We start from the raw sequence: 104127 nt of genomic DNA on the forward strand, positions 1-104127 counted from the left end.
GTTGTTAAGACCATATTAATGAGTTATTAATTTCAGCTATTATACTTTATTATAAAATATTTACTTGATTTTAATAATAAGTACCAAGTTTCTGCATAATTTTCTATCTTACTTGTCTATTCTTTATAAGACAGGAGCGATATTAAAGTCCTCATTTGCTCACTTTAGTATCTGAATCTCCTGAGGTTCCAGCTCTCTTGTTGGCTCTTTCTTTTAGTTTATAGTCAACTAATTCTCCTTTTGTCATGGACTAAGTGATAAATTATAGGGATCCTGGAAGGTGTTTTCCTTCAAAGAGGGTTAACTTTTATTTTGGCAATAGACTGAGAACCAGCAGTTTACTTTGATCATGACTTAGCAATGGCTTGTCTGTTTAAGGTTTGCCTTTCTGGTTTTCAACAGAAAATTCAAGATTTTCACAAAGCCCTCTCACTTGGCAGACTTTGCAAGAATAGGGTGGCTGCTGAACCCTCTGTCAGCAACTTTGTCCTTTCTGCTGCTTTCTACTAGATTTCTTGGAGGTTCAGTCTACACGGAGGCGTTTACATGTTGTACAATTATTGTATTTCAGAAGTATTTGCACGCAGGCTTTGAGGCTCATGCTTTGTGAATATCTTCTCTCCAGGATTAATTCCCAGCCACTACTGAAGCCATGAACTCTGAGCTCTGTCTTCTAAATTCAGGGTGACTGCTCTTAAATTCAGGGTCACTGCTGCTTTCTGCTTAAGCTCAAGTCACAGAATTGGAAAGCATTGAACATCTCCCTTAGGAGAAAAGCTGGATAAAGATGGAGCTTGATGAGTGTGTGTCCCTTCTTTCAAGGGTCATATCCTATCCAGTTATTATATTCTTTGGCTATTGTTTATTGCTTTTAATTATTCCCCCCCCCAATTTTGTCATTGCTAGTATCAGAAGGGTTACGCTAACATAAACCTATTTTGTCATGATGGGTATTGGCACATGCTTATATGGAGTTAGGTTGTACATTGCACTCAGAAGAGTAAGGCAGGACTTTAAAATGTGACATGATAAATTATTTAGTGGCTCACATAAATAAGGGAAATTGCAACATTTTGTGTTGGAATAGGCTTCAGATTCCAGGGTTGATGCCACGTTGAATATGTATGAAAGGCTGGAAAGCACATGACTTTGTGGACTTTTGGTTCCTTTGGCAAGAGGAAGCACTATGGGGCAGCCACCAGTCCCCAGTGTACAGACCATGTGTATTTGTAAGACATAATGTTGACACTCAAAAGCAGCCTGCGATTCAGCAGGCCTTCCTCTTGTGCAATCATTCTGTTGGAATGCATTTCCAGCCAGCACTTGCCAAGAAGCTTGGGTCAGTTTCTCAGAAGTCTTAGACATTTGATGCCACCCAGGTGGCTGGAAGGAGAGAGCTAGTACTTCCCTATTTGTGCAGGGTCACTGAATAAATAGTGAGCTTCTAGAAGCATTGCAAGTCCATGGATATTTTAAAAATCAGACCAAAATATGGCACCCTTTGCGAATTAGTTTGCCAAATAAAAGGAAACGATACAGAAAGGTGTTTTTTTTTTTTTTAAATGTCAATAACAGAAGTGTAATGCACACCTGGGAAAAGAACAGCATTATATTAATGACCTTAAATGACATCTTAATGATGGTTTGAGAGATATTTGTTGTTGTTAAATTGTTTTCAGTTTTAAAAAATCAGAAGAGGAATCTCATGTAGTTTCTGGGAAAGTTGGAGACATTTTACAATGTTCTAAAGAAAGTTGCAAACAAAGCTTTTTTCGTTGATGTTAGTAACAGATGGAGTCTGAGCCGCCCCCCCACCCCCACCCCCCATTCTTTCTTTACTAGGAAAGAATTAGCTTCTGGCTAAAAAGGTAGGAAGTGAAATAAGGCTCTTACATGTAGGTGTAACTTACTTCCTACCACCTAACCTCGAGGTCAATTAGTCTTTCATACCATGCACCCAAAGTTCCTAGGATAAAAATTTAATTAAAATCCTGCTTTGTTTAGAAGTTGTAAGACGTAGGACTCTCTTTTACTCTAACCCAGATGGTATTCATATTCTGCATCTGTATCTTAGGATATGTGGCTTGAGGCAAATTATAAATTTTAATATGCTCTTCCCAAATTTTGGGAACTCACCATCTCAGTTTGCAGTCCTCAGAACTCCTTCTCTGCTCTAGAAATGCCTTTGGCTTTGCTTAGAGTATTATCAGCATATGAGGAAAGAGAGTCTCAGTTTCTCTGTTGTTCCTTCTCTGAATAATTCCTATCCCTTCACCCACAGTCCTACATTTGTTTGTGGCCAGGAAGCAAAAAAGAGTTATTTGTTCACAGCCTACAGGACTTCTCGTTGAGAGAGGTGGGGAGCAAAATATTATGAAGAAACCAAAATAGGAGGCCAGGCAAGTAATCCAACTTGGTCATGGAGCCCCAAAACACAGATGAGAAGGAAATGCAGTTAGGAGACAGCAGACAGAGTTCAAAGGTGAGAGTAGCAGGCAGAGCTTGGAGGAATTCTCTGGGCTGTAGGGGCATTTTTCTAGATTTTTTTATACATTGCCAGGAGCCTTACATACAGACAGGAAGTTGTTAAGGACTCTTGTCTGGCTCAAGGTGTGGTGACAAGGTCAGTTCATGACCATTTTTTAACCTTCTCTGAGCTAATGCACTCATCTCCTGCTACTGTGAGTTTTGTTAGCTATGGGCTCACAGCTACCCCCTTCTTTAAGAGTTGCCTTTGGCCAGATGGGAGCCACTCCAGCACCCCCTAGGACAGCCAGCACCCCTTGACTAATTCACATGGGGTGCAAAAGACCAGCACACTTGTCTCAAATGGCACTAACTCTATGGGGCAATTCATTGTGCAGAGCTGTTCCTGGAAGAGGCTGAATCTGTGTCCCCATCTAGAACACTTCTGGATCCCTGGGCGAATGTGCCGGCAGTGTCCTTAGCTGGAGGAGAGGGAGTCTCCTCTTCCCTGACCACGGTGGCCCTGGGATTCCAGGCCCTAACCAGTAGGAAAGGGGCACCCTGGCTGGGGAAGCCATGGCTCCTCACAAAGGCCAGCGCAGCCACAATCTGCACCCTCTCTGTTACTGAGGACCTCGCTGCTCTCATCTCCCCTCCCCTGACCCTAGAAGATGTGTAGAGCTCACCCCTGCCATGTGCTGGCCTATGATCTAAAGGCCTGATAGAAACAGCCTGAGGACCAAGTGCTGCTGCCACCTACAGCACCCGAGAGAGCTAGCAAACTCCCCACCGAGTGGAAAACAGCCACAGGAGCAGGCTAGGCACTGCTCAGTGCCCTGGTGTACCCACATGCCAAAGAGCAAGTTCTAGGCTCTCGGGATCAAGGGTCATCCCTGGTGATCCTGCTGCCATTGTGTTAGTAGAAGAGGGACCCCAATCCTAGTGAGTTAATTGGGACACCCTGGAGGGAAGCAGCTGTTTAAGATCTGGCCCATGGGGATGCCTGCCATAGGTCTTTCTAGTAACAACACATAAGCTCCAATCAATGGGCGATAATAGAGAATTAGACTCTGAAACCTGAAACTTCTTGTGTCTAGATATTCAACATATTTTAAAAAGACTTTATATAGCAGGAGGGAGATTCATCCTGGCCCTGAGCTACAGAAGCAGCTGCCTGGTATTTCCAAAGATTATAAAATGCGTAACCTTTTAAATACGTCCACAGTCTGAGGTCCAAGTTCTTCAGAGACACAGGTGACCCCCCACCATGAGGAGCAGCTCCAGGACCCATGCCACTAAGTCAAGCCAGGGCCATAATCAAGGCTTCTGATGACGAGGGGCATTCCAAACCCAAGGTCTGTGAGCATACGCGCACACACACACAGCATGGCATGTTAACTAAACATCCAGGGCAAAGCCACCTGGGTCTTTTACACCCGCCACTCCATCTGGGAGCCAGGAACTTTGGCTCACATTTAAAAGGCCCCCTTCTCACCAGACTACTGGCCCTGGTCTTTTCTTCCAGCTCCTCCAGTCTCCCAGCCGGTGACCTTTCTGTGCCTTCTATTGATTCTTTGGGCTTAGTTAGAGTTCATCCCTCTTTTCCCTAGTGACAAACAAGAACGTGGAATTATCGATGTTCCTCAACTTACGAGGGATTTATGTCCCGATAAACCCATCGTTAGTTGAAAATATGGTAAATCAAAAATATCACAAGTTGAAAATGCATTTAATACCCCTAACCTATAGAACATTGTAGCTTAGCCCAGGCAACCTTCATGTGCTCAGAACACATACATGAGCCGACAGTTGGGCAGAATTATCTAACACAATGACTGCAGTGTAGAGTATCAGTTTTTACCCTCCCGATGGCATGGCTGGCGGGCAGCTGTGGTCACGGCCACTGCCCAGCATCACGAGAGAGTGAGGAGTATTGCTGGCACAAAGTCAAAAAATTGTAAGTCAAGCCATCTTAAGTCAGGGACCATCTATGTATGTAAATATTATATATATATGTGTATATATATAAATTAATACATAATATATCAAACTACTCATTATATTATATATAATTACATAACTGCAATGACCTATTACATTGCACATAATATAAATATATGATTTATAAATTATAAATGTACATGACTATATAAATATTAAATATAAAAATAATTATACAACTATATATAAATTATATAAAACATATTAAATATAATACTATATTTATATAATTCTAAATTGTGGTTTGTCCCTAGGAAATGAGAGATGGGCATTAAGTCCAAAGAATAAAATATAATATATATTACATGTAAATATATACATAATCTTAACATGCTATGCATAAAACAAGGATAACCTTTATCTGCTTCTTATATATTTAATGGAATTTATCCATAAAGCAATCTGAACCTGGGTTTTTTTTGAGTGGAAAATATTTAATTGTTATTTCAACATCATTAATGATTATTGTCCAATTCAATCTATTTTTTGTGGTGAGTGTCAATTTTGGTATTTTAGATAACTTTCCAAAGATTTATTTATTTAGTTTTACTTTTTAAAAATTAACTGTATTGGGGTGACACTGGTTAATAAGATCACATACAGATTTATTTATTTAGTCTGTGATTTCACTCTCTTTTGTTTGCTTTGTTGATTAGAGTCAACTCAATAAGGCTCACACATATACTTACGTTTTGCTATCACTTATGCTTATCATTCCTGTGTTCTCTCCTAGGAAAGATCAGCACCATGAGTTACTCTTAGCTGTACCCCCCCCCCCCCCCCCCCCCCCGTCAGCATCCCGAGGTGAGTTCTGAAACATTATGCGTAAACTTGTTGGGGTAGTCCTGCTTATTGAAACAAACAGACAGACAAGGAAAGCACACGAAGTTACTGGCTTCTTCTTACTCTTCAATGGTTTTGGCTTCCCCCAGCGCTATTTTTCTCTCCTGGTCTAATCCTTTTTGCAGGACATTGGAAGGTCTGGGATGCCTGAGAATATATTACTTCCAGGGTCCCATTTCAGGGATAGTTCAGTCAGTATAAAATTCTAGCTTCAGAATTCTTTTGTTTAACACGATGAAAATATCACACCAATCTCATTTCGTGTACAATAGTCCTTGAAAAGATCCTGAACAATGTGGTTTTCACACTCCTGTGGTTCATCTGCTTTGTCTCTCACAATGCTTTAAAATTTCCTTCTCGTATTCGATGCTCTGAAATTTCATGACAATGTGGTGAAATTACATTGAAGTTCAGTGTGAATTCATTGCTCCTACCTCCCTTGCTAGTGCTCTATGTCTTTCAACTTGGAATCTTCTCTCTTCTTTAACTCTAGAGAGTTACAGTTATTCAAATGTTTTCATTCCCTCCAGTTATTTTTTTTTTTCTTCTTTGGAAGACCCTATGATAGTCATTTGAGACTTTTCACCTTATAAATCTCTCACTTAAATTTACTTATTTTTGTAAGTTTATTCTTTGCTGGGGTTTTGTGGGAGAGTTCCTTGCCTGGACTCACTAGTTTTCACCTGCATCCCCTCTGGAGCTCTGGAGGCGGAAGTCTGAGGCCAGGGTCCCAGCGCAGCTGTGCTCTGGGGAGAGCACTCGTCCTGGCTTGCAGAAAGCCACCTGCTCTCTGTGAGTTCACACGGCCTTTCTTTGTTGCCCACTTGTGGGGAGAGAGAGGGAGATCAATCTAGCTCTCTGCTTATCTGGTTAGGACCCCACTTAACCTCAATTACCTCCTAAAAACTCTACCTCCAGATACAATGACCTTGAGGGGAAAGCTTTTGCATATGAATTTGGTGGGGACACAGTTCACCCATAGCACTATCTTTCATAACACATGCAATGGTAGATAATAGAACCAGTAAATGCCTTTCAAAAGTCACACTATATTAACCCCATTAACTGCTCTTAACCAGTGATATAGGTCTGCCAAGTATCATTATTTTGAAATATGACATATTTTGAATCAAGCTGTTTGTTTTTTCTTAAAGATCACAGCTTTAGTTGTTCTTGAGGCTACTTTGGATTTGTAACAGTAAAACGATGTCGTCGTCAGAGAGAATAATGCTTATCTTTGTTTTTGCTAGGGCAGGGTCCGTGCTTTACAAATTGCAACATCTGTTCAACATCTGTGAGTCCCAGGAAATGTGAAGGGATTTGAAATTAAACTATGTACACAAGTGTGGCTCTGACACTTAGCTTTTGACCACAGGAAAAACTTTAGTAAAAACTTGCTGAGCTGTGCCTCGGTTTATTCATCTGTAGAGGAGAAATATTTACGCTTGCTTATTGGGTGATGGTGGTAATCAAATCATATATGATGCTCTCGAGAAAATATAAAATATTTTACTTATCACTTGATAGGGGTAGGGATCATATGTCCTGTATCAAGAGAAACTAAAGGAAGTGTTCTGGTTGTGTTGAATTCCTTCACCCTTTATAAGATCTTTGTCCCTCTCCACATTCAAACACAGAGGCTCTCCTACCCCTTACTAAAGTTTGGGTTTAATGAGCTGGATTCTGGGAACCCAGCCCGGAGCTCATTACAGCCTATTGCATCACTTTAGTTTTCTCGTTATTCTCTCAAAGTTTTAAAAGCGAACAAAGATATCTTTTAGGTAGAGAATTGAAATCAAATGTTTTTTATAAAACAAAGTGATTCTTCACTAACGTTGCGCGTCACAGAATCTCAGCTCTGTAGTAACTTCAGGAGAATGAGTACCCAAATATGAGACAAGGGGTAGCAGACATCTATCACAGATTGAGCACATACTATGTGTGTTCCACATACTTCACACACTCATTAAAAAATTTAATCTGTGGTAAAATACACATAACATAAAATTTGCCATCTTAACCATTTTTTAGGTGATAAAATTTTAATTTAAGCTAATTTAATTTTTTCTTTATGATTTTTTCTATATGCTTGTTTTAAATTTTTTTTGTAGGATTATTGGGGTGACATTGATTAATAAAATTATATAGGTTTCAGGTGTTCAATTCTATAATACATCATCTGTATATTTTATTGTGTTCAACACCCCAGTTCAAGTCTCGTTCCATCACCATTTATTCCCCCTTTACCCTCTGCTACCTCCCCCACCCTCCTTTCCCCTGCAGCATTATTAACAACAGCCAAGGTTTGGAAGTAGCCCAAGTGCCCATCAGCAGGTGAGTGGATAGAAATGCTGTGATACATTTATACAATGGAATACTACTCAGCCCTAAAAAAGGAAGTCTTACATTTTGGGACAGCATAGATGGACCTGGAGAGAATCATCTCATCCATTTTCAAGCATATAGTTCAGTAACATTAAGCTCATCCCATTGTTGTGAACCATCACCACCACCCAACCCTAGAACTCTTTTCATTTTGCAAAACAGGAACTCCCCCTGCCCCTTCCTCCATCTTGAAGTCAAGGGCATTTGGGATCCTATGCAACTTGAGACTCGCTTCTTTCTAGCTTTGTGATTGGGAGTAAATCCTGCACCCTTGCCAAGCCTTGATTTCTTCTTACTTCCTACTCAGCTATGGGGTTACCGTGGAACTCAAATAAAGAGGTGCTGTAGGAGTTCTTATGAATCCTTATATTCTTTACACACAGAAACTTCATTTCTTTAATACGGCCGTTTCTCCTTTCTTTCCTTTTGATTCAGTCTGCCCTCATCCAGCACCCTGACTCACCTGCCTCCCTTCTTTGCAGGGCCACTCCTTTAATCATCAAACCCTCAGGACAAGGAGGCCCTGATGAGCATTACCCAATTTCAGGAACAAAGCCTCTGGTCTGCTGACCACAGAGGCAGAGTTTCAGTCTAACTAGAGATAACATCGAGGCCTCATTGTGTTTCAGCTTCAGAACAATACCACTAACCACATTCTTGGGAAACCTGAAGAGGCACCACCATGGCTGAGATCAGGACCAGATGCAATGATCAACCCCCCGCTTGCTACCCTAGAGCTGACTAATCAGTAAGCCAATGACCCTGACTGCAGCCCTTATTCTCTTAGTTCCCTGTATAACCCATCCCCTAGAACCCTTCAGGGACCTGTATTTTTACATTTATTTTTTATTTTTTAATTTTTGAAAGAGAGAGAAACATCGATTTGTTGTTCCACTTATTTATGCATTCACTGGTTGATTCTTTTATGTAGTGTGACTGGAGATTGAACCTACAACCTTGACGTTATCAGGGTGATGCTCTAACCAACTGAACTACCCGGCCAGGGCTGGAAGCCAGTTTTTTGACCATTAGCTCATCTGTGCCTCTGGAGATGGAGCCATCTCCTCAACTAATAAACCCTTACTTTCTTGGCTGCAAACTATTGGGCTTGGATGTGCAGGCAAATGGAATTGAAGGGTCTGTCTGACAGAAACTAAACTTCACTGTCAAAGCGGTCACAGCTCGCTAAGTGTCTGTTCTATTCCTGCTGGTACAGAGATTTCAGACACTGGTTGATTAATGAATTGAATTTTCCAGAATAGCAGATCATTGTTCAGAGAAGAGTAGTAACCCAACCAAGATCATAAGACTCACTAGTGATTAGCCCAGCTGGGAATAGAACCCAGGTGGGCCTAAGATCAAGCTGAGGGTCTCCCCACCACCCCAAGCTGCTTGGACACCTGCCAAGCACTGACTGAGGAGCAGGGGACCTAAAAAACCCGTCTTTCCCCTCAATTTTCTCACAATGTTATCAAGAAGACAGATGATAGATCCTTAGTGCAAACAAAGGAAGAGAGCAGAACAACATACCATCAAATGTTTCACTGCCCAGTGCTAAAAAAAAAGGCCCGAAATGGTGTTATTTGCTCCCATGACAGCAATCAAAGAATTATTCACAGTTTCCACCTCTCCCAGGAATGCGACCATAAAACAATCAATTTGAGGTTTCCTGATAAGCACCAGTGAGGTAATCTCCAGGATAAAACCCCTGCCCTTCCCTTCTCCCCCAAAGAAGAGGACAGGCCTGAAATAATCATTTATTTTCTCTTGCTAATGAATTCCATGCCCCACTTTCCTTCTGCTTTTGGTATCCCTCCGCTTTGTACAACTCCTTGGAGCACCTCTCTGTTTGCTAGACGGGGTGCTGCCCCATTCATGAATCACTCCATAAAGCCAACAAAATTTCATATTAGTTGAATTTTTGTTATTTAACACTAATACCAAGAAGTGTCCATCAGTGAGAATTTACATGGCAAACTAGGCAGAGCTGACAAAGCTTTTGGATAATTAGTTAGACATTTGAGCTTGACTTTAAGAAAACATATAACTTAGGTAGGGAAAAGAAAAAGATAATCTAGTTAAGAAGAAACCGAAGAGCATAAGAGTTGATATTAATTCTGCAGTAATATTAAGAAATATTTTCTCTGAGTCTCTAACAAAGCTAAAGCAGGAGACAAGATTCTGATGTTAATGAGGTTTTAATACAGGTAAAATAAGGAAAAAAATTGTCTTCAAGAAACAATTCAGCATCCCATTACCTTACTAAATATATTTCTAGGAGGAATGAAGTCCACTTCCTACTGCACCACTCTGAGAAAAGGGCAATTCTGGTCCTAGAACAACCTTCAAAAGATGGCAAATTAATAATTATGGTGATAATATGGACTCATTTCCACTCCCCTACTTCCATTCTTGGGCCACAGCCCCTGGGAGATACATTATGAGCTTTAAATAAAGTAGAAATTTCCTACTGTCTCTGATTTGCTAAACCAAGAAGCCCATAGAGGCTTGTTCTGCACACGAAAGGGCAGCCAGAGCGTGGGTGTCATGGGGCAGAGGAGCAAGGACCTGAGATACGACTGTGAGAGCCAGAAAGTGCCATGGCTGTGGTGACAGTATGGTGGAATGAGAATTGATCCTGTAAAAGATCATTTTCAGTGTTCTTTTCAATCGATTTTGTGCATTTCCTCTGTTACCTGTGTGTCTTCTCAGTGCCCATCCTTTAAACGTGCATGGCTGCGCTGGCCACTCAATCTGGCGTCCTCTTCAACAACGGGTAATATTTATCAACGTTCGTGTGAGACCTGAAGACAAACCGGCCACATCCTGGGCCTCAGGGGGGTTGCATTTTGGTTGTTCAAGTTGAAAAGAGTCAGTGAATGAGGATTATTACTGAAAAAAATTCCTCATGGCCACATCTGGAAGAACATGTAATTCTCAAGGGTAGGTAGGTGGCCGTAAGTTCAGAGGATGCTGTACCAGAGATATTGGTCACAGACATTTGAGAACAAAGAGTAACAGCAAGTGATAAAAGTGCTTTCCCTAAGGGATGCTCCAAGAAGCCTTGGTCACGTGACCTGAGGGCACCAATATGAACCTGATAGTATTACTTTCCTCAGCAACTTTTAATTTTATGCTCTCTTCCCCAAGCTGTACAACACAACAGGCCACATATTCTGCCCCCTCCAAAAAAAAACGTTCTTTGAGTTAATTTTGAAGCAAAATGGGATGATCATTGTGTTCAACTGCCCTGTTTAATCAAAATAACATTAATTTGGATTTGCAAACTTTCCACTAGCAAACTGGCTGGAGATATGGATTTACTTATCACTCCCATGCAGCACTGAGAAGCAAAATAGGAACAGGAGGGCCGGAGCTCGGCTGTCTCCAGCCAGTGTGAATTAGAGATTTTTCAACAGCTGCAGGAAGTCAACAGCTTAATAAGAAACATCATAAATACTTCATCCACCCAGGGTGACCACAATGCTAAATTCCCACATCAACAGAAAGTTGAACAAAATGTTTTCTGACCCAAGCAACATGAATCTAAGCAGATGCGAGACTCTTCCTTTCAAAACAGAAATGCAGGGCTCAGTGCCAAGATGAGGCTACTCTTGGGCCAGTGTCAGAGGTTAAGTAGTCCATTTATTTCTTGCAAGATGGAGCCAATAGTTAACCATAAATAATTTCTGAATCTAATAGGACAGCCATGGAAGCTTGTGCTCTCCGTATTTCCTTCCCTCTATTCATACTCCAGAGCGCCGATGGAAATGGGTTCAAATTTTAACTGTGAATATTAATTGTGGACCGAGTGAGTGCTAGATATTTTCTGTGCAACAAAGTATCAGGTGGTATTAACTTAGAGATACAGAGAAAGGATAAGTGAACAAGAAAGAATAAGTGAATAAAGAATAAGTTGATAAGAAAATTTTTAAAATTGGGATTTTTCTATTCTGTGGTAATTGGAGTACCTATATTTTATGGCAGCTAGTAGGCAGCTCATTAAGTGAAAACTAGAGATAAAACTTAAGAAGGATTATATTTGGTAGTATAATTATTTTACTCATCTGCCCCAGATGCTTTGGTGATTTGAGAATCATAGAACTGCATTTAATAAGACAGTATGTAAGAACGTCCGTACTCTCCTCCGATAGTGTGGCCAGTTAGGGGAGAGAGGTGGTAGAGAGCAGAGGGAAAGGGCTCCCAGGAAGGAATATATTAGCCTCTTTGCTTTCACATGCACTAGACACACTAATGATAGCATCCAGTGTGTGTGTGTGTATAATTGTCACCCAAGGATATGTTTTTACTGATTTTAGAAAAAAGAGGAAGGGGATTGAGAGAGAGAGAGAGAGAAGCATCAATGTGTTGCCTCCCATTATCATCCTGACTGGGGATCGAACCCACAACCTAGGTATGTGCCCTGACTGGGGATTGAACGGGTGATCTTTTACTTTGTGGGATGACACAGAACCCAGAGAGCCACACCGGCTAGGGCGTGTCAGTGTAATTTGCTGCCGTGACCCAGGTTCTTTTTCTATGAATGACACCATTTTGGTTAAAGGCCACTCAGGAAGGCAGAGGGGAATGGGTCCACTGACTCTTGCTGCTGCCTGACTCCCGCCAGGAAGTCTTCAGATTTAACCACTCCTGTGCCTTTTTCTCCCCAATGAGTGCATTTCCACATCCTACGCTGTTACAAATTCCTCTCTGTAGGGCGAGAGCCATGTCTTGCCTTGTTCTGTGTATCTCTATGGACTGTACTTTTTTGGTGCATGCCCCTCACTCCTACCCACAGCTCCTGGTCCTTAGCTAGCTCTGATTTATATAAAAGATTCTGTCCCTCATCCCCAGGTGCCCCAAAGCTACCTGAAAACCGATGTCATGCTAGTGCAGAGGGAGCAGTCCATCACGGGACAGGGGAAAACAGATGTGTGGACTATTGCTGGCTTCTTAGGGTTCTCCTCCAATCTTTGCACTTTGGAGGTCAATGATTTGGGCCAAGTTTATGCTCTGGACACTCCGACCCATAAGGCCCCCTCCTCCTGCTGCGCGAGCCGTGTGTGAGCTAAGGAATGCCTTCGAAGTCCTCAGCAGCGTCCCAAGTGTCCCCGAGCTTTCCCCTTGTCGCCGGCTCCCACGGCATTCATAGGTTCGTAGACAGTCGAACACGAGGGGTGAGTTTATTTTCTCGATCTTCCTATGGCCCGCCGACTTCCACGATCTCTCCGCTGAAGTCCTAGTTGCCCCGAGTTGGGTTCCCTGCTTTCAGGGACTAAGTTGTTGGCTGTTACTAGAATTAGCATTGTAATTAGGAATGTTAGGAGGTACTTAAAAGATCCACAACTTGTGCATCTTTGCTGCCAACTCTGAGCAGAGTTCACCGTTCCCTTTCGCAGGGCCGGCACGGGGACACCTCCAGGCAAACGCACCACTGTCCTCCCACGGACAGTAGCTCTTTTGTCAAGAGGGACATCTCTACAACTTGTTGTCTTCTCTTGGTCACTTTTAGTACCTTGAAAGAGTTGTTTGTAACCATTCTGTCCAGTTTTATACTTGTTTTCCATGAAGGAGAGCCATTGGATGGCCGCATGCTGCTTTTACTGGGAGGAGTAGTCTTACCATTGCTCTGTGGTCTTTGAAAGACAAATATATTTTTTATGTCAGTTCTTCTATACCAGTGTTTATGTTTACAACAGGAGAAGTAAAATTTTTCTCAATAGCACGTCGCCATTATGGAGTTATTTTCCTGCCTGCCTTCAAGCACTAGTTTTTACTTCCCCTTTGTTTTGTGGAATGTTCCAGACTAATACATCTTTCTCCCAGAGGTCTTTTGCAGCTGCAGCACTTTTAAATGTTCATTTGTTGTGAAATCTGGCTGGTCAGATTAAATATTCCTTTGAGATACAGCTACAGCCCTTTTTAATGATAAAAAAATTACTCAGTTCTCATTTAAAACCATTCGTAGAAATGGAGTATTATTGCACATTTGCCTAATTTTTTAATCCATCCTTTTTCTCCTCTCACTATGTGTTTTCTTGGTGGTGTTGTTTTAGGTTTTTTTTTGTTCTTTTACCCTTGTGCTAATAGCCTAGTGGTGTTTTATTTTTATTGTGAGCTACCTCAACTCCATTAGTTGATATGAGATGGCATGAATAATTAATAACAAATGAGAAAATTATATTCAATAATTTTATCATTTAAAAAGTTCATGTACATTTAAGATAAAGACACATTCATTGTATGGGGCAGCTAAAATTTATTGAATAATCCACATTATCATTTCTGCATTGGATATTTAACTGCGGAAGAATAGATACATCCTTCAACCCATGTTTCTCAATTTTTAAAAAAATCCAAGTTCCCTTTCAATGAGCAAATACTCTCACTGTGTTTTTGATGTTAGGTGAAATGCAGAACAAACACAGTCCTGTGATAATCTTGTTTAACTTAAGGATCTCCCAGTCTATCAGTTTTATATCTTCAAACCTCAGCCAAGGAGAAAGAATTCTAATATCCTCCATTAAAACACTCCTCAACTCTATGTTAATTCACAAGTGTAGTTGGATGTTCTGAGAAAAACATTTTAGCTAGTGTGACTTGGTAGCATCAAAGTCCTAAATGCAACGTAAATACATTGAGAAGGGCAGGGAACCCTGGCCACTCAAGTAACCTGTGACGTTGCTATTAACTATAGTTATGTGTGATTGCCGAAACGTAAGGAACAAATATTAGATGAATCCCTTACAAAATCCTTGCTCAGGAGCTTCGGGAGCTTACAATTAAGCAGCTTGGCCTAATAAAAATAAAAACAAAAGCACTATTATAAAGAAACCAGATAATTTAAGAAGTCCCAGTAAACAGAAGTAATTTGCATGGTGGTTTTGAATGGGTCTTGAACTGGGATATTTATCCTAATTGCTCTTTCTTACTAGTTTAAAGTCTCCAGTAGCTTAACACACTTCCCCTGATACCTTTTCTTCATACTTCTCAGTCATCCTTCTAGAGTTCTGGCAAGTTTTTATCACCTCCCCAAATGGCAGGAGAGCAGCTCCGACCCTCTCCAGCTCAGGGGCCCTTGGCATGAACTCTCTCTTCCCGGTGCTTATTTCCTCCTGCTCAGCGTTCTTTGTCAACATCCTCTTTCTGCCCTGCTGGGATTTCTTGAAGCCAGGCTCTTCAACCTTCTGAACCACAGAACATAGTTTCTTCATAACTTCCCATTTTTTGAGTACATATGCAGCACAGAGTCTCAGAAATCTGTGTTCACATAGAAATAGCAATCTCTCTGTATTTGTTTTGAAGCATCTCTGCTATTCACCATCCCTCTTCCGAGAAAACAGAGGAAGTGGCTATTGGTAAATGAACCCACAGCACAAATTGGATGTGTCACTGCTTAGGCAGCTGCAACTAACTGTCCAGAAGCTGTGGTTTGCATTTTGCCACAAGTCCATTAAAATATATTGAATGGCCAGAAACCATGGCCATGCCCATTACATAAAAAACTATCAAAGAGCACAGGTCTGAAAAAAGTGGCTCTGGGAATGTTTCTGGTCTCCTCTTGTCAATACCTCCTCCTTCAATTATTTTAGGCAGTTAAAATAATTATCTTATAGGTTGTTGGTCTCGGTCTTCTCCACATAGGAATGGGAACTGGATAAGCCAGTGCATGACTCCCTACCATTTCACCTGCTTTTCATTCTTCACCTTGATGACTTGTTGTATTTCTACCCATCCTTTAGAACCTATCTTCAGGGAAACCTATCCTGGAAATTTTATTTGCTTCAAACTTTGCACACCCTCCCAGGAAGAGTCAAGAACCTGTTACCCCATTTGGCTACCATTTTGATTCTATGTAATCGTTTGCTTTGCACCTGTCATAATTCTCTTTTCATTCCAGATACCCTGAAATGATCATGGGGCTTTGGAACCAGGCAGACTTGAGTTCAAGTTTAGCTCTGCCAACTGCGTGATTATGGGTGAGTTACTCAAAACTCTGACTCCAAAAAACCTCCGCTGCCTTGCGGCATACCTCTTCAGGGGAAAGGCTAAGGGAGTAAACCCCGACAGAAAATCCGGAGCCGGAGTCCCTAAGGCGGTTTGACGTTGTAGTCAACACCGGCAACTCCTGCGGCGCACCTGAAGCCAAGCTGTATTGACTCCGTCTTTCCCTTGGACCCTTCAGCTGCGAAGAGAGGGGGGGTCTGCTGCATGGGCAACAGCAGACCCTCCATATCACCCTGCCCAGGCTCTGTAGCTTCAGTAGAAGCTACACCATCGTCTCTCGAGACGGACGGATGCCGACGACTCAAACTCTGAAACTCCGTTCCCTTGCCTGTCAATTGGTAATAATCATCCTTTTAAGACAGTAATCTGAGTTCCTGGTATATAGAAGATGCTGAACAATATGAGTCTTCTTCCCTTCCTTTCCTGATGATGTTTTATTTATTGTGATATTCCTTTAACTGGGTCAGTGTTTGGCACAGAAGGGGTTCAGAAGTATGTGGCTATTGAGGAGATGCAGAAGTTCTCTCTGAGGTAGATTATACAACATGGATTTTTCATCTGCAATAAAGCAAACCACCCATCTTAAATTTGATCTGTTTTCTTAGTCATTGATTTTGTATTTTCTATTTGTAGTTCAATTTTCCAGATTTCTTAGGCCTTAGAAATTCCCAGATTGTAACTAGAAGAATTAATCACTATTGCTCAAATGTCAGTGACCTCTGGTCAAACGATATTCGGGTTGCTTTTGGTCACACTCTTCTTTTGTTTTTAGTTGGCCCAGCATCTTTTGTTTTTAATTGAAGATGGTCTTTAAAGGGATGGCTCGGGCCATTTGGGGATGTTTCTCAGTTTTGGATATCTCCCTTGTATACATATTATTAAACCTTTGTTTGCATTTCTCCTATTAATTTTATTATTATGGGATGGGGCCTAGCCAAGAACCTAGAGATAAAATTATTTTTCTTCTCTTATACATCAAAAAGGTATTGCCTAATGGAGAAAAAAAACTGTAGTGACAGATGACTATATTTCATAGTAATAATTGCTAGGACAGAGAGAGGCAGAGGTTGTATTTAGGCAGTTGATTAATTTAGTAATCATTTAGTGGTTGCCTATTATGTGACAAGGAGTGTTCCAGTCCATGGGAAAACAGCAGTTAACGAGGTAGATAAGATCCCAGCACTCCTGAAGGTTATCTTTAACTGGGGGGTGGGGGGTGGGGAGACAGTTCACCCACAAACAAATAAATAAACTAGATAACTTAAGAAGGACGAAGCAAAGCAAATGGTGAGAGTGACTGGAAACTTTAGATTTGGTGGTCAAGTTGATTTTTTGAGGATGAGAAAACTGAGCTGAGTGAGACAGGAACCAAGCATGTGGTTGTCCAGAAGAAGGTTTTTGGCAGAAGGAAAAGCAGATGCAAGGTCCCGTGGTAGGAACAATCTTGGCGTTTTTAAGGAACAGATAAAAAGCTGACGTGGCTGTGTAATGGGGGGCGGGTGATCCCCAAAGTCCCCACAGCTCATGGTTTTGGGGAGAAGATAACACAGCTTTTAAGGTACTTTGCATATCTATGGCAGGGTCATAGCTAAATAATAGCCGTGCTTAGGGCCCAGGCAAAAGGGGTAAAAGGGCGAATGGTACGATTTGAGATACTTTGCGGATCGATGACAAAGAGCTAGCGGAGCCTTTCCTGAAGGGGAGCAGTGCTGCCACCTGAGCAACAGGGCAGATGATACAGCTTAAAATACTGCTCATTACAATGAAGTATGGGGCTCCGGGTCAGCATTGAAAGTAGGGGAGAGCCATGAGGAAGGGCGGATGCCGTTTGGAAGGATGAAGAAGGGCCACCGTCCACCACGAGAAGAAGCATGATGGACGGGCAGAGCCCTGAGGAGGAGGGCCGTGCTCTTTGGAAGGATGAAGAAGGCCCGCTCTCCGCTGTGAGAAGCAGCACAGTGAAAGGAGCATGTCGGAGGAGCCGGGGGGGGGGGGGCGCAGCAGGCTGCGGCAGCCGTGGGGAGGCAGCAGCCCTGCGGTTTGCAGTCAGGATCCGGCCGTGCGGCCCGGGCTGGTAGGGAAGCATGCCCACTCCAGCTGACTCCGAAGCCACCGAGGACCCTGCCTTGCAGACCCAGACTCTCTCTGGACTCTTGGAACTCAGAACATGTGGAGAGGACATTCTCTTAGGCCTTGTGACTTTCCTGGACTTCACCATGATCCACTGTAACACGGCACATGCTTTCCTGGACTGTTATACAGAGGCTGAATGTTACAGAGCCCCTGGGCTGCTCCACTTGAAAACAAACCCACGGGCTCTTTAGTTAGGGGTCCGATTGCCCGCCGCCAGAATTACAACTCTTAATACTTCAGTTGAGTGAAAAGAAAATTGTTTATTTAACAGTTACACATATCCTTGCCTCCCCCCTACCAAACCTAGCCAGTTTTAGGAAGGTCAGAAACACAGTTTCCCTACGTCCCAAACACAGTTCAGCTTTACCAGTGGCTGCCAATCACTCAATCTGACTGGGGAGGTCCTTTCTGTGCTGTGGTGCCCTCCAGCTCTCAATGCAGGACCACCTGGATTCTCAGCCTCCTTGCAAACTGTCTTCTTTCTGTAAACCGCGTGGATCTCCTCTCCTTCTCCAGAGCACCCCTGCGAACACCCGCCAGCGAGGGAGACAGCCCCAGAGCGCGCCGACCCCTAAAGTGTTCGCAGCTGCCTATATATCCCTGACTGCGTCCTCTGAAGCAGTGGGTGTTGCCAACAGTTCTGATCATTCACAGAACCCCACGTAGGCTGTGTGTGCTTTCCATACCGTCCCCTGGTTCAAGACTCCTCCCATCCACCTGAGGCCTTGGAAGCATCCAAGCCATTTTGCATAAGAAAGACACCAGCCATCAGCCTCAGGCGTGTGGAGGCATTCTGAAAGCTGCTTCCTTCTCCCCATCCCCCAGCCGCAAACTCTGGGGTTTGTTTTTGGACTCCCCCGTTTCTGTAACATGAAGACAATGTACCCCAGATCCTGCAGGAGCGAGCTGATTGATAAGGAATGGGGAACTATTGGGCTTGGTTTTGGTTTATAGCATCTGGGGGAGCAAGGGAAGCGCTGGGTCTAGTGGGAAAAGAGGCCTTTCTGCCCGGGTGCTCCCAGCCCCCCCCCCCAAGGTTGGAATATTGTAAATAAAGGCCTGTTTTCCTCAACGCTAATTGTTGGGTCACACACCGAGGCGCCCTGTGAACGGGCCCTGGTTTGCTCGGTAACAAAATCCAGGATGGCTCTCGGGTGGCAACTGGGTGTAGCTCTTTACTGAGATGGAAAAAGCTAAGGGAAATATATCGACTTCTGTTTCAGACACATTTTGCTTGAGGTGCAAACTAGTTATTCAAATAGAGAAATTAAGCAAGTGGTTGGATATGGGAGTGGAGCTCAAGGTTAGGAAAGCCCGGGGTTAGAGATATTTGAAAGTTTTGATGCATGTGAAAGATTAGATTCCAGCGCTTATTCCACCCTGCTTCCGTGAGCTTTCCAGCATTGTAGAGGCTAGAAATTTAAAAGGCTGCCGTCTCCTCTCCTTCACTTCAGGACCCCCGACCCCACCAGTCCAGGGAGTCAGACTGAATAACCAAGATACTAAGAATCACTAGCATGTTTTATGCTTTGTTCTCATGAGTTCTCAGAGGGCAACAGAGCAGCTTCAGTCTACCAGGAACTTGGCTACAAGCCGCCTCTCAGTCCCCAAACCAAGACTTCGATCACTCAGGCTCCCAAAGGTTAAGAGCTCGACTTAAGCACCTCTATTTAGCTTAAATCTCATGTAATTTCTCCTCAGAGATGAAGAGAAGGATGGAGATACTCATTTTAAATGACCATTAAAAATGGGAAGGAAATTCTGGAAGTTGTAAAAAGAATATTAACCCTCCCCCCTTTCCAAATGTTGCTATTTCCTTTGTATTATGCGATGATGATAATTTCATCTCTCCCCTCAATCCTTTCACAGCTGTGGATGGTCTCGTCTGAAGTAGACAAAGGATGTCTCCTGAGACATTCAGCTCCCACTATCATAAAGATATTTTCTATCTTTCCTGTTCCCTTTAGCATCTCCCATTTAACAGAATGTTTTATGTGGCTTCTCTGGGATCTTGGAAGGCTGTTCATCTTTTTTTGTAATTGTGGGAAAAATCCTCCCCCATAGTTTTAATTCAACAAAATCTTGGAAAAGTTTTTGAAACTGTCACGGAACTAAAAAGAAGGAAACAAACATGTGAGCAGAAAAGGAATCAAAAGCATAGGAACTGGAATAAGAGGGAGCCCAAAGCCATGTTTCCTTGACTATGTACATCTGGTGGAACAATGAAGATGTTGGTCATTAACCAGGAGTATTGTCTCTACTGTGCTGACCAGTTTACCTTAATTAAACATTTCCCTTGAATATAATTTTATATGGTTCCTACACAACCAGAGAAGAGGCAAAACAGAGGAGATTAGAAGATTATGGAATATAAGTGAGATGAGAATTTAAAAAATGGACGGCTAGAGTAAGATCGGCCAAAAGGAGCAGAAAGAATGATGTTTTGCACAGTGGTGTGTTTCCGGTCTCCTGTGGTCTATAAATATAAGGGTAAAATCGACAGAGTCAATCTGTGATTTCAGTTCTAGGTTTTCCCATTGGCCTCTGATATGTCAACAACTGCCATCTGGTCATCAAGCATTTCAAAGTTCATCATCCTCTGTGCAGTACCAGACTCATGATAATGGGTTTCCTTTGTAGGTGAAGAACAACAAATTTTTTTCTTTTTGAGATACGGATTCTAAGCTGTTCATTCAGAAACCAAAGACTAAGAGAGAAACTTTGACCCTCCCCCTTTCCTGCCCAAGAGATTCAGATAGAAAAACCTGCTTCAGGAAGGAAGTCTTAGGATGCTTGCCTTCACCTGCCTTGAATGAAGTGTGGTAAATGGGGAGGCTTCAGGCAGGGTGCCAATTAGCAAGAAACCCTGGGTCTCATTGTTCCTGATTCCTTAGCAAGAATGTGTCTACCCTGTGTGTTCCGTTCTTCCTCAACTACCTGTAAATCCCTCGTTCTCACTTCTGGAGCCCAATAATCCATGCTCCCCCTTTTCTCTGTTGTCCAAAATAACATGTATACCCAGTGTTTTCTTGCTGTCTTTGTAAATGTCACGCTTATGTGAATTCCCCATGTGCACGTTATAAAATTTGATTTTCTCCTGTTAAGCTCTCCCTGCTAATTTTCTTATTAGCACAGCTAGAAGAACTCAGAAGACGGGAGGAAAAGCATTCATTGTTTTAGCCACCATATACACATAGAGCATTGGACGCCAACACCAGACTTTGGTCCCACATGCTGCTGCCTAAAGAAGTGGGCAGACTTTTTCTTGCCAAAAAGCAGATGGAAACTCAAGGTCAGGTTTGACATGGTTGTCAGTTTTATTTTTTCCCAAAGACCTGGTTGTCTGTGATATCAAGGCTGGTTTAATCCGTAGGCTGAAGAAAAAGCCACTTGAGAGCTGAAACTCTGCTTGTCCCAGGCTCTCTCCCACTGACCTGCCAAATAGCTTTAAAAACAAACAAACAAACAAAAAAAAAAGAAAAACTGAGCTAGTTTGTGTTATTTCTTTGGGTTACAATGTAAAGGCCTCCATTAATATTAATGTCTTCCGTGGACTATTTATAGATATCTCCCCTGACTGTTGGGGAATGAAGTGAAAACCCATATATTTTGATGTGTCCTTGAGAAGTGAGGGGATAGGAAAAAGAAGGGGACTGGCCAGGGTAGGACAGAGCCTCTTGGCATCCCTGGGCACCGGTAAGCACCAGGCAGAAGTTAGGGGCTGTTGTGGACTTTATCACTTTCAGCTGTCACGGTAACCATCTGCCATAGGTACTGAAATCTCCCTTTCACAGATGAGAAAACAGGGTCTGCACAGAGAGTAAATGGTAGATCCAAGACTGAATTTGGGCCATGTGCTGAATCACTTTGCCACACAGCTGCATTTGCTGAAGGTAGGGACTGAGTTCAATTCTTTTTTTTCCTTCCCAGCACAAGATGAATAAACGGACCTCCCCAAACCCCTGGTGGCCAGTCAGGGGAGAGGTGCCCTCCAGAGCAGAACTGTCTGGGATGCTAAGAATTTTCTGAAAGGGAAGAAAGGATGTGCAAAGAAAGCATTGCTAAGAAAGCTCAGAGAGTCAGCTGCATCAGCCAGAAAATCTTACCCTTTATGCTTGGTAAGCAGGGCTGGCCAGTAGTTTTAGATGATTTTTTCTAGGAAACGTTTCTGCTTGCCACTACTCTTCAAAAAAAAAATCTAATTTTATTTTATTTATTTATTGTTTTTCTATTACAGTTGTCCCATTTTCCCCCTATAGCTCCCTTCCACCCCACCCACCCCGACTCCCTCAGTCAATCCCCGCCCCGCTGTTCATGTCCATGGGTCGTTTATACTAGTTCCTTGACTGGATCCTTCCCCTTCTTTCTCCCCCTTTCCCCTCCCCCCTCTCTCTGTCACCACTTTTTTGCTTCCTTAATCATGGTGTACTGTTTTCTTCCTTTAGATTTTGGTAGCCGACATGGATTAAAGCAGCAAACTCGCTCTTACGTGAAAAATTATTTTCAACTGGATTGCAACGAACGTATAAATTGGAGGCCAGTGATTCAAGAGAAAGACACATGAATGAAACAAACATTTCAAAACTACATATTTGAGATTTATTTTATCTTTTCTACCAAGTTGGTAGGCCTGTTGTGACATTTATCAGTTTTCTGAGATGAAGTGACAGATATCTGTAAAAGATCGGTTACAAGGCAAGCCTCTTTAGTGAAGATTTAAAAATTTAATGAAAATAGGACTTCATTGGTTTATAGAAATAAAAATGTATAATACATTCCTAATAGCCAGTTTTTAGTTTTGCAGACTATGTCTATATGCTTGATAGTATTACCAGTGGATATATTATCAAATACACTATATTGATATCAGAGATGACCAATGATGTTTTAATATTTTTTTAACCATAAAAAATACATTAAAATTTATTTCAATAAGTATGATACTTTTTGACTTGGTCCCTTAAATTGTTACAAAAATATCAGCTTTCCAAAGGATCAAACTTGCTGAAGAGTAAATACATGGACTTCTCAGTCTAGGTTATAAAAAAGGCTTTTACATTTTTGATAAAAAAAATTAAACGAAATTTGCATATCATTCAGAAATTGAAACTATCTGATGAAAGTGACTGTATTTATTTAGCATCAGAGAGGAAAATGGGCTCGGGGGACCTGCAGAGATAGAGGCTGGGGCTGGGAGGTGGGCTCAGTCAGGTCCTGTCCCTGCTCTTGCCCAGAGCTCGCTCCTCACCACCCCGCCGACACCTGCCCATCTTCGCCATGTAGGTTCTAAAAATAAACACTGACACTGTGAAAAGAAATGCCTTAGAAAACAACCACAGGCCTGAACAGAGACACGGGGTATTCAGGGCTCTTCGTGTGGGAGGAGCATCTGCCTCACAGAAGGGTACAGTTCCTCATCAAAGTTCTCCAGCTCCTGCTCCTTGGAGAGCTCCAGGAAAACCTGAAAGGAGGTAAGAAGTAGCGAGAAAGGGAGGTCACTCTGCCTCTTGTAGCTCCACGAGAATGAAGAGTGTCGGTACTTATTGTACATTTATATTTGCATGTATGATATAAAAGAACTAAAGCTGACCCACCTGCTCCAGGGTGGACTGCGAGAGGCTGTACTCCTCCAGGTCGAAGCTCTGTTTTACTGCACGAGAACGCATGTACATTAGGGGTTTATATGTTTTCATATACAGGTGGTCTTAGATGTCAGCATAGAATACAAATAACACTTTTTAAAAATATTGAATAAAAACGTTAAGACAATAACCTAATGGTTTAAGTGCAGCATCCAGCTAAAAGAATACCAATGCATTCATGTAGGTTAGGGGAAAAGGTGCTGGTGTTATGCCTGTAGATCTCTATTTAAGGGAGGAGACAGTGCTGAGAAGGCTTCCTTCTCAGCAGGGGAGCCAGCATGTCTGCACATTCAGCACAGGAGGAGGTAAAAGATGCATTTTGAAAAGGATCACGTCAGCGGCACTTCCGGCCAAGATGGAGGCCTAGACAGACACGCTGCATCTCCCTCCACAACTAAGAAGGAACACAACTACCTCAAAACTAGAGACAACCAGAAGTTCCAGAAAATTGAGCTGCATGGAAGTCCAACAAACAAAGATATAAAGAAGAAATATTCATCCAGACAGGTAGGAGGGGCGGAGCCAGGGCAGAGAGGAAGCAGTGTGGTGGCAGCAGTGGCAGCAGCAGCAGCAGCAATCACACATTTTAAAAAGTAGGGAGGGACACCTGGGAGCTCTTCCAGCCCCAGACCATACTGCACAGCTCAGAGTTTCAGCACAGGGGAAAATCAAGCCTCATTGCTTCTGACTGTGAAAACCAGTGGGGGTTGGGGCGGAGGAAGAAACTGCTGGTCTCTCAGCAGAGTCTGCTTGTTTAAAGGGCCCTCACAGTCCTAGAACATCCGCAGACCCACCCACTCTGGGAACGACAGCCAGGGCAGCAGCTAGAGAGGTGCCAGTCCCATACAGAAGTGGGAGAAGTGCCTGGAAAAGGAGCAAGTGCTGAGCAAGCGGCATTGTTCCTTCTCAGATCCCTCTCCCACATACAGCGCCACAACGTGGTGAAACAGGTCGCCCTGTAATGACGAATACCTAAGACTCCGCCCCTCACAACACAACAGGTGCAACAGCTCTACCTAAGACACAGAGGCAAACAAACACAGGAGCTTGTCAAGATGAGGAGACAGAGAAGTATGGCCCAAAAGAGGGAACGGATCAAAGTTCCAGTGGGATCAAGATTCTAATCGATGAGGAGACAGACAACCTAAAAGACGAGGAGATAGCCAACCTAACAGCCATAGAGTTCAAAACACTGGTGATAAAGATGCTCACAGACTTGACAGATATGCTTAAATATGGCAAACGCATAAGGGAAGAAGTGAGGGCTATGCTAAATGAAACAAAGGAAAATCCGCACAAAACCAATGATGAAGGGAAGGAAACCGGGGTTCAAATCAATGATTTGGAACTTGAAGAAGACAAAAACAGTCAATTAGTACAGAATGAGGAAACAAGGATTGAAAAACAATGAGGAGAGGCTTAGGAAACTCTGACAACTTTAAATGTGCCAACATCTGAATCATAGGGGTGCCAGAAGGAGAAGAGGAAGAGCAAGAAATTGAAAGCTTATGTAAGAAAATAATGAAGGAAAACTTTTCTAATTTGATGAAGGAAATAGACATATAATTCCTGGAAGCACAGAGAGTCCCAAACAAGATAGATCCAAAGAGGACGACATCAAGACACATCATAATTAAAATGTCAAAGTTTAAAGATAAAGAGAGAATCTTAAAAGCAGCAAGAGAAAAGCAGAGAGTTACCTACAAAGGGGTGCCTATAAGACGATCAGCTGATTTCTCAAAAGAAACTTTACAGGCAAGAAGGGACCGGCAAGAAGTATTCGAGGTGATGAAAAGCAAGGAATTACAACCAGGATTACTCTACCCAGCAAAGCTATCATTTAGAATGGGAGGGCAGGCAGCTAGAGTGCTTCCCAGACAAGACAAAGCTAAAGTAGTTCATCATCACCAAGCCCTTATTATATGAAATGTTAAAGGGACCTATTTAAGAAAAAGCTCAAAACTATGAACATTAAAATGACAACAAACTTATAACTATCAATAACAGAATCTAAAAAATAAAAACAAAATCCAACTAAGCAAACGAGAATAGGTATGGGGATCATTTGGAGGGTTATCGGCCAGGAGGGGGAAGGTGGAGAAATGGGGAAATGGTGCAGGGTTTCAGAAGTATGATTTGTTGGTACAAAATAGACAGGGGGGAGTTAAGAATAATATAGGAAAAGGTGAAGCCAAAGAACTTATATGCACGACCCATGGACATGAATTAATGGGTGGGATTGCTGGAGGGAAGGAGGGTACTGGGCAGAGGGGAGTAAAGGAAAAAGAAATTGGGACAACTGTAACAACATAATCAATAAAATATACTTAAAAATATAAAAGAAAAGGGTCACATCAGAAGATTATAGAGAAAGATATCTGTGGTTTTCTAGAGAGCAGAGAATCCTCAGGCAGCTTTTGTCCACCAATGCAGCTTAAACCAAATCAAGTTGAAAACCGTTCTCCTTGACCAAAAGGAACTGGGTAGGGTAGTTAGAGCCCCAGTAAGATCCTGGCAAGCTGGAAATATGCCACCAACACCACCAGATCAGAAATATACCACAGAAGGTACCAGGCCGCAGTGGCAGTCTAAGGAGTGCTTACATGCGGGGGTGCTCCGCTCAGGGAGTAGAAAGAAGAGACATCGCTATGACCACAGATGCTATCAGCAGGAGGAAGAAGAGTCTTCTAGAACCAGAAAGACTTGAATTTCTTCCTCAGGGAAGGTGGCAAGCAAGCGAAGATATCACTGAGCAGTGGCAATGAAAGAATATAGGGAGGGAGTTCCAGCTAGCACAGAGGAGAGTAGCCGAGTTCATGGGCTTGGATGGCAGGAACAACATGAGCCTAGCAATGACAGACACAGTGTGGTCAGTTTTTTGTTTTTTAAATATATATATATATATTTTAAATATATTTTTTTATTATTTATTTTATTTGTTTTTAGAGAGAGGGGACAGGAGAAAGAGAGGGAGAGAAACATCACTGTGTGGTTGCCTCTCACTTGTGCCCCCAACGGGGGACTTGACATGCAACCCAGGCATGTGCCCTGACTGGGAATCGAACCAGCGACACTTGGTTCGCAGGCCAACCCTCAATCCACTGAGCCACACCAATCAGGAGTGTGGTCAGTTTTAAAGTGCAGTGGACACAAGAAGATCATCTTAATGACCAGTTTCTTAATATAGAGCCTAAGGCAAAAAAATACGCATGTCCACATAAAATTTAATTTTAAATAGGTAATCATCAATATTACAAAAGAAAGTATTCTTTCCTCAAAAGGTTTTATTTTTTACTTATTTTTAGAGAGAGGGGAAGGGAGGGAGTAAGAGAGGGAGAGAAACATCAATCTAGCATGCCCGCATCTGGTGTGCTGACCCACAACCCGGCATGTGCCCTGATTAGGAATTGAATTAGTGGCTTTTTGATTCACAGGTTGGCACTCAATCCACTGAGCCACACCAGCCAGGGAAAGAAAGTATTTTTCTTAAAGGCATATATAACTGAGTTTTGACTTAGCTTGTATGAATATATATACAAAACAACATGAGAAAACCCCAGAAAGCAAGAATAAAAATCACTCCCTTTACCCCAACCCCACAAACACATGCTATTCCTCCATTTCCTTGATATTGTGCTCCTAAAATTCCATCTGAGATTTTAACTTCTGAATTTAACATATCACATTTAGTTTTTGTCATGGAGATGGATTATTATGCGATCTAAAATTATCTGCTTTCAGGCTCTTGTTTCAAAGCATATCCCTCTTACCCATCTCTAATTTGAAGAAAGCTTGGGCTAAAGGTCGCACATTTTCCATCGGCAACTTGTAGACCATCAGAGATGAGTACCTGGGGGAGGAGGGGAGAGAGGCTTATACCACCTGTGACAGAGGCAGATAGACTCAGATGTCTCTCTAAGTGCGGTTTGCTGTAGGTGAAATACACAGGGTGAACCCATAGTGAGAAAAAAGAGGCAGTTCACAAGGAAAACTGGGGATGGGAGTCTGACTCAGACAGGTCAGTGCTCTTGGCCCCTTGGAGGAAGACGAGCAGGCACGGTGCCAAGTGCCAAAGTCACCCTCCGCCGTACTTTCTAAGCTCACCACTTACTCCTCTGCTTCATCCTCCAACCAGGCTCTGACACCATGTAGCTTCTTAAAGTTTCCCAGCTCGGGTGGAAGGCTGAGTCTATTCTCCAGAGAATTTATCTCTTTCCTGCCTTCCCCCCACCTCCTACTCGAACTCCTTTTCTATGCAGGATAACATACTTGAGTCTGATTAGGCAACTAGAAACCTCTAGGAATTCAGGCACCAAAGAATATCCAACAACCATTTTTGAAACAATTTCTCAGATAAATTTGTCTTCTCATCGCTTGACAGTCAGGAAGATTTAGACTTCATTTCACAAGCTACTATTTCGTATATTTATGGAGCAATCATTCTCATCCATTTTGCTCATTCCCTGTACCTCTGTGACGTATTTGGGTTTAGTCTCAGGCTGCTTGTTGAGTTATAGCATTGCTTTTATATTTACACTCCACTGTAGAAATGTATTTTCTGACCTTGTCATTGTGACTTATTTCTCTTTACTGTTTTCTTCCCTAACTGCTACATTATCTGTCTTCTGCAGTAAATCGTAGGTGTTAAAAATGACCCTAAAGTTCACCTTTGATTTTTTTATGAAGATTGTTCCAGACTCTATATAAAATCGGAAGTATTAATATATTTGAAATAATCAGTTTCACATCTCAGTTCTGCTAGTTATTAGCTGTCATGCAATCTCACCTATCTACCAATTTCCTCTTTGTAAGGATAATAATTCCATTTAGTAAGGTCCTTGTAAAGGCCAGACTATCACAATGCCCTTTTGAGGTCATCTCATTTTTCACTGCAATACCAGAGTCTACTTTAGAAAGTCTTGGTGAGGGTTAACTAAGCTAACCCAAGACCAGGAGAGTACCTGGCACACAGTAGGACGACAACACACAACATCGGCTTTTACATCAGCTTTTCTCTAGTTTACTTTCTGCAGTACCCAACAGGTCATTTATTCCTTTTAGGTTTCCTTTTGGGCCAAATGTGGACTCGAATGACTACAATCAACAGGCCTGACAAGGAGAAGTTGACTTTTGATACCAGATCAGAGCCAGTCACCATCTTTACCTTTCCTGCCGAGCAGCCTGGGGGAAAAGCCTCAGAATTTCCGCGTGGAGGGGCTCCACCTGCGTGGGAGTCTTCACCTTCATCTCCAGCAGGTAATCCTTGCCAAATTTGCTCTTCAGTTGCTGGATGGAGCCGATACATCTGGAAGGAAGGGGGAGCTCATAAGAGAGAAGGACGTAGAATGCAGCAATGTTTGAGACTCATGATTTGCTGCTAGTGCTGCCTCGGGGCTTCATTGGTAGGCCCTGGGGATTCCAGCTACTCACAGAGACCTCTCTGCCCAGAGACAAACTCCTCCAGCTGTGCCCTGGGGGAGGGGGGGGGTCAAGGGTGAGCTTGCGCAGACACCCACCTCAGCCTTCCCGACACCATGATGGCCACGCGGTCACACACGGCCTCCGCCTCCGCCATGTAATGGGTGGTCAGGAGGACGCCCCTCTCCATGTTTTTAATGGTGGCCCGGATCGCCTGCCTGAATTGCCAAGAGAACATTCGCAATTAAAGAAGTCTTCGAATTAATCAGAGAAGAGACTTCCAACTGGCGTGTGAATAATTAGCAAAAAGAGTTTAAGCACGGGCAGGTGGGGGAGGAAGCGAAAGCCAGGTGAGAGCCGTTACGTCGGAGGCAGTCATTAGGAGAGGGGAGGTCACGGAACACAATATTTATTATGAGGCTGGACACAGTTATCATAACCTGGTAGAAAATAAAATGCACAAGGAACATACGTGACAACATCCAGAACCCTCCTGCCCCCACCTTCGCATCCTTATAAGAATATCCATGCTCAGGAGAACTAGGGGACACTGTGTGATGTGTCATATCGTGTCACAGAGATGCCCCAGAGCTACCTAAAAGATGAGCTGAGCAATTACAATACTCAGACTGAGCATGTTTGAGCCCTGACAATGATTCTTTTTCCTTTAATGAGAAATGGCTAGGAAGTGTTATCAGGGTAAGGTTTTCTCTTTTTCGGCCAAGTATTGGCTACACTAGTGATATTGAGGGTTTTATTAAGAAACAGTTTAAGGGAGTGGTGACCGCCTTGCTTCTGATAGAACTGTGGGGTGGTGGCTGCAGCCTCTGGGCTGAGGTGACCTGCTCTCTCGGTGAAGGCAGGGGAGCCGAGTGGAGCCGTGGCCAGCGCAGGGCCATTGCTGCTGCAGGATCTGCACGACGTTATGTTTTGCAAGCCATGAGGCACATGGAACCTCAAGTCAAACAAGTTTTTCAAAGTCTCCCCAAATTGGCCTTCAGTGGTGACTATTACAGAGGTGGGGTTGAAACAAAACTGACAAAAATGGGAAACAGTGTTAATACCAGGTCTCGGCCCTGCTGCCAAGAAAGGGAAAATAAGAGATGTTCGTAGGTGAATTATGCTTTTAAATCCCCCAGAAAAGGGAGAATCACCTTATATAGAAGCCAAGATCAATGAAGCTAAAGATTTATTAAAAAGTCAAGCAAAAACGTGAAGTAAATGTTGGATGAATTTTAAGTTCTTATGAGTTATGTATATGAGTACCAGCTTTTTATAATAAAATGTTTTGAAGCTACAGATTTTAAAGATGATTTTGCAGAAAGCAAGTTAAAGCCTTGGTCTAAGCTTCTTGTTTAAATTTGAGGATTTTAAATCAGATTCTAGAACATTTGAAGATCAATGCTTAATAATATGGATAAATACATACCATTGAAGAGAACTATTGTTCATTACTCACTTAGCAAATAACTTGGTACTTAGGTCAAGGCAAAGTGAACATGAAAATCTCTGCTTTCAGGGAAACCCCAGTCTCCTGGGAGAACTAACTGGTAATTAAAATACAACGTGATCAGTATTATGATGGGATCAGCACAGGTTGTTGTAGACCCGTCTCCCTGGGAGGAGAAGCTGTCAAGGCTCCCTGAGCTGGCTCAAGCTGCTTGGAACTGTGAATTGAAAAGTGAATGGAACTACAAGTCTGACCTAAGAAATGGACCTAAGTCGTATGTATCATCGACAGAATTCAGATTCCATACCTTAACGACTCGACTGAAAAGAAAAGAAACAATTTTTCCAGGAGTAAAACAATCCACAGGTGTCCTGCAAGGTGTCCCCCCCCTGGCCCTGCTCCTCACCACATCTGCTGCTGCCCCTCGGGGTCCATGCCCGTGGACGGCTCGTCCAGCAGCACCACCGACGGGCCTCCCAGCAAGCTCAGCGCGAAGCACAGCTGGAACGAGAGGGACAGCGTGTCTGGCACCGACCTGCGCCCCGCGCACAGTCGCACCGAACCCCGCGCCCCTACCTTCCTCTTGATGCCCTCGGATAAGGCCCTCACGGGCTGCTTCTGCTGCTCCTGCAGCTGCAGCGCCTCCACCAGCCTGCAGGAGACACGACGGGGTCTTACAGGCTTCTTGACAAGGAGGAAGCTTGGTAAGGGAGCGGGGCCGTGCAGGACCAGGGTGGGGAGAAGAGCTCAGAAATGTGGTTTCGAAAAGAGACGCGGGGCCATGTTAAAAATGACTGGTTCGATCCACACACACCCCCGATTAGTTTTTCCTTTCAAAAATGTTAAAGCACATTTCATGATATCCAAATAACTGTCCTAGGATAGCTTATACTTAAATTTTAGTACTTTTGATGAATTTACCAGTGAATCCTTTTTTTTTCTTTCCATATTTAATATGAGAAAGAAAATAACACTTTGCAATCGGGGAAACCAGTTTCTAACTGCAAATCTACCCCACGTGGTCTGGGTCGGTGTCAACAGCCTCTCGCAAAGTCCTGAGTTTCCCAGAAGGTTGTCACTCCCAGCTGTGTCCCTGGACCCCTCAGGTGAAGAACAGGTGCCTGACCCCCCCCAGGTACCGTGTGATGGCGACCGTGGCGTCCGCCTTCCTGAGCCCTTTCACCGCCGCGAACACGTCCAGGTGTTCCCTCACCGTCAGGCTGGGCCACAGCGCATTCTCCTGAGGGCAGTACCCCAGGAACTTGGGGGTGTCCCCTCCGCTGCTGTCTTTTAGTAGCACCTGGGGAGAAAAGCTCACTCTCTGACTCTGACCTGCATTGCTCCTCTGAGTTCCCATGACATCTTTCTCCTCATAAACCAAGCAATCTAGAGAAATCCTCAGATCTCATTGAGCTGAGTCATCCGCACCCATTTTGCATCGGAGGAAGGCTGTCAGCATGTAAAGACATGGAAACAAACATGTGCACAACCTAATCTAAGCTGAAAATCAAATATCTCACATACGTGGTGTCTTGGCCTCATGGCCAACCATTCGTATCCAATATTTAAATCCCACTCAGAGAGAAGTACATCCATTTAATTGCTCCCTATTGAGCTTCATTCACTGGTGAAATGTTTTTGAGAACTGCCAAAGGTAACCATTCCTGTGCTGCCTGCTTTGGATGCAGCGGGATGGCCAGGGTCCCAATTACTTGGCGTTTTCATTCTACTGAGAACAAGCAGAGAAATGAGTAAACAGGATGTTGACAGGCTGTAACTGGTGCACTGATGGAAATAGTCAGGAGGCCAGGGTGGAGAAGAATAGAAGTGACTTTAGGGAGGGTGCTTCGAGGAAGCCTGTCTGCTGAGGGACAGTGACAGGGCGCCTGCTTGGGAGAAGGCCAGGAATTGGGGACAGAGCAAAGCCCCGTGGAGGGATGATGCTTAGTGTGTTCTTAGACCCCAGGCGGAGGCAGGGGACCTAGAGCAGAATGGCCCAGGGGGGAAGAGAGGCGTGACGATATGGACACGGAAATCAACTCCTGACCAGCAAGGGAGGTTTCCTTCCAGCCACAGGGCTATGAGGGGGCATCGAAAGTATCTGAGCAGGACAATGACATTGTTTATAAAGATCACACTTGCTGACCTGATTAAAACTGTTTTCACGACACCCCGATAGTCGTTGGCTTTATAATTAAGATCTCACTTAACCTTTAAAAGTCTTTCATTCTAATACATCAATGAATGGTTATCTCTTTTTTGCCCATGCTGAAGGAGAAATAAAATATTGATTTAGGTTCCAAGTGGCGATTGAATTGGATGGTGGTCTGAATTGAACTGAGTCCAGTTAGGGTCAGCTGAGCTACCAACATCACTGAGAGGCCCCCTTCAGGAACCCCTGCTCTCACCTCGGTTTCAGAGCGACTGGGAGTATGTCTTCTCCTTCCTCTCTTGTGGGGTACCTGTCAGTCACATTCCTGGTGGCCTTTCCCCTTGTGGGCGTGACCATCAGCCCTTTTCCTATATTCTAGCTCATAGACCTCTGCCTTAAGATTCTGTTCCTCACTTCCTGTGGACACACATTCCGAAAGAGTTCTTAAGGTTATCTATCTTCTGTCTTAGAATTTGGGGGAAAAATGTTTGTAAGTCATGTTAGCGCTCTCTGATAAATTGAGCTCTTTTTCTGTTTGCCTGGCCTCTTTATGCAGTTGAATTGAACGTACAATTCTGTGGACTGCGTATCTCTGCAGTTCAACTTCAAGCCATTCCTTGAAGATACTCCTCCAAGATAGTGTATTTGTACCAGAATATGTGTTCCAGTAACTAAGAACTTTTTGAAAGACAATGAATAATAATTACTTAATAAAGTTTGTTTTAAAAAGCATTTTCATTTATATCCGGAAGACAGTGCTCATTGAAAGTGCAAATCCATGGGCTTTATGGGACTATAAATAGAATTTGTATGTATTCTGATACTGATTTCTGACATGATACTGGACATTCCCACGAAATGCCTTTGAAAGCATGAATAATTATCCCCTCTCAGCGATTAATTTTGGTGAGTATGAATGTGATAATTTGTGATTACCCCCCCCCACATTAATCACTTCATTCATTTAATGAGTAAATGAAATTTTGGGGTGCATACTATTTTAATACCTTATAAACTTTATTTGGAGCACCACTAGGTAACATATTCTCCACAAAATTCACCTACCTGTCCAGCAGTTGGTTTTGTGTCTCCAGTTATCACCTTAATGGATGTACTTTTCCCAGCTCCATTGTGTCCTAGTAATCCTAAAACCTCCCCTGAAAAAAGAAGGTTATACTTAATACGCATTGATTTTAATAGGAAAATCAAGAATAAAACACAGTCTGAAGTTTCACTATGTGACAAGTGTTCTGTGTGCTTTATACACAGTATTTCACTTAATCGTCACAGCCCTGCTGAGAGGTTGTTATCATAATCTTTTCTTACATAGTGGGGGACGAAAGCTCATAAGGATCAGGTTAGTTGCCCAGGTCACACTGGTGGGAAGTGACAAATCACTTTTGGGAGCTCGTTGTGTCAGACTCTGTCTCCTGTGCTACCCAGACCTGGGCAATGATGTCACAAAGTCCTCTAACACGTGCTGGCACATCCTATTTGTTTTCTTGTGCAAAATAATGGACATTAGGCAGTCCATCATGTTAATTAAATAGATATGTCATGGTTTCAATGACCTATTTCAGCAGAGTACTTATGGTTCCCATGTAGGTGTGACTAAGCTCCTAGTCATGAGCATGAGTTCGTTACTTTAGAAATGAGCCCTATAAAAGGAGCTGTCAAGGCCGCCCTGCTGATGGGGGGGGGGGGTGTCACCCAAGAGATGGTGTACAGAATGATCCTTCTCAAGAAACATAAAGCTGTAAGAAGGGCCCTGAGCCCACAGGGGCAGAGTCTCTGTGCCCAACCTTTTCTGACACAGAAAGAGACATTTCTGGTGGCGATTTTCTTCTTTTTCTTGGAAAAGCAGCATTTCCTCTTCCCTATGTACTCCTTGCGTAGACAGCTGGCAATAATGACTGGTTTCTGTAAGTGATGAGGGAATTGTATCAGATCCTAATACTTTCCATTGACCTGGGAAAAGCTCTATCCACCCACTGAGTTGGCCCCTCCTTGTCAAGACATGCATCAAAGAAGACTTTGTACTAGGTGACATGTTTATTGGCCATCCTCCTGTCTTAGCACTTTGTTTTGGAGGGAAGAGACTGTTTTCCTTTCCTACAAAGGCAGGTACTCAGGAACACGTTAAGTGGAACCTTGGTTCTCGAACTTAATTTGTTCTGGAAAACTGTCCGAGGAGCTATTTGTTCAAAAACTGAGTCTCCTTTGTTTGTAGTCTGAGACACATGTGACTGATCACACAGGTATTGGCATGAAAGAGTTGTCAGGTCAAGGGTCAAGAATCAGAGTCAAAGTTTTGTTAGACCACTGAGACATTTTTTTCCCTTGAACAACTTGGTTGAGAACCAAAGTGTTCAGAGGTCTGACTGTATTTTACGCAGCCAGCCCATCTCAGAAAATAAGCAAAAACATTTGGAGAAGCATCAAGTCACCCTCAACATATGTGGACTGGACTTTGCCCCGAATTTCGGTGCAGTGTATTTTGTCCAAGTAGAAGTGATCTGCATCACTTTGCTCAGTTTCTAAAAATCACAAGTTGTTTCTTGGCTTCTGTAATTTCAAATGAACTCCACATTCTGTTTTTTATTCTAAGAATGACAAAGCAAGTTAATATGACTCTTTTTTAAAAAATTCTTACCTGAGGATATGTTTATTGATAATAGGGAGGGGGGGAGAGAGAGAGAGACAGACAGACAGACAGACAAACAGACAGACAGAGAGACAGAGAGGGAGAGAGAGAGAAACACTGATCATTTCCCCCTTGTATACACCCTGGCTGGGGTTTGAACCTATAACCTTTTGGTGTATGGGATAACACTCCAACCAACTGACCCACCCATATTTAGATGTAAAAACAATGAATACCTGTTAAAATAAAGTTACAATACTAATTTGTGTGAATTAGAGAAACTCAGAATCATTTGAGAATTATAGACAGGCCCCTTTAACTGATAAACATATGTATTATTTGATGAAATAACTACTTTGTATGTTTCTTACCTCTTCAAAGTTTGTGGAATTCAAAGCATTTGCTGTTCTCTCTCTTTCCAGCTGAACATCTTCATCCTCCTCTCCTGGCTCTTCTAGGTTTTGGCATACATTGCTGCTTCTTGGAGAAATCCTGGGAATCAACACCATCCATTAATAATTGATTTTGTGTTTTCATCTTTGTATCAATAAGACTGCAGCCCTGGCTGGTGTGGCTCAGTACATTGAGCACTGGCCTGTGAACCAAAGGGTTGCCAGTTCAATTCCCAGGTGGGGCACATGCCTTGGCTGCGGGCCAGGTCCCCAGTTAGGGGCATGGGAGAGGCAATCAAACATTGATACTTCTCTCTCTTCCTCTCTCCTTCCCTTCCCCTGTCTCTAAAAATAAATAAAATAGAAAAAACGCATATTGCATTCTCTAAATCTTATACTTGAAAAGATTGGGTAATTAATAAACCATCATAAACTCCTTTTGATAGAGTGAATCTTCCCTCCTTCACAGCCTCCTTCTTCTGTCAATGGTAGTACAATATTTATTGGCCACTCCTTCTTATATATCTTTTATTCTACTTCCCTACAGAAACATTATTTTTAAATATCAATAGTCTATGACAAAGAATTTTACTATCGTAGCTTAAAGAAAAAATTTTTTTCTGGGCAGTCTAGCTTTGACACCAGCATGTTGGCATTGTTATATTTTCATAGGGCGATAAGGTCAGAATATTTGAAATCAGGATGCCCCCTCGTGCCCACCAATACAAGTAAGATGCTTGATCTCCTATTAAGCTTGGCCATTTCTTTGGAATGTGCCAGATTCATCCTTCTCCATTCTTATTCTGTCTTACATACTTAGAATATAATCTTATTCTGTTCTCACTTCCTTCAACCTACTCTCCCATACTGATCTTAGAAGATTTCTTAAAAGTTTTCTTTAATCTTGGAGGTCTCCCATCCAACGATCTATGATAGTTAATGATAAAACTGATGTGGTGTGGGAGAGAGGAGATAAGATGCTTATGGCGGTGTCCTTGAATGGTGCACAAAAGATCTCAGGGTTTAAGTTCCATTGATAACTGAACCACTTGGACTTCTTACGACCACAGGAGAAGAACACAGTTACTGCTGCCTTTGACCTATCGATCATTTTATTCTTTCTTTCTGGACTGACAGCATTCCTTCAACTGCTGATCAATTCAAATTAACTGCAGTTTAAACTGAACTAGCCACATGTAACCGTGCCTAGTGTTCCACCACACACTGTCAGAGAGAGTCCTTAATATTCAATGTTCCAGGTCTGTTTATTATTTATAATCTTTGATTTAGGTACCTAGATCCCTATTATTTGTATTGACACATGGTTTCTACCTCAACCTATTCTAGCACTTGGCACTTCTTTGTTAATGAATTCATTTATGCATGAAAAATCTTTTAAAATATGGATCACTGAAGTGAAAGAATCCAATTTGATTTTTTCCAACCTAAAGAAGGGATCCTTTCTCGTTGATTTCTTTCCAAACTTCCATTCCAGACATCGAAGAATAAAAAATAAGACGATAAAATGAAAGACAGGCTAGGAATAAAGAGATGCACAATTAGAACACGAAAGGAAATAATTTCAAATTACAAGTGAATTAGAAATAATTGGACTTCTACAAAGATGCATTTGGCAACATCATTACCCATTTCTAATAATCTATTTGTCAAATTGTGAAACTATCAAATTCACTCTCAGTCTTGTTTACAGACACATAGGAGACAAACGTAACTATGTCATACCATTACTTGAAGTCATTTCATCACTAGTTGTACAGTGTTCTTAAAAATTGGGAAGCATATTATTTGGTTAGTTGATCTTTATAAAAAATACTCCATTTTTACAAATATTTTATCTCTTAAGAACTACAAGTACCCATATATCCATCTCAATAAAAAGTTTCACCATGTTTATAGAAATTAAGGTGGTTTAGTCTCATAAAATACATTATAAATTTTAAAGAAGAATGTGTTCTCACAATTAGGACCAACAGGAAGGGCTCTGCACTGTAGAAATCGTCGAAAAACATAAACTGCAAAAAGAAAGAATGATTAAGCAGGAAAAGTTTTGTTTTGTGAATTTTAGCCATATCAATGTGAATTGGCCCATTGAACAGCCCTACTGACATGTCCCCCTGATTTCACCAAGAGTATTGACTAAGTGTCCATTCCAAAATGGTAGCAAGGGGCTGTCTGCCTTCCTCCCAAGGTCTGTGAGCCATTGTGCTTTCATTCAAAGCAGTAGAATCTGGCAATTATTCATCACGTGCTAAGAAAATCTTGGGCATCTGTGCGAGCGTCCCCTAACACTGAGAGAGAAGCAGGACTTAGCCTCACCACACACACCTCCACACCTCTTCTTGTGCCCACAGCTCCTTTCATAAGGCCCCTTCCTTTCCTTTCCCCATGGATACCTCTTCACTCACATACTGTACCTTCCTTCCATTTGGAGAAGTGTGGGTATCAGTCAGCTAGGAAAAAAGACTATTCACATTGAGGGCTTCTCTAGAGTCCTGAAACCCCTAAGATTAGGGACGTTTCATTGGCCTCCTTCTAGAACTGAACATACCCAGGAGTCTAGAAAGCCCAGACTGAGTGTAAAGGCTGCTCTGTTTCTCATCACCCACTATCCTTCTGCCCCACCCATGGGTTAGGGCCAACTCTTCCATTACAGTTCAGCTGGGATATATATTGTCCTATCTGGGAGGACTTCAGCTGGAATCCATGGAGTAGAAAGCTTCAAATATCATGCACATTTAACAAGCTGCAGAGTTCCAACCTGAAGCCAAGCTTTCCCCATTGGTTGTAAGTTCCATGGCATTGGGACAGATGGTGGTATTACTTACACGCCAAGATAAGATCACACAGCCAACTAATGTGCTTTGCGGTATTAAAACCATGGTAATATATGTCATTAAAGGTCCAGATAAACTCAGCATAATTAAAAATGAACAGAAGATGCTGACCTAAAGAAAATACAAATATGCATGTTAACCACTCTGAACATCAATGGAGGCTCCAAATTAAGATAGCTCATCTTGGAGCTATTTCTCATCTCCACTCCAACCTCAAAAAACAAGCTGAAATCAGCATATCTCCACTGACATTTCCTTTTGGTGACTTAACTGCATTCCTTTGGTCTGGAGTATAATGAGTGAGACGTCACTGGACAAATATAGAATATAATATATACAGCATTTTATTATAGAAAAGAAGAAAGGATGGTGGATATTGTTTTATTGGAGATACAATTGATATCTAATAGGAATAAAGCAACAATGAAAGGAGACTTTTGTTAACTATGCTAAGCATTTAATTACCCGGACTGGCTTAGTAGGAGTACTAAAATACAAAATTCAGGGATAAAAGAAAGTTTTAAGTACATCTGACACTCTCAGACTTTTTTTTCTAAACAGTTGTAATGTCTTCCTAAAAATTTTGATACTTCTAATTTCTGTCTGCTATAAACCATCACTTTTATGGCTTCCAGAATATTCTTCCTAAAAGTGTTTCTCTGATCATATTTATTTTCTGCACTATACATGTCCCTGGCTCCCCACAGTCTGTAGAATACATTCTTGAGCACATCACTTAAGACCGGTCATGGTTCCAACCACTGTGTTCACCATACCTAGGTGCATGCTCAGGCCTGCAACTTGCTTTCTATCCATATTCATGTCAGATTATTACCAGTAGCTAGGTCTTTCTCCTAGCCTGAACCTTCTCCCCTTTGGGTTTCTGCTCATCCTTATTTCCTATCAGCATCATCATTTCTCTCCAGCTCTTGAAATCTTACTCTTCTTCAGGGTTCACTTCATCGAGGAAATCGCTGCACTCACTTTCATGAATGACTCTCTCTCTTTCTGGTTTTCATAGACCTCTTTGTTACTCAATTGCTTTAGACTTTTACAGATGGATGGCACCTCAACCATCTTTGCTTTATCTCTCTGTTTCAGTAAGTGGCTGTTTACTCATCTGTTTACCCTCTGAGCGCTCTTTCAGTGTTGAAATGATCTATTTTTCTCCATTATCAGGCTTAGTTTGGACATATTGTTGGAAGCCAACAATAAGTTTGTTGAATTAATAACTTACTTTTTCACATTCTGAAATGACACGGAATTAGAATAGATGCTTATAGATTACACATGTTTTTCCTCCTAATTTAGATAAAGTAAGTGTTGCTTTGTGGAATGAATTCTTAGGAGATTGAGAGAAGTCGTTTCTAGTTTTAACTATGCTAGTAACTGTATTTGTTTAACTGCATGGAGACATCTGGGATAATTTTTTTTATCAGTGAAAAGAAAACACAGATGGTTTCCAAGTTTTTTCCTATTAAATATTTTATTATTAGAAAAATTTTGGCCACTTTTAAAGAAAGATATGGTAGAAATAGGGAGAGAAAAAGATTCAGATTTTGAAAAGGATCCATACATAAGGCAAACTCAAAATATTTTAGCCTGTAATACTAATCTATCCTACAAAGGGCAAATTTTAAAGTATTAGCCTTAAAATTTATGTGTTAAATATATAAAACAAATGTCCAAAGAAAGTACTTACCATAAAGTAGACTAAAGACCAAATGCCACTATTCTTTCTCCCCTTGCGGAAAATGAATGAAATGACATACGTAAGGAAGATAAGGGATGTGGCATAACCAATAGAGTTTAGGATCTGAAATGAACAGGAATGTTATGTTTAGTGAAAGGCAAATGCCATCTAGGAAAACATTTAGGATTCAAAACATTGTCATAGCACAGGGTTTTATAGTTATTAATAATTCATGACAATGTATCAATGAAAACAGTTTGCATCTCCCAAGTTTCTACTGAAATCATACAGTGGTATTTGTGCTATGACTATTGTAACTTACTTGTATAGTCCGAAATACAGAACTAAACATGTATTCAGGGAGGTTTAAAGTGAGGTCCATTAAATACATAAAAAGGAACATCAGCCAGTACAGGGGCACATCCACCAGCGCTTGTCCAAACCAGTAAGCCGAAGGGAAGAGCCCCGAAATTCGTAGCTGGGACCAAACTTTGTTCTGATGAGGAGACAGCAAAAAAATACAAATGGTATTTCAATTTGAGGTTTAAGAAAATGTGGATTATGTAAGAAATATCCAGACAAAAATTCATTTGTAATAATTCTGCATTGTGGACACACATGTTATTTGGACCAAAGAATATGAATTGTTCCAAAGGTAAGGGGTCAGTTTGCTGCTTTAATGAACGACATTATTGTTCATCAGACACCTGATAGGAGATACGGGGAAGATCTCAGAATAATCAAGGCATCAACACTTGGGTAAACAAAACAGTGGTTAATGACTTATGGGTCGGGGTGGGGTAGTTTATCTAAGCAGCTAACTTTTTATCAGAGTGATCCTTTTTTGACTCAGTATGAACTGTGCTCTTACTCTTTTTTTCCTAGTATTGCATTTAAATATGTACTTACAGACATGCATTTAAATATATATATATATTTGCTTCATTCTTTTAATCTAAGTAGATGACATATTAGGGTAGTTTTGTCATAGCACACATTCAAATATTAATTGCCTATCCAAATATTTAAGTACATGTACATACATGCAAATTCCTTCACAAATGTAAATGTATTTTGTATGCCTTGTCATCCTCTGAATAAACTAAGTTACGTATTTTAAAACAACTTATCCAGTGATGTGGTTTTGGGCACAGATTATACTTTAAATCTTTCTAATAATTTGACTTAAGGATTCATATCAAAGTCTCCCCACACAGATCCACTCGGTACAACTGAAAAGGATTTGGTGATCTACTCCAAATGTGGGCGAAGCGCAGAGAGAAATGAAGGATGGTTTTAGATTACCAATAAGATAACTGTTGACATTTATGGAGACAGAAAATATGAAGGGAAACACATTTAAGACTATCATAAATTTAGTTTTGGAAGTGTGAAGTGTGAGAGTCAGTGAGGCCACCAGTAGGAAATGTGAGAAAGCAGTTTGGGGTCAGCGTTGAAGGCAAAAGGACAAGTTAGAGATCTGAGCTAGAATCTAATCGGGGAGTGACCAGACAGTAGAGGGGATTTGATGCCTGAGCATCAGATGAGCTTACCAGGGAGAAAATGACATCTAATGTTAGAGCCAGGGTTTGAGGTCTGAGGATTTCCACAATTTAGAGATGAGACAGACAAAGAAGAAACTCCGAAAGAGACAGAGAGACAGCGGCCACCATGTTAGGAGAAACAGGGAAGCCGGGGCATCCCACAGCGCGCAGAAAGACAGTGCTCATGTCTTCCACGGGTGAAGTTTCATGTTTGGAGTATGTTAATGCTAAAACGGATGACTGTGCCTGGCCTTTCCCTGGATTCCTGGAGAGCCTGCACAAGAAAGGGAACATTACACGGGTAGTATTCTCTCTCTTTGGGCAACAGAATTACTTTGGGCAGGGAGAGACACAGATGAAGATGCTAGGGAGTAAGCAGAGTTGTTTCCATGAGGTTTCATGGATTTTGCATAATAACATTACCAAAACGAAGCTATTAAAGGACATCCTATTGAAGTTCGTAAGTAAAGCTAATTCCAGTTGGCCTGCATGGGTTAGTCACATGAGTCTATCACCCTATGATTACTACTCAAAATTTGTCTCCACTTCAGAACCACTGCATCAGAGTCCTCCTTTGAACAAGATGCCTTAGCATTTTAATTTGCAGACACATTAACAAGTCATTTGGATTCACGAAAGAGTGTCTGGAAGTGCAAATTTATAAATAGTCAGTTAAACATTGCGCTTTTTACTTCTCTAAGTTCTCAACATTTTCAAAGTATCATTTCCTTTTATTTCAACAGTCTCTTTTTTACTAACTTGTAAAAAACATAATTTTCCAACAATAAAAAGTACCCTATGAAGTATACAGTTGAATGAGGGTTGACAAAGGCATATGTTACTCTGTCACAATCATAATCAAAGCATAGAACATTTCTCTCCCTCCCTCCCACCAAATTCCCCATGCTCCTTTGCAGTCAAGAGCCTTTATTGCTGGTTACAAGAAACCACTGCTGTGTTCTTTGCCTTTAAGGATTAGTTTTACCTTTCCGAGAACTTCGTACAAATGAAAAAATTCAGTGTTTACTCTTCTGTATCTCATTTATGCCGCTAAATTGGTTAGTTGTCTCTACTTTTGTATTGCTAACTATAACCAAATCGATCAGTTCACAGCTTGATGGACATTCGGGCTGTTCAGGTTGTTAAGTTTTCTTCATGTTGTTGACATAAAGCTTTTGTTATATATTTATGCATTGTGAATATTTTTCTCCAAGCCCACAGCTTTTTATTTTCTTATTTAGTGTTTTGCAAAAACAAATGGTTTCAACTTTGATGAAGTACAAAGATATTGTTTTCTTGTATGGTATATGCTTCCTCCATCCCACCTAAGAAATATTTGCCTGCCATCAGACCTATGAATCATTCCAAAACAATTTTGTGTATGGTGGGAGGACCATATTGAGAACTTTTTTTCTTTTCATAACAGTATCAGGTTGCTTCTATTCAGTCTGCCTAAAAGACCACTCCTACCTCATTTGAATTCCCTGACAGTTTTTTATTGAAAATCAATTGATTATATGGATTTATATCTGAAATGTCTATTCCATTTTACAAATTTATATGATTATCCTTAATTCATATAACACATTCTTAGTTACTACAACTAGAGTATTCTTTGAAGTCAGAAGCATAAGCCTTCCAACTTTGTGTTTCTTTTTCAAAGTTATTTTATTTTCAGTTCTTTGCATACTCATATAAACCTTGGAATCATTCTGTATAGTCTATTTATTTATCTCTACATTTATATTTCCCCTTATAAAACTTGCTATTTTTACAACTTAGGATTTATGTCTGAATTTGCTGTTCAGTTAAACATTTATAAATAACCTCGTGAAAAATCCTGTAATTATACTGCCTTCAGCATGTACCCATACAAAGTCATGACAGTCTCAGTTACTCACTGTTACCTTATAATCACTAATGCTGCCCATGGCAATATAAGGGGCATAGCTGGATGAGAAAAACCACCAGAATGCGGAAGGCATCAGGAGTGCATATGAAGGAGTCATTTCCTTTTGAAAAGACAAAGAATATAATGAGCTGAATGAACAAATACAAAATTCATTTTCTGGCATGCATTTTTAAAAACATTAAACAGATTATGTCTAACCCTGCCTGATGCCCTTTTTGTTACCAAACTCTTTCACTATGCATCCAGTTTTAAAGCTGGACTTTCAGCGCGATACACACATTTGTGGGTAAGGAAAGCGATGAAAAGCAGGTGAATGAATTACTTATGGGAAGTAATATGAGTAAGACTGTTCCTTTTCTCACATTAGGCTTTTAAATGGAATCTGATGCTAAGTAATAAATAATGATAATTCACAGTTGAAACATTCAGTTTTCTAACTGGTCTTTATAATTGTTTTAAATATAATAGCTTGACTCAAAAATCACATCGCATATTTTATGGGCACAGTGATAGTGAGTTATCTTTTTAGGCACACCCCGAGACCAGGTAAGTATTGGTTGAGGATTCAAAAGTAGAGAGGAGGTACGAGAAGGGACGTAAACTGCCAAGGAAAACCTTTGTCCTTGTTTGCACCTAGGACTACTCCTGTTGATAACCATCTTTAAGGACAGAATATTCACAAATCCTCTTAGTAACAGGCCCCATTGTTTCATGATTCACATAGTTGTAGTCTGAGCAAGCACATTACTGAAAAAGTTAGAACCAGAGCCTGGTCATCTTCAGCCTGGCCGTTGGAGACACACTTGCTCTGCACAGAAGGGTGGGATTTAAGTTACTGTCAGAATCCTCCCAGAACGCCTGCATGCGGGGTGGGTTCAGTTCGTTCGGCAGCCGTCCGTCTCGAGAGACGATGGTGTAGCTTCTTAAGAGTCTATCTGCACCGCCGAGAATGGCTGTGCAGTCCGACTCGGGAGTGACACGGTATCTGTCTCCTCCCGTGTTGAATCGACATCTGGAGTGTCCTCTCCAGTGAAGCTGAAGCTACAGAGCCTGGGCAGGGTGATATGGAGGGTCTGCTGTTGCCCATGCAGCAGACCCCCCCTCTCTTCGCAGCTGAAGGGTCCAAGGGAAAGACGGAGTCAATACAGCTTGGCTTCAGGTGCGCCGCAGGAGTTGCCGGTGTTGACTACAACGTCAAACCACCTTAGGGACTCCGGCTCCGGATTTTCTGTCGGGGTTTACTCCCTTAGCCTTTCCCCTGAAGAGGTATGCCGCAAGGCAGCGGAGGTTTTTTGGAGTCAGAGTTTTCCTTCTCTGATGTGCCCTGACTGGAAGATCGAACCAGCGACACTTAGCTCGCAGGCCGACGCTCAATCCACTGAGCCAAACCAGCCAGGGTCCAGTGGGTTCAGTCGTCGTCGTCGGCAGCCGTCCGTCTCGAGAGACGATGGTGTAGCTTCTTCAGAGTCTATCTGCACCGCCAAGAATGGCTGTGCAGTCCGACTCGGGAGTGACATGGTATCTGTCTCCTCCCGTGTTGAATCGACATCTTGCGATGACGCTGAAGCTACAGAGCCTGGGCAGGGTAATATGGAGGGTCTGCTGTTGCCCATGCAGCAGACCCCCCCTCTCTTCGCAGCTGAAGGGTCCAAGGGAAAGACGGAGTCGATACAGCTTGGGTTCAGGTGCGCCGCAGGAGTTGCCGGTGTTGACTACAACGTCAAACCGCCTTAGGGACTCCGGCTCCGGATTTTCTGTCGGGGTTTACTCCCTTAGCCTTTCCCCTGAAGAGGTATGCCGCAAGGCAGCGGAGGTTTTTTGGAGTCAGAGTTTTCCTTCTCTGAGGTACCCTGACTGGAAGATCGAACCAGCGACACTTAGCTCGCAGGCCGACGCTCAATCCACTGAGCTAAACCAGCCAGGGCTGGGTTCAGTACTTGGTGGGAAATCCATTGACTTTGGGTAGGACAGAAGCAAGGTTTGAAATGACTTGCCCGAGTAGGCAAATTTAAATAGAATATAAAATGAATTGCTGGAGATGTTGAAGTTAGATGCTGGGCACATAAATATATGGTTAATTGAGCTGGTTGCTATCATCACACTCACCCCAGCTAAAGAGGATGCTTTTATAGATGAACACCCAAGGCAATATCTCAGTTATTGTAGCCTGCCTCAGAAACCAGAACTCTGAAAGAGCCTTCACAGTTATATGGGAAGAGAACGAAATAAACCATACTCTATATTCTAAAATTAATTAATATTTGATGGGTGACTAAAACTTTTTGCTTTCAAGATTAAGTTTCTTACATACCCTTATTAAAAGGAATCTTTATTTCCTGAGCACACAGTCATATATGTTGTAAGAAAATAATTCAATATCTTTCTGGAGCATGTGAAATAATTATGGATACACAGTCCATTTTATATACACATGGATTGATGGTTGTTAGCCATATATATTATTATAAAACCTTATACTTGAGTGGGAAATAGATAATTTCTTGACCTCTGATACTGATTTAGGTATTTAACAAATGGAACATTTTCATGTTCTAGTCCCTATCCTTTCTACAGGGTATTGTACGGTGTTAAAGATACATGCCGAAAGAATGCTTAGGAAGAAGAAATATATTTAGGGAATAATCAAAAAGAATAATTACACACTCTGATAGCTATTCTGGTTTCCAAACTTAAAGGGCTCTGTACAGTCTAATCACCTGGGCTTTTTTTCAGAAATAGGATTTTTTTTCCTATATGAGAAAGCTGCTTTGGTCTAGAGTAGGCCCTAGGAATTAATATTTTTGACAAGGAACTAGGTCATTCTAATGTAACCAGTCTCCAATTCTAGCCTGAATTTGACCTAAGTTTTTTCCTTTTGTAGCATTTATAAAAGTAATAATAAGGCTTCTACCTTTTCTCTCTTTCCTTTCTTTTATTATTTTTCTAGTCACAGTGCTGTGTGATTTCATTTCATTTCCTCACTTTCTCTTTGAAAATATATTTTGTTAGTTCTACTTTGCATTAAAAAAAGAGAAGTTCTGAAAATCATGTTGATTTCCCAAAGCCACAGAGCTAGCATGAATCCAAATGCTAATTTATCATGTAATAGCTTACTCAATAAGAATAAAATTCCAGCACGTAAAAGTATGATCTGGGAGATTCCTGATAGAGGAGAGCTCCTCAGATTATATACTTACCCCCAAAATTGTAGTTCTGTTCGTTTGGATATATGCTGATGGTTTAGCCATTCTAAGTAGCCCGTTACTAACAATACCCATAAGAACTGGGAAGCAATTCAGTCTTTTGCTATTGCATGCTAATGAAAATCTGTAATTCTAAAATAAGAAACGCAAGGTTATAAATTCTCATAAATCTTCATTTTTTTTTTCTAAAGAGGTCAAAATTCAGTATTTTATTTTTAAAAGTCATCTTTTTAAATGGTGCTAAATAATCAGCAAAAAACCAAATACTGTGTAAATGAACCACAACATGTATATAGGCTGTATCTGATTTTCAGGACACCCGGTGTCTGTCTAATGGCTAGAGTCAAATATTATGATTGTTTAAGAACAAAACAGAAGTTTCAGAATATCTATACTTGGCAGTGGGTATTGTAGAGTATTGATTTCGCTAATGCACAGAGTTTGTGTTGGCAGACAGTGTTGGTATATGAATTATTTATCATACTAATGACTACAATTAACTAATAAATGAAAGCAATCTTTATTTTTCATTGTGTTTCCTAAATTAAAGGCTTGAGCATATTGATAGTTTATTAGCTTTGCACACTGTTAGGAAAAATTACTAAAAAGAGACCAGCATACCTTTTTGTGACCAGACACTAGGATAGCTCCATTATAAGATGTATTATCCACGCCATTACTAGTTCCAGATACATCTATTTCCAAAGCTATGTTCTGATGCTCCACAGAGTGTACAAAGTCATCAATGTTTGCTCCTAAATTGTAGTTAAATATATTAGGTATCACAAAACAAAGAAAACCAATATCAAGTTCTGCAGTGAAATTAAAATTAATGACCTAATGGAATACTTACTGGAATATAGGCCGCGAGGATATTTTTGCACACGATAACATGCCTGCTACTGTGAATAAAAATTGATTCACTTCTCATGGAATTTACTTCATAATATGTTTATTTGCTTATGGTTACTGCCCTATGGTGCATTTGGAATATATATTTTTTCTAGAATATTTCAATGAGTAGCCATACCACCAGAGGCAGATTTAACGGCGGGTGCACCAGGCATGTGCCCTGGGCCCTGACTTCTGAAGGGCCCCGCAAAACCCCAACTTTATACTTTTTTCTAATGACACCAAGTTTGGTTTCATTACTACGCTGCATAAAATGTGATTAACATGTACTTTTATTTTCCCTGTCTCTCTCTCTACTTTTTAAGAAGCCCAACATTTTCTTCTGTGCCCGGGGCCTCAACCGACCTTCACCTTCCTCTGGTTACCACTAGGCTTTTAATGACACAGATAATCCCCACTAAATAACCACCAAATTTGTTAACTCTCACTTCACTACTGTGCGATTATGTATTGATTTTCAAACTGTTTCCTGGTACAGGAAGACAACTTGAATGGCCATTTGAAACAGCAAAATTACCAATAAAAAGTATGAAAATATGGGAAATGTGGCACTAAACAGATTACAGAAAGGACATTTGTTTACAGTATGAGGTATTTGTTAACAGTGTGAGAGCTGAAATAAGAAAACAGGGTAGCTTCTTCTTCTACCTCAACTGGAAATGTGTATATCAGGCGACACAACACTTTTACATCTTTGAGCACGTCTGTGAAGGACCGCTAAAGTGCCGTGAGTATTGGATTTGCGTCTAGAACTAAATTTTAGTGAGTACACAGTTTTCAAATACATAGCCAGTGAATAATGAGGACTGTTTACCTAATAAGAGATTTGTGTTTAGAATATATAATAAAAAAACATATAAGCAAGTTTTTAAATGGGAAAAGAAGACATTTCTCCCCAAAAGATATTCAACTGGTCAGGAAGCACATGAAAAGATGCTCAACATTGTTAGCCATTAGAAAAATGCAAATTAAGCCACAACATACGACTTGACACACGCTAGGATGGGTCTGATAAAAAGACAGAAAATAACAAGTGTTGGCAAAAATGTGTAGAAATCAGAATACTCACAAAATGTTAGTGTAAATGTAAATTGGTGCAGTCACTTTAAAAAATAGTTTGGAAGTTCCTCAAAAAATTAAACATAGTCACCATATAACACAAAAATTCTACTCTTAGGTTTATATCCCAAATAAATGAAAACAAAAGCAAACAAAAAAAACCCCACATCACATTCATATAAAAACTGGTACATGGATATTTGTAGCAGTATTATTCATTATAGCCAATTGTTGAAAAAACCCCAAATATCCACCCTCTGATGGATAATAAAATGTGATATGTCCATTCAATAGACTATTATTCAATAAAAACAATAAATAAAGTAATGACACACGCTGCAACATAGTTGAACATTGAAAACATCATGTTAAGTGAAAGAAGCCAGGGACAAAAGATCATATATTGTATGAATCTACTCATATTAAGTGTCTAGAGTAGCAAATCCATAGAAATAGAAAATAAATTTGTGATTGATCAGAGCTGGGGGCAAAGTGAATGGAAATGATTACTAATGAGTATGGGATTTCTTTTTGAGATGAAAATATTCTATAATGAATGGTATTGATTACATGATTATTGTGGATACACTAACTGTTGAATTGTCCATGTTAAATGAATAAATATGGCATTTGAATTCTATCTCGAGCTGTTAAAAATGGTTTTTGTGGTACAAACTTTTTTATTTTGCAAAATGCCTTCAGATAATTTATTTCTCCTTGGCAAATACTTTATTTTTATTTTTAATTTTATTTATTTATTTGCAGCAAATACTTTCTTAATTCCTGCCCCATTTTGGGTTTGTATAGTCATCATCCCCAAGCCTCAAAAATTGTTTTGAACACATGCTGAAGAAGTACAAAGCTTATTTTTTCTCTCCTGTTTATGTTTTCTAAGGAATGCTCTGAACAATGAACGTATTGGAAATGAAGCAGTCACCACATTGTTACCTGTTTTATTGATGACTAATAATCGAGTCAGGGGATCATGTGGTTGTTGTCCAGGAGCAAGGAAGTATAAGTGAGGAGAAAGCTCCCAAGTGTAACTCTTTTCATATAGTGCCATGACGATGTAATCCCAAAGAAGAGGGAAAATTCCGATTCCTAGAATCAATAGCCTACGCAGAAGAAAATTGCCAATGTGAATGAATGCACAGTCATTTCCTAACCTTTTAAAACTGTCTAGGCAGATTATAACTTAATGAGATCAAGAAATAAAAATTAAGTACATAGCTCTCTGACTCATTTATGGAGTATTCTGTTTTTTTTTGTTTTTTGTTTTTACCTCTAGATTAGACATGATAAAATATAGATTTATCCTTATGTTCATTTCTTGTTCCTCTCTGGCCATTAGCTACTCTGCACATTTTCACGGGATATGTGTCTTTTAACTCCACGTTCGGATTCTGCCTTTCCTTGAAATTTCACTATGGTGTTAATTCAGCAACACTTTGTTCAAGTTTCTTCATGTTCAATCTTCTTCACACAGCCCCTATTTGTCTGAGTGATGACTGCATGATTTCCTGACTCTCCAGGCTTGAATTTTCAATTTTGTTTTACTCTTTATTTTCCTGTGTTCTCCAAATAAGTTGAATTTTTTTATTATACATGCATTATATCTTATTTTGGAACCTTTCTCCACTCTTAATTTCTAATTTTACAGTGTTACGTCTTGTCGCAATTCTTACTAATTGACTGGCATCTCTCAAGACACTTACGCAGTGTTGTCAGATTAATGGTAAAAATTTTCCTTAAGTTATGCTAATCTTGTCAAAGATCTCAGTGAATTCTCACTATTTATTTATTTAGCAAGGACTTATGGAGATTCTATTATGTGCCAAGTTTCCTCTTTCTTTTAAAAAAAATATTTATTTGTTTGCTTATTTATTTATTTATTTTTAGAGAGTGGGGAAAGGAGAAAGAGAGGGAGAGAAACATCACTGCGTGGTTGTCTCTCACTTGCACCCACAACTAGGGACCTGATGTGCAACCTAGTCACGTGCCCTGACTGGGAATTGAACCAGCGACACTTGGTTTGCAGGCCAACACTCAATCCACTGAGCCACAGCAGCTAGGGCTTCAAGTTTCCTCTTTCTTTGATGCTTAATCAATGTATTCATAGACAAGGCACTGATAGACAGTCAAAGTACTGTGGACACCAGGATGCTAATGAGAAGTGTTATCATTCTTAGGAGCTGGAATAGTGCCCATTCTGCATGCAGTAGGTATGGAGAGTGAACTATCATCACTTAAGAGGGCTGGAGGGAAGCCATGGCATCTAGGTCAGAGCAAGTAGGATATAATGGGAGAGTCAGGACTTCTCGGGAAGAGTCAGGAACACGATTAGATAACTGGCATAAAAATACTGGGAAAAAAGATGTATATTCCAATGTGTCCCTCACCTGCCATAGAAAATCTAAAGGAGAGCAAATATCACATTACTTTAACTTTTCCTCTAAACTTGCTCTGAGATATTATAAATTCTACCAGCTACTCCGCTAGTAGATAAAAACTAGGACAATGAACTGGACTATTATACATTATCTAGTTTTGTAGATGCAGAAACTAATTTCTCTTTGTTTTCTCTTGCTTTTAGACCTTAGATTCTTTTAATGCATTGACTGAACAAAAGTTATGGCACTCCATACTCACAGTAATAAAATGTTTTTTTTCTCATGCTTTAACTTTACTAGGCGGACTCTTGCCATTGCGAGGATTTGCTGTCCCCACAGAGCCACGCCGCCTACTGTTTCTCTCATCTCACTAAGTGAAGACAGAGCTTGTTCCATCTCAACAGATCGTTCTGTATCTCCCGCTTCTTCTGCTTCTGCTCCTCCCCAGATGGCAATATCTACAAAATACAAAATAAGTGATGCATAAAACCGCACTTCAGATTGAGCTTAGTAGAGGGCTTCGCTTCACCAAGGACATCACGGGTAACGTCTTCTGCATAACCGTAGGCCTTGTTTGGTATTATTGGCTGATGCCATGAACCAGATTAATAGTGGGGAGTTTCATTTCTTGAAGAAAAGGACTAGCAAGGTCTTGGATAATTTAAGTATAGACAATACATTAAAGAGGTTAAGATAACTCTGCAAGATCATCACGGTGCCTAGGTGTGGCTTGGAGACTTGGTAATGGAAACAATGATCTGGAGTGTTTACCTTGAGAAACAAGCAATTGGTGTGCTACAGACTGGGGGTTAGCTGTAAGTTAAACATAACTAAAGCAATAACCACATTAAAAATAAGTGGACGAAACATACCGCTATAAGAAACATTGTAAGTGCAATAAAAAGAAGAATTCAGTTACATGCTGTTGATAAGAAATGCATTTTAAGTTAAAAGTTCAGGCAGGCTGCAAAAAAATGTAAAGTGGCAAACACAAATTACATTAAAATTAAAGTAGTTGTATTAATACTAGGCGAATTTGGCTTCAGGATAACTGCCATTACCAGAGTTTAAAAAGGACCTTTCATAATGATAATGAAGGCAATTAATCAAGAAGACATGTTAATCCTAAATGCATATGTGCTCCATAGCAGATTAAAAGTACATGGAATAAAAATTTACCTAAAGGGAGAAAAAGATAAAAATAGACACATTTAGAATTACAGTTGGAGATTTTACTATCCCTCACTTGTAACTGATAGAAAATATAGGCAATAAGAAATCCAAGGGCATAGAATATTTGAACAACACTATCATCCAGCTAAACCAAATTGATATTTATACAACTCTTCATATAACTGATGTTCTATAAGTATATATATCCTACATGTGTACATTTGTATAGAAACACACACATGTATGCATTTATATGTATGTATGTATAAATGTTTTTAAATAGAAAAGAAATATTCACCAAAATAGATGAAATGCTGATACAAGTCTCAATAAATTTAAAATATTTTAAGTCATAGGTTATGTTTTATGACTACACTAAAAGTTCTAATATCAATAACAATAATATTTAGAAAATTCACAAGTTATTTTTACATTGAACAACATACTTGTGAATCATCAAGTATGACAATGATGTTTCATTAAAGAGGGCATGCCATCAGAGATGTAAAAATTATTGAAATAGCCACATTCAATAATGGGAGTTCCAGAAGGACGATAGAGAGAGAAAAATACAGAAAGCATAGTTGAAGAAATAGTGGCTAAAATCTTCCCAAATGTGATGAGAAACTCTACACATATAGGGAGCCCAACAATACCATGTAGGATAAATACAAGGGTGTCCACTACTGAGGACATCTTTTTTGAATTGCCAAAGCTAAAGACAGAAAGAGAATCTTGAAAGCAGTGGAAAAAAATAACTCATCATACGACGAAGTCCTTAATAAGATGTAGAGCTGACCTTCTCATCAGAAACCATGGAGACCAGCAGTCAGTGTGGTGACATACTCAGAGTGCTTGGAGAGAGAAATTTATAATAAGTTTTTTTGTCTGAAATTGCTCTTGGAAAATGGGATATGGTGAGGGTTATGAGCCTTACCCAATATTTTGTAACCATGTCTTTGGAACGGTCTCTTCTTGAAGTATGTCCTCTGCACTTGGTGGTATGAATACATTTATGTGATGCTTTTCATGCACTTTAGTTACCTGGTTTGTCAACAGCTGATTTTCCTTCTAGTTTCAGGAACACCTCATTCAAAGTTGTCATGGAAACACCGTAATTCTCAATTCCCAGCTCAGGATGGAGATCAAGATACTCATAAAGTTCTAAAAAACACAACATAGTGGCAAATGAAAACAACAAAAATCACAAGTGAACCGAGTGATTTCAAACTAAAAAGCATAAATGATAAATGTATGAAATTATACTTGTGATATACCAAACAGTTTAAAAACTAACATTTTATAAATAATATTTTCAAATCTACATATTACTTCTTTATTCCATATTGTGTTATGGCCCATATATTAACTTCTTTTGATCAAATATTAATTTATATTTATATTCATATTAAAATTCCATTTCAGTTTTTCTCTGACTTGCTTTTAAAATTTAATTAATAGTGGAACTTAATATTTTTTTCAGCTTTAAGCCTAATTAATTGAAGAGTCTTTTTCAGAGAACAGATACAAATAGGAGCCAACAAAGGGATAGAAGTAATTTTGTAAGAATTAGTTGGACTTTGTAGAATCTTCTTCAGTTCAGAAAATATCTGTCAAAGGAAGTACACAGGATATAAGTCACTTTCAAAAATCTCTGCTTTTGACTATCAAAGAAAAATTCACAGGATCTCACAGACAGAGAATGAAGAAGTGACTCAGAATTTTCTTAGAAAGGGAGGAAATTCTGATAGTATGCTCTCTAGCAATTCTGTATCCATTCATTCTTTAGTTCATTCACCAATAATACTTTTGCATCCATCATCGTCCTTAAAATGAGAAACAATGTTCCTGTCTGCATAAATTTGAATTAAAAGTTTTAATTAAATGAAGCTTAAGTAAGAGCCTAATTTAAAATCCTAGAATGATCACAGAACTCCTGTGGCGTCTACCTGGAGCTTGTCCCTGGGTGAAAGGATATGTAAAAAATCTTTCTGTCTTTTTTTTAAGTTAAATTTACTGGAGTGACATTGGTTAATAAAATTACATAGGTTTCATGTGTGCAATTCTATGATGCATCATCTGTATATTGTGTTGTGTGCACACTACCCAAAGTCAAGTCTATTTACAACTTTCTCTCTTGATTAGAATGTCATATACAGAAACATGGAGAAGTAAGATTTAAACTGCTAATGAGTATTATGTGTCATCTTTCCATTTCCCCCAAATTATCCAAACCTCCTCTAAATTATAACTATTCTAAAAAGATCTTAATTAAGGCTTGATTAACATTTTGCCTGATGGCTCTAAGGACTAACGTGTTGTCACCACGAAATGTGTATTTGAGTGACTCTCTGAGGCTAATTTCTATGTCCTTGTTGCCCACACATATGGTGAGGTTAATTATTTCAACTATTCAGTGCAGGCCTTCATTGGGCCCCATTACCAGGGAGCAGAGTCTCTGAGTGATAAACATAATGAATAATTAAAAATTAAACTCTTTATTTTGAAATAATTTTAGACTCCCATGCTGTTGTAAAAAAGAATGTAGAGATCCGTATACTCTGTTCAGTTTTCCCCAATGATAATGTCTTAAAAAGCCACAGTGCAATATCACAGCCAGGGTATTGACATTAATATAATCAAGACAGAGAACATTGCCATCACCACCATGATCATGCCAGCTAGTAAGAGCCACATGCCCCTGGCTCACCAGGGAGAGAATGGACAAAATCCACAGCTTCCTTCCCCAACCCCATTGGAAGCAAAGGCAGTAATAGCAGCCCTTGGCCTCTCTGACCAGGCTGATGGGTGGGGACTTCCTCCTGCACCAAGCCAGTCTGTGAAGATTTAGAGAGGTGCCTGCTTTATCCAATGCGCACACATCAGCTTAGACAATCAAGGAACATGAAAACCCATCAGTCAAAGATGTTCTAAACAAAGGAACAAGATAAATCTCAAGGAACTGACCCTAATGAAGTGAAGCTATATGATTTAGCTAATGGAGAATTCAAAACAGCTCTTGAAAGTGAACTGTTATGTATTGGCCTGAAAAACTCAGAGTTCTCACAAAAGTCTTGTCAAGAGAAGAACAAGCCATATAGAGTTGTTTAACATAATGGTTAAGCCAGAAGTTTTCAACCTTTTGTAGTCAAGCACAGGTATGAATAGCATATTCTGCTGCACACTACAAAGGGAATAAAGAACTAAAACAGCTCCTTAAAATGCTCAGGCCTAATGCAATAATTGAATATAATATTTCCCACAGTAGATAAAATAATCTAGTTATTGTACATCATGTTTTAAATAACTGAACACATTGTAAGCTCTCAATAAATGTTAGTTACAATAATTATCACTGATGTTATTATTATGAATAATATCTATATATTTCATTTCATGATGCTCATGTACATTACCTGGAAATCTATTTGTTGTTTCCAAGGGCAATGTATAGACAAGTTTTCCTTCACTTTCTGCTGATAATTTGGCATCAGGGATGTGCTGTGTAACAAGGGATGTTATTTTTTCTTGAACACACATTTCGTTCAACTGTAAACTGGTGTTCAAAAAAAAGATATATATATATATTACTTGACATCATCTCCAATCACATGAAGAAAATTACTAGTCTCTATGAGAAAATTCAAATAAAATCTATTGCAAGAAATAGGTCATCCAAACAAGAAAAATAAAGACAAAAAATCAAATTACATACATGTGATGGAGGAAATCAAAGAATGAGCCAATCAGAATTATGAGTCAGGTTATTCAGAGATGATACCTGGAGAAAGTCAATATTGACTTAGGTCCTTAAGGGGAGAATAGTGACTGAGAGGTCAGGGACACAACACAGCAAAGTCAAGACTCTACAGGATGGAAAATGTTTAAGATTTTTCCAAGGGAGTTTAAGTTGGCTAAACAGGACTGTTGGATTGGGCAAGAACAAGGGACTTTTGATAGGTAGGCCTAAGCACAAAACAGATTCAGTTCAATGCACTAATCCAGCGCAAATTTGTTAAGCTCTTAGGGTGTGACAGAAATTGTTCTAAATGCTGAGGGTACAATGGTGAATAAAACAGCATTGTCCTGTTCTTACAGAGTTTAATTTTGAATGAAAGAGACAGGAAGAAAAGAAGTAAAGGAATGATAAGTGAAATACTTACCAAGAGTGGTAAGTGCGATGAAGGGAACAGGGTTATAGATAGAAACTAATCATGGATGAATGGGGGTTTGGGTTGGTGAGATCACTAATTTTTCACTTTCTTTGTAGAGCTAACTTTAGAACTTTGATTAAGAACAAAAGTATCATTGAGAAAATCAGTCTACCCACTTAAAAAGACCAATGTAGAGCCCTGGTCGGGTGGCGCGGTTGGTTGGAGCATTGTCCCAAATACCGAAAGGTTGCGGGTTTGATCCCAATTTGAGGTGTGTACAGGAGGCAAATAGTCGATCTTTCTATCTCACGTGAATGTCTCTCTCTCTCTCTCCCTTCCTCTCTTTAAAAAAAATCAATAAACAAATCCGCAATTGAGGATAAAAGAAAACAGCCAATGTAGAAAAAGAAAATTAATTGAGGTCATAAAGTATACAGTAGATGAAATACAGACAACGACTTGACTTTGAAACTTCGTTTTGCCATTTGAAATGTGTTGTTATTTAACCTATCTGAACAGCTTCCTCATTAGTAAAATGGAATAATGTTTGCCGACATCTAGGGTTGTTCTAAGAAGTGAATATTAGTGACGTCTGCACTTAACAAGCCCTTAAAAATCATAGCTATTTTATTTGATCAAATACTTGGGTCAAAATTATTCTATTTACTCAAAAGGTACTAGGAACATATAAGAATAAAAGCCTATTTTAGAAGCAGTGAAATTCATTGATGGAATGAAAGAAAAAATACCACAGTTGTTCTCCAGGATGATGCTGTCAATTCATGAAGAACTTAGAAGAACTTGTGGTGGGCACTAGAGAGCACTGCATGAACAATACACGCTTACAAGCTTATAGCCCAGAGGAGGCAGTCAGCAAACTTTTTCTCTAAATAGTTAGATAGTAGATATTTTAGGCTTTGCAGGCCCGTAGATCTCCATTGCAACTACTCATCACTGCCTTTGTAACATGGAAGCAGCCCCGTCTGATATCTAAACAAGTGGGTGTGGCTGTGCTCCGGCTTCATTTACAAAAACAGGAAGTGGGCTGGATTTGGCTCATGGACCATATTTTGCTGATCTCAATTTAGAAGAAGAAATAAGGCAATTACACAAATTACTGTCCAGGAGACTCACGACTTGGTCAGAGATCCCGGCCAGCATTTTTTATTTTTGGGACATGATATGTTGCCATGCAGTGTGCTGGTCACCATCTCATTCACTTTTCTAAAACCCTTGTTTGCAACTAAGAATTATGACTCCCACTTTGTGAGAAAACTGAGTTTCAGAGAGTTTATTTAATTTCCCAGGAGAGATTAAAACAGAGTGGCTTCAAAAAACAATATATTGGGACAATACACAGAGATGTAAGACTGATAAAGGCTACAAGAGGTGGCAATCAAATAACTCTTTAGCAGTTGAATAGGTCAAAACAGGCTCAAGAAAATGTCAGATGCAGGAAATAGTTTCAAACAATGAGAAATGTAGGCCATGATATGGCATGTGCAAGGAACAAGGAATATTTCACTTTAACTAGAGGGTATTGAATGGAGCTAGGACAAATGTAGTTTGGACACGGGTAGGTAAAATGGAACCATTGGATATTTCTGTTTGCTTTGTCTTGTTGTTGTCATACGTTTTAGTTGTCAAAGTATAGATGTATAAGTTAGAGCTGTATTTTAGACAAACTGACCAATTCATGTATAAATTATAAAGTAATTTAAAATATGGATTTGGATACTAAATTTGAAATTAAAACTATGCAGGTCCCATTCCTGATTTTTGCACTTATTAACCTAGGGAACCTATAGTTTCACCTATAGAATAAAAGTAACAATGATCCTACCTCATAAAGTAGAAGATTTAAGTATCGTATCTCTGAATCAATCAATAAATAATAGCAAGAATATGCTACTATTTAAAAATAATGATAAAAAATGAGCCCTGGCTGGTATGGCTCAGTGGATTGAGTGCTGGCATGGCATGTGAACCAAAGGGTCGCTGGTTCAATTCCCAGTCAGGGCACATGCCTGGGTTGTGGGCCAGGTCCCCAGTTGGGGGTGTGTGAGAGACAGCCACCCATTGATGTTTCTCTCCCTCTCTTTCTCCATCCCTTCCCCTTTCTCTAAAGATAAATAAATAATAAAAATAAGTAAATAAATGAAAGTAATGATAAAAATAAAATGAGGAGGATGGAAAGGAAAGAAAGAACAAGAAAGAGGAGGAGGACCTGGGAGAAAGAGAAGAAACAAGGAGCCTACTCAAGAGATAATGTTAGGACTTCCGGCCAAGATGGAGGCTTAGACTGACACGCTTGGTCTCCCTCTACAACTAAAAAGGAATACAACTACCTCAAAACAAAAGATAGCTAGAAATTCCAGAAAATAAAACTACACGGAAGCCCAACATACAAAGTTATAAACCAGCAGTGCTCATCCGATGGGTGGGAGGAGCAAAATCGGGTGGTGCTGTTTCCGGTAGCAGCGGGGACAGCGGCAGGGGGAGCAATCCTGGCTGCAGTCGAGCCCTGGCAGCTCGCGACCCCAGCGCTGGGAAAGGCAGCCCCTCTATTGCCTCGGACGGTGAGGCCCAGAGGGCAGGAGGATGGATCCCGGTCTCTCAGCAGAGAATAATGGCAGGAATTAAGAAGCATAGTAGGAGGGAATGGAATAGACAAGAAGAGGTTGAGAAGAACTATATGCACAACCAATGGACATGGACTCAAAGTGGGGGGGACAACTGGAGCGAGTGGGGCCACCAGGTGGAGGGAAGCAGAGGGAAGGGAAATTGGGACAACTGTAACAGTACAATCAATAAAACATATTTTTAAAAAAGAGAGATAATGTTAAAGCCCTGGGTAACAGATGATGAGGCTGTAAAATACAATGTCAGTTGAGAAACTTCCTGAATACCTATCTTCCTTGCCAAATACTGTTTTGTGAATATATTTTCCATCACATTTATCTAAACTTTCTTGTTGTCTTATATTCTCCATCTCTAAAATCTACCAATCAATAGCTCTCATATACACATACGAATTCCATACATCTGTATCTCTCTCTCTATATACATCTATTTCTGGATATATACCTCCATAGGTAAACATCAAGTAATTTGTGTAAATGTATATACAAACACCTGTGTGTAATAATAAAAGGTTTCCTTGTGTGTTATAATGTGTTGCTTCAAGCTTCATGCCTTGTTCTACCCGTTTCTCATTCTTCAGCCTCCTCGAGTGGCTGTACCTTAAATGATATCCAATCCCCCATTTCTTCTTTAGAAAGAGAGATGAGCCTGCACACTTCAGCTTCCCTTTGGAGAGAAACACTTTCCTATCTGAAAGGGAAGAAGCAAAGAAGAAAGTTTGTTAAGAAGTTGCCCATTGTTTTCCAAGAAAAGGCACATCATTGTCTACGTGATCCAACTCTGATTCAGGAACTTCTACATTTTCAAATGAGGACATCATAAGGAGTCATTGAAATAGACATATTTTAATCTTATTCATGTACTTTAGGATGTTGTTTTGCCTTCCAACCAGTCAGAGGGATTACGTGTATAACTTCTAATATAGAATATAGAGCACCACCACATTATACATATTCATGGGCCAACCGTCAAAATTATCTGCATATATCAAGTTGATTTAATTCAATTTTGGGTAAAAGGATTAATGCCTTTGAATGTAGACTCTAACATATTTAGAAAGAAGTGAGTTTCCTGGCAGATCATGCCCCTGTGTAATCAAAGGATTAAAAATTATAGGAGGTACATGGTTGGGAGTAAGAGTCTTGGGCCCAGTTTGTATTATTACCAGCTTTTCAAATGGCCAGACATAGCTAGTTGACCAGGTTACAAAATACAGCTGCTCAGCAATAATCCGTCTTTCTCAAATCTCATAAAATCTTCATCATGATACTTAAATGAAACCAGCAATTACCAGCCAGGATGTCAGCCTCATCCATGAACTGGGTACTGAAGAGGATCACATGGTTCATTTTCCGCTCCTTTAGCAAGTTCCACACTTGATGCCTTGAAAAGGGATCCAATCCGGCAGTTGGCTCATCTAATACCAAAACCTGCAGAGGAGGGGTAAATATAAACAAACTTTGCCACAAGGTATAGAGCTTTTCCAGAAAACATGGTGAAACTATATTGTTTATATTTCAAAGTGCATTGTGGTTAGGATTTTGTTCTTATATTTAATGTCTCATTATAAACATTTTTATCACAGGCGTCCTTTGCAAATAAAAGGTTTGAACTACTACCAAAACTGAAAGTTTCATTTTTAAAAATTTGAAGCCATCTCTAAATTTCCTCTGACTTACCTGAGGATCTCCTAAAATGGCAATCCCAAAGGTGAGTTTCCTTTTCTGTCCACCACTTAAGTTTTGAGCAAGGGTATTTTGAATATTTTTCATTTCCAATTGCAGCAACACTCTTTGTACCTAACCAAATGACAACATTTGTGTCACAAACCGAGGTTTTCTTTCTTTCTTTCTTTTTAAAAACATTTATAAATATAAGACTGTAAAGTGTAATGGTTAAAAGCATGGATACTGAACCAGACTGACTAGATTTAAATATTAGTCCACATTAACTAGCTGCATAGCCTTGGTCAAGTTACCTGGTTGCTTGACCCTCAGTTTCCACCTATGTAAAATGAGAATAATAATAGAACCTACCTCATAGACTTGGGAGGTACAAATGAATTATTATATTTAAAGTTAAGAATAATGCTTGCATATTGAAAATCATATGCAAATGTTAGAAATTATCTAAATTAGATTCCTTTGTCCAACTTTCATACAATGACTTTGCTCAAAGGTAATTTAATGAAAGCATAAGAATTCAATGGGAATAGAGTTAACGATCTCATTTTGACCAATACAGTACATTAGTTCAAACGTATTTAGTTACCTCTTGTTCCACTCTCTGTGGCTGAATTCCTTTTATTTTAGCAAAGAGCCTGAGATTTTCTCTCACAGTAAGAAAGTCAAATTGCACATTGACTTGTGGGCAAATTCCAGTGAGCTTGCTGATATTTTCTAGGCCAGCCATTCCTGAAAGTTTACTATTATACAATGTAACGAAACCTATAACAAAGGTTAAAAGTTGTTATCATATTACATTTAAAATTTTTCCAAGTGAAAAGTCACCATATAGTTACTAACTACATTCTAGACATATGATTTTATCTTCAAAGTTTATACAATACAATCCATTTTAGTTTTGTAGGGGGGAGACAGGTCCTTTCTGCAGCTTTTCCCATTAAGATATAGTTTATTTATCCACCCCTAACAGTAAGAAGTGGATCTATAAAAAATGAAATTTTAGTAAATGTGATATAAGCAGAGGCTGTGAAGTGCCTCTACCCTGGGGTTGCCCTTTCTTTGCTTTTGGGATCATGAACATCAATCACTGGGTGAAGAATCCCTAACTAGCCTCCTGGAGGGTGAAAGGCCATGTAGGAAGAGAGGTGCCATGGTTCAAACTAGAGCCCCATGTATATGAGTGAGGCTATGCTAAAGTGTCCAGCTCCAGCCACTTTAGTCCAGGCAGAAAAACTGCCAGGCAACCCACAGAATATGAGAAATAAGCCATGAGTTTCGGGGATGCTTGTCTTGTGGCAAAAGCTAACAGATACAATGGTAACTAATGGTAAAAATTGCATACCTTTATAGAATAGTACAATCAATTAACTTCCATTTCCCCCCACCCCTGGTAATCTGTGCTTGTGATTAATGATCAAAAGAACTTTATGTTAACAGCTGATTTATTTCTCAACCTGACTTTGGAGAAAAACCTCTTACCTTTAGTGGGAACAGATAACCCACTAAGGATGTTTAACAGTGTTGATTTTCCAGCTCCACTGTGACCAAGTATTGCAGTGATTTGGCCTTCATATATGTCAAATGCCAGATCTAGGAAGAAAAAAGAAAAGGAAAGAAGGAAAAGAGGTAGGTGGAGAAAGAAAACAATTCCAACTACAAATTTATTGTGGAGCTAAAATTGGTCTTCTTGTTTCCTTGAATGGCCATGTTTTCTAAATATGAATATACTAGGTTTAAACTAAAAAAAAAATACCTTTTTATAAATTTATATGTTGATCCTATTTTGAAAATTTGAAATTACTTGTTTTAAAGCCAGGGAACATGTCTTATACTCCTCGGTTTACTGACATTGCCTGGTATATGGTAGGTGGATGTTAATATTTATTGACTTGAAGGATTAATAGTTCAGCAAATTGTTATGTGGATAAAAATCCTTGATGTATATGACATTTTTTGCACAAAGTAAAAACAGAAATATCAACAATCTGGAATTACAGAAGAAAAATTTGAGTTTGTAGAAAACAACCCAGAATAGCCTTAGTATTACACAGCATATCTTTCAAATGTGTATGTGTGTGTGTATATATATATATATGTATGTGTGTGTGTGTGTGTGTATATATATATATATATATATATATATATATATATAAACATACTCAAATTTTTCTAACTTTTCTGCAGTAGGAATAATGTGTTGCAAAAGAAATTTTATCATATGGCTAAATAACTAATTTCAAATCTGAAATACCACCAGTAATTGCTCACTAAGAGCAAAACAAACAAACAAATAAATAAAATCAGAAAATTAAGATTAATGTAATAACTAAATATTATTATTTTTTACCTTTCAACGCTTCTATTTTATCAGGCTTTCCTTTATACTCTTTTGTAATATTTCTGACTCTAAAAAGAAAAGAGACTTCAAGTTATGAGCACATTCTTCAGTTTGTAATTCTAAGTTTGATTGACATGATGAATGGACCTCCTCTTCGTGGTAGAGGAAGATCTGGGATTTTACTAATTCTTCCCAGCCTTGGCTGCACATTAGTTTTACCTGCGAAGTTTTAAAAATTTACCTATGCTTGGGACCCATCACCAAATCTTATGATTCCAATGATTGAGCTGTAACCTGACATCAGTATTGAGAGCTAGGAAGCTAGACCAAGAGGTAACACGGGCATCGGAATACTGAAGGACTCGTTGTGAACTACCAACTCACTCTGGGGATATCTTTAGTGATCTTGAGTCAAGGTCATGATGGGTAAAGGAGAGGGGCAAAGGTCATAATATGAGAGCATGGGTTTACAGTCCTACCTAACAGAGCTCATCTCATCTATAATATTTAGTAGCTCTGTTACCTTAACCAATATTCATTCTAGGTAAATTTCAGCTTTTGCAACCTAAAAATTTGGAGTGCTTCAGGGTTGTGTTAAAGGATGAGTAAAATATTTCATTTTGCATGCATAGTGCTTGGTTCTTGGTAAATATTCAATGACAATTAGCTATTATAGATCTGGAACCCTAGGTATTTTATCTATTCTGTTTTATCATGTAAATATATAAATCATAAACTGAATCAAATTTATGTTTCTTACTTTGTCATCTATTCATCAAACAATTCAGGTTCCATTCATATTGAACTGCTTAGATTTTCTCATTTCTGCTTTAATTCCATTTTATCATCATTCTATAGTACTTACAGTTAGGTGCAGTGCTGAAGAGCTAGAAAAATAAACATGACCACATCAAATAAAGCCATTGCTTCGCTCCAAGCTGATCGGCTGGAGCTTAAACCTAGCTTTGGTCACAGGACAAATATAAGCATGAAAGATAAATATGGAACAGATTAAAATGAAATGGTTCTAGAAGCTCAGTAGGATGGAGTGATCTGAGACAGTTCACAGAGGACTGACAGACATGTGCTGGCCACTGATGGAGAAGTAGGCTTTGAATAGTCAGGGATGTTGAGAAATGTCTTCTTAGGTTTTTAAATTTGGAAATAAAAATTAGCAAACCCAGAAACATATTCTAAAAGGTACATCTCCCTCAATTCCCTTTGTGACTGTCTCTAGGACTTTTCTTCCTTCTCTTCCCTATTCTTTCATCCTCTTTGGAAAGGCAATACATAGAAGAGCAAAGAGAAGTTTAAAAATTGAGAGAAAAAATAGGGAGTATGACAAATGAGGTGGGACAAAGTATGAATAAATGAGTCCAGGCAAAGAAATGAGCGAGGCTGAGGCTATGGTTGGAGAGGACAACAGCTAAAAGATTGAGAATCTAGACAAGAGCTTTGCTGCATTATCTTTGTGGGTGAAATCTCAGTTTGTATTTAATGTGAGTGCCAATAATATAACACAACCAAGGGTAAAGAAACTTTTCTTTAAACTTGACCTGGGAAGTAATAGACTAGCATGGATGAGGTTATGTGGGAGCCATGTACAGGGCACTATGGAGAACTTTGCTTGTTTCAGGTGTGAACTGCTAGCTCCTCAGCCTTTGGCCTGTTTTCCACTTGCATCCTTGTTACCTGATAGCTTCTTTCCCATGGAATTCTGGAGACACTGGTTCAAAACAGTCATTAGGTGAAGGATCAGAATCTATTTCCTCTTCAAGGGCCATGTGGTCAGCATTAGGTTGTCGCGACCAAAATGAGGACTTCAGGAAAAACAAGGGTGGATATTGATGCCCATATTTATCTACATGACCAGGAAACAAATACTGGGTCAGTCACCACGTTAAGGGAGAGGGTCACCCCGATGCAGTATAGAAATGCAAACTTTTTGCCAATAAACCTGAACACGTGGCTGACATAAGGAAATACACATTTTGATACGTGTAGCCTCATAAGGAAAAAGTCATTAAGATGTCTCTCCATTCTAATAATTGTTCTCAAAGAACGAGCGGAAGCTATAACTTCAAAAAATTCTGGAGGGACTTAAATAAATGTTAAGACTCTTAACTTCAGGAAAGCCAGATATTGTGATACAAGTGAAAGATATGCAGGGCATGCTGAGCTCTAGCCAGGAGTCTGGGTGTTACCACACGGGCAGAGGAGGAAGAGATTGAGAAGTGACTATTGGATACATAAAACCAATATTCTAAGAGAAGAGAGAATAGGATTTAACAAGAATAAGTGACACAGTGTAAGGGAGAAAATGGGGCATAATAATTTATTGAAATTTAACAGAGTGGAATTTTTAAAAGCTAATTTGTATTTATGCTTTATCTCATCTCCAAATTATAAATTTCCTCTGAAGCAAAATGGCGATCTGCTTTAAGAACATATTATTCATGAACCTCTTTGTGGAAATGAATCCATAGTATATTGCACTTAATTATCACTTCTGTTTTCCTACCTTTTTAAGAGACATTATGAAATGGAAGAGTTATATTTCTTTAATATTCTGCAACTGACCTCCACTGTAAAGATTGATGTGCTTTTAATATATTCATTCATTCATTCATTCATTCATTCATACGATAAGTACATATTGAGCACTCTCTCAATAACTGGCATATGATATATTATTAGTTAGTATCCATTTTTAATTACCATTATCAAGCTAATTAACATATCCATCACCTCTCATAATTTCCATTTTTCTGTGTGTGTGTGTGTGTGTGTGTATGTATGGTATGAACACTTGAGATTTATCTCAGCAAATTTCAAGCATACAATACATTATTATTAACAATAGTTACCATATTGTACATTAGATCTCCAGAACTTCATCTTATAAATTAATATTTGTAACTTTTGACCAATATCTCTCATTTCTCCACCCATCCCTGGTAACCACCACTTGGCTCTCTGTTACCATGAGATTGACTGTTTTTGATTCCATATATAAGTGAGGTGCAGCATTTGTCTTTCTCCGTCTGGCTGATTTCACTCAGCATAATGTCATTTAGGTTCATCCATGTTGTTGCAAATGACAGACTTTTCTTTTTTAAGGCTGAATAATAGTTTGTTGTAAGGAGGCAGATAGATAAATAGATAGAGGTCATATTTTCTTTATCTCTTCACCCACTGATGAACACTTAGGTTATTTCTATATCTTGCGTACTGTGAATAATACTGCAATAAACATGGGAGCACAGATATGTCTTTGAGATAGTGATTTGATTTCCTTTGAATAACATATATACCAAGAAGTGAGATTTCTGGATTATATGGTATAATAAAGGCCCCTGGTGTTCTGTTTTGAATAGGAAATGCAGAGGTGAAAGACAGAGACCCTGCCTTTGATTACTGAAGGAGTGAGGAAAAAACAAAGTGGCATTTCAGCCACAAGTATTTCCTGAGTCCCTGGCATGCACCAAGCACTGAGGTGCTTGGGGGTTCAACTGTGAACAAAACAGAACCCTGCTTTTGTGCAACTCATGTTCTTTTATGTTGTAAGGTGTTAAAGATGAAAATGTATCACCTATTGGATTTCCTATTGTGAAACTATGTGGAGACTTACAAAAATATAGATGTCCTGGTCCTACCACGGATTATATAAATCAGAATCTCTTGAAGTTGGGCTGGGCTTGGAAGTTTCTTTAAAGTTCCCCAGGTGGTCCTGATGTACCACCGGGGCTCAGAACCTCTGAGCAAAATAGTTAGACAGAGCAATTATAAATTTCCATGACTATCAAGCCAGACTCACTTAGGCACTAGCTTTCTAAGCATCTCCTTAGAAAGAAACAAGCCATACACTTAGAGGAGAGGAAAGTTCAGACAAAAGTCAGGAATTCTATACAGAAAATTCAGGCTTCAGCTCTGACTGGTCAAATGGCAAGAGGGAAATCAGGGACTAATTTGGTCAATGACCACAATCTTGCTCCTGTCAATGACCTCGATCCACAAAGTATAAACAAGACATTGTGTTGGAAGATTTGTTTTAGGAACTAAAATCAGTGAAATGATGTTCAACTTTAATCATAGCATTACTCACTTGGCAAAACTTTTTCAAAATAAATCGTCAATGCCAGATAGAGGAAAGTATCAAAAGCCAACATCAGATTTGTTGCTATTATCTGAGTTGAGTAGTTTGATGGATCAGGAAGTGCATTAGAATTCAAATCATAGTCCACACGTAAAAGCTGAAAGTTAAAAAGTAATTAGTTAAAGGAAGTTCTATTTATCATGCATTTTAAACAGGTTTAGCATAAAAATGAAATAGCTGCTCTTTGCCCCATACCGGCAATACAAAGTTGAATAAGGCTGTCTACATTACGGCTCTAAAACCTATTGGAAAGCATGCTCATGTCACCGACTATAATACCATTTAGTAACTGCAATGGTTTAAAATATGTCCCAAATAAAATGGGAATGCTGGAGGAGGTAGGAAAGAATGGGAAAAGATGACATTTGAGCTCCACCTTAGATCCATTTTTACCAAAGAGAACGTGGGGAAAAGATGTGATGCTCCTTCAAAATGGCTCATGAGAGAGAATTTATGTTTTTGGCAACATCACTGGCATGTATAAGAAGAACAACTGGCAGAAGTGGGCTGGTCTATAATGTTCAAACTCGTGAGAACTTTATAATTACTAATCCTTCGTTAAGCACTAAATAATGGATATGTAATGACTGGCATTACCATTTAATTGGAGGGATGGCAAAGTAAGTTCAATGTGAGACTCAGGTGAAGAGAAATGACATTTTATGAACAGAAATGTCATTTACTACTCAATGTGTTTTCCAGGTGTTTTTCATTTTTAATTTTCTTTTATTTTGTGGTTTTTACAATCATGTGTGCTGTTCAGTGACCAAGTCAAAATATGAACTGGAAGAGTTGTTTATTATTAGATTTGTGACATCATGTCCATATTTAATTAGTAGCCAAAGAAAACACTCTAAAGAGTTATATGTTGGCCTTCTATTTTTTCCCCACTCATCCTATGGCTTATTTTGCTGAGCTAAATACTTCCAAAGCTTTGAAAACTTCACAACAGTGAGGTTTTATACCCTACAATGCTGAGCATGGAAATGACTACAGACAATTAAATTCCAGGGTGCAGACAAATATAGGGGTAATGCATAGTAAAACAATAGTTTATTTTTATTTAAATATAACTTCTTTTGTTTTGTAGTCTCATGGTCTGAGATTTGGCTTCTATTCCTCAGTGCATAGAACATTATAATTGTTGTGTTTAAGGTAATTATTCTACCTAATCTCACCAGGATGGTGTTTGAAGACACTTATCTATGATTGCATAGCAAATGTAACCAAGATTTAAGATGCTGGTGTTTTATTTGAATAAAGTAAATAATGTAATACAAAAAAAAAGTTCCAGAGAGGCGAGATGGTACAGCAATGTCATTAATGAACAATTAGATGGCTTCTCACCTGAACCAATCCAAACGTAAAGGCAAAGGGGCTCAGCAGGCCTAACAGCCACTCCACGGATGTTGGAAGGTGTCTGTATAATACTGTGTATCCCAGACACCCCCAAAAGACAGTGAGGAGGAACACGACCAGGCCCGTGAGGAAAGATTTCTTTATCAAGACGCCCATTAGAAAAGCCAAAGCTATCTAAAATGAGAGAAGATGCAGTTGGTTTACATTGCTCCACAAATTATCCATGGCATCACAAAATAAGAAGTTGAATACACAAAATTAGAGTTATACAGTATTATTAGTCTCCATACAAAATACAAAACAATGATCTGAAATTTGCACTCCAAATTGGCCATATAAAACTTTGCAGCTCAAATACCAGTCTATAGACTTTCTCATGCAAATACAGCAGGCAGAGAAGAAAAGGAATATGGAGAATAATAACCGACTTGAAAACCAACACTTGATCCTTAGGGTAAGAGTTAGATGGAAAAAATTTTTTTTAATTCACCAACTCACCAATGACAATCCGTAGAGGAGAAAGAGGGTGAAGACCACCATGAAGCCAGTCTCAAACACAAACTGGACAGATTTTACAATAAGTGCCAAGAAAAGGCTAGTGATGAAGATGAAACCAGCATAGGGCAAACCCCAGGAGAGCCTGATATGGGAACAAAAACTTACTTTAGTGTTTCATGTTCACTTGGAAAGGTTCCTACCATGGATTCTAACATCGTTGATTTATTCATTCTAATCATACATTCAGTTATTCAGCAGATACTTATTGAGAGTTTAGAATATGTAAATACCAGGTAAATGTTTTAGAAAGAATTCCTAAGAAATTAAGAATATTCTTTTTTTCCTAAAATTAATTCCAGAAACACACACAGAGATAAAAAATATCTTCCCTATGTGTAATTCTATCACTTCTCTCTTTTTCTGAAAGCTGTTTGATCTTTCTCTGAGTGTGTACACCAAAGAGTGTACATACTTGCCTCTAACTTTATTTACTTCCTTTTAAGCTAGGATAGTTTACTTCCCTTTATTCAATTCCTTTATCTGGTTGATTAATATTCTTTGAAGGCTAGAATGACATAATATTAAAAACAAAACAGCAGTTGAACCAACAAAATAATAGTTGACAGACACATTTAGCAATTACTCTGTGCTGGATAATGTTTTAAGAACCTCGCAAATATCAAATCATTTTATTCTTACAATAGTCCAATGTGGAAATATCAATATTTTCCTCATTTTATAGACAAAGAACCTACTGAACAAGGATGCTAACTAACTATGTTTCAAGTCCAGGCATTTTGGCTGTAGAGTCTTTAAATTTCACTGTTTCACTCTATTTCCTTTTATTGACTATTAATTTGATGAAGAGTTCAATTTTGATTGGGAGGTTTCTCTCTCAGCCTCCAGATTTGTCGCCACATGCGTAATTCATGTGGTTCTCTCACCTCTCTCTTGTTTTACTTCCTCCTCACAATAAACATCACCCCTCGGCCCCATCAGTCAGTTTATTCACAAGTTCTCACACAGGACTTTGTCCATACCGGGAATTAGTAAACTTCTGACATTTTACATTCAAATTACCCAGCCCCTACTTACCATCCTATTTTGCCACTTTGCTCCCTCAAGTATATCCATCATATCTGATCTCCAAAAAGAGCTTCTGATCTTGGACCTCTTTTTTTCTTTTTTCCCTTTGAGTCTCATCCTTGCTTAAATTCTACTTTCAGCTTAGACACCAATGTTTCCCATTTTTCCCACACTTTTACCCATAGGTTCAGGGGCCATCCTCCATTATTCCTGCTTTGCAATCCTCCAGAAAATGTGAACCTGATGTTCTTTCTTCAGCCAGAGATTTATAATACACCCCGGCTTTAGCCCGGTAAGCATTATAGTAAGGACTGTTTATTCCAGTCATAGGAAAGAGGTTGGAAATCACTCAATTTCAATAGTGATGTTTTGAAGAAGTCCACATTCCCTGAATGCCCACATTTATTAACTTGTGCGACACTCAACTCACCAGAATGCTGCATTTTGAAGACCCATCATTGTCATCAAACCCTTCATCCTTTTCCTCTCTCTTGTAACATTAATAGAGACATAGTAAATGAGTGGGGAAAACGAAATAATGCAAAAGAAAATGAAGAAATCAGTCAGTAGCCCGTCTTGTTGAACAAAGCGATGTATCTTCATAGTTTTTCCGGTAACTGACATCAATTCCTCTGTCACCGAGTGACTTGTTGTGATCTGAAGAAAAACATTGACACCCACATTTATATGTTCATGGATGACAGGCTTTGTTTTCTCTCATCATTCCTTTTCCTGTGACCCCATAATGGGTCTGTGTGCATCTGAGGCCAGCCCACCTTTTCGTTTCTGTGTTTGTCCATGTGGAGCTTCCATTGCAGGCATCCTGACCTACACGCGGTTCCCAACATTTGCTATGTGTTTTGTCACCCCCCTGCCTAACTTTGCCTGACAATACGCCTGAAATGTCTTTGTGACATTATACAGTCAGCAACCCCTTCCTCAAGCTTCAGTTTTAAATGTCATTTTAATTAGGAATTCTTAGCTTGTTTACATATAAGGACATTATTAACACCTCCATGATAACCTACTCTCTTCTAATAATTTTCTCATTATACATCTGGCTTCCAGACAAGAGTTTCTTCTTCTAGCAGAAAATTTCCCTTCTATTTACCTATACCCCTCATGGCACATAGAACTTAAGTAAACTCTTTTGTAAAGAAATCATTGAGTAAAATGAAAAAATCAAGGCAATCAATTCACATTTTCTTCAATGAGTCTTTTGATGCTGTTAATCTGCATTGAAACTTAGCTTGCATTGGACATTTGGTACTCACTTCTATAATAGCAGCATTAATGGCACCCTGAAGAGCCACATAACCACTCGTCCAGAAATTTTCAACTGCACAGTAAGGACCTTCAAATTCATAACAATGAGCTTTAAGAGGAAAAAAAGCATAATTACATGGATTGGTTCAGTCTTCATTATAGGAAACAGTGGACTTTACAATGGCCCTACATTCTGATTGTTCTTATTTTGACTCAGGGCTTGTGAAAACATAAATTATAATAATAAGTCTCATAGAGGGTGGGCAGAGAACTCCTAAGAAATGGCATGCATCAAATTATAATACACACGCTAAACTTTCTCACATTCTCTTTGTGCTTCACCAATCAAGAATTCTATTGAGCTCTTCTCTGATTTTGTATTGTGAGAACAGTATCATGTTATGTTTTTCAAAGTTAGCAGGGTCTAATATAGATTCAGAAACACCACCCTTAAGTTTTTGTCTAACATTGGTTATAAGGCCAGCATAATGAGCAAATGTAAGTTTGGATGAGATAATTTATTACGTTTAAATTATGTCAATCAGCACACCTTATGAAGAAAAAATATACTTATTAAAATAAAGACCTACCAGTCCATTGAGTATTAAACTATACTAAAGAGATATCATTAAATCTGAAAAATTAAAATTGAGTGTAGGAATTAAATGCATTTTTGATTAAAGTTTTTTCTATTTTAAAAATCATTTTGAAATAGTTTAGATATATAAGTGATATATGACAATATAATGAACACACAGAAACCTATGATCAATATAAACACAGCTGAAATCCCCTGTATACTGTCTATGATCTTATGCTTTTCCTAGTCCCAAGTCCCTAACTAGCTGCTTCCATGAACTTTGTGTTTATATATTTGCCTTTAAATTTTTACTATGTATTCCTAAACAACACGTATAGTTTTTAAAATTTTTAAGCTTTATTTAAATATGATAACTCATTATATTCATTATTCCTTACTCTACTTCTTTTGTTCTATGTCGTGATGTTGAAAATTATATAAAAGGCTCATTTTTCTTCTTTATGATTGCATGAGATCCTGTCACAGGAATGTAATTCAATCTATACATTTTCCTGTTGATGAAAATTTGGTTAGTTCCCTTTTTCTTTTTAATATTACAAAAAGAAAGCTGCTGTTGTGAAAATCCTTATTTATGTCTTCTTGTGAATATGTGCGTATCATTAGGATAGCCTACTATATGCTTCAGTGACAAACAGGCCCCAAATCTCAAATGGCTTATCACAGAAATGGTCCATTACTCACTCAAGCTACAAATTCAAAATAGATCTTGGGAAGAAGAGGTAGGGGTCCTCTATTCCACATAAGACTAAAGGTTCCAAGATCATGGTGTTTCCTCCAACTGGTAGCTGCGTTACCTATTAAACATGACTATCTAGCTTGCAGAAGCCAATAAAAAAATGTTATAGAGGTCACATCTACTTTTCAATGTCTTGCGTCTAAGTATCTGCTTATAGCTACAAAACTTAACTATTCTGTACCCTCAGGAAGGAGAAGAGTATAGGCTGCAAGTCTTTAAAATTTTTTTTATTATAAGAGAAAGTTTATTTAGAAAGTCACAGAGGTAGGAGAAGTGAGCCATCGAAGAAATGGGCTCAGGAAACAAGCAAAAGCGGGGCCCTGGGAGCTTGTGTGTGTGTGTGGCGGTGGTGGGGGCAGTGGGAGAGAGAGAGAGAGAGAGACAGTAAGGAAGAGATGGAGAGAGAAACGTTGATTTGTTGTCCCATTCATTGATGGATTCATTGGTTGACTCTCATATGTGTTCTGACCAGAGATGGAACCTGCCACCTTGCTGTATTGGGACAATGCTCCAACCAACTGAGCTACCCAGCCAGGGCTCTATGGTGTCTTTTGATAAAGAGAATTCCTTAATTTGGGTCTAGTTAAATTTATCAATCTTTTTATTTTATAGATCACATATTTTTTGTTTTGTTTAAGAAATGATTTTCTGTCCTACCATTATATAGTCTTATATTGACTTCCAAAAGGTTTATAGGCTTGTTGTTTTCTCCTTTAATTCTTTACCGGGATTGGTTGTTTCATGTGAGATAATTTCATTTTGCTCTTTGTGGAGAGACAATTTTCCTAGCACTGACCTGCAGTGTCTTCTCAGTTAAATGATCATTTTCAAGTTTTTGTCAAAGCTTTCTTCTGCTTCACTGATCTATCCGTCTATTACTATGGTAGTAGAACATTGTCTTAATTCTTAACTTCATTCTTTTTAAAGAACATCTTGGATATTCTGTGCCTTTCGAAGGGGTGTATTTTAGAATAAATGTATCAATTTATATGAAAAGATCTATTATGATTTTGATTGAAAGTAGAATGGGTCTTTGGAGAAATCTGGGCAGAAATTCACATCTTCAGTAAGCAGAACTTGAAAAATAACCTTTTGCTTTTATATAATACCCTCTCCTTTATGTGTGGGTGGGACCTGTGAATATGAGGATGTACCAATCCCATGATTGTATTACAAGGCAAACTGACCTTAGGAGATTGTTTAAGTGGGCTAATCTAATCACACAAGATCTTTTCTTTTTATGTTTTTTTTAAATTGTATTTTTTTCCATTACCATTTAACCCCCTCATCTCTCCCCTCTCCCCTAAAATCACCACACTGTTGTTCATGTCCATGAGCATTTTTTCCTTTCTGCTTGATTCCTCCACCCCCTAACCGCCCCTCCCACCACCAATATCTGTTATCCTGCTCTCTATCTATAAGTCTGTCTATTTTGTGTGTTAGTTCAGTTTGTTCGCTTGATCTTTAAATCAGTTTTCTCTAGCTGATGGCAGAAGGGGAAGTCTGAAAAATTTGAAAGAAAGATTTATTGTGCCATTGCCAACTTTGAAGATGGAGTCGTTCCCACGCAAAAACCAGGAAGTGGTCTTTAATTATTGAGAAGCACCTCCACCTGATGATCAGGAAAGACACGAGCAACTCAGTCCCACAGCATGAATGATCTTTGAAGTGGGTTCTTCCCAAGAGCCCTAAGATATGAATTAATCCTGGCCGTTACTTTTATTTTAGCCAGTGACAACCTAAGCAGAGACCCAGCCAGGCCTGCCCAACTACAGAACTGTGAGCTAACCAACAAGTATTGTTTGCGATGATTTGTTACATACCTGTAGAAAACGAATACAATGTCTATAAGAGATGTGTCTAGGAACATGGTATATCCTTCTATTTATTTGGGTCTTTTAAAATTAAGTTTTATACTTTTATCATGATAATGATCTTATTTTCATTAGAACTAATTTCCTCCCAAGAAAATTTTAGTTGCTATTAGCACCGTTTCTTACAATTTCTTTTCCTTTTCTTGTGTCGTTGAGTCTATTATTTATTTTTAAAAACATTTTAGATATGCTTATTTTATATTCTTAGTTTTATCATTCTACTTGGAAAGATGTTTCCTTCTTTGTCGGTTCTCCTCTCACTTATGGTACTTTGACTTTTCATATTGGACTGTATGTTAATATTCAAAGATATTTGGCCTAATTTGAAGTTGCATTTTACTATAGGAGATTTATAAGCTCTTTTGCTGAGCAATCCAGTGCCTGAGCAATCAAGGTTCACTTCCCTTATTTTATATTTGTTATTGGGATTTCTCAGAACAAGCAGTTGAGATGGATAAGAAGAATCCCAACCTCAAGGTCAGGTGGACTGAGAGCTACAAATTCTCCTGCGGGAATGCTTTTTGTCACCCAAAGGCCATGATAAGACAAACAAACTTCCATTTGTTCTTCCTTTGCCAATAGGTAATGTTTTTCTCGTCTACTCTTTCACCGAGGGTATAGCTTCCCCAGGTTCCAAATGAATACAGGAATCTCCACCTCACGTAAACTCACTTGTCCTCATGTAGCTACCGAAACCTAAACCTCTTGGTTAGTGAGATTAGCAAAATCCTAGAGCATTAAGCATGGGTCCCTCCGAATCTGATGCCCCCTTCCTGTGGGACTCTTGAGTGTTTTCTTCACTTTCATGTAAGCTTGCTCAAGCATTTACAGGGAAGTTTGTTCTATTTTATTCATAAACAACTTTATCTTCCTTTAACAATAATGTATTACATATACTCACATGTATACAAGTATATCTGTACATGTATGTATATATGGAAATATGAATATATTTAAAACCACTATCTTATACAGTATGTTAATGTACCCCAAAGTCAATGAACATTTTTGAAATGTGTTGATTGACCTTTTGACATCACCATGACAAATAAGGATTTTAAAATTCACTGTACTACCATCTCTTCCCAAGTAGTGAAATTGTACAGCTAGAAAGTTACCTGTATGGTCCTTGTGTTCCTTCCTTGATGGAACTCCTTCTCCTGATGAGAATTTCAAATTATATGAGAAAGTATTAGTAAAGATGAGGCTTATTATTGCCGCATGATAACTTCTTACAAATTCATAAATACTTTCTTCATCAGACAGTCCAAAGACTTCTTTATCTGCCATTATAAGAAGGAAATATTATTGTTAGTAAATTACTAGGAGACTAACCTCAGGTTTCATGTTCAATTGCTTTTAATGGAAATAAAATGAAATCAAATATTGACTTGAAGTAAGTCAGACACAGTAGAGGTTGGGGAGAGACATTTCTAAAATGTTATCCAGATAGTATATAATCAGAAGGCATACATGAAGATTAGTTATTTTCACACGTTGGAATATTGAACCAATTTCAACTACATATAATATACTGTACCAATTAAACTATTTACAGAAGAACTATCATAACAGTAAATTTAAAATAGTAGCATATATGGATATATTTAAATCACAATTAAGTACTGGTCTATATCAGGTAGAAATCACTATATAATTTCATTTTTCTTTAACAACCCTCTCAGTATGGTTAATATACTGAAAAATAAAGGTGAAAACTTAAAAAATATGTTGAGTGACTATGTCAATATCACTAAAATAATCCCTGTCTTTTGTTAATATAGTGTTCAATGCCACACAGATATTTTATTTAGACTGAAAAATGAGAAAAAATACATGAAAATTTCTAAATTGGGGTGGGGATGTCAAATATAAAAGTGGAGGGAGTGGCAGCATGTATTTTGATAGAATTAACTTTTCTTTTGCCCTGAAATCTATCTATTCCTTAAATATGTACAATCATGAGCAAACTTAATATTTGTTTTTCAACTTCCATGTTTATAAAATGACCGTAGCAATATCAATTATTAGTAGGACAGAACATTAATATATAATACAGATAAGTATAATATAGAATAATACTATTATTATTACAGAATAATATTCTATTACTAGAGAATAAAATCTCTTAAAACCTAGGATATAGTAGATTTAGTGAATATTTATATCATAATTACAATTACCTTACATGTAAAATAAAGACAATAACACATTCATTGTAAAGACAAACTCTATGTGAAGATCTCACACAGTAGTCATTTAATGAATTTTTATTATCATGATTGCCTGTGATTTTAAGAAAGGGGTTGTTGAGAAGCACAAATTCATGACATTGGGACCCTCAGGAAGACACTGTGAAACAGGGTGAGAGCCAACACATCTCAGGACAGACTGACAGACTAGGCTTTATGTGGACAGTCAGATCGGGTTAAGATCTTAAATCAAAACTGGATTCAGTGTTTTCAGGCAAGATGCTTACTGTAGACATTCAGATTCAAGTGGAAGTAATGGTGTGATGTTTGGTGAGGTACCAGGGAAAAGCTTGGGATGTCTACATCCATCCACCTAGCCTGTGTGTAGGACAGCAAGGACAAGAAGGAGAAGTCCCACGTAATCTGGAACTGTGGTCACAGAAGCTCCAAATGACAGGGCCTGAACACAGACTATAGAGTGGGTGGACTTCTGGGTACTGAATTCAGGTAAGGGGTCAGAATCCAAACACAACGTTAATGGTTACCTAGGCTAGAGTGGAGTTGTGAACAGAGGTTGACCGAAAAAAAAAAATATATATATATATATATATACATACACACACACACATATACATATATATATATATATATATATATATATAACTTCCAGTGATTGGATAGAGCAAGAGTCATGGGTTTCCCTAACAATAACACTCTTGGGTAGGCAATTATGGTGCCTAAAATTAATACTGAGTACCTTCTAAGTCATGTTTTTAAATTCTTTTTAAAACCTGAGATTTAATTTCATAAACTTCATCCTTTTACCCTGTGCAATTTCATGGTTTTCAGTATATTCACAAAGTAGTGTAAGCAGTAAGCTGCTTTTAAATTTAAGCTCACATTCATGGGGCAATCACCATAGATCCCCCTTTGAAGTGTGCATTTGCATTTGTAACAAACAAACAAAATCTGTTGTTTTTATTTGCCTGACATTCAGTCCTCCTTCTAGTAAACACCCTAAAATTCACCCAGGATGCTACCCCTCTTCCATTCACACACCACGTGATTTGGACGGAATTCACAGGTTGACCTGGGAACCCAACCAATGAGCCATGGCAACATTTTATCCCCCTATCCAATGAGATTAGTTTTTGAATGACCAAGATGAAGACTAATCTAAAGCAGACTATTGGTTTCAGTGGGTATAATCTCTGAAATTATTTTGAACTGTTGGGAAAGATCTGTATTCTTTTCTCTGGAATTGTTTATGTGGTAGGGCTTAAAACTAGACGTTCTGAAGACCAACTCTGCATCTGTTTAGGGAGAGCCAACCTGTGAATGAAGGTAGCCCGTGTTACTATAGACTTGAGAAGCAGAGACATTTCTTCCTCTGTTGGTGACACTCCTCTCTCTAGCGGGGCACTGATACTTTTTTTCTTTAAGCTATACCAAAGATGCCCCTTTTCCTTAAGACAAGATGCCTCAGGATTCTCTCACTCTCAACTGAAATATTCATGAAAAACATAGTATCGACACCCTTAGTTTGAATATGGTGGTAGTGAGACTCAGACATGATGACTACTTGTAAAACATCCTATAGGCCTAATGCAGAACTACTTCAGTCACGTGTTCCGACTCTCAGTCCAGTTCTCTTGCCTCTGCACTAGGCTCCTTCTCCTCAAATTTCAGGAAATGGTTACAGACGTGATCTTGAAAATAAGAATGCTCGTCTTAGTTTTCATTGGTCAGTATCTTAACACTGACGGGGAAAAACTTGAAACACAAAATACTCGTTGATAGAATTTTCAAATAGAGTAAGACAATCTTTTTTGTTAGTAATAGGTGAGGATAAGAGTCCTATCTTCAAATTTAAGAAGAGAAAACACTGGTTGTTTTTTGTAGATAATAACAAGCAAATACTTGAGCTGCAGCCTCATTCTAGTAGCAAAGCTTCCACAGTTACAAGTCAACAGATTGCCAAGCACCCCTACTCTTTAGCATCTCCCTATTTGTGTGCTCTGTGCATCCCTAAACCCTACACAAGATCAGCAGATTTTTTTTTTGAAAGACTGTGCACTCCCAAGTGGTAATACCTTGCTTGGCAAGAAATACATCCACAGTTTTGACTTAGATATTGAGCGATGGCCTCTTACTACAAATAAAGGAAAATTAGATCCATATTATACATAATCTAGAAATTGTGACAACTGATACAGTTTATCAACTGAAATGCAAATTAAATGCATCCATCTGCAGTCAAATGAAGCAAACATTGACATCAGAGATTCCTCTTAGGTTGCTAGAAAACTCACCGTTTACAAAGGAGGCCGAGACAACTTTATTCATAATCTGTTGGGTTGCATTAGTGGAAGGTGTGTATGCAATAGCAAATTTAGATTGGTTATATGAATCTACCCGTCCTAGGTCCATTGTAGGCGCTGAAGAAAAATCTTTAATTTCATGATGATGAGGACATAGGTACAAAAAAATTAGTAGGAGCAATGTGCACAGCAATTCCTACACAATGCAAGAGAGAGAAAAAAATGAGAAAATGATGATTTCAAATTAGTCATCCATAATCATTTGGTCATACATTTGTCTGGTTCACTTTTCTAATTTCAATATATCCCACATCATAAATGTCAGGGCCAGAGACCCCATGTTGCCTGCTCTATAACCTGTCCCCTGAGTCAGGCCTTGCAAAACAGGCTACAGCCAGTGGTCACTGTGTCCTTGGGAGCTGTGGCCTGAAGTCACACAGGACCTGAGCCACCACCTGTGCTGAAACAAAGAGGGTCTGCATCACTGGCCATGCACCCGATCACGAGGTTCCCCATTCACAGAGGTGACTAAGGCACAGGTGCCACATCCTGCTGAGAACGGGTTACACCCCACTGCCCCCTCCCTTAATCATTTCCCAGAAACAAGGACCGTAAGTTTCCTGACAGCCACCCCTTGTCAAGGGACATTGTTCTATACCCTGGACTCTGGAGCTGACCGGCAGGGTGACCCATTGCCCTGAAGGTTTGTTCCAAGCCCTTAAAAATCCCTCTGTGTCTTCCCTTGGTGCTACAGTCTGCTCGGACTCAGCCACCTGCTTGAACATCGTTCCATAAAGGCTTCAAACTGATCCACCCGACTCCTCCCTTCTTCCAGGCACAAACCTAACAATAAACCACTCAAAATACGGACAGTACAAATTTCAGCAGTCTCTGCCATCCCAGTGAGTTATCACTAGGAATTAAAACGTTCTGATCCACAGCACCTGTCGAAAGCATGCACTGAACATGCAAATATGAGAGGCCACAGTGGCAAGCCATTATACGTTATCCTCAGCTGCTACGACCGCAGTGACTGCCTCATCCTATACGGGGAGCCCTTGTGTTAGTGTGCTCTGCCTTACTGACCTCATAGGTGGTGCTTTGTTTTTTTACAAATCGAAGTCGAGACCCTCCACCTGCCGAAAGACTATGACTAGCTTTATTGCCATACTCGCATAATTACAGGGGTCTGGGACTGGACCGGCAGCACCTCCAAGGTCTGCTGTATTGGATGTGATTCTGCTGAAACTTTCTGTGTTACAAGAGACAGCCGCCATGCATTGTTCAGTTAATGGTAACATATTGATTCCAGTATTGGAAACTCAACAGCATGCTGGTGAGCTGAGGAACACTATCTGTTAGTGACCAATACTAGTCACTTAAAAAATTCCAATAAGAAATCATTCTATTTCCTAAACATGTGATTGTAGAAAACACTTCACAATAGATATTCAGTAAAATTCCAATCCAGTTAAAAATGCTACTTACCTATACCTATCTGATTTTAAAAAGATTCCAGAGTTTAACCAGGAGTTTTATTATTTGGAATGATTACAAGTTCTAATACTTATTTTTCATCTTGGCATTAATCACATTTCCAAATGGTTCACTATTTTTAAAGAGAATGATTCACTCTTTTAAAAAGAGAAAGGTTTCAAGGAGAAAATGCCAGTTATCTATTTCTGTGGGTTGATTTGTTTACCACATCTTCAGAATACCAGTATTTTAGCCCAAGTATCCGTGCATGGGAACACTGGTAAGAAGTGTGACCATAGACTTTTAAACATGTATTGGCTTCTCTTTTGCTCACCAATTTGAGTGCTGGCAGATCTCCAACTACAAGTCTGTGTTAATTAAATACCTTGAGAAAGATCGGTAATTCGAGGAACAACCTTCTGTTGTAGAAAGGGTTTTTTTTTTTTTTTTTAAAGGGGAAACAAACAAAGCAGAGATACCTCCCCAGGAACGTCCACTTTCTTATCATAAATGCAAAGATACACAGATATTGGATCCTACCATCAAAAGCTCTCTTTTCATTCTCCATTTTTTAAGGAAGTTCTTGCATAATAATGCCCAAGTTTGTTGACACACACTTCTCTCTCTCTTATTCATTTTGCCCTGTTAAATAAGAAAAAAAGAAGAAGTATAAGTAAATGCAAAGGCCTTAATGAGGAGAAAGATCCCGCAAACACAAAAACAAGTCCCTGATAACCTCAGTGTTTGGAATGAGTGCTTAGCATCGGAAGGTTCCACAGTTAGCATTTTACTACCAGTACCTGCCCTGCCCCCCACTTTTACTCCATTATTTTTTTTTGTTGTTGTTGTTACACACTATGCCAGCTACCAATTTATTGCCTCTCAGCTCCAAATTCTCCCTTCACAGCCTGCTGTATAAAGATGGATCTGGGCCCTGTAGATATTTTCCTTCGCCAGCTGGCATTTTGTAAAGCATCATCAGGAGAGGGACCTGGAGAGATATCAAGAAGAGACCAACTTCCTGGTAACACAGGGGTTCACATGTCTGGTGCCTGGAGAATATATTTTCTTAGCCCTGGTGCTCAGACGAGATGATTTTCTCCAGTACGAAGTGCCTGGGGAGTGCAGCTTTCCCTGTATATTTTCTTTATCCTTGAGTCAAGGAGAAGTAGTGTTTCTGGTAGCCCCAGGATGCTAGAGCCCGAGTCTAACCCTAACCCTAGCCCTAACCCTAACCCTAACCCTAACCCCTAACCCTAACCCTAACCCTAACCATAACCCTAATCCCAGTGCTTTGTTTCCTTCAGAGCCCCTATCACAAAAAGAGCATTTGACAAAATACCATCCTTTCATGATAAAAACCCTCAAAAAACTAGATATGGAAGAAATATACATCAACATAATAAAGGCCATATACAAGTTCACAGTTACCATCACAGCCAATGGTGAAAGGTTGAAAGCTTTTCCTCTAAGATCAGGAACAAGACAAGGGTGCCCACTTCTGACCACTCTTATTTAACACAGGGGTCCCAATTTGTCCCCTCGATTTGTGTCCCACACCCTTTGTCTGGTAACGTTGGAGTTCCTTCCATTAAAGCAGACTGTCACGTCAACTGGTAGAAGGGGGTGGAAGTCACGATGTTCCACTTCTGAGGCTAGATTTTACAAGGTTTTGAGCGTATCTGCTTCTTTCTGTGGCCCGTCCACTGCTGTGAGAGCGTATCGGAGCTCTGGAGGATGAAAGGCCCATGAAAGAGTCGAATCAGCCCAGTCACCCCAGGAGAGAGCCGTCCACATCCGAGGACAGCGAAGTCACAGGGAGGGGAGCAAGCCCATGCGAGATCAGCAGAACCGCCTTCCAATTACCTCAGGCACTCCAGCTATAGATGATTATTGTTGTATGCTATTTGTTACTTTTTTTTTTTTTTTTTGCCATGCAACATAAATATGGTGTTAGACCACAGGTATGGTTAGAACTTAGGATTGCCTATTTAGCTTCTGCAACACTGATGTTTCTTTGGTTTTAGTGACTATTTTCAAATTCCAACTTACTCTTGCTGCAGTCAGAGGAACTATATACTACTCTGGAAGATATTATTTCTCGGAGACGTTCTTGGGGGTGCAGCCGATTTTAATATTTGGAAATAGTCCATGTGTACTTGAAATAAATGTATATCTCTTTGTAGGTTGTTTTGTATACAGCTGTTGAATCATTTAAGTTTTGTCCTTCAAGTCTTCAGCATCGTTTTCTACATTATATTTATAAAATTAATTATTTCATGGAATAATTCTATTAAAATTTTCCATGTTGATATAAGTTTGCCAATTTCATATTTTATCTCTTTAGGTTTTAGTTCATGCATTTAAAGGCTAAGTAATTCAGTGAGTAAAACATTGCTTTATTGCAGAGACATGAGGTTCCTTTGGCTTAAAATGTACCTAATGTAGCTCTATTCATTCCTTATTTTTAACCTTCTGCTGAATTTTTAAATGATGAATGTATATAAAATTCATAGTTACTACATTTTTAAAAATTGAAACTGAGCAGTGCTATATTTTTAAGAGGTGGATTTAATCATGTATAAATTCTTGTTTTGGAGTATCTTTCACTGTGTTTTATTCTCATGTTAAACCTGCTTTTTTTTGTTTGTTTCTAGTTTTGTCCACATTCTTACCTTCTATTGAAATTTATCAAGTTTTCTTTCCCCCTCTCCATGTTTTCCTTCCTGTCCCAAAGGTATAAAAATATTTATATTCTTTTAATGGTTACTCTCAAATTTGGGACTTTCCTTGGGAACTATCTTTTCTTTTTAATGAAAACATATCCCTTCATTAAAAAAAAAAAAATTCTTGATACATTACCTTTGCTGAATTGTAACCCTGAGCATTGTGGTTATTATTGAAATTTGGCTTAATCTTTAATTTAAAGTATACATAAATTAGATTGGTTTTAACCATATATGTAGTTAATTAGATTTGCCAATATATTATAGAGGCTCCTATGGAGAGGCTGTCATGTATTTGACCTTGGGCTTGAGATGGAGGGTAGAGAGTCCCTATGAACTGGGTGGGCTTGAATAGGTTTTAGCTGGATTAAACACCCAGGGCCCGTTGGCTTGTGTGTAAGATAGTTCATTGTAAAAACATTCCATGGACTCTACCTAAAATTGTCTGTGGAGGGCAGCCTTATTCTTCTGTAACCACTAAAAGAATATAAATATTTATTATACCAGGAGTGCAGAGGCAGACCACACCCCTCCCCCAGGTACAAGCAGCAAATCACAGTTTCAGCACATTCACCCTTGAGCAAACATCATAGATGTGTGTGTGTGTGTGTGTGTGTGTGTGTGTGTGTGTGTGTGTGTGTGTGTGTGTTGGAGCAGTGGTCATGAGGATTAGGTAGGGGAATGCATACACACTTTTTTTTTTTACACCAAGGACACAAAACACCTCCTAGAAGGAGATGTCTTCAGGTACACCAATAACACCACCTCTTTCCATCGCCATAATCAAGCAATATTACACAATATGGTTCACTGCGCCTGTCCTGAAAACTGTGGGACTTGAGTGCTTACAAAGACCTTCATTGCAGGAGGAAATGCTGCATCTAAGTTGACCTTTAAAAAGTAAAGAGATTCTGGAATGATCACCGGCTTTTTGGGAGGCATGCCAGGTGACTTGGAAGAACGGGTCAGGACTTTTGTGCACAGAGCAGAATCTCACCCTGAGTCTGGCTCTTCAGTCCTGAATTTGGGACCAGTGGTCTCCCCACTCTCTGTGTACACCAGGTGGGCCAGGGATAGAAACCACGCGGTTGCCGTGAACTGTTCCATTGTGGTAATGAGCGGGTGTGCCCCACCTAAAGCTCTCATTCCATTTGTGGAACAAGATGACGCTCATTTTTCCTGGAAACAAAGCTCAAGAAATGGGTCCAGAAGCCAGTTCCAGTGGGAGGCAAATTAGCCAAGACAGCTGCAGAGAGCATCACCAGAGGAAGAACCCACACACAGCTGCTTAAGGAGGCCAAGAGGCAAGTTGAGGCAGAAGTGGACCAAGGGAAGAGCTTAGAAAACCCATGGAATGATGATATTTGGAGGGAGGAAGAGTTCCCAGGAAAAAAGAAGCATTAAGTCAGGTTGTCCAGTGAGAGGGGGTTGAGGATCCCCATAGACTGTGCCCAGTGCAAAGAATTCGGAGTAGTCCATTTTAAGGGGACTGTGCAGGGTTGTGCAAGTGGGTACACTGACCAAGCAGGTGATCTCCTCTCTGTGGGGTCAGCCACAGCCCAGGGTAGTGTGAACATGGCAGTCTGGCTCCACCCCCTTAGGTTTTCCATTGGGAATTAGTATTGCCTCCTTTATTTTCCCTGAATCTACGTGATGTTCCATAGTTTATCAAAATGCCACATCAAAATTACAACTAAAATATAGAACAACCATCAGCCAGAACCAACAGAAATCAAGTTGACAACTATGGAATTAAAGAAACCACAACCATCGAGATGGGTAGGAGGGGCACAGCTACAAAACAGGTTGGTCTCTCACCAACATGTGGTCGATAAAAATTTGAGAGGGATGTCTCGGGAGTGAGGAGTCCCAACCCACACCAGGCCCCCCAGCCCAGGGTTCCAGTGCCAGGAAGAGAAGTCCCCACAACTTCTGGCTTCAAAAACCAGTGGGGATCGAGTTGGTGGAAGAAACTGCTGGAGCCCCAAGCAGTTCCTTTTAAAGAACACACCCATGGACTCACCTACTCAGACTGACTCCCTCTGAGCTCTAGTATCGGGGTAGCAGCTTGAAAGGCACCGGTGGAATATAGGGAGAAACTGAAGTGTCTGGCATCAAAACAAGCAGAGGACACGGTCTCTTTTCTAAACTGTCCTCCCACAGAGCTGGCGAGCTGGTGCCATAACCGAGACTCCACCAACCTGGCTAACACTATTTGACCTGCCTTGGAGATTGCCAGAGACGCCACTCAATTTACAGGCCTACCAGAACTGCCTTTGCATATGAATGGCTCATCTTGGCTCCTGCTTCACAACCTTTTAAATCCTCTCTAACAAGCAACAGCTGGCCTCAGTGAGCCCCAGGCCTGACACTAGCAGCAGCCAGCCTAGGTTCATAGCTTGGCCTCATCTAGGAATCTCCAAGCCCAGTACAAGTAGCAGCCACCTCAGATCACTTTATAGCTCAGGCAGGGTTTCCCAGGAAAAATACAGGTGGGGGCTGACCTTGGCCTGTACCACCTGGGAAACTCTGGGCCAATGCACCCGGTGGACAGCAACAGACCACACTGGAGCACCACCACCCTGTCTCTGAGCAGCTGGCCCTCCACGGAGGGCAGAGGTTGGTGGTCGGTGGTCAGTGGTCACAGCCAGCCCTTGCAGCTGACTGGCCTGGGTAAATCCCTCCCATTGATCTTCCAAGAGCAACCAAGGCTCAACTACAAGAGGAGGGTGTACTCAGCCTACATGAAGCTGAGTACCTCAAGTACCCAGCTTGGTTGGTAGGGGAGGCTGTGCCACTGGACCCTACAGGACACCCACTATATTAGACCATTCTACCAAGACACAGAGTCAAAGCAGCTCTACCTAATACATGAAAACAAACACAGGGAGGCTGCCAGATTGAAGAGGCAAAGAAATATGGCCCAAATGAAAGGACAGAACAAAACCCCAGGAAAAGAACTAAATGAAACAGAGATACCCAACCTATCAGATGCAGAGTTTAAAAAATTGGTAATCTGCATGCTCAGAGAAATGATTGAGTATGGCTGCATGATTGAGTATGGCTGCAAAATAAAGGAAGAAATGAAGGTTATACAAATTGAAGTGAAAAAATATATACAGGGAACCAACAGTGATGGGAAGAAAGCTGGGATTCAAATCAGTAATTTGGAACAAAAGTAAGAAATAAATATTCACCTGGAACAGAAAGAAGAAACAAGAATTGAAAAAAAATGAGCAGAGGAATAGGAACCTCTGGGACAACTTTAAAGGTACCAACATCCAAATCATGGGGTACCAGAAGAAGAGGATGAGCAAGAAATTGAAAACTTATGTGGAAAAATATTGAAGGAAAACTTTCCTAATTTGGCAAAAGAAATAGACATACAAGTCCAGGAAGCACAGAGTACCCCAAACAAGCTTGACCTAAAGAGGACCACACCAAGACACATCATAATTAAAGTGCCAAAGATTAAAGATAAAGAGAGAATCTTAAAAGCAGCAAGAGAAAAGCAAAGAGTTACCTACAAAGGGGTGCCTATAAGACTATCAGCTGATTTCTCAAAAGAAACTTTGTAGGCTAGAAGGGAATGGCAAGAAGTATTCAATGTGATGAAAAGTAAGGACCTACAACCAAGATTATTTTATCCAGCAAAGCTATCATTTAGAATGGAAGGACAGCTAAAGTGCTTTCCAGACAAGGTAAAGCTAAAGGAGTTCATTCACCAAGCCATTATTACATGGAATGTTAAAGGGAGTTATTTAAGAAAAAGAGGATCAAAATTATGAATACTAAAATGACAACAAACTCACAATTATCAACAACTGAATCTAAAAAACAAAAACAAAAACAAACTAAGCAAACAACCAGAACAGCAACAGAATCATAGCTATGGAGATTATTTGAGGAGTTATCAGCTGGGAGGGGGAAGGAGGAAACAGTGCAGGGATCAAGAAGCATAACTGGCAGGAACAAAATAGACAGGGGGATGTTAAGAATAGTATAGGAAAGGGTGAAGCCAAAGAACTCACTTGCATGACCCATGGATATGAACTAAGGCAGGGGGAACCTGGAGAGAAAGGGGTGCTGGGTGGAGGGGGGCAAAGTGAAAAAATTGGGACAACTCTAACAGCATGATCATTAAAGTATAGTTAAAAGTAGGCTACAACTACATGAATTCCCTTTTATACACATAGTAGGTGGTTTCTAATTGTAATGACTCTGATTATTCTCCTCTTCCATGGCTATTAAATTCAGAACAAATGTTTACAATGTAGGAGTTTGAAAGTTCTATTTACTGCCAAGCAACATGTATCTAAAATAACATTGTAATAAGGAAAAACAACGTATTTCACATTCTGACTCAATACATGAGGTGCAGAGTTAAAAAAAATCCTGAAAATCATCTTTCATTTTTAAAGTTCTTGGAGGCTGAGAGTCAGAAACAGGAGCAATAAATATATGTATTTCTGTAAGTGTTTTTGGTAGACAGTCTCAAAGTCAGAAAAACAGTTTATACAGAATGTCCCCAAGTTATTGTGCAAAAAAGGAAAGAACTTCAAAACAATGCAGGTTTCAAAGTTAATTGTTAATATTTTTAGTTCTTCACAACTTATTAGCAAATTGCAGCTTATTCCTACACTCAGTTTCTCGCTTGAAAGTGTATAACAGTTGCATACTTTTTAAAACTTCTGTTTTAAATAGATGCTTTCATCTTTATAATATTAAATACCAGATGTCCAAAAACATTCAAATAGTCCATTAATTTACAAAATAGTTTCTCCACCAATGGTTGGCATTCGGTTCCTAAGGACTTATTCATAATTTCATGATAGAAAAAAAAAAAAGAGAAAGACCTCCCGTTACCGCCAAACAAAACAGAAAAAGACAATGAACTTACCTTTGAAAAATCTGAAGCATGTAATCTAGAAACACACTTTATCCACCGGTCTCCTTATTTAGAAGAAAACGCTTCACATTTTTTTCCTGGTTTCTACTGCAGCTCTAGAATTTGCTTTAACTGTTTTGACTTCTGCTTCCAGAAAGAGGTTATGATCTCAATTCTGTTGGTTCTGCCAAAACCCACAACCACGTGATTACCCTTGGACTATTTGTGACCCTCTTTTTTAAGTTGAATAATCTAGGAGTCAAAACCTTTTATCTGCCTTCTCATTTTCAGTTGAGCTAATCCAAGCACGAGAGTTTCAGAATAAACTTATATTTTTACCAAGTTGTCGACCAGAGAAAAAGTTAGAAACATTTTAAAAGTCTGTTTTCCCAACAGATTATCCTACTTAAAAATCAATACTATCTCACAGGTAACATTCATCCTATGTGCTCAAAAAGCAACAATTTTACGTAACTTTTTTTGTTAGAACCTCCTTGGTCTTTGATAGCAATCTCTTGTTAGACCATTCTAATTGCACAAAACACCCCTTTGTTCTACTTTCCATGAGCTACTGACTCTGTAGAAGAGATAGGAAGCATGCCTCTTATTTGAGCTCCAGTTAACACTTCAAGAACTAATGAAGGATGTGAACAGAAACAAAAATACAGCGAATTACTTAGTTAAATATGCAATCACTTTGAGATAGGAATGGGATCGTGGAACAGTTCATTAAAAACCAGACAAACTATTTCAGACTTGCACAGAGATTAAAAGAAATGACTTCCCTGGTTGGTGGGGCTCCATGGATTGGGCACCGGCTCGCAAACCGAAAGGTCGCTGGTTCAATTCCCCGTCAGGATGAAGGCCTGGGTTGTGGGCCAGGTCCCTGGTTGGGGGCATGCAAGAGGCAGCAGATTGATCTTTCTCTTGCACATGGATGTTTCTCTCCCTCTTTTTCTCCCTCCCTTCCCCTATCTTTAAAAAAATAAATAAAATCTTTTTACAAAGGTAATAATCTACTCTTTATTAAGACTTCATATTTGTTTTATTTTTTTTCAACATGGTTTTAAAATCATTTTCCTAATGAAAAGTAGTACATCCACTCTACAGTGGGCAAGTGACACAGAGGGGAACTGACCCAGAATTACAATCCCACTCCTTCTACGGTCACTTGCCAAACAATGCCTTGCCACCACCATCTCATATTCCCCACCAGCACCCCAGGAATGGATTTTCAACTTTGTCGCTCAAATCCATTACTTTGTTCCCTTACTATCTTGTGACACTGATTTCCCTCCACCTACATTTCTGAGACATAATACTTCAGGCTAAAAGGTCTGTATTGTTTGCATAAGTAGACACTTAGGTCTCAGAGTGGAAGCAGAGGACCAAAAGCCCATGGTTTCCTTTTCTATTTTTATTTTTATTTTTATTTTCAGTGTATTGAGTAAACTCTTTGTAACCCCCGGGAGGGTGTCTGAGTCCTATGCATGTCTTCGTATTGTAAAGGGTGCTCATTTCACGGTATCGTACAGCAGCTGTTCAGCAATTGCGAGGCAAAAGACTACCAGTTTGGGAAAGGAAATGAGCGTGCGCCACATTCAACGGAAAGTTTAGCCTTTGCCTTCCTTGCCAATCAGAAAGCACAGTGAACTCAACCACAATGAACTCACTTGTAGCGTGTATGCATGGGTACGAGGAGGGTTGGGCTCTTGGAGTTGATATTTTGAGTGAGAGTGGGGGTGGGTGAAGCCCTGTAATTCAGTTTCAGAAGATTTCTTTCAATAGAACCAGGGCTGTGGGACTGGAAAAGTCCCCACCCATGCCTCAAATTATCTATCCATAAAGTCCAGAATTTCATGGTTTATTTATTTATCTATTATCGCTGTTCTATTGCAGTTGTCCCAATTTTCCCCCGTTTCTCTCCCTGCCCCTTCCCTCACCCCATAGTCAATCCCTGCCCTGTGGTCCATGTCCATGGGTCATTTATACTGGTGCCTTGACTAGACCCTTCCCTTTCTTTCCCCCTCTCTCTTCTCTCCCCCTTCCCTCTGGTCGCCGTCAGTCTGTTTCTTGTTTCCATGCCTCTGTTTCTATTTTGCTCGTTTTTTGTTTGTTGTTCATTAGGTTCTCATTCTAGGTGAGATCATATGGTATTTGTCTTTCGCCTCCTGGTTTACTTCACTAAGTAAAATATTCTCCAGTTCCATCCATGCTGCGTAATATTCCATTGTTAAATGTCCTACAATTTTTTGATCCACTCATCTACTGATGGGTTCTTAGGCTGTTTCCAGTACTTGGTTATTGTAAATAGCGCTGCTATGAACGTAGGGGTGCACAGGTTCTTTTGAATTGGTGATTCAGGATTCTTCAGGTATAATCCCAGCAGTGGAATTGCTGGGTGAAAAGGCAGTTCCTTTTTTAGTTTTTTGAGGAAGTTCCGTACTGTTTCCCACAGTGGCTGCAGCAGTCTGCAGTACCACCAACAGTGCACTAGGGTTCCCTTTACACTGCATCTTTATCAACACGTGTTGTTGGTTGATTTGTTAATGATGGCCATTCTGACTGGTGTGAGGTGGTTTCTCATTGTAATTTTAATTTACATCTCTCTGATGGCTAGTGATGTTGAGCATCCTTTCATATGCTTGTAGGCTCTTTGTATGTCCTCCTTCGAGAAGGGTCTATTCAGGTTCTTTGCCCATTTTTTAATTGGATTGTCTGTCTTCCTGGTGTTGAGTCATATCAGTTCTTTACATATTTTGGAGATCAAACCCTTGTCCGAGGTATTATTGGAAAATATGTTTTTCCATATGGTTGGTTGCCTTTTCATTTTGTTGAAGTCTTCTTCAGCCAAGCAGAAGCTTTTTAGTTTGATGTAGTCCCATTTGTTTATTCTTTCATTTCTCTTGCCTTAGGAGATATTTTGGTGAAAATATTGCTGTGTGGGATATCTGAAATTTTATTGCCTATGTTTTCCTCTAGGACTTTTATGGTGTCACAGCTTAAATTTAAGTCTTTTATCCATCTTGAGTTTATTCCTGTATATGGTATAAGTTAGTGGTCTAGTTTCATTTTTGTGTGTGTACCTGTCCAGCTCTCACAACACTATTTGTTGAAAAGGCTACTATTAATCCATTTTATACTTCTTCCTCCTTTGTCAAATATTAATTGACCATAGACATCTGGGTTTATTTGTGGGCTCTCTATTCTGTTCCATTGATCTATATGTCTGTTCTTATGCCAATACCAGACTATTTTGGTTACAGTGACCTTGTAATATAGTTTGGTATCAGGTATTGTGATTCATCCTGCTGTGTTCTTCTTTTTCAAGATTGCTGAGGCTACTCAGGGTTGTTTTTGATTTCATATAAATTTTTGAAATATTTGTTCTAGATCTGTGAAATATGTCATTGGTATTTTAATAAGGATTCCTTTGAAACTATAGATTGCTTTGGGTAGTATGGACATTTTAATGATGTTAGTTCTTTCCATCCATGAACATGGCATACGCTTCCATTTATTTGTATCTTCCTTGATTTCTTTCCTCAATGTTCTGTAGTTTTCCAAGCACAGGTCTTTTACTTCCTTGGTTAAGTTTATTCCTAGGTACTTTATTTTTCTCATTGCTATAGTAAATGTGATTTTTTTCCTAGTTTCTATTTCTGATATTTCATTATTGGTGTATAAAAATGCCTTCAATTTCTGCATATTGACTTTGTATCCTGCTATTTTGCTGAATTTACTTATTAGGTCAAGTAGTTTTTTTTTGGAGCCTATAGGGTTTTCTATGTACACTATTATGTCATTTGCAAATAAGGACAGTTTTACTTCCTCCTTTCCAATTTGGATGCCTTTTAATTCTTTTTCTTGTCTGATGACTCTGGCTAGACCTTCCAAACCTATGTTGAATAGAAGTGAAGAAAATGGACACTCTTGTCTTGTTCCTGATCTTAGGGGGAAAGCTTTTATATTTTGCCATGGAGTATGATGTTAGCTATAGGTTTCTCATATATGGCCTTCATTATGTTGAGGTATACTCACTTTATTCCCACTTTGCTGAGTGTTCTTATCATAAATGAGTGTTGTACTTTATCAAATGCTTTTTCAGTATCTATTGATATGATCATGTGATTTTTGTCTTTCATTTTGTTCATGTGGTGTATTACATTTATTGATTTGCAAATATTAAACCATTCTTGCATCCCTGGGGTGAATCCCACTTGATCGTGGTGTATGATCTTTTCAATGTATTCTTGGATCTGGTTTGCCAATATTTTGTTGAGGATTTTAGCATTTAGGTTCATCAGCGATATTGGCCTATAGTTTTCTTTCTTTGTTGTATCTTGACCTGGTTTTGGAATTAGGATAATACTGGCCTCATAGAAAGAGTTTGGGAGTCATCCCTCTCTGAATTTTTTGGAATAGTTTGAGAAGGATAGGAATTAGTTGTTCCCTAAATGTTTGGTAAAATTCACCTATGAAATTGTTCTGTCCAGAGCTTTTGTGTGCCTGCAGTATTTTGATTACTTCTTCAATTTCAGTAGTTGTTATTGGTCTATTCCAGCTTTCTGTTTCTTCTTAATTCTGTTTTGGAAGATTATATGTTTCTAAAAATTTGTTCATTTCACCCAAGTTGTCAAATTTATTGGCATATAATTGTTCATAGTAATTTCTTACAACCTTTGTATATCTGTGGTAGCTATTGTAATTTCTCCTCTTTCACTTCTGACTTTATTTATTTGGGTCCTCTATTCTTTACTATGTTTACAAAGAACCAGCTCCTGGATTTATTGATCCTTTGAATTGTTCTTTTGTCTCTATATCATTTAATTCTGCTCTGATCTTGATTATGTCCTTCCTTTTACTTTCTCTGAGTTTTATTTGTTGCTGTTCCTCTAGTTCTTTTAGATGTAAGGTTAGGTTGTTTATTTGATATTTTTTAATTCTTTTTTAGGTAGGGTTGTATTGCTATGAACTTCTTTTTTAGGCCTGCCTTTGCCGTGTCCCATAGGTTTTGGGCTGCTGTGTGTTCATTTTCATTTGTTTGCAGAAACTTTTTGATCTTTCTTGGTCTCATTGTTAACTCAATCATTATTTAATAACATGTATTTGAATGTTTTTGAGTTTTTTCCTTGAGGTTGGTTTCTATTTTCAAGCCATTCTGATCTGAAAAGATGCTTGATGATTTCAATTTTCTTAAATTTGTTGATGCTTGTTTTGTGTCCTACCATGTGGTCTATCTTTGAAAATATTCCATGTGCATTTGAAAAGAATGTATATTTTGCTTCTTTGGGTTGAAAGGTTCTGTATATATCAATTAAGTCCATTTGATCTAGAGTGTTATTCAATGAAACAATAACCTTGTTGTTTTTTTGCTTGGAAGATCTATTCATTGTTGACAATGGGGTGCTAAAATCTCTTACCACGGGTGTACTGCTGTCAATATCTTTCTTGAAGTCTTCCAAATTTTTCCTTCTATATTTGGGTGCTCCTATGTTGGATGCATATATGTTTACAATTGTTATATCTTCTTGATGAATTGTTCCTTTAAGTATTATGGTTTTTTTCGTGTCTGTTTGCTTGAGATATTTTTTCCATACCTTCACTTTCAGTCAGTGTAGATCTTTTGTTCTGAGGTGGGTCTCTTTATACAGAATATGTATGGGTCATGTTTTCTTATCCATTCTTTTGATTGGAGCATTTAATCCATTTACATTTAAGGTAATTATTGATTGGTACTTATTCATTGCCATTTCCCCCCTTTATTCCTGTATTCCTCTCTCTCTCACCATTTTCTTCACCTTCTGAATGCAGTCCCTTTAGCATCTCTTGCAATGCTGATTTGGTGGAGATTTATTCTTTTAGCTTTTTTTATTTCTGGAAAACTCCTTATTTTGCCTTCCATTTTAAATGAGAGCCATGCTCAGTAGAGTAGTCATGGCTTCAGGCCTTTGCTTTTCATTACTTGGAATATTTCTTGCCATTCCCTTCTGGCCTGTAGTGTTTCTGTTAAGTAATCAGCTGATAGCCTTATCAGAGTGCTCTTATATGTTACCAGCTGTTTCTCCCTAGCTGCCTTTAAGATTCTCTCTTTGTCTTTAAATTTTGCCATTTTAATCATGATGTATTTTTGGGTGGGCCTCATTGGGTTCATCTTGATTGGGATGATTTATCTTCCTGGAGCTGTGTGAGTTTTTCTCTCATCAACTTAAGGAAGTTTTCTGTCATTATTTTTTCACACAGATTTTCTCTCCCTTGTTCCTCTTCTTCTCCTTCTGGTGTCCCAATGATATAAATATTATTACGTTTTGTGTTGTCCTGTGGCTCCCTTCAACACTCTTCATTCTTTTTCAGTCTTCTTTTTTGTTGTTGTTGTTGTTGTTGCTGCTGCTCTATCTGGGAACTTTTTCCTACCTTGTGCCCCAGCTTGCTGATCTGACCCTCTGTTTCCTCTGTCCTCCTTTGAATTCCTGCTATTGTATTCTTCAATTAAGAAACTGTATTATTCATTTCCTGCTCACTCTTACTGAGTTTCTATGTCCTTTCTCATGCTGGTATAGTTCACAGTAAGTTCTTTATAGCTTCCTGGAGTTCTTTGTAGTTCTCACTGAGCCCACTGAGCTTCCTTATAACCATTATTTTGAACTCAGTGTCTGATAGTTTGCGTGTCTTTATTTCATTTAGCACTCTTTCTGGGGATTCTTCTTTCAGTTGGGGGTTGTTTCTTTGTGCCCCCATTTTACTTGAATCTTCTTTGTTTCTGATTCTTAAATTGGTCTGCTTTGACTCCCTGTCTTTGTGGTGTGACCTTCTGTGGCAGGACACCTGGGGGATTCAGTGGTGCAGTCTCTTTAATCTGAACTTGATGCTCTTGGGATGCCCTTTTTTGCCATTTATGTGGGCTATTTTTTTGTAATTGGGTTTTGGTTATTGTTGGGTTACTCTTTGGTGAGTCCTTCTCTCTGGCTAGCTTATTGAGAGTCACTTTGCCTACCAAGTCTTGTACGCTGTTGCATAGGTGCTGCCAGAACAAAACCAAACAGCCCAGGAAAAGAACCCACATCCACAGAAATAACTCTCATCCACAATCACACTATCAACAACAAATGAACCAGTATTAATAAATATGTGAAGAGATTATTATTATTACAAGAAAGGAAAAATAAACATGAAATGACTAACTGAAATAAAAATGCTTTTTGAGAGGGTAGAGGGAGGAGCAATAATAAGAGTAGCAAATAGGGATAAGGTGATGAGAGAAAGAAAGTAAAATTTACCTTGTAAATAAAAAAGGGGGGATAAATGTGGAATGAAGTAAGATAAGGGAAGCATATAGTATTAGGTTTTAAACAAAAATTAAAAAAAAAATATATATATATAGAGAGAGAAAGAACAAGCAAGCAAAAAAGAAGAAAAAGAAAAGAAAAATATAGGAACCAAATTTGAGAAAAATATTCACCACAGCCCCATTGACAACCAATGAGCAAAGATTAATATAGGTGGGATAGGAATGAGAGGGAAAAGAGAAAGAAAGAAAAGCTTAAGAGATGTCTAGAGGATAAGGAAGTGATTTTGTGATGATAGAGGGAGAAGGAATACTAAGAGTGAGGAAAGAAAAGCAGGCTAAGAAAGGGAAATATTCAAATTTAAAATTAAAAAAAGGAAAGGGTGAGAGTAAGGTAAAATGGAGTAGGAAAGGGGAATGGTAGGATTTGAGATTTGAAATACCAAAATAGTGAAGATATAGGAATAAAATTTAAGGAATACAACAACAACCATCATATCCACAACCAATATGCAAAGACCGATCAAGGTGGAGAGAGAATAAGTGTAATTTAAGAATGGTAAAAAAAAAAAGGTGAAATGATTGATGACAAGAAAAATGGTTTGAGAGGCTGGAGAGGGGAGAAATAGTAAAAGTGCAGAATGGAAGCAAGTTGTAGCAAGATAGAAAATAGAATTTAAAATGAAAATAAGAAGAGGAAATAAGAAGGCAAAATGGAGTAAGAGAATGGAGGAGCAAAATGTGAGATTTCAAATAAACTATAATTTAAAAACTAGTGACTTAATATGCACAAACTTGAAGGACAAGAAATGAATGTTAAAATGCTATGCAGGAGAGAAAATAACACAAATCACGAAGAAGACCACAGTGAAATTCATCTCAGTAGTATCTAGTATTTACCACTTCCTTTTCTTTCTGGATCTGCCCCTGGTGATGTAATATTGTGTCTCAGTCTGGCTGTAGGCTGCCTGTTTGAGACTACCAGTGATCCATAGTCTATAGCTGTCTGCTTTAGTTGTTAATTTAGTCAATCTGTAATCAGCAGTAAGGCTTAAGAACCACAGGGTGGGGCAGAGTAATTACTGTGGGTGGGGCTATTGTTTCCTTTCAAGCTGATGCCACTTGCAAGGGCTCCCTCTGCCTGAGTAAGGTGGCTCCTGCATTGTGGGGGATGACTAAGGACAGAGATCCTATTGGTTGTTCCTCTGTTTTCTCCCCAAAGCTACCATCACCAAACTCTCCTCAAGCATCTCTAGTCCACTCTGCCCCCACTTTGCCAGAGCCCAGGGTAAGTAAGTGCAAACAAGATTTTGTGTGCTGGCCCTTTAGGAAGCTCTCTGTGAGTCCAGCTGTCTCTCCATGGAAGGCAAAAACACTCACCGCTTTTCACAGCTGGATGCTATCTGGTTTACTCTCAGCTCTGATGCTGTGGACTAGGGAGTCCAGGTGGGGGTTTAGACCCCACACTTCTCAGGGGGAGTTTTTCCAGCTGCTGAAATATTTTTCCAGACCTTTAGCTGCCACTCGTGGGAGCCCAGCTAGCCATCTCTCATCTTCTCTGCACTCCTGTCAGGGGAAGGCCCCCGGCTATATGTGGCTAAGGTTTAAGATAGAGTTGGGCCTACTTCCGGACCACGAGTTCTGATCAGCAATGATTTAGCATGTGTCTGTAGTGAGTTCTGGTCCACAATGACTTAGCACATTTTGAACCACTTGGCTTGGGGCCACCTTTGTTCACCAAACATATATAAACCCACTGCACTGTGTAGTAGAGAGAGAGTCTGTGTAGCCAGTACTCTCTGCCCCACCAGTAAAGAGTGCAAAACCTCCCAGCTGCTCCATAGAAGTTCTCCACCATAGACAGGAGCCCCCCTCACTATTTGGGGTTCTCAGACCTGACAACTCTGCACCGCTTATATTGTGATAAAGTGGTTTCTTCTGTCTGTGATTATAAGGTTACTCTCCAGCTATTGTTCAGTTGGTTATTCTGGATGATTTCTCCACAATTAAGTTGTAAGTCCAGACTGGTCCTGGGAGGAGGTTAGTGTAGCTTCCACTTATTCCTCCGCCATCTTAGATCTCTCATGTTTTAAATGGGAGTCATTTGGTCACTGATTTACAGGTTAAGATTTATCTATAAATAACTGTCGAGACAAGTTCGATAAGCAACCAAGGATAAAAGGTGTATGTTTGTCTTTTCATTCACATTGAGCAATTTCCTGAGGAGTGGTGGCATTTATACTTGGTTGCCTGATTGTATCACATTATAAAGAGCAACCTTATAAAAAAAATCCAATATTCATAAGCTTTTTTCTATTATGTCCAAGATGATTGTGGCTCATATTAAAATTTTAAGCACTATCTTTAAACCATGAGAAAGGAAAGATTTTCATCAGAGAAAAGCTCTTCTGTACACAGAGCTCCCAACTGCTTGACTGATATCGTTACCTGGGAAATCAGAATTTTCATTCCTGTTTCTTGTTTTCATTCAGTTCCAAATATTTTCTAATCTCCCTTGAGATTTACTTTTTGACCAAGGCATTATTTAGAAATATGTTGTTTTATTTCCAAGTGTCTGGAGATTTTCCTGTTATCTTTTGGTTATTAATTTCTAGTTTAATTCTCTTACAGTCAGAAAATTTATTTGTATGTCAGATTTGTTAGAACTTCTCTTATAACCCAAGATATGATCTATCTTGGTGAGTATTCCAAATGCACTTGAAAAGAGATATGTTCTGCTATTGAGTGAGGGAAGTATTATATAAATGTCTGTTAGATCTAGTTGGTTGATGTTCAGTTTTTCTTTGTTTTTGTTGGTTTTTCTGTCTACTAGTTCTGTTGATTACTGAGAAAGGAGTATTGAAGATTTTAACAAAAATTAGAGACTTTTCTTTTTTCTTTTAGATCTAACAGATTTTGCCTGATGTAATTGGAAGCAGTGGTATTGGGTACATACACATTTAGTACTGCTGTGTCTTCCTGGTGAATTGGCCTTTTTATCATTATGTAATGTCCATCTTTATCCCTGGTAACTTTCTGTGTTCTGAAGTCTATTTTGTCTGGTGTTAATACAAGTGTGAACTCCCTAAAAACCAGAATTATCTTCTGGAGGTTGGGTCCCTTGTAGGACAGCTTCCCCCACTAGGTGAGTGTTCTATGAACCCATCTATATAAGTGTACTAGCTGGCATTGCTGTGAGAGGCTGCGTTGGGCTTCAGTGAATTATTTTTAAGATTCTTTCAATGCACTTGCCCATTTCATGATGGGTGATTTACGAGCACACCTGCCCACACTGAGCTGAGTGTTCAGCAGTTTTTGACCGAAAACAGCATGACCCTGTGTCTCACCCTTGTATTCACTCAATCTTGCCCCAAGTGGCTTTTTTTGTTTGAAAAAAGTCCTCAAAGGGACACATTTTGCTGACGTGGAAGGAGTGAAACAAAAAATGGCACAAGCATGAAAAGGCATCAAAATCAACAAGTTCAAACACTGTTTAGAGCCATGGAAAAATGTCTCCATGGTTGTGGTGCCTCAGATGGAGAGGACTTTGAAGGTGACTGAGTTTAAACATATAAGAAAGAATAAATACATACTTTTTAATAAACAAATTTCATTTTTTGCGGTCCCTCCTTATATGTCCATTCCCCACTATCTTTGATCAACTGACCAGATGATTTCTCTATCATTTCAATATTATTTGCTATAATCAAATTTCCAGTAGGCATGTTAATCAGAACATGCTACAGTTCATTTAATTCTTTGTTTTCAAATACATAAATGATTTACAGATGGTTGAGTCACTTAGTTCTTAGTACTTTGTTCTTTTGCAAATATTCACAGACCCATGAACTGCAAACAGAAATTGGCTTCTGACTTGGTATAGACGTGACAGATTATGTCAGATCGATGTTTCTACCACAATAACTACAAAAAAATCCAGGTAAATTCCTCATTAGAAACCATGCAACCCAAAGGCCAGTGGAGCCACATCATTATCATTTAGTAAGAAATTATTCCAATTCAATTTCTAATCAAGGAACTATCTACCAAAAAATGAAGACAAAATAAACACTTTTCAGAAAAATGAAACTAGCTGAGATAATTGGGCACACTGCAAAAAAAAATTGTTAAGGATACGTAATGTCAACCCTAGGGTAGCAGTAAAAAATAATAAATACATACAGAGAGAAGTACATCAATAAATAAATCTAATATGCCAATAGTATAAAGTGGAATACTAAAGGTATAAAATGGTACCTCTAATCCAACAATTTCGGTAATTAAATGAAATACAAAATAATCAAAACACTCCAACTATAAGAGAGTCCCAGACTTAATTTTAAAAGTGTGACATAAATATGCTGTCAACAAAAAGAAAGCCCAATTTATTTTTATTTATTTTATTTATTGATTTTAAGAGGAGAAGAAGAAGAAGAAGAAGAAGAAGAAGAAAGAGAGAGAGAGAGAGAGAGATTTGTTTCACATCATTTATGTGTTCATTGGTTGACTGTTGTATGTGCCCTGATTAGTGATCACAGTGACTGAACATGCACCCTTGGCATATCGGAATGATACTCCAACCAATGGAGTTACCTGGCCAAAACAAAAGAAAGCCCACTTTAAATTTAAAGATCAAAAGATGAAAACTAACACAATGGGAAAGATATACCACGGACACAGGAAAACTGGAGGGCTATATTAATATGATACAAACTATGACAAGAATTGTTGCCAGAGGTAAAGAATAATATTCCCTAATAACATAGGCATTAATTCATTAAAAGACATAAAAAAAAACTAAATGTATCTGGAACTAACAGCAGAGCTTGAAAATTCATAAATGAAAAACAGAACTAAATAGGTCAATTAACGAGTCCACAGTTATAATGGGAGATTTTAACATTTAAATCTCGATAATTGATAAAAATCAGTTTGCTCTGGCTCAATGCCCTGTAAATAAATTACCCTACAATATATTCTGTTACAATCTATGAAGTTGCCTGCTTCAGCCTGAAGATACCTTCTCATTCTGGGGGTCATTACATCTTTACCACACCTTAAAACATGTATGTGTTATGGTTGAAATTCTCATTAAGACTAGTTTCTGGAGGGAAATTGTGATTGCAATTCTTTTGGCTGGAGAACACCAAATCCAAAATTAGCTTTTTTAAATGTTCAAATTCTGATTAGGCTACATGTGTCAACATATCAATACCAAGGTCCAGAACTCTGGAGTAGAGATAAAAGGCTTTTCTCTGACTAAGCTGTTCATTCCTTCTATTTAAAGACCATAGGGTTTTGTGCATGTGTGTGTGTGTGGGGAGGGTGTTTTGAAAAGGTAGTGGTTTATATTTTGAAAGAAGCCACTTTTCTTCAGAGGTATGGAAGAGCACATTCACAAATATCAGGTTCCCTCTGTTAGATACCTCTTTATAATAGGATACAGTCAGCTCACCAAGTACAGATGGAGGGCAATAAAAAAGCAATTTGGCCAAGAGTAATTAACATTGATATGCTGATTCAGGTCAGCTAATCAGGGTCTGACCATTTTAAGAAGCAAATTCTGGATTATTCTCTGCTTCCCATAATACAGAGCTTCCTTCCCTACTTGAAAAAAATTCTCAGGATAATGATCAAGATAAAATATAGGAAATCCCCTTGAATAGCTTTTCCTCCCTCCCCCAACATTGCCCCGACACCCAGCTGGGTCTTAAGGTGGCAAAATTCCCAAGCCCTTGGTTGACAGACACATTGTTCTAACACAATGGGGGTGATTTGGGCAACCTGGGAGACATTTTCATTTGTCACACTCAGGTGCGATTGCTGTTATGCTCAGCTCCTCCTTCTTCCTCTCACCCCCAACGAGGAATTATCCAACACAAAATGTCAGTTGTACCAATGTTGAGAAACTCACATCTAGTATAAGAGTAAATAAACCCAGTATCATTCAAGTTACTTATTCATAATCACTGTGATCTTTTCATTCATCTAGTCCTTTGAATAAATTATTCTTACCTTCTACTTTAAACACTGCAAGCGTTTACTCAATGTACATTTTGTATATCCAAATTAGGCCAGCTTTGCCTAGCTTTTTACAATATGGGGAAGTATAGACTCATCCAAATTCATCTTGGGTGTCTTGGGTTGGATCGTGTCCAAAGAGAGATTTTTTGAAGCAACATTAAAATATTTCCAAAACTTACAATGAGAGTTCCATTTCAAGACAGTGTTAAAACAGAAGCAGGCTCTTAGATACAGAGAACAGAATGATGGTTGCCAGAGGGGAGGGGGGTGGGGGCACTGGGTGAAGGGATTGAGAACTACAGATTGATAGTTACAGAATAGTCACGGGGATGTAAAGTACAGCATAGTGAATATAGTCAATAATACTGTAATAACTACATATGATGCCAGGTGGGTACTGGAACTATGAGGGGGGAACACTTGGTAAAGTATATGATTGTGTAACCACTTTGCTGTTCACCTGAAACTATCATAACACAAAATATTGAATGTAAATGGTAATTGAAAAATAAAATAAAATAATTGTTAGAAGACGGTTTTAACCCAAGATTTTAATTCTCTTGCTTTGCAGTTTCCATGGCTATAACTCAAAAAGTATCAAAATAGGAAATATTTATATTAGCAGTAACAACAGGAAGTTCCTATTGTCTGGATAAAAACTTGGAGAGCAGTGTGGTGGGGATTAATTGAGACTGAAGGAAATGCAAACTTGTGATGGAGTCAGCATAGATAGGTAAGTGGAAAGACCCTTGCAGAGTACTGATCCAGGCAAGGACCAGGGATACACATCTTGGGATAGTTTGAACATGGGTGCCCTGTTCAGGGTTATGTCCCACGTCTACTATGTTAGTATAATGTTAACTACCTGTTTAACAGCCTGCTGTCTCAGAAATCCCAGGAGCTCAACACCACAAAGGGTTTTGTAGTGGTTCAGTGTTTGGTTTGGGTTTGAAGAGTGTGTGCACATGTGCATTTCATGTTTTTGATGTTTCAGTCCTAGGTAGGCCACATGGCTCTTGTAGACGGCTCATCTCCAACTGGCAACTCAGGGACTTGAGTGCTTTCCACTCTGGGCTGGTCATCTCAAAGTCCCGCATTTCCTGACTCATAAATGAGAAAGAGAAATCACACTAATGACCTAGCAGGAGACTTAGGTAATGGCCCAAGAGTGTCATACCTCGTTTCTGCCCATATTTTATAGTCCACAGCTAGTCAGAAGGAGAATGGGATTGGTGAGAGTCAACAGGTCTCTACCTAAATGACCTAGAAAATTAAGTGGGGCTGCTATTACCCCAGATTCTTAGTAAAGATGCTGCATGAGAGGAGAAACAGGTGCCCCAGATGAGTTTAAGAAGGTTCAACAAAAGAAGGCATCAGCATGTTACCTCCAGTGTTTTCAGTACCATTTGAACAACATTATCCATCACTGTGACTCTCCTGAAAAATGAAATGCAATTAACTTTCTTAATGATCAGAAAAGAAAAAGTCCCTCAGCATCAAGGTCTTATATCTGCTGTTATGTGCAGTATAGACTTTAAGCTTGAATTATTTTTCTGTTTGGAATAATACTTTAGTGTCTGGAGTTGCCATACTTGGAGGATATGTCCTCCTTGATATAGAAGGTGGGATTATAAAAGAAGGATACAGGAGTCCCTTTTTATATCGCAGTTCACTTATTGCAGCCTCACTGTATCGCGGGATTTTAAAAAATATTATATTTAATTATTTAATGCGGGTTTTTTGCTATATCGTGGGATTTTGTAGTACTGTATACGTATGTTGTTAAGGTTACATAGGTTTAAGAGTGTAGAATATGTTTAAGAACATAAGTAGTGTTTATAAAAGTGTGGAAAAGGTTAATAAGGGAGTGGGAAAGGTTAATGAGGGTCTGGGAATGGTTTATAAGTGTGTGGGAAGGGTTTATAAAGCCTTAATATATATATAAATACTAAAATAAATGTAAGGTTCCTACTTTGTGGATATTTACCTATTGCAGGGGGTCTAGAATGTAATACCCATGATAAGTGAGGGAATCCTGTATTTTCTATACTGGTGGAAGTTTTGTTTCTAAAGGATCTATTTGCAAAGGTGCAAAAAAAAAAAAAAAATAGAGTACCCCTCCCATCACTCTGACCACTGCTAATGTGACTGTCCTTATCATTACAGGAAAATTATTTTTTTATTTATAAACTTTAATCTGCATTTTGTCATTGGATTCTCACGGCAAGTCAATGAGTAAATATGTTGGGTATTAATACTCTTTTTAAGATGGAAAACTGAGACTTAGAATGTTTAAATTCATTGACCTACAGACCCATAGCTTAGAAAGCAGCCAAGAATAATACAAATATAACTCTGCCACTTCTGAGACATGAGAAACAAATTCCTACAGACATTTCATAGAGCTTGGTGTGCTCTTTCTCAATGGATTGTCAAGTTCTCTGCCAAGATCATTGCATTTTCTTTTATATCCTCATAGCTTATGAAGTTTGTAGCATGGGAAGGCATTCCCGGTAACTTTCTTTACACTCCTGTCTTGGAGCTC

General features: G+C 39.3%; 1 protein-coding gene, 1 long non-coding RNA gene and 1 pseudogene across 2 annotated transcripts; 2 read left to right on the plus strand and 1 right to left on the minus strand.

Moving 5' to 3' along the window:
- The first annotated feature begins 15150 nt into the window (after window positions 1-15150).
- On the plus strand, window positions 15151-21906 carry LOC149998867 (uncharacterized). The gene is made up of 3 exons (XR_016514352.1): window positions 15151-15216; window positions 15596-15674; window positions 21766-21906. It is a non-coding gene; the product is annotated as an uncharacterized LOC149998867 (long non-coding RNA).
- A 1146-nt stretch (window positions 21907-23052) lies between these two features.
- Window positions 23053-88413, minus strand: LOC149998868 (ABC-type organic anion transporter ABCA8-like). The gene is made up of 39 exons (XM_090257310.1): window positions 88286-88413; window positions 81200-81301; window positions 79175-79379; window positions 75789-75953; window positions 71468-71568; window positions 70624-70850; window positions 69108-69249; window positions 68598-68783; window positions 67200-67347; window positions 64787-64955; window positions 63104-63162; window positions 62236-62346; window positions 61343-61518; window positions 60751-60870; window positions 60363-60501; window positions 59671-59761; window positions 55691-55830; window positions 53319-53438; window positions 51361-51559; window positions 49660-49826; window positions 47362-47495; window positions 46735-46872; window positions 43533-43637; window positions 40404-40577; window positions 40091-40204; window positions 38380-38499; window positions 37513-37566; window positions 36979-37070; window positions 35513-35633; window positions 34300-34417; window positions 33563-33654; window positions 31485-31645; window positions 30922-30997; window positions 30752-30846; window positions 28994-29113; window positions 28642-28782; window positions 27248-27327; window positions 23430-23485; window positions 23053-23296 (listed from the first exon to the last, which is right to left on the minus strand). Exons 2-39 carry the CDS (start codon window positions 81293-81295, stop codon window positions 23198-23200), a joined length of 4851 nt encoding a protein of 1616 aa, XP_090113436.1. The 5' UTR covers window positions 81296-81301; window positions 88286-88413; the 3' UTR covers window positions 23053-23197.
- LOC149998869 (mitochondrial import inner membrane translocase subunit TIM14 pseudogene) lies at window positions 29835-30111 on the plus strand (annotated as a pseudogene).
- Window positions 88414-104127: the final 15714 nt, after the last annotated feature.

The sequence above is a fragment of the Furipterus horrens genome, unplaced genomic scaffold, assembly GCF_987537825.1.
Source record: "Furipterus horrens unplaced genomic scaffold, mFurHor1.1.pri manual_scaffold_11, whole genome shotgun sequence".
In the NCBI taxonomy this organism is placed as follows: Eukaryota; Metazoa; Chordata; class Mammalia; order Chiroptera; family Furipteridae; genus Furipterus; species Furipterus horrens.

Bases quoted from the DNA above. Each gene is read 5' to 3' on its own strand.
- LOC149998868 (XM_090257310.1), bottom strand. From the start codon at position 81,295: ATGAATAAGAGAGAGAGAAGTGTGTGTCAACAAACTTGGGCATTATTA. The intron at 43,638-46,734 runs GTAAGTATATAA...TCTTTTCAAAAG, and splicing joins ACAGAACTACAATTTTGGGG to GAAATGACTCCTTCATATGC. The intron at 34,418-35,512 runs GTAAGAAACATA...CATCACTTACAG, and splicing joins ATTCCACAAACTTTGAAGAG to AAACCAGTCATTATTGCCAG.